At 42.3% G+C, this 110,520-nt stretch overlaps 1 protein-coding gene across 1 annotated transcript; it reads right to left on the bottom strand.

Annotated features, from left to right (window-relative positions):
* Positions 1–11,866: 11,866 nt before the first annotated feature.
* On the bottom strand, positions 11,867–105,529 carry NIN (ninein). Its single transcript, XM_021701536.1, has 30 exons — positions 105,487–105,529; positions 96,307–96,510; positions 85,950–86,031; positions 74,703–74,863; positions 62,131–62,170; positions 60,605–60,795; positions 56,419–56,565; positions 55,784–55,951; positions 55,169–55,305; positions 54,722–54,862; positions 54,298–54,472; positions 51,698–51,808; positions 51,218–51,307; positions 47,674–47,812; positions 45,772–45,893; positions 43,944–44,449; positions 40,973–43,108; positions 39,556–39,681; positions 39,378–39,447; positions 37,623–37,838; positions 33,910–34,023; positions 30,844–30,966; positions 29,445–29,558; positions 28,524–28,670; positions 26,661–26,840; positions 24,794–24,943; positions 22,766–22,867; positions 18,504–18,704; positions 14,683–14,796; positions 11,867–12,464 (listed from the first exon to the last, which is right to left on the bottom strand). Exons 2-30 carry the CDS (start codon positions 96,487–96,489, stop codon positions 12,255–12,257), a joined length of 6,396 nt encoding a protein of 2,131 aa, XP_021557211.1. The 5' UTR covers positions 96,490–96,510; positions 105,487–105,529; the 3' UTR covers positions 11,867–12,254.
* Between the last annotated feature and the right edge of the window lie 4,991 nt (positions 105,530–110,520).

Below are 110,520 nucleotides of genomic sequence, written 5' to 3'. Positions count from 1 at the left end.
CCATGCTGTAATGGCATTCCCGTGAGTTAAATATTTTATCACTGGAAGTTTGTACCTTTTGACCCCCTGTTTCCATTTTGTCCTCCTCCCCACCCCCTTTCTCTGGAAACCACTAATCTGTTCTTTGTATCTATGAGCTTGGTTTTTTTGGTTTTTAGATTCCACATATAAATGAAATCTTATGGCATTTGTCTTTCTCTGACTTATTTCATCTAGCATAGTGCCCTCAAGGTCAATCCATAGTGTCACAAATGGCAAGATTTCCTTCTTTTTTTGTGGCTGAATAATATTCCATTGCTGGAATGGAATGACAACTACACGAATTTGTTAGCAATATCAGCCCTTTCCAGCAATCTGCTGTTCAATCTGTAGGATGAGGCCCTCACTTTCGTGGTCCAAAATAGCTGCTAGATCTTTAGTCATCGTCTTTACTCCAGATAGTAGGAACAAAGAAGGCACAAAGAAAGGTATATCTCATCCCTTTCAGACATCTTCTCAGACTTCTTACATATCAGTGACCAAAACCTTGTCATATGGCCATACCCAGCTACAGAAGAGGCTAGGGAATGTAGTCTTAAATTTGGGTAATTCCATGCATGGTTTAATTTCAATATCCATGCTTTAAAGAAGAGGCAAGAACGGTTAATTAGAGGCAACTGTTTGTTCTGCCTTTCTCTCCCTACTCAATACACAGACACAGCACAGCAAGAGACAGCCTTGTCCTTTGGGAAGTTGGCCAAAGTTTAGTATGGCTGAATTGTGGGGCATGGGGGACAGTGAGCAAGGGTGGGAAGTTAGGTTCTGAGTGTGAAGGACATAAGCCATGTTAAAGAATGGGGACTTGAGCTTGAGGATATGGGGAGACACTGGAAGACTTTAAACAAGAGTGTGATGTTTAATTTTGTTTTAGTGTGGCCTACAGTTTTGTTTTAGAAGGACTACGTTTGGAGGTTATGTCAAGTACAGTGGGAATAGGGCAATTGAAGAGTTTCCTAGTGACCTTGGCAAGTGCAGTTTTCGTGAAATGATGGGAACAGACATCTGACCAGAAAGCAATCCCAAATCTTGGCCTTTCAGGTCCTTGATCTCTTCATTTCTCTTAATCTTTTCTTCTCCCCACTTTATGACCCTTATGTGTGCTACCTCAGAAATTCTTTTAACATCCCACTCCTTGACCATCATTTTGTCCCTTTCCACTCATCTATTTTAGCACCCTCCCTTCAAAAAAATCTTTACCCCCAAACACTGACTCTACTACTTTTCAACATATGTCAACTATTTACCCACATCCAACTCCTGTCCCCACTGCTCTCTTCACCTAGCTTACATTCTGTGCTTCTTCCCTAAACCTCTACCCTGGACATACCTTCAAACCCCTTTCCTTTTTGTGCTTTTATCATGACCAATTTAAGTTATTCCCTCCTTTTCTACTCTCACTTACTTGTCTGATTTCCATTAGACTCAAGTTTGATACTTAAGTATCACCTATCTTTTTATTTTATTTTATTTATTTGACAGAAAGAGAGACACACACACACACAAGTGAGAGAGAGAGCAGGGGGAGTGGGAGAGGGAGAAGCAGGCTTCCTGCCGAGCAGGGAGCCTGATGCAGGGCTCGATCCCAGGGCAGACACATAATGACAGACATCCAGGTGCCCCAAGTAGCTCCTATCTTAAAACAGGTCTTCTCTGTGGGCCATATCTACCTCCTACTCTCTCTCCTTCCTTTCACAGCCAACTTCTCAACGGAATTGCTGCCTAAACTCTTTACCTCCCTTAGACTCTTGTCCTTTGTATGGAAATTGAAGTCACCAAGAATAATGAAAGGAATAGTTATCAACAAGGTAATGATCCAGGTGTTAAATTCTGTAAAAAATGGGGGGTAATGGAGGGTAGTAGCCTAAAGGTTAGTAGATGGGATTCCTGTACAATCTTAAAAAGGAGGAGGACCATCCAATTAAGACCAGTCACTGACAGACTGAGGAGTTTGAAGTTAGACTTACACTAGTTAAGGAAAATAATGTGACATTTGTTACATAGGAGAATTATGGAGCACACCATATATATGTGTGTGTATATGTGTATACACATGTATGCATATGCTGTCCTCTACATAAAATTGTGTGTGCATGTGTGCATATGTGTACATATGTAAGCATAAAATTGTGGCTGGAAGAGATTTCACCAAAATATTAACAGTGGCGGGCGCCTGGGTGGCTCAGTTGGTTAAGCGACTGCCTTCGGCTCAGGTCATGATCCTGGAGTCCCGGGATCGAGTCCCGCGTCGGGCTCCCTGCTCGGCAGGGAGTCTGCTTCTCCCTCTGACCCTCCTCCCTCTCATGCTCTCTGTCTCTCATTCTCTCTGTCTCAGATAAATAATAAAAAAAAAAAAAAAATCTTTAAAAAAAAAATATTAACAGTGGCTCCTACTGGGTTTTAAGATTTAGGGTAATTTTTACTTTATAGTGCTTTAAAATGTTTTTTAAGATTTATTTATTTGAGAGAGAGAGAGAGAGAGATCACGCACACAGAAGGAGACGTAGGAGCAGACTCCTCCCTGAGCAGGGATCCCGATGCAGGGCTTGATCCCAGGACCCTGGGATCATGACCTGAGCCAAGGCAGATGCTTAACTGAGCTACCCAGGTGCCCCTAAAAAAAATTTTTTTTGGAATATTCTTTTTTTTAAGTACAAAAAAAATTTTTTTAATACATTTTTTAGAAGAAAGGAAATCACTAAATTATAGGAATTGAGCTAATTGACAAACTGCAGAAGAGTAAAATGGGAAGGAGACATTAATAGAAACCAAATCATACTAGAAGCACCAAAAGGAATTGTAAATATATAGAGAGAAGACATAGTAGAGATGGGATAGTTATCATTGGGAGAAGCTACTGCTGTGTAGGAGTATAATTAGATTGATTTTTGTTTATCTTCAAAATGTGGAATTAAGCCTGGTGAGTGGAGGGTATAGGGAAGCTAACTTTAAGAATGAATTCCATTAAAAAATAAAAATTCTATCTTGTGTTGGAATATTCTCTTAAAATATGTATCATCTTCGAATTTAAGAAGATGCAGTTATTTTTCATTTTGGGAGACAATTTTAATGAATTGTTCTGAAGTGGCCCTGGTCCTTGCCTACCTTCATTTTAAAGTACTAATGAGCAGAAGAATAGAAATAAAGAAGTGGGTGGGAAGACACTTATCTTCTTACATCATGGGATTGCTAGGTTCAATCAGGTGGGTGACAGTTTATTGCAGGAAGACATTTAAATCACATCCAGGCACAAACCTTGAGGCAAAGCCTGACCCCATTGCATGCAAACAGAACCAACTTTTCAGTTTTTGCTTTTACCAGAAAAATGAGAATGCTGCAATTTGTTGAATAGCAGAGATTAAACAATTGTAACATTATGTGAGATAATTTAAGCCCAGCATCTCTGTCAAAAAGAATTCACTAGAATTTTGCCTGTTTCTTTAGAAAAAGTGGTCTTTATCTTATTATACTGTCTTACAATCCATTAATCTAAGTAAATGTCATGAACTTTTACTACTTTTTGTCAGTTACTAGATTGTGATTTATGGGCCTGGAAAGGAAATGTATTCTTTCAACTGCTGGAATATAGCACTTGATTTTATCCTGCTAAAAGATTATTTTTCCTTAAATTATTTGGAAAATTTTCTGCAACTTCTTACTAATATATTCTTGAAATTTTGGCCCTTTAATAAACACTAAAGACTGAGAAGAGCACCATTAAATCATATACATAAGACAATTGGCATATATACTCTCCTGTGAGGTCAGTGCCTTTACAGGATGAAAAACTAAAAAACGTATACGCTTTTCCATCCATGTGATGAGTGTTAATTGGGCACCAATTTTTTTTCATTGGGTTGGGAACTGGGAATATCTTAAAAGTCTAATGGAGATGAGACAAGTCAGTAGGCAATTACACAGAGTGGTACCAGCTTCACCTGAAAATACACAGGGTGCTTATGCAAGCACATAGGAGGGGCTCCTACACCAGATTTTGAGAGTAAAGGATAATATCTTGACAAACTTCAATAGAATTTCTTTTATGCATGGTCTTAATGCAAAATTTAAATCTTCTGTAATTATATTTTTAAAAAGACCTTTAACTTTTGCCTTTCCCTGTCAATATTTTTAATACATTGCTACCGGATTGCACTGCTTACGTTGGTTATGGTAGGTGGTATTTATTATACCCACTGTGACTTGGATGGACACCCTGATGAAGCTCTGAATGTGGTATCTGGAGAAAATGTAGGAATCAGGACAAAGACCTGGGGGCAGGGAACAAGGACAGAAGATAGGAATAACATGAACAATAGTGAGCAACTACTTTTGTCACCAGGTGGCATTTTAAAATGGCACTTACCTTTGAATAGGTTTCCATAAAAGTGTGAGTAAACAGAAAAATCTCTTTGAAATCCTACCCTTGAAGTCATTTTTATCCACTGTCTACACATCTTAAGCCCAAATTTCCCTCACTATCCATCATAACCCCTTATCTATGAGAGTATTTTGTCTCATGTGGTAACCTCTGCAGCTTGTACCATACCCCAAGACCCTGACCCTTGCTGTCCATAGTTGATTGACCCGGCAAGGGTCTTTCCATAATCCAACCAGATTTTAGTAATTGTTGAACTCTATTTAGCATTTGAACAGGAGAGTGATAGGAAAACACTGCTGCTGCCCCCCACCCCCACCACCAACAGGTGCAGAGGGAGAAACAAAAAACAAGAGACCACGTGATGAGAGATAGCTAAGAATATAGAGAGGGGGGCAGGGGGGCAGGGGAGAGCACCAAAGGTCTTTGATTTGATACCTCATGAAGTCTGTCTGTATTTTCTGCCCTTTGGTTCCGTGAAACAAATATGATTTCTTATAGTAAATCCCCTTTTACTTTAACTTGCCACAAGTTTCTCTTTGAGTCACATTCTCCAGAGGGTAGAAGGAGAGTACAATCATTTGTAGGCATGGATAAAGTGTGTTTTCTACCTCAGGAAAAATAAATACTTGCATGCTAACAAATGAAGAGATAGAAGAGGGTGCACTGTTAATCCTGAGCTCCTACTGACCCTTATGTCTTGCTTTAAGGACTGTCGTTTTGTGTCTGGAGGGGGGATTATTTTCCTGAACAGCTTCTCTTGTACCCTGTGGACCCCCTTGTCGCTTCTTCTGGCTTTTACTTCTTCTGCCAAATGCCTCCATCTCTCCCATGTTTTCCCATTTTCTATATTTCCAGGGAAATAGGAAAAATATCTGATTCTACCAAAATTTACCATAATAGACCATAGGCATATGGATAGGCTGCCATACGTGGTTTCTAGTCAGTTTCCTCTTCTCTCCCATTGGAATACCATCTACACTTCAGAGTTGCCATGAGGGTAAGGAAAGTTGAAGTGCCTACTACCACATTTAGTAAATTTCTATCTATATGTTGTAGATAGAAATGTTTTATTTGGAAATAATTGCAAACTTAAAGAAGGTTAAAAGAACATTACAAATACTTGCATACCCTTCCCCTATTTAAAAAAAAAATTTATCCATTTATTTATGTGAGAGAGAGAGACAGCTTGAGGGAGTGGGGGAGGAGCAGAGGGAGAGGGACAAGCAGACTCTGCACTGAGTGCAGAGCCCAACATGGGGCTCAATCCCACAACCCTGAGGTCACAACCTGAGCCAAAATCAAAAGTTGGATGCTCAACTGACTGAGCCACCCAGGTGCCCCTCCCAAAATTTTAAACATTTCACACAATTACTTCATTACTCTGAGTCCTTGTGTGTATGTGTATAATTTTGTGTTTCTGAATCATTTGTAAGTTGCATACATTATGGTTCTTTATCCCTAAAAAGAACTTCAGTGTGTATGTCCTTAGAATATAGCCTTACATAAACATACTAATTATCAACTTCATTAAATTTAAAATTGATATAAGGCTATATTCTACTGTACCATCCATATCCAGTTGGCCTCTCCAATATAGAATTCCAACCTACGAGTAATTGCATTTAGTTGTCAAGTCTCTTTAGTCTCCTTTAATCTAGGACATTTCCACAGGCTTTTTTTTTTTTTTTTTGCTTTTTATAACATTGACAATTTTTATTGTCCATAGCATTGTAATACTGGATAACATCTTTAAAAAAATATATATATATATATTTTTTATGTTGATCACCATACGTTTTTGATGTAGTGTTCCATGATTCATTGTTTGCGTATAACACCCAGTGCTCCATTCAATACGTGCCCTCTTTAATACCCATCACCAGGCTAACCCGTCCTCCCACACCTCTCCCCTCTAAAACCCTGTTTATTTCTGAGAGTCCATAGTCTCTCATGGTTCGTCTCCCCCCCCCCCCGATTTCCCTCCCTTCATTTTTCCCTTCCTACAATCTTCTTTTTTTAACATATAATGTATTGTTTCAGAGGTACAGGTCTGTGATTCAACAGTCTTACACAATTCACAGCGCTCACCATAGCACATACCGTCGCCAGTGTCTATCCCCCAGCCACCCCATGCCTCCCACCGCCCACCACTCCAGTGGATAACATCTTAGTGCCTGGGACTGGGTTGGTGCTTATGTATTGCTTGAGATCTTGAAGACAGATAAAATTCCTAACAGGAAAGAAAAATAGTGAATGCTCATTTTGGCTCTAAGGACTGTTAGATTTTTACTTTGCTGTAACTAGTAAAGCATATCTCATGCAATTGTTTAAAATTAAATATATTTTTTAAAGATTTTATTTATTTATTTGACAGAGAGAGACAGAGTGAGAGAAGGAACACAAGCAGGGGGAGTGGGAGAGGGAGAAGCAGGCTTCCCGCTGAGCAGGGAGCCCGATGCGGGGCTCGATCCCAGGACCCTGGGATCATGATGTGAGCTGAAGGCAGACGCTTAATGACTGAGCCACCCAGGCGCCCCTAAAATTAAATATTTTAACATAAGGGTATCCAGCTTTATTTTACATGGTTGCCTTTTTTTTTTTTTTTCCTTAAGTAAGCTCTATACCCAGTGTGTGGCTTGAACTCATGACCCTGAGATGAAGAGTCAATGCTCTACTGACTGAGCCAGCTAGGCATCCTGGTTGCCTACTCTTTAGCTGACATTTTGCTGATTCAGTTTTACAGTTCGCCTTTGTGGAATTTTAATTTTTTTAAAAAGACGTTTAAATCAGTCATTTTTCCTGATCTGCAAATGAGGCAAAACCAAACAGTGAGTAACAACCACTTTTGTGACTTACAACATATTTTATCTAGATTAAATTAACATTTTAATCAATAGATTATAGATAATTTATATCCTTTAGGTCAAAATTCTGATCCTTTGGATAAAACCTAACCATTATTATGGGAAAATGGACATCAAATTAGTATCAGAGGGAAAATATGACTTTTTGAATGCCAGATGAATAAGAGACTACAAAACAGGTTACACTAATCTCAATGAAGTACATACACAATTATATTTAACACAGTAGGTGAAGAACTTTCCTCATTCTACATTAAAATACCTGAAGATGCTAATCTTCCTTATCCTAATGCCCATAGTACTGAATCCTTCAACAAAACTTAATCATCTTCTGTATGGATATTTTTTCTAGTTTTTTTGTGCATGAATCTTACCACTCTACCCCAACCCAATCATAAACAGAAAACCAGGAATGATTTACATTTTTCTTTATAGTATGCATGGTAGGTATTCAGTCAACACATATGTTGATGGAAGTAGAAACTGATAAAGTGCTGCAACATATTAATACAGACAAATCAGGGTCTTAAATCCTGAGAGCCCTTTTTAGCTGGCTGTGTGGACTTAAGTCACAATTTTGCTAAGTTTCAGTTTACTCACTTGTAAAATGGGGATAATTATAGCTCTTGCCTCCTAAAGGCAGTGTAAGGCTGATACAAAAGCTTTGAAAATAATTAAACAAGGCTTGTGAGATGGGTCTAGTTTGGCCACCATGTCCATTCTACATTTCAGTATTCAGCATAGTGACTTAATGTATTTTCAGGCTGACATTTATGTCTATACGTGTATATATCGCATCATTCACAAACAGCTCAACTAAGTCTGAGTCACCCATAAAGATGGGGAAGTGAAACAAAGTCACCTCCAAAGCACCCAAAATCCCAAGTAGGGCCTCACCTGAGGTTGAGTCAGGATTCTGGAGGTAAATTATGAACCACTACAGGGTACAGGGACCCCAAACTTGCTGGTGTAAAAGTCTTCAATTCTGTGACAGAAATGGAGTCCCAGTGCTCTAAATCACATACAAATCACTTGGGAATTTTCTTAAAATGCAGAATATGAAGAATATGATTTATTAGGTCTGGGGTGGATGCAGAGCATCTGCATTTGTAGAATGTGTTTAGTGCAGTATTTTGATGCTTTTACTCTAAAGACCAATGATGAACGTACTGACACTGTGTAAAAGTTCAGGATATATAGAAAACAAGAGCCATGTTTACAAAATTCTTTATTTACATTTTAAGCTCACATTAAAACCTTTAAGAGAGAATGGCTAAGATGAAATATACAAAGTTGATATCAACACATACACATTAATTTTTATCTCAAAAGAATCTTATAGATGGCTTTTGATGAACTCAGGGTTTTGGTTTTTTTCCCCACAAAACTAGTGTTCCCTTAAATCATGGTGTGAAAATGTCTTCCCATAAGAATAAAGTTAATTCAAATCATTCAAAAAAGCTGAGCAATAAAAGGTTAATTTTAATAAACAGCTATCCATATGCCATAATACAGTTTTCTTTTTTAGAGTGTTGAGATGTTCAAATAGGTCCAAATATGATATGATAAATAAGTTTTAAATATGGAATGCTTTGGTTATTAGGCTTTGACTTGGCTTTTGGCATTACTTGTATATCATTCCAATGAGCCATTACAGGTAATCCATTCAAAACAAGACTTGCTTAATACTATGACAAAGCACTTAGCCTTGCCTTGATAGGGAATACCTTTAAGATGCTGACAATAGCAACATATTTCTCTTTTCCTTCCCTCAGGAAAAAAAAGAAATGAAAAAAATAAATTCATTCCCACATGTTAAAGTCCACCATAAAGTGGACTTTTTATTCATTCTTAAAGAAAAATGTTCTTCATAATAATACCTGTCCTGGGTATTTGTACATTATTGAAACACTAGGCCTGTAAGAGCTCCTTCTATATTGTGAAAGCTTATGATTTTGTAATCTATTTATGTAAAATATGCTCAAGATTAAATATATAAGCAATGTATTTGAAGCTTCTGGGAAGGATTCACATTTAAAATAGTTTTAAAATCCAGGTTTTAGAAAAATAAATAAAATACTGTGATCGGTTCTACCCCACCCCCTCTACTTTTCTCCCTTCACAATTTGAGCTTAAGAGTTCAGGCTTCTAAAGAGCAGAAGAAAGCAAAATAGAACAACGCAGGTTTTGTGATCCACACTTTCTTTGTCTTAGTGTAACATTATCACAAAGGCAAACTTGACTCTTTCCTTGAAATGAATATCCCATCTTCTCAGACTAATTTAAATAACTCTTAAGAAAGCCAAAGAAAGTTTAACCAGTGCTTTTAACAAACAAGTAGCTAAATGCCTATAAAAGAATACATAACTAGTGATTTTAAAGAGTGCTATTATAAAGTCTGAAAGCAAAACCTAAACATTTAAGTTCAAATTTAATCTCTTTAAAAGATTTTTTAAAAGCTGTAAATGCTATTATAAATTGCCAGTTAAATTCCCACTCTAGGCTACAAAAATAAACTGCTGCACAAATGTATAAATTTAAGGTAACCTCATGTTGATCTTTTTCCCTTTTATAAGTGCAGTAAAACAAGAAATAAAGCACCTAGATGTTGATTCAATTAATCATTTGAGCAGCATTTTGATTTTGGATAAAGGGATTCTAAATGTAGTCTAAAACTTTCCAGAAAGTCATATTTACATTCATTATACAGCATTTTATATACACATAAATATAGATTTATGAGAAATTAACCTACACTTTTCGTAATGTAAAAAACAACAAAAATTACAACATATGTAATCACATGCTAAAGCCAGTTATTTGAGAAATCTGCTTGGTGTTCAATTTTGATAGTAATAACCTTGAGTAACTTGAAGCATATCACATAAATACACCACAGATGCATAGTTTATTTATGACCTTAGTCCCCTAGGTCTATCCACAGTTTTAAGTGAAAAACATTCTCTGTTAAAGCCAATGCCATACAAGTACGTGGGTTGACTAGTAATGTTTGCACTGGGATGAAAGATTAGGGAAGGCATGATAGCAGATGTGACATGTTTTGAAGGGTAATTACAGGGAAGGATTAAAATTAATTATTTTTCCAGGGAGAAATCAGGACTTTCTGATAGTAAGAGCTATCCAGACCTGAAAAGGTTTGTTTCTTGAGTTTGAATTCCAGTACCACAAACGGCCATACCTTGTCAGAGCTCTTGGAGTAAGGATTTCTGTGTTGGCCCTAGCTTGTCAGGTGGGACCAACAGATGGTTAGGCCACGAGGAACCTGAAAGTTGCTTGATGCAAATTATTTTGTTGAGATTTTTAAACATCATATGACTTCTTAGGCAGTTTTCATGAATCTTTTGTCCCTGCCCATAAAGCAGTGTGTGATTTTGCTGTTACCGGTCTTGTAAATCGATGGGTTTTGGCCTTCCAGGAATACATCAGAGTGAATTTTTCTTATCTAACTGCTGTTCCACAAAAACAAGTAGGTCACTAGAATGAGCTTTGTCAGTGTCCTAAACATAAGTCCTCCACCAATGGCTGGCTGGCTGAAGTAGGCTAAGAAGCAAAGCTTTGATTTGGGGGAAAATATTTACCCATTGTAAAAACGTTGACTGCTCTATAAAGTTCTGGTCTTGAGAACTGAATGGAAAATCCTACTTGGCACTTTTTTACCTCAGATGGCATGCCAGTCCTTATCCGAGTAAGAAATTAAAGATTTTATTTCAGAGAGAGAGAGCACGAGAGGGGGGAGGGTCGAAGGAAGAAGCAGACTCCCTGCTGAGCAGGGAGCCCGATGCGGGACTCGATCCCAGGACCCTGGGATCATGACCCAAGCAGAAGGCAGATGCCTAACCGGCTGAGCCACCCAGGTACCCTCAGAGTAAGAAATTCTTATGATCAGATTTGAAGTGTTAGAAGAATAGGAAGCATGGAAATTTTAACCTATGTTAAGCAAATAACTCTTCCATAAGTTTTTAGCTCTAAAATCAAGGCTTTTCAGAAGAGTAAATTCACCAAAAATATAGAAATAAAAATCAGAGAATAGCTCTAAATATAAGACAAATAAGGTCATGGTTTATGCATTTCAGATTCTTAAAGAGGCCCTACAGTGTTTCAGGAAGACCATTCAAAGTATTGTTCCCTGAGTTCTTGAAGCAACCCTAAATGTAAGTTCATGAACTCCAAGACTTGAGAGAGAAACCCCCATGGTTTGCTTATCTCTCTTCTAAGAGTAGCTGTTTACTCCAAAGTGATTTGTTCAATGCTTTCCCTATAGTTCAAATGCTTTTAAGAATGTGGCTTTATCCATTTTTTAGAAGATAAGCTCCCTGAATGAAACTTCTAAGGAGGAAAAAAAATGTTTAAAGTACAGTTTTAACATTAGTTAACAGTGCAGTTGAATAAATCAGTTTTACATCTAGAATACATCAAGGGTGGTAATACTGTCATAGCTGTTAAAAGGTAGAGTACTATGGACTCTGGCTTTTCTGATCTCTGTGGTTATTGAGCCCAGGGTCTGTTACCAAAGAACCAAAAGTATTAGAAACAGAATGACTTTTCCAAATTTGAAGGTGTAAGAAGACATACATTTGTTTTTTAAATAAAGATCAAAACAATAGGCTAATCAGATCTCAAACTTTAAATATCTGGCATTTACACATAGCTTTATATATAATATTTTTTAAAAACTCATTCAAAACTGGGGTTTTAAGACTCCTGCATCGTGTTCATATATCTACCTTTTTGGTGGCTATTAGGATATTTTTAAAAAATTCAAAGCTTGGGAATAATTTAGTCTCTTTGGAAGAACTAATTATAATGAATGGAGACCAGTTCTGTTGCTGGCAGTTTTAGGTTGAGCTTAACTTTAAACCATTAAAGGTTTAAACAACAAATGGTTGAGAGAACTTACTGAAATGTTCCATCCATTTCAGTAAAGTGCACAAATATGAGTGTATCCTTTGGCTTGGCTATGACCTCAAGGGAGGTGTAGAAGTCAGTGGTGCTGGTGCCAGATTCCTGACTATGTTACTGAGGCTGGCAATCTTCTCTTCTAGGAGGTAATTTTTCTTCTCCGCTGTTTTTTGGCGCTGTTCAGTCATTTCCAGAGCTTTCAACAACTGGGCATTTTCAACATACAAATCCTTCACCATTGCATCTGCTTTAGTATTCTTGTAGAGCTAGAAACAGAACCAGAAACATCTTGACTCCATTTCTGTAATTAAGTTTAAAGGTGTGACATTAGGACAGTTGTTCATAAAGGCAAATGACGTCTATCAATTATATTCTTCTATTTTACAACACAGGTTTAACATCAGACCTGGCATCAGGGATACAAGTAGAGCAAATCCACTTATTCCAAGCTGTTTCTTTGCATGCTGCTTGTAGAAGTCACTAACAAAAAGAACATATTAATATTTGAAGGCTCAAAAATCCAAGTCTTTTTCCACCTAAATAAATTAGGTATTACTTTTTCATTCTCTAAAAATATATCAAAATACTTTTATAGTTTCTGAGGTATAGAGTATGAACTTTAACTCTGGGAAGCTCAAGCACTTGTTAAGAACATTCATAGCTATAACCTACTGTTTATTTTAAAATTTGGTCCATGTATTGTATACAACAAAGGTAAGATCTGGGCAGTTACTTTTCCTTAACTCTTCCCCTTTTGCATAGTAGAGCTTGTCTAGAAGATATATTTTAATTTTTAGGATTAGAAGATATAGTCTAGGTTGGGCTGGGAAAATTGGTCAGCAGCCCTGGGATAATTTTATTATGGTTCCTATTAATGTATTCCAATCCCCCTTTTCTCGTTACACCTCATTTTACACCCAGTTTTAACCAGGGCATCTGAAAGTATAGAGTTTTTAGGGAATAATGAACCGAAGCTTAGCTAATTTATTAGCATTTCAAAAGGCAATGATAAAGATGGTGACACTGAAGCCCAGGACCTAGATGACTGGCTGGTGTAACATACTTGCCTACTCTATTAAACTGTCCTAAGACAACTTTTCATCTCTCTCTCTCTCCCCGTTCTTTCTTCACTTTTAAAAAACACTTTGATGGCTCTTCATCACCTACAGAATGAAATTCAAACTCCATAGCTCAGCACCTAGGGCTCTCTACTGCCCACTCCTCCTTATTGCTCTAGTTTCTTCTGCTTCTTTCAGGACCGTATGAACTGTTAATGCCAAAATGTTTGTAGATGTCCACACCCCATATGTTGTCATAACTACATGATGTTCCCATAGCCTACAATGTCCTTCTCACATTTCTTCATCTGTTCAAATCTTACTCAGCATCAGTACTTGGTTTAAGAGGCCTTCAGGAAACTTGCTTTAAACTCCTGAGTTGGATCAAGTATTTCTTCTCTACGTTCTCCTCTGCTGAAGTGGACTCCATTTTCTTTATTTTTGAAATTACTACCTTGCCAAATGATCGATATCTTGTAAGTGAATTACAGTCCACATGAGCAGGATTTTGTTTTGTTCGCTGCTGTATCTCTAGTGCTTAGAACAGGACTTGGCACACAGTAGCTATGTTTTGAATAAGTGAATGATTAAAGGATTGAATAAATGTGTATTGTGTAAGACTTTCTTTCCATTTTGCGATTAAGACATTGGGCAAAGGAAAGTTCCAGTCTACCTCTGCATTAAGACCTTCTTTTGGGATGATTCTTCTTTTTATATATCTAGAAAACCAGGTTGGACAGTTTCTGCCCCCGCCCCTCAGTTCTTCATCTCAGTTTCCAAAGCACTACAACACGTTCTATAAAGTAGTCCTTTTTTGCATGTCATCAGTGGTTACACAAATACTTTCTAAACACAGGCCACACCTGCCACCAGCAGGTGAAAAGGGTCAGTCTCCATAGTGGTCCTGGAATTCTGGGTCCCTATTCTAATTCAGAGCACAGCATTTTGGGGTCTGGTTATAGCCATAAGTACTTTTTGAGGTCATCAAAGCTGTTGCAAACAGGAAAGCTAAAGTTCCATTTATCTTCCAATTTTTTACCAACATAAATTTTCTGTTTATTTCCATAGAATGTTTCCTGTCTTGGGCAAATAAAAAAAATCTACAAACATTAAATTTGAGCTGCTGAACTTTGTTAGGAATTAATTCGTTAGGTCCGTGTCAGTCTCTGTTAGCAAACGTACATTTTTGAAATTGGGGACCAACCTGCCTTAAAAGAGCTTTGGGAAAATAATGTAGAGAATACAGAATTCATACTTCTGGAGTGGTATGGGGGAGAGTGAATCCTAAATTCTGCTGTACATCTGTAGTAGCATTTGCCTTTATTGGACAACAAAAGTGAACAAGTTAATGGCGATAAAGGAATGGAAAACTGGAGTTAAAAGTGGAATGTGAGGTGGGTGGGTAGAGGTGACCCGGGAGGCTCACTTGTTCTTTGAGCTGATTCACTTTATCCTGAAGAAGCCTTTTCACCAGTTTCAATTTCTGTTCAACTTCCATCATTCGTTCCTCCATGACGGTCACCAGTTGCTCCTGGTTTCCCTGAAAGGAGGAAAAAAAGGGTATTATCATTGGAAAATCATGCCATACTAAAAACACTAGTAATTTATTTTTCCCCACAAGATGCCTAGAGAAAGGACAGGAAATGTTTGCCTTTGTAACTGGAAGGGTGGATTTCTGGTGAAATGAGGGTTCTGAACATTGCATGGGTTGCACGTTAGAAAAGAAATCCTATCAGAGAAGGAATCAAAGATTAAAAAAAAAAAATCTTACCTGTGTTACCATTTTCCCCTGAGATAAAGCCATATTCTTTTTTTTTTTTTTAAGATTCTATTTATTTGACAGAGAGAGATACAGCGAGAGAGGGAACACAAGCAGAGGGAGTGGGAGAGGGAGAAGCAGGCTTCCCGCGGAGCAGGGAGCTAAAGCCATATTCTTAAAACCCATAATTTAGTACCTGTGTGCATCTCCTCTAGTAAGATGGGTATCCAAAGTAAATTAAACTATGGTTATCAACCTTCCATCTGTGACTGGGGCCTTTGCCATACTGTGGGTCTCTCAAGAATAAAACAAAACTGCGTTTATTCAGGATCACCTAACATTTCCAATCAGCTTGCAACGTGCAGGTCCATTTCTCCTGTGTGAAATGGCTGGTTACTGTGATGTGAGGGTGTCTGTTAGTGTTCCTTTCCTCATAACAATCAGCCTCTTCCTGCCAGTTACTGTAGTCATCTGTTTCCCATTTTGACTTGTCAGTGTGAAGCAAACATCTGCATTGAGGATGGGTTTATCGTAAAAGATTTAAAATTAAGAATCCTCTTCCCACACACGACTCTTAGATAAAATAATAGGGCAGAAGACGACCCCCGGCTGCCCCTCCTCTCCTCACACAACAGTGATGAATGAAGGAATTCCGTGGGGTCTGGAGAGCCCAAGGACACAGAGACTTAGAGTGCAACCGACGGCCTCTCCCGGCAGGCCACTAAAATGTTCACATACAGAATTTCAGATTTTAAAAGGTTCTTCAAAACTCAGGTGTTAATGGCTGATGATATAACTCCTCTTAAAAGCATGCAGAATGACCAAACATGGGTGGAAAGCCAACATTTGTTTGGATAAAATAACAGCATTTATTCAAATATAAGCAACTAAACCATGTGACCCAATTTGAAGTCAAAAATTGTAGTATGTATAAGTCTAATGCAGAAAGTAAACCTCAAGAAATCAGGCCTTGAGAACACCTAGCTTTAAAAAAAATACTGTATTTTAAAAGATATAATGGCTTTTTCAAAGTTCAAACGTAAATGGAAAATGCCTGATTTCTACTTGCCTGAAAAAAAAAAAGCAAAACAAAACAAAACAAAACCATAACAGATAAGTCGAAGAACATGGAACATGGCAAAAGAGGAAAAACAAAGGCAGTCATATATTTAAAATTTATTTTATTGTCAAAATTCTCCTTTTTCCTGTCAAAAAAGCATTATACATCTTATACAAAACAGTATAAATAACCCAAATTTTCTTCAAATTCCATATATAAAAGTAGTACCTCTTGTTAAAAATAGTTACAGCATATGGAATGAGAAAATATATAGAATACATCCTTTTAAGAATCTCAAGTCCACACTCTTTAAATGGTATAAATAAAACAATTCAAAACAAGCTGAAATTTGTGAATTGGATTCACAAAATCTGTCATTTCTACATTAATAAATAAGAGACATAATACTGCAAAGGCAATAATAATAATAATTTAAAAGAGCACTTGATTCCAAAACATTTTTCAGCTTATGTCTGTGTGTGTGTGTGTGCACGGGGTGTATGGGTGTGTGCATCTGAGTATCTGCCATGGTAAGAAATGCCATCAATAGCAGCCCAGTTTTCACAGGTGCCCAATCCTTCTGTAGGAGTCTGCATGCACTGCTCGCTGCTCCGGTAGCAAGGCCTAGAGAAAGAAGGCAAGTGGTACACTTCACCCTGATGTCAAGATTATGTTTTGGGAGGAGTCTAAATTCACACATTTATAATGCAAACAATTTTTAAAAGCACACGAACACTACATATGCAAGCAAAGCAACACACAGGCAGAAGACATCACATCACTCCACACACAGAGGCAACGTGCAGATTCTAACAATATTCTGTCGTTTTAAAATTAATGGCAGCTCAGTTACCAGAAATAGGAGAGTCTGCAGTGGCATTCTAGTGACAGCAATAAGCAGTCCACTCTGCCATCCAACTGGAGAAATTTTTTTTTTTTTTAGTACAAAATTCTTAACAGTTTTTGTCTATCTAATCCTGAAGTAATCGGAGTAAAAGGATATTGTTTTTAAACACTGGCAGGTAGGGTAGAAGAGCATGCTTTGAAAACTGTGTGTATGAGAAAGCAATAGATAAAAGCTTCGCCTAATCCTTTGGTTTAAAATGTCTGTTAAAAACTGAGGTCAAGGGCGGCTGAGTGGCTCAGTTGTTAAGCGTCTGCCTTCAGCTCAGGTCATGAGCCCCGCATCGGGCTCCCTGCTTGGCCGGGAGCCTGCTTCTCCCTCTCCCACTCCCCCTGCTTGTGTTCCCTCTTTCGCTGGCTCTCTCTGTTGAGAAATAAAATCTTAAAAAAACAAAAACTGAGGTCAAGGTTTTATAATTCAGTTCTGTAATGAATTGTTGGAGCATCTGTTCAACACCCCACCAGCACAATTTTACTATTTGGAAACTGAAGTGGAATAGCAGAAACTTCCAAAAACGTGAATTTTTAAAGCACAGAAGACAAAAATAATTTTAAGGTTTTGTTCAAAAGATTAGCTGACAGAAGCATATCATGACAAAGCACAGATATCTACTACTAGAAGAGGAAGACAGAACTGCTCCAGGGTATAATTATAGTGCTAATTTGAGACAATTACAGAAAAGGAGGTGGGGAAATTCCTTATGAAAAGTCAACTGAGAGACAACAGAAGAAAAGCATCCAAACCAGATTGAATTTAGAATTATACAAACTAAGGAATATTTTTTATTTTATTCCTAGTTCTGAATAAACAAATTGGGCAAGCAAAAAGCATGAAGTGCTTCATTCCTAGTCAAGCTTTTTCAGAAGTCTCAAGAGAACTATTTGGAAACCCAGCTTGTATCAGATTGTGTCTGTAGTGAGCTAGGATAAGGCTAATTCAAAGGAAAAGGGAAAAGATATTTATTTTCTTAAAAAGAGGTTTTCAAACTTGATCATTCTTAAAAATTAAGTTAAATGAAATACATCAACTCAAGTCACTGACTACACACTCTATTAGTTGTTTAAAGTCCCCACTTGTGAATTCTATGGAACTCAGCAGACTGTACCCCTCTAGTACAGGAAAACCCAGGTTGCTTTGTTAATAATGCATATCCTAGAGTTGTACTTGAATTCTGTAATATTTTTGGCATCAGACAAATGTTAAGTCAAAAAACGTTAGGTCAGTTGTACACTACGCTCAAGCGATCCTGAGACTTCATCAACTACGAATGTGCAAAGGAGACCCAGAACACTTCATTACCCAGCTTCAAAGCTGAGAGTGCAAGAGCATCACTGCAAAAAAAACAAAACAAAACCCCCAAGTAACACTGCAGTTCTGTGGATTTGTCATACAGGTAAGATGGTGCTCTCTGACAGAGATTTAGGTTCTTTATCCCCACCTTTGAACGGGTATAACTTTCCCATAAACAGGCCAAATGAGGTGAGGTGAGCTGAATTAACCAGCAGGGAAGAAAGAGCCTCATACCTGCGGTGTGTTGGTTTCGGAGGTCCTGTTTTCAAGTTCCTCCTGCAGGCACTGGTTTGTTCTCTCAGCCTGCAACAGCTGGTGTTGAAGCTGCAGAAACTGCTCCCTGGGCACCATCGGACAGGCTTGCTGCTGGCGCAGCTGGAGATCCCAAGCATGAGGGGATGGGCTAAGCATCACAGTGGACCTCAGGTGCTGCTTCTGGATGACAAAGGCAAAGCCCGGGTCAGCTGCAGTGCTTTGCAGCACAGAGCTACTCTTGAAAGTGTCAAGCAAAGTGAATGAAGCTGATGGATTCATTAGTGGCCTCTCAGACCCCCTGATAACTTGAAAACAGGACAGTACATGACTTGAGTAGAAGTAAGTAATTGGGAAGCGTCATTTTCCTTAGGAGATAATATAATTAGTTTTCGACTTAAAACACCGTACTTCCTCACTCTTGAGTGACTGTAAGGGCATGAGGTACACGCTATATATAATGTGTCTAAATTCTACTTCATTGTCTCCTTATACTAGAACATTTAATTACGCCTCGTTAAACAAACAAAATGCAGACAGGGCTGGAGTAAGCAAAGGGGAGAAAGTGGTTATGCTTTAGGGTTTTGCCACTTTACTTACCATTCATAAAGATTCTTAAAAGCAAATGTTCAAGGACTATATATTTTCCAGGATAGCCAAAGAATCTCATATCTAAAATTATTTTACCCTATTTCAGTTTACCAATGTTCAACTCTTAAATAGCACTATAAGATAAGCAATTCTGGGACAAAGGGTGATATCCTAGAATCCCCGGGAATTGAAGTATATGGAACAGAAATATTTGTTCAAGACAATGAGGAAATATGTGTATCACATGCCAAAGCTGGGGAGAGGAAAAAGGAGAAGGAGAACGCACTGCATTTGGCCAGTGAGGCATGCCACTCCACATCTGTCGACACATTCAGCAGACAGAGGACCCCGCAGAAGGCATGCAATGAACATGACCAGACTCAAGTACCAGACTCAAGAAGCAGCTCCTCCAGGCTTGTGAGAAGGGAAAAAGGCCCTCCACGACACAACTATAATTAAATGTCATGAAACTTCAGAGCCACTATCCATTTCCTTAAATCTAAATTTCTGAGGTGGGAGATTACCCATTTTGAAATTTTCTAGTTGTAGATTCAGAAACCCACCATTTTATTTTCAGGACTAAAAAATAGGGAGAATTATGATCCCATGATTTTATATCAGCAGGATGATTTTCTTCATCTAGGTCTTTAAATACTGAGGAAAATCCTGGTGTACATGGAAACAAAGACATATTCCATAGTTAAAGCAAAATGAATATTGGCTCTTACGTATTTACTAACTGTTAGAGTCAGTAAAAATGATTACGTGAACAAGGAGTCTAATGAGATATCTCCATGCTATGAAATGCATTGAAAGAGAATGTTCTACCTTCACACACTAGCTCAGGCAGAGAACTGCACCCTTCTCTGCTAGTTCCAACCACAGAGTTCTAGGTGCAGGTTAGCCACAGACAAAACAAAAACAAAAGAAAATTACAGGAGTCATAAAAAGAGGAAGAAAAGTATGAGTTATAAAAAGAGAACAGTTAAAACTGGGTATATTATATACCTGAACATGTGTGCTCTAGTCAGGAAGGACTTATAAAGGACAACATTTACATTTCTCTGTATACCAATTTTACAGACCTTAAAATGTCTCATAGCTCTCATCCTGCAACTGCTTCCTCACCTACTGTGATTTGGCTAGTTTGTGAACTTACCACCTGTACCTCCACCTGTCCCAATAGAATTATTTAGAACATTCCAGGTCTAGTCTGGATGGACCTGATACTAAATACTTTTATAGTTTATATTCTGCATCTCCAAATGGCAATTTTGTTGCTCAAGTGTTGGAACTGTTGGCTAGGCTGACTTGAGAACCGCTGATGCAGATTGTAACCCTTTTCTTGAACCTTCAAATTCAGTTATTTAGAGAACATTGCCTCATGTCGTTGAAAAAGCCCTGGAGTAGGAATTAAAGATCTCAAATCACTAGACTAGGAAAAGGAAGAATTTAATTGCCCTAGGCTATGGGTACATATTGTATTAGCTGTGACTTTTTTTTTTTTTTCTTTGAAGATTTTATTTTTAAGTAATCTCTACACTCAACACAGGGCTCAAACTCACAACACTAAGATCAAGAGTCACACGCTCCAACAACTGAGCCAGCCAGGGGCCCCTAGATCAGTGACTTTTAAACTGACATAGAAGGATGAGGAGAAATTCCTTCCCACAAGGGAGGACATACATCAGATTAGAATCGCCTAGAGAGCTTTTCTTAAAATCCTTGATCCCAAAGATTCTGATGTTGGAACATCTCCTCCCCCTGCCGCCTGCCCCTCACCCAAACCCAATGAGAATCCCTGCCAAGTCAGAGGAATGTACCTATCCCTCAGGTGAGGTGCGCACAAAAAATGGTGTGAAAACCACTGTACATGCCCCAAAGTGGCCTCATCTATAGATGTCAGAACATAAATAAGAACCCACTTTGTAGGGCTGGTGGGATAGGGAGAGTTATCGCTTAATGGTTAGAGTCTTTGGGGTGATGCAAATGTTTTGGAAGTAGCGGTGAGGGTTGTAGAACACTGTGAATGTAATTAATGCCACTGAATTTTAAAATGGCAAATTTTGTTCTGCATATATTTACCACCATTTAAAAAATTAATATAACAAAGTCATCGAAGTATATACTTTAAATAGGTGAGCTATATGGTATATGAATTACATTTTAATAAAGCTGCTGAAGAATCCAATTTATATCGGTCTGTACAGAGTTAATAGCTGTCTTATTGCCTAAAGAAAGTTTCATTAGAATAGTGTATGAGATGTTCTTTTCAGTGTTCCGATGGAAAATTCAAGTTTTTCCTTTAGTTATTCAGCTCTAGTACCATGAACATCCGTTTACTTCATCCATTAGCAAATATTTACTACTAGATCAAGGAGAAAAATAATGAAGGGAAATTGCTTATGATAGTTAAACATGTGAAGTGGGGTTAGGAAGAGAGAGAGGTTTCTGAGGCCGGCTAGAGCAGGTGGGAGATGGATGGGCCTGTTGGCAGAACATTTGGGGAAGATCTACCAGTGACTAAGTATACCCTGTTACTTTTCAATTTGGTATGAGACATGTGGAGCTTAGCTTCAGATATCTTATTCATCACAATATACAATTATTTCATCAGAAAGCATCTCTACATCTAAACACAGCCTGCAGCTCAAGCTTTGGAACACATTTATTATGTGCTGTCAGAGAAAGAAAAAAAGAGTTTGGAATTTCACTATTTATAGCTTAATCTCCCTATTAGTGGATAAATCAGAGAACATAAAATTGGCAGAAACCTCAGCGGTCATTTAAATGTCAGTGTGACATATCTGCCCATATTTCACATTTAAAAACCATCTATTTAATCTCTCTCATCCTATAATTCTGGCTCTAAAATATTTGTTTACACATGACTTTTTAAGAGCACAAAAAGTTGTTTTCTACCCATGCCTCTCTACCTTAAATAAATTTTACAGTTCACCATATGACATTTTCACCTACCCCAAGCAAAGTATCTCAGTGAAATTTGTATTGCTAAGGAGGATTTGTACGTAAGTTGTTTTATATCCTATCATTGTCTTTAGTATTCAGAAAGCAGTCTAGTAGACTGGAAACTCAGTGTCCAAGCTGACAAGTTTTACAACTCCATTTTTATATTTAACAGATGTACCTCTCACAAGGCAGTGCTGAGTTACAAATGTAGTAATGAACAGTGACAGCCCTGGAAGATTAAACTTCTAAATGCTAATGCTCCCAAATTCCCTGCACGGATTTCCTAACTAAAGAGGTTGTTAGCAACCCATCTGTAAAACACTACAATAGGGGAGGTGTCAGGAAACTGTTACAACCTCAGCAGTGGTGGGGGAGCTCTGGGCCTCTTGGCCAAGATCAGAGAGAGTCCCTGCCACCTGAATTTGTGGAGGTATGGGTCCTTGCATTTTAGAATAGTCAACATGATTCCTTCCTCTCTGCAGCAGTATGAATTTCTGTGACTATGTAATGAGCAACAACGTCTATCAAACTTGGTAAGACAGACCAAAGAATTCAGCTTGGCAGCATACTTTTTCACTTTTCTTCATAATAGGAATTCAATGCTATGCTAGTCTCTCCCAACAAATGGCACATTCATGGATTAAAATATTCTTCATAGCTAAGGCCACTGCTTAAAAACTTACCTCCATTAGCTGCTCATCCAGTTTTACTTGTTTCTTTTTCAGGCCTTCATTTTCCAAATGAATCGTTTCTAATTCTCTTTCAAGGGAATTCATCTGACTGACCTGCTAAAAAACAAAAAAATTCCCTTTAAAAAAACGAAACACACTTGAGTTGCTCTGCTTTATTTTGACAAATTTATGCTAGTCAGAAATCTTAACCCTTGGAAGAAAGCAGAGTTCACTCATTGAAGGAAAACAATATAATTCAGTGCACTGATTACATTTAAGTAGGATAGTTTTTAATCACCACTGCTTCCGTGGAACAGATTCCAGAAGGCACCTGGCTTTCAAACTTCAGTGCTGCTCACTTAAGAAATACACCCAGGACATAGCCCACACCCATAACCAATTATAAGTACATATCACTGAAAGAGAACTTTCATGAAATGAAATTTATCCTTACCATGAGCCATGGACTCTGATATTTTCTAGCATATCTTATTAATAAAAAAGGCTGATATTTCACTATATCAATTTCATGATCCTCTACTATGGATCTGCAGTGGGAAAAACACTGTCTTAAGGCAAAGTTTAAAGGCTTAAAACTGAGAGTACATAAAACCTGAGTTGGAGAACTCCTTTCTCAATTTTAAAGATGAAATTTGAAGATTTTGTGAGTATCCATTTTTAGAATTCTCTATTATAGGAGGAATGTAATGAGCTACATGACCCTGGAATTCAGAATATTGCTAAGTAGAAAATATATGACACTTGTAGAATCCTGATTTTGGTTTCTATCAAAAAGAGCTGAGGAGAGGAGCAAAAATTGTTAAAGAGAAGTGTAAGCTTTTCAGGTTAAAACTATCATTAGACTTTTCCCTTAGCAGCTGGATGAAACCCTTTATCTTTCTGAAAAGTTTATATACCTAAAACTGAATGGTATTTCCCCGTTAGAGCACAAACCAGTCTTCTTACTGCCTATGGTCATGATAACTTTCACAAACTTAACATTTTCATACAGTTTTTATAACAGAAGTAATTGATTGTTCATCATTCTTCCCAGATTTGTACACAATCCATAATTTTCAGAAGAGGAAGATAACAGTGAAAACTCTGAGTTTTAGTTTAGAAGAAAAAAGAAAGAAAACAAGTTAACAACCAGAACTCCCAGGGTAACACTGGTCTTAGAACTCTTACTTCATGGAACAAAGTACAGAAAGCAAACTGAGTGATGCTACGGAGGTTTAACCACGTGGTAGCCAGTCTCCAAGATGGTCCCTACTGATCTCCACCTCTTGGGGTTTACAGTGTTGTGGAGTTTTCCTGTACCAGGGTTAGTCTGTGTGACCAACAGAAGATAGCAGAAATGATGGTGTGTCACTTCCAGGACAGCTTATAAAAGGCACCACAGCTTTTGGGATCTCTCTCCTATCACTCACTGCCATGATCTGAGAAAAGGCCCAGGCAGTGAGGAGCTGAGGTCTCTGTAATCAGCCAGCAAGGAATAGAAGCCTCCTCCTAATAGTTACATTCCTGAACTTAGAAGTGGATCCTTCAGTAGCAGTGAAGCCTTCAGATAAATGCAGTCCCAGCTGATGTGTGGACTGCAACCTCATGAGCCCCTCAGCCAGAAGCACTCAGTAAGCTGCTTCTGAATGCCCCACCCACAGAAACTGTGAGACAACAAATGTTTGTTGTTTTGTTACACAGCAATAGGTAGCTAATACAGACCATATTAAGATGTTTCTAATATTCAGGATATATACATTTAAAAATAGATTTTACTAACTTAAAAGGGCTATAATACTACTGAAGATTAAGCATCTTCATTATGAATACTTAAAGTTAACTGCTCCTTTTCAACCATCCCTGAATCAAAAAGAACTATGATACTATTTGATAAGATTACGAAAGTATAGCTAGATGGAAGAACCAAAATATACCACTGTAATCAATCATTTTGTTGGAAGCATGCAGGGAAAAAAACATACACATAGGGACACATCATAGTAAAGAAATAGGCACATGGTATAAACTCTTAAAACTCACCTTCTTATTAGTAGGAGATCGTTCCTTTTGAAACTGTTCACACTCTCTCTTTAAGCTCATCTTCTCTTGCTCTGTGGGCTTCATAGTACCTGATGGGTTTAGATGTTTTTGGTGCTTGGGGGGAAGAAGGTTGGATTCCAGCTGACGGACCTTAACAAGAACATACGTGAGAGGAAGAAATGTTAATATAGTCATCTAGCAAGAAAGAAAAAAAATGAACATAAGGAAAGTTGTTTTTTTTTTCAGCACTTGGGTTTTGTTGTATTTTTTTTTTAATTCTTTTCTTTTTCTTTAAGATTTTATTTATTTTTTGACAGAGACAGCGAGAGAGGGAACACAAGCAGGGAGAATGGGAGAGGGAGAAGCAGGCTTCCTGCCGAGCAGGGAGCCCGATGCAGGGCTCGATCTGAGGACCCTGGGATCATGACCTGAGCCGAAGGTAGACGCTTAATGATTGAGCCACCCAGGCACCCCAGGTTTTGTTGTATTAAAAACACTTTTTTTTTTTCCAGTCAAGTCTGCCAATTCTTTTTTTTTAAGATTCTATTTATTTGAGAGAGCGAGCGAGAAGCAGACTCCTGGCTGAGCAGGGAGCCCCGATGTGGGCTCGATCCCAGGACCCTGAGATCATGACCCGAGCCGAAGGCAGCCGCTTAACCGACTGAGCCACCCAGGTGCCCCAAGCCTGCCAATTCTTGAACTCTACTTTTTTGGATTTCAAAAGATCCTTCGAGGTAAATCTATTTTTAGTCTGTATGGGTCTAAAAATCCAATGACTGTAAGGATCAGACTGAGAAGAGGGGACCTCTGGATCTACCAATCGGCTGGGAGTCAACAGTGTGGCGTGGCTGTCAAGAAAACAGATGTAGTCCTAGGCATTTTCTCTCTGATAGGAGCATAACTTTTAGGAGTCAATGAGGTGATGGTCCCATCCACTTTGTACTGGACTGTTCACACCTGAAACAATGCATTTATATCAACCAAGTTCCATGAGGACAGCTACCATGTCTGTCTTGGTCGAGTCTGCACCTTCAGTGAGAGCAGAGTTTCTGACATAGAGCAGCTGTTCTAAATGACTATCTGTGGCTCTTCAAAGAGTTCTTCCTTAAAAGAAGTGTTTAAGCATAGGTTCATCATAGTTGGTCAGTTACTTAGCAGAAGTAAAGAATATAAACATCCATTTAGTGGTTGGAAAAGATCCTCTTTAGAGACCATTCTCACCTCGAAATGCTGAGTCTTTAAAAAGGGGTACCTTTGGGCACCTGGGTGGCTCAGCTGGTTAAGCGACTGCCTTCGGCTCAGGTCATGATCCTGGAGTCCTGGGATCGAGTCCCACATCGGGCTCCCTGCTCAGCAGGGAGTCTGCTTCTCCCTCTGACCCACCCCCTTCTCATGCTCTCTCTCTCTCATTCTCTCTCTCAAATAAATAAACAAAATCTTTAAATAAATAAATAAATAAATAAATAAATAAATAAATAAATAAGGGGTACCTTTTCTCTTACAAGGAGTTAGCCCAACAAGATGTGAGTCTAATTTTGCCATTTTTGTACTACCAGTCTTGGCAGCTAGTCCATTTGAGTGGAGAATATATAGTTAACATAATTTCCATGAGGCTATTCTGGATAGGAGGATTAAAATCATTGATTTTAATATTGAACTGATTATACAGAATGAAAAATATTATATAAACATACCAGGGTAAAATTACTTGCTAGTAAATGATGAATTATACATTCTAAAGTAAGTCTGCCATAGCAGAATACTCAGATCCATACCCTAGAACAGTTTCAATCATGTCAAACTCTCATCTTCCTATCAAACTAAGTATTTTCAATCCTACACCACCATCTGCAGCTTTTCAGTTTACCTTCTCCTGGGAGTGCGTGAGTTCCGCTTTGGTGTTCCGCACCACGGTTTGGAGTCTCTCGTTCTCCTGCCGAAGTAGCTCTTGTTCCTCCTTTATCAGATGATCCATCTTGTCCCAAGTCAGCCAGTGCTGCTGCGTAGGGAATCCTGATGGATGGGTGGCTATTTCTGGGCCCCAGTTCTTAACAGCAAAGGACAGAGTTAAGCCTTAAAAACAAGCTGATTTGAGTGTATTTACTCAATGACAATAATTCTTAGTAAGCACCTCTTATTCTTCATGTCTTCTAATGGAGGTGTGAATGTCTGTTGTATACACAGATATAAAAACAATATTTTGGGAGTCTGATTTTAAAAAGGTTTGGAAATTCTGTTTAGAATGAAAATCTAAATCTATTTTGGCAAAATAGCCCCAGCAAGTCTAATAGCAAAGATGACTGTAGGGCAAGTCCAGATTCTATATAGAACCCAAGTGCATAGAGATTGGTGGCCTTAAAAATTGCTTAATCTTTGTGAAGTTAACCCTTTGGCCCCAGATAACTATTCTTTTGGTTAACAGAGGACACAAAGGGAACTTCAAAATACACTGCTAACTTGAAAGCTTTCACAAGCTAAACTCTTTTCACATTTGCAATCAGATCCTTTTTTAGAATCCAAAGCACATACTGTCCATATAATTGAGGCCTGAACTTTAGAATATGCTTTTAGCTACCAAAGTGATTTTTTGGACCCTGGAAAATGCTTTAAAAAAAGTAACAAGTAGGTAGGGCTTTTGCTTTTTAAGCCAAAACATGAAAAAGAAAAAAAAGTTACAGTCTCATTTTGAGGAAAATGTCAGCCCAGAAGTAATTTTAAAAAATGGAAACAACTGTTTTCCTTTAAAAAAATAAATAAAAAGGAGGCATCTGGATGGCTCAGTGGGGACGCATGAGACTCTTAGTCTCAGGGTCATGAGTTCGAGCCCCACACTGGGTGTGGAGCCTACTTAAAAAAAAAAAACATATATATATATATATATATATATAAATAAAAAGATATAAAATAACTGGATTAAAATAACTGTCCTACTTTTACTGTAGGACAAAATCTTAACATCTCCACAAGGCTGACATCTTTAATACCATTTTTCATTTCTATGCACACAGGTGAAGTAGTACTTTGATATATTAAAATGAGACACACTTTATACAATATCGAAATGTTTTAGTTTTGCTACTACAAAATAACTCAGCATGGTCCTCTGTCTTGCACAATACAAAAAATAACCTTGTCATTGTGGTTCCATTTATATGAAGTTCAGAAACAAGCATCCCTAACCTACGGTGGCAGACGGTAGAGAAGTGGTTCCCTTGTGGTTATCAACTGGAGGGGAGACCAGAGAGTCTGCTGGGTGCTGGAACTGGTCTATATTTTGAGCTAGGAGGTGTTTACACAAATATAAACATATGCACATACATACACAGGTATGTAAAATATACTGCTGACTTTTGAACAACACAGGTTTGAACTGCACAGGTCCACTCATATGCAAATTTTTTGATAAATACAGTACAGTATTGTAAATGTATTTTCTCTTATGATTTTTTCTCTAGCTTTATTGTAAGAATACAGTATACAATAAGAACACAATATACAAAATGTGTGTTAATTAACTGTTTATATTATTGGTAAGGCTTCCAGTCAACAGTAGTCTTAATGATTAATAGGTAAGTTTTGGGGGAGTCAGAAGTTATATGTGGATTTTTGACTGTGCAGGGGGTCGGAGCTCCTAACCCCTAGGTTGCTCATTTATGTAAACACACACATACATCTGTAAGTTATAGACTTAAAATCTGTGCATCTTATACCTCAATAAAAAAGAAATTACCTTGTCACCAGCATTCTGAAGTTGTTTATATAAAGACATCACTTCTTGTTTTAAAGCCTCCTTTTCCTGCTGAGTCACTTGTAGGTCAGATTTAATCAGCGACATTTGCAAGTTTACATTCTGCAGGGAGTCTTCTAAACTCTGAACCTGCATCATGAGAACAATCTTACACTTGACACAGATCCTCACAGTCTCACCAAAGCCTGTCCAGGAGTGAATGAGCTAAGATAAGAGAATTCCAAGGTCTCTTCTGTTTCTATTTAATTATATACAGCTCTTTTGAGTAGCTCAGTGGAAACCCCAGATATTACGTATATTTACAGGACATTGTATTTAGGTCAGTGACGTGGAACAGGGTCTTGCTGATACAGTCATCTGGTATAGTAGCAAGTGGTGTCTTACAGAACCAATGAGAACCAAATGGCATGACAGAAGATGGCTTTACTGAATTTTGTAGAAATTGTGTTTTAGCCAGTGGTGTTGGTTTGTAAAGGACTTCTTAAAAATGAAAATATATAGCTGTCAGAACTCTACTCCATGCTAACATCTAGTATATATTTTAATTAAAAATAATTTAAATGTATAAAAGTAAGGTTGATAGAGATCTTTAACAGGGCATGAATCTGCCTTAGGAACCCTTTTTCTAAATGAGAAACAAGCAGTCCTTTCTACACATTATTCTCCAGCTTTCATAAGTAATCTCATAATGATGAGATAATCTCATAATTCTAATAATGAGCTTTGAGGGAACTGTTCAAATTATTTCATCATACTATAAGCATGTGACAGGTATTAGTCAAGTTGAATCATTCTGAGCCCTCTTAGGCCAATTCCACCCGGAATATTCTTTCTACTGGGAGTTCTGTTGGAATATCCAGGAAAATATTAACTAGGCAGATGAAACAAGAATTGGCCACATACCTTGTCCTGTGAAGCCGCGAGTTGGGACTTTAAGGTTTCCCTCTGGTGTTCCCAAGACTTCTGTTCTTGCTTCATAGTGGCAATTCTGTGCTCTAAGAGACTTGATTTTGCCAACTGTTTCAGGAAAAGAAAAGAGGGAATGGGGCATTTTTGGACACATATCTAGCCTCAAAATTTCTATACCTCTATATATGCTGAAAAGACCAAGCACCAACTGTTTACATGGGGGAGCAGGGCAAGGTAAAAGAAAGGTGTTTTCCTGGGGCGCCTGGGTGGCTCAGTTGTTAAGCATCTGCCTTCGGCTCAGCTCATGATCCCGGGGTCCTGGGATCAAGCCCCTGCTCCACGGCAAGCCTGCTTCTCCCTCTCCCACTCCCCAGCTTGTGTTCCCTCTCTCATTGTGTCTCTGTCAAATAAATAAATAAAATCTTTAAAAGAAAAAAAAAAAAAAAAGGAAGATGTTTTCCGGACTCCCTTTCTACCTTTAATTTTGAGGAATCTCTTCTTTTTGGCAATTTCCATTTTTCTCTCTCATTGCCTCACTGTGGGAGAGAAATGGTAGGCTGGAAGGCAATTAGAAATCTCAAGGGGCCCCCTTGGTGCCTCAGCCGGTTGGGTGTCTGACTCTTGATTTCAGCTCAGGTCATGATCTCAGGGTTGTGAGGTTGAGCCCCGAGCTGGGCTCCGCGCTGGGCATGGAGCCTGCTTGGGATTCTCTCTCTGCCTCTCCCCTCCCCGTAACCTTCCTCCTTCCCCAATCTCAAGAGAGTACCATAATAGGAAAATACGGAATACCTATCAAGGCCGGTGGGACAAAAGCAGTGTTTGGGGATTTGCTAGGGAAAACAGAAAAAAAGTGCCTATGTAATAGGTCTCAGATTATTAAAAGCAACCATAGTTGTATTATATGTTAATAGTGATATATTTAATGATATACATTAAGGGGAGCCTGGGTGACTCAGTCAGTTAAGGGTCTGACTCTTGATTTTGGCTCAGGTCATGATCTCAGGGTTGTGAGATCGAGCCCCAGGTTGGGTGTGGAGCCTACTTAAGGTTCTCTCTCTCCCCCTCTTTCCCTCTGTCCCCTGCCTCTGCTCGTGCTCTCTCTCAATAATAAATAAATGTTTAAATAATATACATTAAGTAACATGGTTATATATTAAAATGAGATAAACTACATATTACTGTATATAATAATTATTAACCAATGTACACTCCTGTCAAAATCATGACCTCCGGAATGCTTAGATCACATAAGGCCAGCTGAAATGTTGTTCTACTAGAACAGTAGGCTTGGAACAATTAGGCTAAAATGGGAGGCCCAGATGCCACTGTACAGAGAAATGCTCATTATGGTATACACTATACAATAATGGTTAAAAAGTCTTATGTTTACTACCTTATCCACACAGCTATTTAATTCTTCACTCAGAGCTTCCTTTTCTTTGAGCAGTTTTTCATTGTAGCTTAGAACACTAGAAAGTTTTTGCTGGAAGTCGGAGAGATCAGGACATCTGTGCAGCTGTAAGAGATAAACAATCCCATCACATCTCATGGCTGTATTTATAAAGAGGTATTTATAAACAGGGCATTTGCATGGTTGCTGCTATCCTTATCTACATAGATATTTCAGGGGACATATAAACTCTAGGGGACTAAAATTAAATTTAACAAAATGTTCCCTGCTACATTCTCTCCATTCTCCAATTGACTGCCAAAATGTCTGCCCAGAGGGATTCACGTAGACAGACACGTTACATAATGGTCCTCGCTTTCTGCTTTACCTTCAGGGTAAAATAAGTAACGTACTGCCATTCTGTCATCAATTTAACTTGTGTACGATACAGCACAATACATTTTCCTCAGGCTTTTTTAACAAGACAAAAATCTTTTTCAGAAATCTCAGTCAAGACTATAGAATTGGCATGAACCAACAAGTACTGTGAATCAATACAAGGGCAAGTTTTCAAGCTAAAACAATCAGTGTTTTTCAATTTGTTCCATGTGCCCTTCCCTTTGGAAGAGGCCAAAACTGACTTGCTTAGGAAAATGTTAAATGTGGACACACAGGCTTCCTCCTCTCTACTGAAATCAAGACAAACCAAAGACAGTTTCTGTTTCGTTTCGGCATCTGCCTAACTAGGATTGACATTCTGGGCCAGATAATTCTTCGTTTTGGGGGGGCTGTCCTGCGCACTGGAGGATGGTTAGCAGCCTCTCTGCTTTACCTATTAGATGGCTGTTGCACTCCCCTCCCCACACACCACTTGTGAAAACCAAAAATGGCCCTAGACATTGCTAAATGTCCCAGGGTGGGGGAGTAATTCCCACTTCCCCCAACGACTGCTCTAAAGAGACTGATTGTTTCTTATACTTCTTTACCCTTCCCATAGTTCCTACATTTTTAATTTCCCTCTGTTTCACTTGGCTTTCACATATTCAATTATTATTCATTATGATTTTATGGCCATCTTTCTACTTCATACCTTACGTTCTTTCACATTTAGCTTTAGGGGTAATACGACAAAATAGACTCTAAGGGTTGAATCTTCAACTGACAACAAATCCAGCATACCTTACAAATCTAAAGTCAGAAGAACATAGGAAAACGTATTTTAAAGTAGCTGGGCTTTGGTTTACTAAAGGACCTGTCTCCTTTGCTCACTACCTTGCTTCCTCATCCCCAGACCCTCAGAGTCTGGTACCATTTTGGGTGTAGAGACTGGCATGAGACTTCTGCTGATGCTACTTGTGTTCCTTTTCTGTGCAACAGAGAATTTCTCATTCACAAAGTACTTTTTACTTGTATTGGGTCCTACAGCAGCACATACTTCCTAGGTCCAAGCTGTATGGCAGCAACAATGGGCTGATACTACCCCACTGTTGTAATCCCAAAGAGCCCAGGTGCCATGATACAACTTCTAGCAAAAGCAGACAGGGCTCTCCATTCTTCCACTTCACTATTTATAAACAACAGCTCTGTAAAAAATACACAATAAAAATGTACCAAATGATGTCCTCCTCATGCTATTTTACTCCCCAACGCACTCCTTTCCTTCTGAGCTCTAGCTTAGTGAAGTCACAAAACACGCACTTCTCATGCTGTGGATTTGGACTCCATCATTAAACATCTTAAAGACTGAACAATGGATTTTCAAAAGGTAAAGGAGAAAAGTATTCCCATGGTAATTAGGATGAACTTGGTAATAACAGCTTTGGAATACTTATGCACCAACAGAAAGGCCCTATGAGTTTTAACTTCTGGAATGTTGATAATGGCAGGCAGTTTCTGTTATGGCAGAAGAGATATACTTTGCAAAGCAGCATCTGACTTGAAAAGGTTCTTATAAAGCTCCTATCAGGTACCAATCACTAGGCATTACAAGGGACACAAATTCCCCGGAAGTCTTACAATCCTATTAGGAAATCAAGACTTATAGGAGTCAACTACAGACCAACACAAACATAAAACTCAGTGGTAGAGACTCAATATTTCAGCATTCAGAGGACACCTTTATGCTCATAGGCTGAACAGATACAAGCGAGACAATTTTATAATCTAAGGATGTCATAATATCAACGTAAACCTTTGGTGAAGCAAATTAAAAAAAAACAGAACTAAATTCTATTCATAAATCAGGATTGCTCAAATCCTGTACCCACTGAAAAGTTCAGAATAAAGAATAAAATAGGACAACGTTCAGGATATAACCTTAAGGTGAACCCTCTTTTATATTTAAAATTAAGTCTTTGTTTGAAACTTTGAAATAGGCTTCTTAAAGTCAAATTCATAAGTGAAACTGCATCCCTGATAATGTTCTAGAATTTACTCTCTAGCCCAGGGTAGAAGCCTCAAACTTGTTCTAAGAATTGTGTCTCACAAATCTAGATGAATAGTTATTAAAGTTACAAGCAAGAAAGTCACTTTCTTTTTAGACACATATTTATCACCTGGCCAGAAGAAAGCAGAACAACAAATTTCTTAAACTGAAATGGTTGTGACTGATTTATAGTAATAGAATTTCAGTCTACAGCATATGTAAGTTACACAACTAGAACAGCATTTAGAGAATTAGCAATAGGAGTCCTATAAGTGGGCCTGTCCTGCAAACCCTCAGTTTTAAGAGCAATAAGCTAGGGCGCCTGGGTGGCTCAGTTGGTTAAGCGACTGCCTTCGGCTCAGGTCATGATCCTGGAGTCCTGGGATCGAGTCCCACATCGGGCTCCCTGCTCAGCAGGGGGTCTGCTTCTCCCTCTGACCCTCCCCCCTCTCATGCTCTCTTTCTCTATCTCATTCTCTCTCAAATAAATAAATAAAATCTTAAAAAAAAAAAAAAAGAGCAATAAGCTAGTTGACAGGAGTCTGTATAAAGGACATTTGGTGGCTAGAAAAGCCAGACCATCAGGTACCATATTGTTCTATGAGCCTCCCCCCTGACGCCCACTCCAAGCAGCACAGTCTTACCTGTTTCATTTTCTCCAGTTCATCTTTGAGAAGGAGGTTTTCCTGTTCCACAATATGAGTCTGTATTTTAACTTCAGATAGTTCTGCCTCCAGAGAAGACACTAAAGTAGAGGACTAAGAAGAAAAATTAGAAAGTCAAGTCACAGACATCTTCACGTAGCCTGGGGAAACTTACTAGATGCACAAAAGGCAGCAGTAAGTCAGGAAACCCTAGCCCCAATTCAGTAACACGCTGTTTTATGACCACTGTCCTCGGTGAAACGAACCAAAGCTATCTTTTGAAAGACTGTGCACCCAAACGGTATGAACATGATTTCTCAGGTGGGTTTTGCAGGTTTCTCCATTGCAAAGTTACTTTCTCTTGGGGGAGATAGTTTGAGACCATGAAAATCGTGTTCCTCCTGAAACTTCTTTTTATTTTAGTTTCTATCAGTGGATTTTGTCTACGACAGTTATTACCCTCGTGTTTGCCTGATGATGACTTTCTATTTCCTTCTTTCTTTCTACATTCATTAATTGGAATTCTGTGAGGAAGAGCTGTTATTTCTCCCCCATTTATTTAATCAATTTTTAATATCAGGATGTGCCCATACATATTTATTTCATTTTATATTTATCTTATGCTATACTAGAATTATTTATTTTGTTGGTCAAACCATTCCAGCTTTGGCCATTAGGAGCTCCTTCAGGTGGGGCTCTGTGTCCTTTTCATGTGCCCATCTTTTTTTAACACTTTTTTTCTTTCTGGCACCATGAGGTGATCTGGGCTCATCCTGAATTTTTCCTGCTCCAGGCCTGGAATCAATAATTTTTCCAAGGAGCCCTGGTTTCTTCTATAGGAGAATGGTGTTTAGAAACCAAGATTTGGGCACTCCATCCATATACACACATCTCTACCTCTATCAATGTGTATATATATTAAGAAACATGAGTTTATACTAATGCCTCAAATTCCAGTCCAACACCAGAAGGTTCCTTTTAGTTTCCTCATTTTCCTACTTGAAGCTTCCTTCTCCAGCAGTGAGAAATTCAGTTCTGTTGCCTGTAATCTATTTACTTATTTATTCAATTCTAATATACAGAGTTTCAGAATTACTAACTTACCCCCATGAGAAACACATTTACGGACTAGATTATTATAGCATTTGTATATACTTCTTTCTATCTTTAGACCTACAGTATGGAGTCAGATAATAATTTCCAAATGACTTAATTCTTTTCTTCCCCACTGTAATTACGTTATCCATTTATAATAGTTAGTTTCAATTCTTAGTGTTTGCGTTCCATGTTGGTATACCCTGCCATCTTGATCGATTATAATTGTGTTTATTTTGGGGTATGTGAAGAGTATGGAAAACACTGCTATGATTCTACAAGTCAGAGCTATGTGAAAAGATATACTCCCTTCCTTCTTCCCTTTGACACCATTCCCATTCCTCTCTTCCATCCCTTTCCCACCTACCCACTGTAGGTAACCATATCTTTAGTTTCTGGTTCATCATTCTTGGGTTTCTTTCACACAAATGCGCAAGTATATGTGTATTTTTTTCACGTCCTTGTCTCTCTTACATGAACAGAGGCATCCTATACACTTTTGTGCTTTTCTTTTTCACTTAACAGTATGTCCTAGAAATAATTTCATATCGGTAGAGGTCTCTCTATCTTTCCTTCTCTCCCTTCCTTCCTTCCTTTTATAGCTGCATAATACTACTATACGGTGTGACTGTATCCACCACATTTATCCAACCATTCTCCTACATATGAACATTTAGGTTGTTTCTAAGCTCTGTGTGTTATGAATATTCACATTGTTGGAGGTGTACTTTTAGGGTAAATCCCTAGAAATGGTATTGCTGGGACAAATGGTAAGTCCATCCATAATTCTGTTGAAGAATTGGCAAATCTCCTCCAGAAGGATAACCTCAGTTTATACCCCCACCAGCAATGTATAAAAGTGCCTGCTTCCCCAAAGCCTTGCCAACAGAAAGTCCTATTTTTAAATTGTTTCCAATCTCATAGTTGAGAAAAGATGTATCAGTGTTGTTTTTATTTGCAGTTTTCTAATTATGAGTGATTTGGGGCATTTTTCTTAAAGATTTTATTTAGTTATTTGATTGAGAGAAAGAGCGCACATGCATGAGCAGGGGGTGGGCAGAGGGAGAAGCAGACTCCCCACTGAGCAGGGAGCCCGACATGGGGCTTGATCCCAGGACCCTGAGATCATGACCTGAGCTGAAGGCAGATGCTTTAACCAACTGAGCCACCGAGGTGCCCCAGTTTTGGGTATTTTTTCCCACAGGCTTGAGGGACATTTTTAGCTCTTTTTTTTTTTTTTTTTTGGTGAGTTATTTATTCATGTGTTTTTCCCAGTTTGCTATCAGATTTTGGTCCTAAGTCCAGGGATTTTTTTAAAACAAATAATTTTGCATCTTTTTTCTTTTTAAGATTTTATTTATTTATTTGACTGGGGGGAGAGAGAGAGAGAGCACAAGCAGAGGGAGCGGGAGGGAGAGGGAGAGGGAAAAGGAGGCAGAAGCAGAGGGAGAAGCAGACTCCCCGCTGATCAGGGAGCCTGATGCAGGGCTTGATCCCAGGACCCTGGGATCATACCCTGAGCTGAAGGCACTGAACTGACTGAGCCACCCAGGTGCCCCAAATCCATGGATTTTTTTTTTTTTTTAAAGATTTTATTTATTTATTTGAGAGACAGAGAATGAGAGAGAGAGAACACCTGAGAGGGGATAGGGTCAGAGGACGAAGCAGACTCCCTGCCGAGCAGGAAGCCCGATGTGGGACTCGATCCAGGGACTCCAGGATCATGACCTGAGCCGAAGGCAGTCGCTTAACCAATTGAGCCACCCAGGCGCCCAAATCCATGGATTTTTAAGAGCTCTTTACATAATAGGGATATTAGCCCTACTCTCTGTGGTATGTGATGTAAATATTTTTCTCCCAGTTTGTGAATTATCTTTTGGCTTTGTGGTATTTTTTTTGCCATGAAAAAAATTTATTTATTTTTTGCTTCTGGTTTATGAGTCACAGTTGGACAGCTTTTCTCTACACTAAGGTTAAAGACAAATTCATCCATGTTTTCTTCTAGTACTTATGTAGTTTTGTTTCTTATATTTAGACTCCTAATCCAATTAGAGTTTATCCTTATGTACAGTACAAGATATGCATCTCATTTTATCTGTTCCCAAATGTCTACTGAGTTGTCCAGGAACCATTTATTAAAAAAAAAAAAATCCATCTTTACCCCAGTGATTTGAGAAGGTACCTTTGTTATACACTAAGTTTCCATCTGTGCTGGAGTCTAATCCTAGACCTTTTTTTTTAAAATTTTTTTTTAAAGGTTTTTTTTAAGATTTTTTTATAATTTATTTATTGAGAGAGAGAATGATAGAGAGAGAGCATGAGAGGGTGGAGGGTCAGAGGGAGAAGCAGACTCCCCGCTGAGCAGGGAGCCCGATGCGGGACTCGATCCTGGGACTCCAGGATCATGACCTGAGCCGAAGGCAGTTGCTTAACCAACTGAGCCACCCAGGCGCCCTCTAATCCTAGACCTTCTATTTCATGTATCTATTTGCCTATTCATTTGCCGGTACCACACTGTTTTAATTATTAAAACTTTGTATGTAAGAAATTTAATACCAGCATTACTTTATTTCTTGGGATTTCCTCCCCTAAGGCTGTAGGGTGGCTCTCCTCCATACCTGCACTCTACATTGTTCCAGTTCTTCTTTCAGATGAGACGCTCCTTGTTTCCACTTCTCAAATGCACTGGGTCCCAGCTCTTCCTCCTTCTGGCCCAGCATTTCTGCTAGACGTTGATTAAGTTCTTGCAGTTCTTTCTCATTTTGAGAGTTCTTTTGGCTAAGTTCTGTATTTTCCAAATCCAACTCTTGGTTTTTGGTTTTTAATTCTGCAATCTAATTAAAATTGAAATAAGTTTTACAAACAAGTTACCCTACTTCTACTAAAAAACAGATAACAGAGACTAACTGGTTCTTTCCCCTCCGTAGATAAGGTTTTATACATAGATATGTACATGTACACACACACACACACACCCTTACTAATAGAACTAATACAGCACTCATTATTACAAACTCCATCAATTGGGAAATGTATGGAGAAGTGACAGACCCTTGGTTCAGTCTAACTCCACGGGGGTAGCCACTGTTCACAGCTGGGTCTGTATCCCTCCAGATTGGTTTCTACGTATATACAAAACTCATATGCACATAGAGGTTTTTCTCCTCTTTAAAACAAAAATTTGAATCATTTCAGATGTTTGGACAGCCTGCTTTTCCCACTTATAATTATATCTTACAGACTTTTATCATCTTTCTAAGTCAGTGCATTCGGAAACCACCACATGCTGTATTTTTTAGTGGTTATAGCATATTCTATGTGTTAAGACATTCCATAATGTATTTATCCATTCCCACACTGACAGACATATAAGTTTATCATTCTTTTCATTATGAAGAAACACAACAACCTTTTGAAAAATTCATTTATACATGGCAGCATTTTATATTTAGGATCATTTTCTTAGAAGTGGGGCTGCTGGGTTAGGAGGTCTGCATACACATCACTGTTTTGATAGATATCCCCAAAATATCTTCCTCACAGTGCTACCAACTTATACTCCTACCAAAAATGTATGAGTACATTCATTTCTTCACCCCTTTTTAAAGAAGAGATGGTATCTTTAATTTTTGCTAATCTGAAAGATGAAAAAAGGAAAATTAATTTGCACTTCCCTAATTAGGCTATCTTTTTATACGTTGTATTTGTTTTTTCCTTTCCTTGACTACTCAAACCAATTATCTTTTTTTCAACTGGTGTTGTGCCATTTATTTGTAACAGTACAGAATATATTTTGGATGTTAAGACCTTGTCTGTTTTAAGTCCTGAAAATGCTCTTTACCCAGGATGTCCTTGTCTTTCGGCTATTTCAGATAGACTCTTAAATGGACTTTCCCTGCACAATTGCATGTTGTGAGATTACACAACTTGGGTGCCAAACAGCACAAGCTACCTGAATACACTGCAATTCTATGCAAAGATATACTGATGAAACATTACTCTAGATCTGTGAAACTGCGTCCTTAACTTTCTGGTTTCAATCACGGTGATAAAAGAGGAAGGATTACTTGAAAGAATGTGAGGGATAGAGCTAGTATTTCACAGATAGTTTCAGAGGTATCATCTCCCCATTCCCACTGATTATAAAGCTTGTATTAAGCCCTCAAAATCTAGAAGTAGTATATATATTATAATATTCACCAAAAAACAGAAACCTAGTTTAGAGTCAGCATGGGGTGAGTTTCCATTCTGAAACTCCAGAGTTACAACTTTACCGTCATTAGCTACATGTTACTCTAGTAGCATATGCTATAAATTACAAACAAAAAACTTCAGAATCAAGAAACACTGGGAAATACTAAGTATCTCCTTACCTGTTTCTTTAAATTTTCAACCATCTTCTGAACTGCAGCTTTTTCCTGTTTTACAGTTTCTATTTTTTGCCTAAAGGGACAGTGAAAATATAACCTAAGAGTTAGGCTTTAAAAGTTGAAGAAAAACAGTTTTAGTCCTTGCAAAAATGCCTGAAGAAAATGTAAGTATATGTCTTACCACATTTCTTCCTGTGACCCATTTAATTTCCCTAATTTCAGGTTAGAAATGCTATCATCTTCATTTAAAGTAGTAATTTCATTTCTCAAAATAGAATTTTCTTCTTGAAGCTTCTCAGATTCATATCTGAATTACAGAGATTAAAAAAAATAGTTATAACAAGGCAGTCATCTGGCATCTTTGGAAAATGCTTTCTAGTAACTTCCAATAAAACAAGCAGTCCATGCCCATTAAAAAGAGAAGTCTAAATTAGTAGACTCTTAGTAATGGAAGTCAAGCTATGACATATTGACTCATTTCTTTTGGGAAGTTAAGAATTTCACAAAAAGACGTTAGGGAAGTGTGGCTAAAACACTTGAGCACAGAGACAGGAATTGAGACTCTGCCCACCATGGTTGCTAATTTTTTTCAGCGGCAAGCATACAGCTTTGAGCAAATAACTTCATTTATCTCAGTCTCAAGTCCTACTTGCTCTGGGCGCTGGATAGGCATAAGCCTAATACTAAGCTGTATTAGCTTTAGTTACAGGCCTCAGGGTTCCTAGAGAAAGAGAATTCAGTACATAAATCAAAGGACCACACTGAAATATGTACATTCATGTTTACTTTGTGATTTTTTTTCGGCTCATTACGTTCTGATTTTTAGAACTAAAAATGGTCTGAAGAGGAAAAACTACATCTAGAATTACTTTGTTTCCTATCAAGATATTTCAGAAACATGTAATATTTTACAAGTTTTTTTTTAAACCAAATTTGCTAGAAGACAATTGCACTCATATAAAGTCAAGTGAGCAATGTTCAAATTAGTTTCATTTTTTATCTTTATTTCGAGCACATTTATAAGACTCTGATAGCTCTTCAATAAAATTCTACGTTCTAAGATGAATTTCCATTGTTTACAGAGTATCAGCCATGTACTTCAAGTGCTATAAGGGAAAAACTGTAAGCCACAAAGCATGACATTTTTCCTACATTAGTACAGGATAAGGGTTCTCATCTACCAAGTGAGTTAATAATAAACAAACGGCATTCTCATAGAACACGTTCCATCACATGAAGAAAATAACTAACATTGAGCAAAAACCAAAACCAAAACCAAAACAACTATCGATCCAAATGAAACGCTAGAGAAAGAGTTAAAGACTTGACATACACTGATGATGCACATGGTTAAATGGCACACACTCTCCATTATGACACCCCCAACGAACGACATTTATCTCCCATAGAGGAAGGGAATGCCTCCTAGGCCAGGTTATTCTATTTGTTAATGCGACACAGAAGCAGAAAGAAGTCTACAGTAGCGCTCTCTTCTCGAAGGCTAACAGGTTAGTTTCTCCAGGCAGAGCAAGCAGTGGGAGTTAGATGTGGTGAGGTGCTCTTGGGAGTCCAGGGAGCTCAGAAGGCATATACGTTACCTCAGAAGTTCAACTTTCTGTTGCATCTCACTGCACGTGATCTGCAAGTCATGCATCATTGCCTTCAGCTCCTCCTCGTTTTCTCCTTGACAAGGTACACCTTTTTGCTTAACTAAAGCAGCGACTCTCTCCCTCAACTTCCTGGTCAGCTCTTGCAGCTTTTTTTTCTCCAGTTCTAACTCTGCTATCGTGGCCTGACGCGGAAGGTGTCTGTCTTGAAGGCCTAGGAGGGCAGTGTCTTCTTCCTCCGGTAAAACCTGTACTCGGGGCTGTTCTCCATGTGTCCGGACTCGTCTGTGTAGCCAGGCAATTTCACATGCTTGTACTCTTTCCAGAAGCTGTGTATTCTCCTGCTCGAGGTACTGGTGGTCTTGATAATGTTCTTCTATGATACGGTGTACGTCCCTCACCTCGGGCACACACTCTTCCAGCGTCTGGTGGGGTTCAGGCACCTTCCCATCGGGCAGGACTTCCAGCTTAGCCAAGCGGGCTTCCCATAAGCAGCAGTCACGCTGGAGCGCCGCTCTGGCCTGCAGCTTCTCCAGCGCACCCTCAAGTCTCAAAACCAGAACATGCAGCTCCTCGTTTTCTCTCTTGACTTCACCGTAACTCTTTTCCAGGCTGAAGAACGTTTCCGTCGCCTCTTCCGCTTTCTTTAGCTCGTGCTGCAGTTTGAAAACTTCCGAAGTGAGCTCTGTGTTACTTTCGAGGGCTTCGTCGTAGCGCGTCTCCATCACTCGCAGCTCCTCCTGGAGACAGTCATTTTCCCTGCTGGCGTCTTCATACAGCAGTTTATACTTGGGGGAAGCCTCGGGGATTCTCTCAAGCATCTTCAGTTTCTTTTTCAGCACGGCGACGTCAAAAAGGAGGTCCCGTTTCTTTTCAGAAGCTCGACTGCAGTCTGCACGCAGGATCGTTAGCTGTCCCTTAAGCTGACAAATCTGATTCTTCAGGTCCCAGGTCTCAGTCCTGGTCTCTTCGCTATTTTCGAGCTCGGAAAAACTCTCCATTGATGCTTCAGACTCCTCCATTTTGACCGCCCGTCTCTGAGCAGAGCCCGTCCCTGGACTGCCCAAATCCGGGGCCTCATCGTCCGGTAGGTCACTGAGGACGCAAGGTGGGCTTACACCTTCTACTTGTTTCATTTGATTTGGCAGCAAAAAGGGCTCTGTTTGTTCCACAGAATTTCCAAATAGCCCAGTAGCTGGCTCATCAAAACAAGAAGACATTACCGAGCCCGGCTCTAATTTTTGCAGCTTCTGTTGCAATCTTGAAATTTCCGTGGCCATTTTCACATTTTCCTTCACTGCTCGCTCATGAGCTCTCTGCAGACTTAAGAGGACATCTCCATTCTCTTCCAACAGCTGCTTTCCTTGCTGGAGCAGGGACATGGCTCCACTGCCTTCCGCCGCCTCCCCTCCTGCCGCCTGGCAGCCACTCTCTCTCCTGGATGGAGGAGATGCCTGCTGCATTTCCTTAATTTTGTTCTGAAGCCTGGAGATGTCTGTGCTCATCTCAGCCCTCTCTTGGTCTGCTTTCTCACAGGTCACTCTGTGGACACTCTCCATGGCCTGCAGCCCGGACACCATCTCCTGCTCCTCCCGGTCCCGTTCCATTGCTAGCTTCTCCAGCGGCTGGCCGGCCAGATGCCCCGAGGCACCTGCCCGGCCCAGGACCTGCTCGCCGTCCCTCAGCTCCCTTTCACGACTGCTCTTCAGCTCAAGGATCTGGTCGGACAGTAGGCTTTGCTGACTTTCTGACACGTTTCTTAGATCTTCCAGGTCTTTGAGTAGCTGCTCTCTTTCAACAACCATACTATTCAAATGTTCTTTGTAGGTTTTCTCCAGCATCTCTCTCTCCTGGGTCAGGACCAGAGAAGTGGCTTTCTCTCTTTGGAGAGTCTCTTTCAGCTGCTCCTGGGCTTCTGCACACTCCTGGGTGAGCTCGTCCTTCTCAAACTCCCACTGGGATCTCTCCTCAAGCTGCTGTTCCAGGAGCTCCTTCAGCTCTTGGTGGTAGTGCCCCTCCAGGCTTCGCAGGGCATTTTCACACCTCTCAGTGACTTTCTGACAATCAGCCTGACACTGGGCTTCTATCTGACAGGTTCTTCTAGTACACTCAGTTTCCATTTTTTCCCTAAATGTAGTCAACATACAGCATTACTGAAACTGCCACCAATTCGAGAAGCAAACAAAAAACAGTTCCCCATGCACAGAAGAAGTTGCCAGGCACACAATCTAAACGCTTTCTAAAAATGGCCCTCACTTATTCCTACGTAATTGATTTCTACAGACAGGATCTCATTTCTGAGAGCTAGGACTGGCAGCCATAATTAATTTATAAGACTTACCTCTCTCTGCACTTAGAGGGAAAATTTGGAAACCAACTTCTTTGGCATACTCCTGGGATGTGTTTGTTTATGGAAAATGTAAGCTGATTTTACATCAATGATCAAACGCATATTAACCTAATCCCTAACTTGGGAAATATATAAAATTCCTTCATTTTAATTAAGTATACATTGCAAGGACAGTAGTCCTATAAACCATATCTATTAACATAATCATTACATTTTTCCTTCTTATTTAATAAAGCAGCACCCAGTTAATCATAGAATGAAGCATCAAAGCCCTCAAATGTACCTGAGATTTCACGTGAGGAAGGTAAGCACAAAGCGGCATTTCACGCTTTGGGGAGGAATAGAACTTTACCCAGAATTTAGCTTACAAATAGCGTTTCTCGGACACAATAATTATTCTCATCTGGAACCTGAAAGGATACTTGTTGATACAAGAAATACGGTCTTTGAAAAAAACAAAACAGTTCCAATAACCCCAGGGTAGGCTTATGTCTGTGGGTAAACGGGCTGAGAAACTAAAGAGTCTAGTCAAAGTCTCCTTAACTGACTGGAACTTCTGGTGCCCCCAAGGTATAGTGCCCTGGGTTTCTCCATTTCCCCCTATTTTCTTACCTTCCCTCTTGAAGTTCCCTTTGGTGTTTTTCCAAGAGCTCTTTTCGCAACTCCTCTTTCTCAAGAGTGTGCTTCTCCATCAGGCTTTTAAGCTGCTCCTGGTGAAACTGCTCTAGTTCCTGAGTCAAGCCTCTCACTTTCTCTTCTGTCCAGGCGCCATTTTGAATGAGTCCTTCTCTCTCTCGGTTAAAGCTTTCCTCTGCCTGCTCTAGGCTAGCCTTGAGTTCCAACTCATGTTCCAACCTCAGCTTCTCCTGCAGGTGAGTCTTTTCCTCATCCCACTTCTTTTGCAGTTCTTTTTTCTCATCCTCGTGTCTGCAGATAGTTGTATGCTGTGCCTCCTTGAGCACCACTGTCTGGCCCTGAAGTTCTGTAATTTCATTTTTAAGGTCACTTATTTGTTTTTCTAAGACATGTACTTCATTCTCATACTTTTGCTTCATGTTCTCTTGCTCCTTTTCACAGGCAACCTTGGTTTCATCTAGCTGCTTTTCATAACGGTGCACCTAAGGTCAGAAAGCAAAACCACCATAATGTTATTCAACTCAAGGCCGTGGAAAGGTGATCGGGGCTGTAAGCTACTTTTTGCCTATGAGACATGAGACATTCTTTAGTTTTCCCATTTTAACAACTTTAAAACATGTTAAATAAGATATATTTGAGTCAAGCATAGTTTGCTTTCCTTTTTAACTCCGTTGAATTTTATTATTTTTTAAAGATGTTATTTATTTATTTATTTGAGAGCGAGAGTGCACACATGCACACGAGCAGGGTGAGGGGCAGGGAGCAGAAGGAGAGAATCTCAAGCAGACTCCGCACTGAGTGGGGAGTCTAATGCACGGCTCCATCCTATGACCCTGGGATCATGACCTGAGCCGAAATCAAGAGTCCAACGCTCAGCCAACTGAGCCACCCAGGTGCCCCAAATTTTATTAGTTTCTGAACAACTCCGGTAAAAATGACTAGATTTTCACATAGGTACCATTTGTCTTCCCAGGCATCCTGTCCAACTGTAGATGTAGGGTCTTAAACTAATTAAATTCAAATATTTCTTGAACACCTATCATACGCATTCTGTGGGCCTTGTGGGGACACGATATTGGGTAAGATACAGTCCTGCCATCCAGGAGAAACCACCCTAGACGTGGTTTTGACAAGACAAACAAGTATACCACAAGGCAGACTGAGAAATATAAAAGGTATAGAAAACAGAGAGCTATGATGTAACCTGGAGATCCAAAGAGGGAAAAATATCACATTTGGTCAAGGGTGTTCAGGAATGGGTTCATGCAAGAGGTAGCATTTGATATAAACTCTGAAAGGGAAGGAGACTTTCAAGAGATAGAAAGAAATCACATAGCATGTAATAGCACAAACAAAAGAGGACAGTTTGATGAAGAACAGCCAACTACTGGTTTGACAAGAGGAGAAGGTAAAAGAAAAGACTAAAAATATAAGTCGAAGCAACATCGTGGAGGGTTTTGGAGGCGAAGATTCAGAACTTGTACCTAATGTTAGCTATATCAAAGGGCTTTTTTGGTTTTATTAAGATGTTTTGGGACCAGTTGGAAATAATGTACTGGCCTTCAAGTTTCATGCTTGCTAGAGCTGAAGAGAATACATTCTGGAGAAATTCTCTCCTAGGAGGAAAAGGCCTCATGCTCAGCCTACGAAACCATCATGAGGAAGGGGGTTTTTGGTAGCCTCCAGACACAAGAGGAAATGCATAGAAGGTGATTATCTATGAGTAAAAAGAATTAAGAATGTCCTACATGCAAAAGCTTGTCAGAGCTCAAAGAAATGAGAGAACAGGATAAGAAGGACTTACTTTTTCTTCAAGCTCCAGTCTCAAGCGACATAAGTCCCTGTGATGTTGTTCTTTCATCTGTTCAATGACCAGCTCCGCCTCGATGCTCATATTCAATGGATTGCATTCTTCAGAACCAAGCCCTGAAAACACATGGGATCTGTTGACCCTGCAGCAGGTTCTTTCAATAACACAACTGGCATCTGAGGAGGGACATCCAGTTAAACTAAGGAAAAATTTTCAGCCTAAATTACCTCAAGAAGCCAAGAGGTTTCTTGTTTTCAAGTATTAAAAATGAAGATGAACAGGCAGTACGGTAAGATTCTTTCATGTGCAGACTCTGTGCCAAACCTTAATAGAATCCATCTTTTTGAAGAGTAGGTGGGTAGGGGGTAGGGGTGGAAACTGTTCAAAGGTGACCTTCTAAACGAAAATGCTGTGGAGTGAGGTAACTTGGTGAAACCAACCAGCCTTCTATCCATCAGACAAACTAGCAGAGGGCAGCGTGGCAGAAGATGCCTGGAGGCATTACCTTCATGGGTCAAGATTTTCAAACCCACCACTCAGTTACAGAAGATTGAGTATTATAATATTGATTTCCTATAGTGCAAGTGGAACCCCATTTTAAATTATCAGCTAAAATTTTAAAAAATAGGGCATTGGTTAGGAACCTAGATATGGGCAGTTTGGGAGAAAAATTCTCAACTCATACATATGGGTTCACTTCCACAACTGCCCATCATGGCGACTGAGAAGAACACTGAAATGTGAAGCATAAATTGGAGGCTGAGCCAGTACACAGACAAAGTGATGATGTCTAATACTGTGTGGAAATCTCCAAAGGCAGGGGATTCAAAAAGGTTTTTCCTGTGGGGGCCCATAGGCAGATGGGAGAAAGGGCCTGTCTGGCATCTGGGATTGACAGTCTTGCCTTGGGGTTTCTTTTCATCTATTCTTTCTTTTCAGTTGGCATATCCCCAACTGAGAAGAGATACTTGGGGTGTAAGCAAACCCAAGATGGCACAGCTTCACACACCTATGAGGAGGATGCCCAACACTAAAGTTCCAGAAAAGCTGCTGAGATGCATCATATGATCCGTTGGGCTCCATCCTCACACTACAGTAAGGCTACCGACCGCATACTTAGAACCACAGGAAAGGTCTTCACCCAGTCCCCTCCCCAATCCCTTATTTATTCTACAATGAATAGATACGAAGAGGAATAAACAAACCTTGTAAGGACCTGTACTTCTGTAGCAGTGGAGAAGACTATAACAGAAGTATTATGAGCCCCTTCTGAAATTCAAACTCAGGACAGGGAGGAAAGAGGCAGAATAGCAGGAGGGAGGAAAAGAACTAATAACGCATGGAGCAGGGCTGCCAGACAACTCTGCCTTTCCACCTCGCCACCCAAAATCCTCCTCAAAGGCGCAGTCAACCAACACTTATTTATTTGTTGTTTTACAGAGACAATGCTGATATTTAACAAAGCCGGCGTGAGAAAACTGAATCCTGGTTTCTGGTTGCCCTGGTCTCCCAAACCATCACCATCCCCGTGAGGCACTCCTTAAGAAAGGGAGGATTCAAGAGCTCAGTGCCTGAATTCTTACACTCCCAAGGCCTTAGATTCTCAGACTTGAGGACAGTTTTTTTGTTTTTTTTTTTAAACAAAGCAAATATCCTTGTGGTTTGATTTTTCCATTCCTTTGCTGGTACACATAAAAATCAGAAATATTTTCAGAAAGACTTTAAAGACAAATGAAAAAACAGACCACAAGTGAAATAGCTCAAGAAAATATTGCCAGGGTTTTTCTGTTTAGTTTTTGTTGGTTGCCAAAGTTGTGCAATTTTACATTCAAACATGGCCCTAACAGTAAAAACCAAAGGCACAGCCTCTGAAAAGATGATGTCGGAATGGCTTACTCTGGTCAGGCTCGATGCAACCCGTGTTAACATCAAGTTCTTCTGACAGTGAGTTCTTCAAGGGAAGTCTCAACACTTTGCCTTGTGTGCGAAATTCTTCCAGCTCAGACTGGAGTTCATCCACTTGGTCTTGTAATACCTCGAATTTAAAAACCAACACCAGTCTTATAGCACAAGCAGCAAAAGAAAAAGTAAACGACATCACCAAACTAAAAACTTTTGTTTCGAAGAATATCATGAAAGTAAGAAGACAGCCCACAGAGTGGCAGAATAGTTTTTACAAATTATGTGGTCTGATAAGGGACTTGTAACTAGAATCTATAAGGAACTATTACAACTCAATAATAAAAAGACAATCCATTTAAAAATAGGCAAAGGATTTCAAATAGACCTTTCTCCAAAAGAGATATGCTGAAAAGCACTTGAAGAGATACTCAAAATCTTTCGTCATCAGGGAAATGCAAATAAAACACCCACCACTTCATAACCCCTAGGGATGGCTCGACTCCAAAAGACATAGCAAGAACTGTTGGCAAGGATGTGCAGAAACCGGAACTCTCACATTGGCGGGAATGTAAAACAGTACAAACCCCTTGGGAAAAGTTTGGCGGTTCCTCCAAAGGTTAAACATGCAGTAATCTTATAACCCAGCAATTCCCCTCCTAGATATATACCCAAGAGAAATGAAAACCTATCCACACAAAAACCTGCACACAGATGTTCATAGCAGCATTATTCATAACAGACTAAGCCCAGTGTTCATCAACTAGTGAATGGATAAATGCGGTATAACCATACAAGAGAATATAACGCAGCAATTAAAAGAAGTGCTGATACATGCTACAACATGGATGAACAATGAAAACATTACAGTAAGTGAAGGAGGCCAGTGGCAAAGGACCACATATTGTATGATTCTGTTTACGTGAAATGTAAAGAATAGGCAAATCTACAGAGACAAAAAGTAGATTATTAGTTGCCTAGGGAGTGATTACAGCTAAGTGGAACGGGAGTTTCTTTTTGGGGTGATGAAAATGTTCTAACCTCGATTATGGTAATCATTGTACAATTCTGTGAATATACTAAAATATACTGAACTATACCCATTAAATGGGTGAATTGTATGGGTGAATGGTATATAAATCTATTTTAAAAAAGAACACTGAATGGATTTGGGGGATTTGGGGAATTTGGGGAGAGAGAGGACAGATTTTACTAAAGAAATCATAACTTTAAAGATCTATAAGGAAAACACCTCTACGTGATTAGAGCCAAGAGCCAAACCTTAATTGTAAAAGTGGCATTGTTTCATTTCTTTTCTCAAAATGTGCACGTGTATTTCCTGGGAAGGCAGGCTATAAGCAACCTCATAAGGAAGTGATTATTTTCCTCATTTCTGGACGAGTACAATTTTCATCTTAAGTAGTTAGAACTGTTATATTTTCCCTTGTTAAAATCAGTAAGTGTTTGTGATTTAAGGAAAAAAAATCCCAAATTCCTAAACTTAGGAGAGTTACTTAAAAAAAAAAAAATCAAAGATTGCTATTATTTATAAGGATGTTTTTGTCTTTTCTGGTAGGGATTTTTTTTTTTTTTAATGTTGTTAGTCACCATATAGTACATCATTAATTTTTGATGTAGTGTTCCATGATTCATTGTTCATGTATAACACCCAGTGCTCCGTGCACTACATGCCCTCCTTAATACCCAACACCGGGCTAACCCATCCCCACACCCCCCTCCCCGCGTTAAAACCCTCAGTTTGTTTCTCAGAGTCCATAGTCTCTCATGGTTTGTCTCCCCCTCCGATTTCCCCCCCCTTCATTTTTCCCTTCCTTCTCTGTGTTATTCCTTATGTTCCAAACATATGATAATTGACTTTCTCTGCTTGACTTATTTCACTTAGCATAATCTCCTCCAGTCCCATCCATGTTGATGCAAAAGTTGGGTATTCATCCTTTCTGATGACTGAGTGATATTCCATTGTATATATGGACCACATCTTCTTTATCCATTCGTCTTTTGAAGGGCATCTCGGCTCTTTCCACAGTTTGGCTATGTGGACGTTGCTGCTATGAACATTGGGGTGCAGGTGCCCCCTCTTTTCACTACATCTGTGTCTTTGGGGTAAATACCCAGTAGTGCAATTGCTGGGTCATAGGGTGGCTCTATTATTAATTTTTTGAGGAACCTCTACACTGTTTTCCAAAATGGCTGTACCAACTTGCATTCCCACCAACAGTGTAAGAGGGTTCCCCTTTCTCCACAACCTCTCCAACATTTGTTGTTTCTTGCCTTGTCAATTTTTGCCATTCTAACTGGTGTAAGGTGGTATCTCAATGCGGTTTTGATTTGAATTTCCCTGATGGCTAAGGATGATGAACATTTTTTTCATGTGTCTGTTAGCCATTTGTATGTCTTCTATGGAGAAGTGTCTGTTCACGTCTTCTGCCCATTTTTTGGACTTGATTATTTGTTTTTTTGGGTGTTGAGTTTCAGAAGTTCTTTATAGATCTTGGATACCAGCCCTTTGTAGTGTCATTTGCAAAGATCTTCTCCCATTCTGTGGGTTGCCTCTTTGTTTTGTTGACTGTTTCCTTTGCTGTGCAGAAGCTTTTTATCTTGATGAAGTTCCAAAAGTTCATTTTCGCTTTTGTTTCCCTTGCCTTTGGAGACGTGTCATGAAAGAAGTTGCTGTGGCCAATGTCGAAAGGTTATTCCCTATGTTCTCTAGGATTTTGATGGATTCCTGTCTCACATTGAGGTTTTTCATCCATTTTGAGTTTATCTTTGTGTATGGTGTAAGGAAATGGTCCGGTTTCATCCTTCTGCCTGAGGCTGTCCAATTTTCCCAGGACCATTTACTGAAGAGACTGTCCTTTTTTCCATTGCATATTTTTTCCTGCTTTGTCGAAGATTATTTTACCATAGAGTTGAGGGTCCATATCTGGGCTCTCTATTCTGTTCCCATTGGTCTATATGTCTGTTTTTGTGCCAGTTCTGGTAGGAATTTGTGATGATTTACTGGCTAAAGACTTGAGTGGTTTTGCTTTATTTGCATTTTGTGAATAAAATAAGGAATGTATTCAGAAAAAAACCCCAAAAACCACAGGACAAAAGCAAATTACATCAGATTAGGTCTGCAGTGTTTGATTAAGGCATCAACATGACCACATATTTCTCCACTTGGAATAAAACTATATTCTTCTCTAAGCACTAGCAATTTCTGACCTAGATAAGGCAGACTTAAATGCAGTTTGCCTGATTCCCTAATATTTTGGGGATACTAGATAATAACACCTAACATTTGGGTTAAGTGCTTACTAATGTTCCAGGCTCTGTTCTAAGCACTTTACAAATACTCACTCACTGACTCTTCTCAACAACCTACTGAGAGGGTACCCTTATGTTTACCAATCTTACAGATGAGGAACTGAGGCACCCACAGATTATTAAGTGACTTGCTTATGGTCACTAGTAAATGGTGAAGTGGGATTTGAACCCAGGCCCTCTTCCACGTATTAGGTTCTCTTTAGTCACTCACCCTGCACTGCTGCTCATATTCATTTCTCATCTGCGTCAGCCTCTCTTCTTGCAGAAAGAATTCAGCACTGCTGGGATCAAGGTCACCAAACTAGAAAAGGAAAAGGACATAGTTTTCATTTTCCCCAAGTGTCCCTCTTAGACCTTTAACCCACCAAAGGCCCCACTTTCTGGTGTTCACGCAGAGTATGGTCTCTTGAGTATGAAAGGAATGTGACATTTAAGCAGAACATTACCAACTGGATGATGGGAAGAACATACTAGAGTGATGTGTTCAACTAAGGCAGGGATCACTTCTCAGTGCTAGGCAATGTTTCCTTCGTATCCAAGCTCTGAAATTACATCCCTGCCAAACCGACGGCCTCCTTGAACCATCTAAATACTTCCCTCATAGACATTTCCTTGGTGGCATTGCTTCTGCTCTTTTGAGTAAACTACACTTTGGGCTGCGTGTCAGGAGATCAAATTTAAACAGATTTACCTTTTCTGCTAACATGTTTTCCAAATTTCGCTGGAGTTTGTTTGTCAGATTCTCATACTCTGCCAACTTCTCTGCATTTTCCAGAAGCTCATTTTCTAGACGACTGTTTTCCTGAAGAAATTTGGGGAAATTAAATGGACACTGAACTAAAAATAAGCAAACTGTTGTATCTTTTTATAGGATGCATAAATTCGTGCCCTAGATTGAGAGAATTTGTTCATCTTCAAAGTTTCAGTAGATTAGAGAGGACAAAAGTAAATATAAAAAAATTGATATTTATCTTATAACCCAAAAGTCTGCCTCCTCTTTCTTTGATCCTACAGAATGATGCTGTCTAATATGGCAGCAACTAGCAGTCACATGTGGGTAGTGAGCACTTGAAATATGTGTATAGCACAAACTGAGATGTACTCTAAGTATATAAAACACCAGATTTTGAGAAGTTAAGGCAAAAATGTAAAATGGCTCAATAATAATTTTTGTATATTGATTATGTGTCAAAACAATGTTTTAGAGATACTGGATTAAATAAAATTCAGAATTAAATTCACCTGTTTCACTTTATGCAGCCATTTGAAAATGTGAAGTTACATATATGGCTTGCACAGTATTTCTATTGGATAGCATCGCAATATAATATTTAATGACATGAAAAACATTCTCAATATATTGTCAAAATTGGTGGCAGGAAACCTTGTTCATCTGATAGCAAAAGAGAACTCAGAAAAGTATAAAAAGTAGAATAATGAAAATCAATTTTATTGATGCTATAAAAGCTGCACATAAAGGTTTTTCATAACTTGTATGTTTATATTATAATAAAATAACACATCAACTGAAGTCCACAAAAGATGTTTTTTTTCCTGTATATATAATACTTGTTAGATTTCTACCCACATTTGCTTAAAAAAATAAATTAAACCTCACAGACGTGCATTTAGATGTATGTTCTGTTCCAGTGTTAAAGGCTAATTGGAAGAACATTATTTTCAAAGTATATTTTGCCAAAAGACTATAAAGCCAGTATATTTTTAATACATTCTAGTTCACACCCTCACATAGCAATATGGAATAAAAAAAGAATGTGTTTGAAGAGTTTTTTTCTTTAAAAAAAAAACAAAAAAAACCCCACCTTCTCCCAAAATGCCAGTTCTAAAACTCTAATCTTTCAGAGTATGTCTAAATTTAGATGTCAAAACAGTTAGGAGCAATCTCTGCGTATCAGGCCTGTGCTGGTGCTGTGGAAACTAACCAATCAGATTCTGTTGCTGACCACAGGGAAAACACAATCTGGACTGTGGGGAGGGAGACAGATGTAGATACGGTCATCTGTGATGCCTTCTCTTCTGGCAAGAAAAAAGCAAGCATCATGGGAATGAAAGAGTCCTGTGGTCTGCCGTGTTGGAGAAAGCAGTGAAGGAGCCTAAAGACCCGCTGAGGAACCAAGAGAGCTGAGGGCAGTTGCGGTCGGGTCAGGGCCATGGCTGGGGGGCGGGAGGCTACTGGTGGGACCTGCAGTTGGAAAAGCAGGAGGCCAGGCTCCGTTCCGGAGGCCTTCGGTGCTACCATGCTGCACTTTAACGAAGCGTAATAGCGTGTTCTTCAGTCAGTTCTTCAGTAAGGTAACTCTGGGGGTCATAGGGATGGTGGGGAGATGGAAGAAAAGGTGTACACAGGTCAGCTGAGAAATTCTGATGAATTCCGAACCTCTGCAGAGGTTGCAGACGGAGATGAAGGGGATAAATCTGAGAGACCTTTCAGCTCATCGGCAGGTCTGAGAGACCGATGAGTGAGGACGACTGAGGATTTTAGCTTCTGTGACAGCACATGGTCATGATGTAGATTAAGGAGAAAATTCCGAAAAGGAAGCAATTTGATGGTGAGGGTGGGAGAATTCGCTGTTTTTCATGTGTGGAGTTTCAGGAACAACAGTTAATATTCTTTGTATATTTATTACCTTCCAAACACTGCATATGCAGCATCTCATTTAATCCACATATTTAAATACGCTCCTTTCTACACAAGGAAACAGGCTGGGATAACGTGATCAAGGTGTTCCAGTATGGAGTGGTATCCAGAATGGAACTAGGCAGACTGAGTCCACACGGACCCCCTTTATCTCTAGGCTACACTGCTACACTGTACCACAGTCCAATGAAGAGAAAGATCGCTTCCTCTCCTGAGACACAGGAAAGGAGAGGAGGATGTGTAAGGCAAAAGACATATTTGGAAGCAAAGAAACAAAGCTGCTGAGCTCTGTGTGGCAGGAGATAATGCCATCTGCTCTGACCTGGGGTGGGAGACAGGGAACGGAGAGGGCCTCGACCAGGTGTCCAACAGCCCTAAGGACTCAGTGCAACTTGGGGGGGGAAAGAAGAACAAGATCCACTAATCAGCACTGTCAGCAAACCAGAAACCTGGCTACTCCTGAAATCTGGATCCCAGCAGGGGCTCGGCCATGTCTGGGTCATGACTCAGCAAGGCAAACTTCCGGGAATCCTGGGACTGAGCCCTGTGCAGACCATCCTCTTATGGAGCCCTAGTTTTCCAGGCAGTATCCCCAGCAGGGACACAGGCCAGAGACCTAATAGGAGGAATACCTTTAAAGAGAGAGCAAGGCGGTCCCGGATGTAGTTCTCTTCTGTTTTTGCCTTTTCAATTTCCTGCTCAAGTTCCAAACGCTGCTTGCCCACCTGTTGCAGGATCTGTTCTCTCTCCTTCCGGAGTTCATTCTTTAAAGCCGCTATCCGTTCCTTGTACTCTTCATCCAGTTTCCTGTGAGAAAGGAAGGCCAATGAGCTGCCATCAAGTCCCTCAGAGGTCCAATGCAGATCCATCAAAAATGGAAACAGAAAGTCACAGAGATGGGAAGCTCCTTGAAGGACCTAATGTGTCCCGCTTTCCTTTAGGCTTGACCACACCTACGGCCCTCCAGCCGGGTGTGGCCAACCAGGCAGGCAGGCTGACCCCCACCGAGAGGGGCCAGGGTGGTGGGAGGGAGGGACGTGGCCCTACCAGTCACACCTGAGGTTGTACTCATTCCGCCGCTCTATGGCCGCATGGTGATCATCCACCTCTGAAGCCATGAGAGACTTGAGCTTCTCAGCCTTGTCCAGATCTGACCGTAGCTTCTCTTTTTCTCTGATCACTTGATCAACCCGCTCCCTAGAATGAAAAATAGAGTTCAAGAGAAACTGTCTCTAACCAACAAGGAGACCCAGAAAAGCTCTCATCTGGCTTGCTTCAGTACAAAACCAAAACCAAGACAACCAGAACCCCTCCAAAACAGAAAGACATTTCCATGGCTCCCTTCAAAAGCCTAATGCAAATCTAAGCGTTACCTCGTTTTCACAGTGGTGAGATGCTAGGAGACAAGCCACATCTGCCTACAGAATGCGTCACAGGCATCTAAAGGACTTGTTGCACAAGTGGGAAAGGGAACAGGGCAGGTGAGCCTTCTACCCAACTCACAGCAAATGTCGGATCTCAGCCTTAAAGCTGGCCAGAGCCGCCTGGTGAATGCCATTTTTGGTGACCAGAAGTTCATTTTCAAGAGCCAGTGTCAATTCTGTCAGGTTGACATTTCCATCAAGGCTGAAATCCAAGGCCTAGAAATCAGAACAAGTTAAAGACCATTGTAAGTTCTGTCCTCTAAAGTGGAAGCAGTGAAGGGTATACAAACTCAGAGAAGTGGATGTATAGTCAAGAAGCCGGATGATTACATTTCTTTAGTGACTGCTTAGGGACAATAGTCAATCTAAGATCTCTCTGAGGAAACAACGTACTTATTTGCATGTTTAAAAAAATACTATCTGCCACTGTAAATAAATACAATAGTGTGACTCTAATCTTTACCAACCAGAGATCAGTTAAGAGCACTGCATTTGTCAATAGTTTAGGAGTTAAAAACATGGAAAGTAGTTAGCAACAGACTCCTGGTCAAACGGGGTAAGAAAAGTTACCTCTTATCCCTGAGATCTTGTGAAAAGAAGAATCATTAAGGAGAAATCAAATCAGTTTCAAAAGCACTGGAATTTTTCAGCCCTTGCCCAATTTGTCCTTTTTCTCTCACGTTAGCTGCCATACCTTCAGGATCTCCTGGCTGTTCTCAATGCCCTCTTCCTGCCAAGAGTCAAGTATTTTCTCCACGGATGCGTAGCCCATCCCGTCATCCAGGCAGGAGAAGACCCGAAAGCCAATGGTACTTGTCATCACTGATGGGGTTGTGGTGCGTCGGCCACTCTCATCGAAGGACTGGAAGAAGAAAGAGACTTGAGCCAGGTCAGGCATTTCAACCAGACGTTGACCCGAACTGAACAGCCTTGACCACAATGAGCAGAAGAGATGGCTCTCTAACGCTACTAGAAAAACAAGTCATGCAGCCCCTTTGATCTTTCTTTCCCAAGTGAGTCAAGAATGTAAAACTTATCAAAAACAGTTAATCTGGTAGCAAGTCCCTTGACATAGATGTGTCTCTACTTAACACCAGGTTTCTCTGACCCACAGCTAACATTAAGGGGCATAATTAGTGGCTTCCCACTCTGTAATTTATGGTCATTTTTCAAACCCAACTTCTCCTTCCCAGTGGTTTAGTCTTTCTTCTTTTTTTGCTTCTCTCTTTCTCCTTCTTCTTCCTCAGACAACAGGTTAGTTCATTACAAACTATTCAAATGGGTTTTAACTTCTACTCACGGAGAAATCACTTCCGATTTATTTCTTACCTGCATGGAGAGGTGCCTTTTCAACTGTCTATAGGGAGTAGATGCTGATGGTGTGAGGGATTTTCCATTTTTGAACAAGCCATAGAAAAAATCTTCTACACTCATTGTACCGTCAGGATCAAGATTATGGAAGACTTCCTCAAGCATCTAGAAAATAGTAACCACTTACTTTCAGTATTTCCCTCAAAATAACACAAGGCCCAAAGTACATCTGTGGCCAGTAGAAATTGGCACCACTGTTGACCCTAAGGCTCCAGAAATAGAACATGTCCCTTTATTCTCATTTCACTGAATTTATTTTCCTTTTCAGTAATACGTCCTTCCTCCTCCACAAAGTAAACATCCATTTTCATAATCTTATGCAATTTAGCAATCAACTGTTTTTTCTCTTATTCATACTCCTAAAATGGGTCATCTTTAATGTTGCTATAGATTATTCTATGGACTAAAAATTTACTTTAAAAAGATAAAGGTATAGCTTCCCAGTGTTGTAATAATAGAAATAAGTTTGGACTGGGGACACCTGAGTGGCAGAGTCGGTTAAGTGTCCAACTCCTGATTTCAGCTCCGGTCATGATCTCACAGGGTCATGAGATGGAGGCCCGTGTCAGGCTCCACACTGGGCATGGAACCTGCTTAAGATTCTCTCTCTCCCTCTGCCCCTCCCCTACCTCTCTTAAAAAAAAAAAAAAAGTCTGGACAGACATTAAGCCATTATATTGTGGTGACTTTACACGATATTTTGCTTATGTTGAATTTTTGAAATTGGTATGTTAGAACAGCAGAATTTAGTCTGGGACAGATTGCAATTATCTAAGAGTTTGGGTCTGAAACCCAGGACTTGGGATTAAGAGCACTACTTGGAACAACATTGTATGTTTTGGGTTTTTATTTGTTTTAATGCTTCAGCACAGGAGAAATGAAGATCAGATAAGACAGATTTTGTGTGTGTCCAATGGAAGGATCCCAGAGATGTAAAGAGAAGGGAATTTTGCCTGGCTATTTTGTACCCTCTAACAATAAGTAGTCCTCATCACGTAACTGGGGAAGGAGAAACTGGATTATAGTCCCTTCCAGAGGCTTGCCTAGGAGGTGGTTTGTCCCCTAGCTCAACAGAGGAATATAAAGGGATGAATAAAGCAGCATATGAGTCACTGACACCACAAAACAGGGAGGAAAGGCAATGATCTCCTTTTTCCTGGCAGTTGGATTCCTCTTTACTCTGGGGTGGGGCTAAGGTTTTTCTATACAGAAACTCCTCCGTTGTACAAATCACCTGAGGATCTTGTTAAAATGCAGACTCTGATATAGGGGGTCTGATATTCTGCATCTCTGACAAGCTCTCAAGTGATGTGCATGTTGTTGAGGGGCAAGGAAACCGATTAAGCAGCAAAATTACTCATGAGGCATTAGAGTCTGCAACTGGGTCCATTCTAACAAAGGCCTCTTTGTGACACATCTTTAAATTTTGACGATTCATTTCATAAGTCTGGACTATTGCTAGGGTTTGTCGTCTCATAACTGTTTATTTTATTCTTCATGGAAGTGCCTGAGGCATTTATTTCAAATGCTTCTTTCCAATTCACATCCAATAGGAACATCTGTCTCTATCCTTTTTTTAAATACCACTTCCTCTGGAGAGGTCTCCGACACAAGAAACCATTCTTTTTTTTTTTTTTTTTTTTAAGAAATCATTCTAAAGAGTGGAAATCTTTGGAAGAAGAACAGTTCTTAATAGAGAATTAAATGGTAAAACCAATGGAAAGGTGTTTAGGGTGAGATTCTGGGGTTACTAAGATCCCTTAGCATTTCTGTCTCGCTCTTACCAACCAGAAGACCACTTTCTTGGAGGACTAGGCTTTCAGGACCACCAAGCCAGAAGTCACAGTAAATCCAGGTGCACTGACCGAAATTAACAAGCATTATTTCAGCCCTAACCTTACCTCCACACTGCTTGGGGACTTGTGACCTTGGCCAAGTCGACGCACAGCTTCCAGACTGCCTAAAAAAACCCATCACCTCATCTGTTCAAAGTAGCGGAGCAAGTGAGTCCTGCCAGTAATTGTACACAGGGGAGCGGGCAAGTGGTGAAGAGACGGCTGTGGATTCAGAAGGCAGGGTTGGGCTGAACAGAATGCAAGGCAAATGGGCAATGGGCCCTGTGCAGGAGCCAAATCTAGAACGCAGAGGACATTCTTACTCCTCATGACACACCAGCCGGGTCTCGGATGGTTGATCTCCCAGTGTGTCAGCTGGGAACTGACGCACCAGACTAGGGTTAACAGACCCAAATACCCAGAGAAGCCAGGAAGGCAATGTAGATTAATAAGGCCGGGTGGTCTTGAGACATCACAGAGTGGCGCCATTTAAAGCAGGGAACTGAGCACGTGAGTGCATGCCCTGTCCAAAGGAGCTCGCCGGCCACCTCTCACTGCTCGCACAATGGAGTCAAATATTCTGGTTCTTAGAAAAATCTCCTGATTAAAAAAAAAAAGTGTAGCAAAAGTTCAAGTTTTAAACATTGGGCAGGCCAAAGGAAAAAAACCAAAACCCCCAAAACTTTGGGCCATATTTGGCATCTAGGGCGATAGTTTGCCATCCCCGCCCTACAGTTGTCCTTGCTTCTGGAAAGCAGGGTACGTGAGACAGGGAATCTGGTTCCCCTTCATGGTAATGGCAACAAGCAGCAGGGACATCACTTTTTTATCTATAAAATGAGGGATCTAAAAATCTAAAATTGCTTTTGGCCATGAAATCCTATGATCCCAAGTTACAGGGTGATGAGATCATCTTGAACTTTCAGCTCCTCTGTGGTCTAGAGCCAGAAGTATGAAGTACTATAGTATTTCATGATTTTTTTTGGCAGGGGGAAACATTAAGTAAAAGCTATATTCAATGAGCAATCTTTTACTCATCCTTGGATCGGAGGAAAATAACTAAATGTGCTACTTTTTTTCCTGGGCTTTGGAAACTCCACCACAGAAGAAAATGCAACACTCCGCAAACGGCTACAGTTTATTCCAAGAATTGCTCTTAGATAAATAATCCAAGTGTGTGCAGTATTTCTCGGCAAAACCACCCAAGGTTCTGCATACTGCACTGGTTTATAATTTAGGATGAATTTAATTTCATGACTCAACAAGCAACACTGAAAAATAAATGACCACTGAGCCATTAAAAAGACAGTCAAAAGGTACAGAACAGTCACATATTCTAGGGAGAAGGAGGGGAAAAGCTTTTCTGCAAATTCGGCTACTTGGTAGCTTTTGATGATAAATATCTGGTTTAGGAAAATAATACCACATAGCCCCTGAGCAAGCAGACAATATGGTTTCAAATATCATTATAATCAAAGATTCCCCCAACTACAACTGCAGCCCTAACCTCTGAGTCCCTCCTTATTTTCAGCTCTTTGAAAGACAAATCTTAGAATTATTTATATTCTCATGTTTCATGGCTATTCATGCACCCAGTCCTGCCAGTTCCCCTCTTAATTCTTCAGAAAAGGCAAAGCTCAGAATCTTATCAAGCAGGAGTCTTTTGGGGGCTCCTTCAAGATTCTTCTGTATATCTTCAAAACCACCAACCTCCCCTTTTTCATTTCCTCATGCCCAGAATATTGTGATGGCTCCTGGCTGGGCCCCTAGCCACAGGCTGTCCCAACACCAATATACCCCACAAAAGCAGCTCAGACCATCCTCAGTATCGAAGTCTATCCTACATATTACTCATTCTGTGGTTGATAATGAGATCTTTGCTCCAAAAACCTAAACTCATCAGCCTGGCCTTTGAAATACTCGCCCAGTTCCAATCTTCTCAGCTGCCTGCGTAATCTGTCCTCCGGGTCTTTCCCACATTTGCTCTGTGGAAGCCACTTCTGCAAATGTATCTGCCATCGTGGATGCACTGAGGTCATGGCTGATAATGACGTGGGGTAACACGCTTAGCACAGCAAGGGGCTCAGTGGGTGTCAGCTATTGTCAGGGTTTTTTTGTTTTTTGTTTGTTTTCCATAACACAACATGAGCTTCTCCAGGAAGAATCTTCATGGCTTACTTCCTAGAGAAAAAAGAGACTGGAGTCTCTGTAACATGAGGCAGGAAGCCAAAATATGGCTCTTCCTAGCCTGTGGCCAGTCTAGACGTTATCATGATTATTTCTGAATAAAAATATGAGGCAAGACTTACCTCTCCATCAACATTCTGCAGACCATACTGCTCACAGATGGAGACCAGCTTCTTTCGGTTCAGGTGACCATCACGGGTGATCCCCAAGTCTTCACAAACCTCCTGCAGTTTCTCTTCTATCCAGTCTTGGGGAGCAGAAGACCCACTCTGTGAGGCATTCAAGTCGTCTGGGTTCCAAAATCTTAACTGACCTGAAATAAAAACATCTATTGTGCTATGCGCAAAGGAATTGCAAAGAGAGCGAGCCTATCCTCAAAGAAAATCTTGCTTTTTGAAAGTCAATATTATAGGAAAGAGACTATCAATGCAGATTCCATTTTGATTTGAGTCTGCAGTTCACATGAAATAGAACCACAGGTTCTTGGGCTGCAACTAGAGTGAAGAGGCACCTTTTTTTCTACACCATGCAAGAAACACCTCCTGCACAGGCATACCAAGGTTCTAGGTTTGTTTTATTCCAACTGAAAGCAAGCACAGGCTTAAGGCTTCGGTGTCACTGGGGGAGAAAGCTAGTTGAGAGCCAGTCCAGAGAGATTTCTATGCCCTGCCCCAACTATAGCTACCAGACGTCACTATTGCCGCTCTTTCTAGTCGAAGCACTAGAAGTGCTTTTACTGAGAAGGAAATGATTTCATGATAAGTATCATAACATAATCATAAAAGTCTCAGGATTATCCTGTTTCCAAATCTTTACACCTTCAAATATTCTGCCCTACAGACAAACCCACTTGAAAGAATAAATGGTTGTAAATTGCATGTTACTAATCATTTAACATTAAGGATAAGTTTTATTTGAACGCTTAAGGATCAGACTTATTTAAAAATCAAAATGTATTTAGCCCCTATTCAAAGTTCTCACTTCAAGGTAAATTTTTCACTTACATGTTAGACATTTCTAAAGTCATTACTCAATCATGAGATAATTACTGGCACAATTTTCTGTGCCTGGAAGAACCTTAGGAGGCTGAGAAGTACATTTATTGAAGTGCTACCCTTACTATTTATTGAAGAAATTAAGCTCATTACTGCTGTGTCTTTCCAGGTTAGAGACCTAGAGAACACACAGTAATTACTCTTAAGTGGAGTTTCGCCAGGGTAGCCTGAGAAGTGGGAGAAGGTTCTGGCAGCTGAACCACAGTGCCATCTGCTGGCCCCAGAAGTTCAACATGTTCTGCGGCTTCTTCAATCCATCTGAAACTTGTCAATGTGTGCGTTTTAATAGGTCTCTATTTAGTTTAGGACTGCTCATAGATTAATTTCAAAGTTTGTTTAAGAGTAATTGACCCATAAGTAAAATTCCACATCTTAGTTGCCATACCTTGCATGAGGTTAAATGCTAGGGTTTTAAAACTATGAACTTTCCCCTGGGAATGAGTATTTTTTATGGCTGTTGTTCTCAGGGTTACTTCTTAGCTGGTCTCCAGCAAGCGAGGCTGTTGGGAAGAAGGCTGAGAGCTGCAGGAAAAGGGGGTGTGGAGTCTGAGTGCCCTGCGACCGGCAGAGCCCGACACACACTCGGTTCCTACCTTCTGCTTCATACTCCTCACTGCGTTGTGTCTTCCAGTGCTAGAGAAGGCAAGAGAAGATTAGTGTGCGTTAGTACATATTCAGTCTTTCCAAGATCAGAACACTCCCTGGCTCTGAAATCATCACCTGGGTGAGTCACATGACTCAGAAACCCTCCAGGTGGGCTCTCCTGAGTCAACCAGCCAATCAAGAGACTCAAGAAACACCACAGAGCCGGCTGCACTATTTCACTAGGGATTTGCCTTTTGCATTTGCAAATTGACTCATTCAACAGCAAAGCCTATCACAGCCAATAAAACAAAGCCAAAGCAAATATTCAGAATCCATCAACCAACAAAAATTCATACCATGCATTTATGAATTTGTTCTTCAATGTGTACTGGGTCCGAGGTATTATGGTACATCTTCAGAATACGACTATGAACAGAACACATTTCTTGCCTTGAGAAGTTTATATGCTAATGAAGACATGCACACAAGAACACAGAAAGTACAATATTGTAGCGTATTAAGTGTTACGATGGGCAAGTTTTCAAAATGTTAATGAGGGTACCTAAATGGGATCCTCCAGACTCGGGAGATCAGGGTAGACTTCCTGAAAGAAGCAACATCTAAACTGAGGCCTGAAGGGTGAGCTGGAGAGAGCCATGTGAAAAGGAAGGAGAAGCCACCGTTTGCCGAAGCACAGAGGCAAGAATGAGCCTAGTGTGTCTGTGACACAGTGAGGAAGGAGACAGAGATACAACCCAAAACAGGTAGGCTAGAAAGCTCAAGTTAAACAAAATATATGTTACCAGTAAATTGCATCAGAAGCCGTGAAAATTACCTGAACTGGACCATCTTGCCCATTGTGCTGTGTTACTACTGGGTCTTTTTCAAGTCACAGCATACATTTGTAATCTGTGTATTGCACAAGAGCACCCAGCCAAGGGCACAAATCAGAACTCCAGCCCTTGCTCCAAGCACAGCCAAGCACAGCACAGGTCTACTTCCGGTCAGTGGCAACGAGTAGGTTCGCGGTGGCCTTTGGCTGGCCAGCGAGCCGCCTAATCACTCCTGTTGGGAGGGTCTACAACCATCGCAGGAAACCCTGTTGAGAAACGGGGTAGCCCCCCTTTTGAAAGCTGGCTGCTGTCTCAGCAGAGATCCAACCTGATGAATGAAGCTGCCTTTGATAACAAATACCCAGCCCCTTCTCTGTGATGGCTGAACTATACAAGACGATCTGATTTCTTGGGATCCTAAAGAAACGCAACAGGAAAATACACCTGATGAACTCGTCTCCAAGAGCTAGGATCTCTCATGGCAAACAGTGCGCCACCCAAAATCCTTAGCTTGAATGTTGACTTTCGGTATCTCATTCAAGCCGAGACGAGTTGAGGTCATCTACTTTCTTCCTCCCCATACTCACCTATGCTGGTCCTCTCCAATTAACTAAAGGACAGCGATCTCCCAGGGTTTCACAGTTCCATATTTTACTTAGAAAGAGACTGAAGCTGGCACCAGAGAGTTTCCCCGGTTCTGCCACACTATACTATATACTATATACTATATACTATATACTATATACTATATACTATATAGTGTATACACACTATACACATCGTCCAAACTGACGATGCTGAGATGGGTCATTCTTGCCGTGACTCGAAATGCAGAAGTTCACTACGACTCCTTCAGATTGCAACCGCAAGTCGCTAATACACATGGTAGTTATGGAAACAGAATTAGGGGACAGTGTGATTTCTGCTTGTCTGTGATTACAATTTTAGCAGTCCACATTTCCTCATAAAGACACAGTGCCAACCTGGTGGATGTATGAGGCACGGTGGGGGTACAGAAGGAGCAGTGGGGTAAGCAGCCCAACGTACAGTTTTTCTTACGCTATTGGTTCTGGGCAGAATTCAACCATTGTCATATGAAATGATTTAAATCAATAAAGCTCCACTAATAAAAGCAGCCTGCCTGTCTGTCCCAGCATATCTATTTCCTCACCCACAGAGCGAAGATTTAAATTCTTATACTTTGGCACCCCACGTTGTGAAAATTTATTATTCAGCATATAAGTTGGAAGCACCCTAAAATGGAATCCCTTAAATCCACCTAAAACAAATAAAATGGGTTTCTATGATCTAAGAACCACCGTTCAAAATAAAACCTACTAAAATCATGAGAAGGGGACAATTTTTTTAACAGCACAAATGGACAGGAAAAGTAACAGGAGAATATGCCTCATCACTGGACCCAAACAAGAAAGGGAGCCCCTACTAGGATAAACAGATGGAAAAATGCAAACAGACACCTTCAAAAAACCCTTGGTAACAACTCCTAACATAACGAGGTGCGTACAGTGACAGAAAGGTTTGTTTCTTACATTTGCTCACCTCTCAATTCACTTTAAAATAGTGAGCAATTAGTTCAGAGGTGCAAGAGGCTCCAATATACTGTTTCAAATATTTCATGAGTCTATGGGACTGGATGCTTGTATCTTATTCACTTCTCAGGACAGTATTCCCTGCTGCCCTCCTTCCCTGATTCTTCCTCCTAACTAATAAGAGTGTGGGGACATGGGAGCCAGACTGCCTTATCTACTGAATTTGGCCTGGACACATTTATGAATTGCTTTTGCCTCAGTTTCTCCATCTACAAAATGGGAATAGTACATATTTCAGAGAGTTGGGCAGAATGCTTAGAATTGTGCTTAGCACATAATAAGCACTATAAAACCTTATTTCATGTGTTTATGTAGTACCTATTAAATTTATTTTGCTAGATTTTATTTTTATTACCATGTTTAAACTTAAGGCGTTAAATTGGGTGGCCCTGGGAAAGTATCAGTTATTCATATAAATCTGTAAGGAAAATGCCAAGTCCAGCAGATATGCAAAGAATACAGACAGACAATTCACATAAAAGGCAACACAATTAAACAAATATGGGGAAAGACTCATTTCAACAGCAAAGAAGTATAAATTAAAACCAAGGAATCACTCTGTTCCCATTAAATTAGCAGTATTTAAGACAGGAGTCCCATTACCATCAAGGTTATGATTTAAAACAGGCCTGTTAAAATGTTACTGGTAGCAATGTGGATGGACATTACCCTTTTAGTAAAGAAAATTGCTTCATGTTTGAAAGCCATAAAAACGTTCATACTCTTCGACCCAGTAATTTCATATGATTTCTAATGATAGTAAAGTCAAAGGAAAAAGGCATATGCATAGATATGTACATTTAGCACTCTTTGTAAGAGTACAGAAAACAATTTAAAACCCTCAACAATGGGGCACAAACTACAATTATACATCATAATGTAGTCATTAGAACTATAATTATAAAACCATGTAGGAGACGGAAAAATATGAAATGTTAAATGAAAGACCGTAACAAAAATGCTCTCTATACTATGACTGCCGCTAGCAAAAATATTTATACAATAAGACAAAGACTGGAAGGAAACAGACATAATCAAAATTGGTGCATTTGGTTGAAGGAATGTGGCAAACGATTATATTTCCTTTGCTATTCTAGACGTTCATGCAATAGGAACAGGTCCGACCTTGCTATTTCTTTTACCCACCTGCCCTCAAATTCTCACCAAATGAATTTCCTATGTCTGTGATGTCTGCGGCCTCGTCCTGCCCTGTGACCTGGGACAGAGGAGGCCTCGCAGGAGGCCCAGGTGCGGTTCCTGCTGGTGCCTCCTGAGCTTAGCGGAGTGCGGAAAGATCAGGGACACTGGTCGGAGACCCGAATGGGGGCCTGAGACCGGGACACCCTGGAGGTAGCTTAACCAGGTGGCATCAGGTTCAGCCCCGCCTTCTGAAGCCCAGGCAGCCCAGGCAGCTTATACAGTCTCACACAAACTACCTTGGGCACGCGGTGGCGGGTAAGGGAGAACTTGTTAAAAAATCGCTAGGGTGACAGTCACGCACAATTTCTCCCGTGGCCCTGTGTAAGAAACCTAGATCCAGCTAGGACCAGCCTTCTAGAAGCAGCAAACTTAGGCTGAATGGCTGTAGTTTCATTCCAAGACAGCTTCAGTTGGAGATGGGGTTTGCTGCCCAGAAATGTGCTGCGCCCCTCCCCACTCTCCACCAAGGGTCCGTCCCTTTAATAAGGGGGAGGTAAGCACAGGGTGGCTGAATGTTTGTTATTAAGTTGCAATTTCGAGGGGTGAGTGGGTAGGGGAGAGATTCAGTTCATTCATAGCTCAGGGGCAGCAGGAGGGGGATGTCAGGTTGGAAGGCTGGGGGGATTAGATCATTGGCCTACTAGAATAGCACCAATAAAAGAAGGCATCATTCTGGAACAAGGTCTTTTCATTGCTGTTGGTTTACCCAGTGCAGTGAAAGCCTGGCACGGCAGGTGGCCTCTGAGCACAGATCAGCCATGAGCATCAGAAGGGAGGTAATCTCAAAAACCTTTGGAAAAGTCGGGGAAGAAAGGAGGGACAACTGCTGGCATGTGTTCTCGAGACTAATTCACGAAAAAGGGTTAAGTTTTACCCTGAAATCTTCCATCACCTCGCACTGGAGAAATGGTATTAATAAATGTTTTCAAATCATTCTGTGCGACTTCAATTACTCTGCCTCTGGAGGCAAAAGGGCAGAGGGCGTAAGCACAAGGGCTGAGCGGAGAGACGGGGTTAAGTCTGGCTCTGGCGCTCTGTGACCCCTGGGGTACCCGCCTTGGGCCACAGGCCCAAGAACGTGCAGGCATATGCCTGGCACTTAGAAGTGTTAGCTACTGTTATTAGTTCGGCCACAACAATCATGTGGTAAGGATCTGGGCTGCAGAGCTGGACCCCGCCCCCCGCAGTTCAGTTTCAGCTCCACCACTTCCTTGCTGTTCAACCTTGGACTCGTTACTTAACTCCCCGCCTGCCTCGATTATCTCAAAATGCCTGCCTACAAAGGTGTGCTATTATTTGGAACGCACTTAAAATGGTGCCTGCTACAAATTAAGAGCTAAGTGTCTGTTAAGTAAATCGGTATTACTATTACTGCTCCTATTATTTGGGTGTCCAAAACTAGGACAAGGGCAGAGAAAAGAAACAGCAGATAGACCGTCAGCTTTAGGAACAAACCCAAAAGAGACTCTGTAGAAGCTACGGCTTTGAACATGGTTGTCGTGATGAAGCAATCAATTTTTGATTCAACTTAGGAGCAGGGCCTCCCTGGGCACCCTCCCCATGGGCAGCAGTGCCCTGTGGGTGGCTGCAGCCGGCAGGGGCAGCCCGTGCTTCCATATTAGCATGACCAGCATGCTGGCCCACAGCCCCACTGAGAGCAGCCGGAGCGGAGAGGGTCAGAGGTTGCCTGGCCCCAAAATGGCTGCTACCAAAGGCAGCCCCCAGCCCCCCTCAGGCAGACAAAGGGAGCCCCGCACCCACTCCGTGGGCTGTGCCTCTCCACGTCACACTGGCCACTGTGGCTGGCGCTCTAGCTGTCCTATGGCTGGGCCAGGGTGCCCCGCACACGTGGGCCACACCAGCGAAACTGCTTTCAGGAACGCTTTCTTGGGAGGGCCACCTGCTTTGCTGGCCTGCAGAGCAGATGGCCTGAGCCTCTTGGAGCCCAGGCTTCCAGCCCCGAGGCTGGGCCCGGCGAGGCCCCCGCCCACAATAGCCCAGTCCCAGCCCCCACCAGTCATCTGCTCCAACGCAGACCTCGTGCCCTGCAGAATGTATGGCTAATTAAAACGATTATGGGGGCACACACGGGGTTATTCTTTCCCAGCAGAGGTGGCTGAACTGATCTCAGCAGCCTTAAGCACATGTTTTGTTTTGTTTTCTTCTTCTTCTTCTTTTGAAAGGGGAAAGCTTTGCAAGCCCAGAGGAGGAGGAAGGAAATCTACTGGGATAACAAAGCTCCCCAAACAGAGTTGTAGTGTCCATTTGATGAGAGCAGTGTACTTAGCTAAGCCCAGGAAGTCTCTGGAAAAACACACACAGAAATCAGTTTAGAAGAGTGCCTATAGCCAAAACTTGAGGACTTTTAAAAATACGGCATCTATGGCATATTTAACTAATAGTCCTAAATATCTATAAAGCCCTTGCTCTGAGCCAGGTACCGGGAGCCCAGTACGCCCAGCAGGGCCCCTGTTTCCGCAGGGACACACCTCCTAGGACTTCAGTTCGTTCCTGCCACCCTGCCTTTGAAGGCACGCCAGGCAGTGGAGGCCTGACTGCCCAGCTCCCGGTCTCTCCGCTCCGAACCCAGAGACAAGCTGCTCCGCTGCAGGTCTGTCATGACCAGAAAGCCCATCAGTTCCTTTAGCTTTAAAAGCAATTAAAAAATAAAAGCAATTAAAAGCTACAAGTAAGTCCTGGGGACAACAGGAGTTAATGTAGGATTTTTAGCGGCACACGCATTTAGATGAGTCCTGCTACATTGCCAAAACGCCTCTGGGACTGCCAGTGTGAAGAAATGCTGAATTTAAAAGCGTTTGAGCCTTAAAGTCTCCTCTCATACCAAGGCTGGGGAGTGCTCTCGGTTCACTGGATTCTAAAGTCCCTAAAGAAAGGGATTTTTTTAATATATCTGCTCACCAGATCTTACTCATCAGAGCTGCTCTTGGTGGATAGTGAACACCGCTTTTCCATTTGGAAAATATACCTAATGGTATAGTTGGAAAATGTTACTCTTATCATTAAAATTAACTAGTTAATGTTTTTATTTGCTGTCTCTTTTATTTTCTAGTTAGAGAATAATTACTGGAAATTGTTGACCTGGAAGGACGTGGGGGGGGGGGGGGGGGGGGGGGGGGACACCAAGGGCATTCCCTCCAGGATCAAGTCAGGAAGGCTTACCCAGGACAGCAAAGCCTCAAAGTTGGAAAGCTGCGGTCTGCGTTAGAATGAGAGATACTGTATTAGCTTTGAAGGGACTTTTTTACATCACTTTCAAGTGGTCTATAATCGTATCTTGAATGAGCGTTTCATCTCTGGGAATGGCCAAAGGGTCTAATAGATTTAAGAAAAAGAAAGGGAAATGCTGAAATTCCATTAATAAGAAAAGCTATCCTGATGATGTCACGTCGTTTGATGGAAGTAAATGGCATCAGGAATGAGACCACTTACTTTGCCAAAGACTAGAACAAGAAAATCTAATGGGAGGAATAGGTACATTTCAGCTACAAAAGTTCTTGGCAGAACTTCGCTCCATTATTAAGAAGTTTGCTCCAGCATCAAATATTTCCTCCATACGGTATAAACGAGGAATTCACGAAGGTTAACTGTGAAGTTAGGCCTATATGAAAATGAACGTTAAGGGGACCAGAAGTCAGTTTCCCAGTGCTTGGCAAAGTCTAATTTTCCATAGGGTAGTAAAGCCAGTTTGGGGGGTTGGTTTGTTCGTTTTTAGTTCTTAAACCCCACCCCCCCACACCCCTTCCTCCCCACACAGTCCCAACACAAAGCCGTGATTGCCCATCCATTGTTGAGCACATGAAGCAACTGGCTTCCACTTTTCTCTCAGGCCCTCACTTAAACTGCCTGGTTTTGGCTTACACGACGATTGTCTATAGTGGGAGAGATCATTGTTTAAAGCCTCCTGCTCTCGATACTAATCTTACTAGACCTGCTTTATTCCCTGTGGAGGAAAACAGTTAACAAGGTGTCCCCTGTTTTCAACGAGGGCAGAAAGCAAAGTGGCCCTGCTTTATAGTCACGGAACCACCTCGCCCACCAGGTCTGAGGAACAGACTGGAACTGGGCATTAGTTTTGTTTCTCCCTACTTCCACCTATCCTGAGAAGAAAGCACAAAATTAAAATTCAAGGTCAGTTCAGTAGCTGCTGCAGGTGTGCATATAAAAAGAAAAAAAAAGTACTCTTTGGAAAGTAAAATCTCACTTCTGTTTCTTAACCAAGTAAAGCAAAAACAGCCATGAAAACGGTCGCATTAATCACACCTTATGCTGCAATCAAGAATGTGCCCTTTGTTGGGTCTGGATTTTCAGAATCGAATGTCCAACCGAACTGCCTTGAGTGATAATGATCCCATAAAAAAAAGAAAAATCAACCACTTTCCTTTCAATGCCACCTGAGAGGTCAGACTCCCAAGAGAATCCATTTGCCAGATAAACACACTAAATTGGAAGGTGAACGCATATATCAGCCTGATGGTGGAAACTACTTGTCACTTGTGAATTAGCACATTCTGCTTCAGGGTTTCCAAATGAAATTCTGAAATACACATTTTAGTGCTGAAAATTTAGGATTATAGGTCTTTCCCCATGTGATGGCTTTTCAGGGCCCTGTGAACCAGACATGGTAGGGGAGGCATTCTTAATAGCTAGGTTGGAGATTTTCTGTTTCAGCAGGAAAGAATCAAATCACTGGCATAAAACAGGAAAGAATTAAATTGCTGGAATAAAGCTGAATTGAGAAGATTAAAATGTGTACAATTTTTATTAGTTCAACACATACGAACTGAAACATCAAAAGCCCCTCCTAACAAGGTTTACAGTCATATATTCCATTCAGAGGATGAGGCCAAGGTGGTAGAGCATTAGGTAGCACATAGCAACCACGTGCGTTCTTACCCAAGGCACCACATCCCGGTGGTGGACCAGGAGTGGTCACGAGACGGATTCCAGGTAACAAAGCAAGCCGGAAGCTTCCCATGGGACTTACATTAAAAATAAATTTAGTTGCTTGAAAGCAACCTTTATAATGGCATCACTCTCATCTGTCTGCATGTCTATGTCTTCTTGGATGGGAGGCAGGGCTGGAGTTACAAAGAAGTACATCTACAGAGTATTACCTATAATTCTGGTCGTACATATGGGAGAAGGCCTCCCAAATAAGGATGCAGAAAAAATGTTGTGAGCCACTAATCCAGGAGCCGAGGAATGAACTGTCAATCCATAGCAACTTCCCTATTATGGAAAACCCTAGAAGGAAGGGAGGTGGGGGGAGATCCTGTTCTATCCCTTCCGATGACTGTCTGCTCACTTATCCCTATAGGAGGAGTTCTTAGAAGGAAGCAAGCCACGCCGGGGACAGTTTTCAGGGGTGTTTGTGACACCATTCCATTCCGTTGCCCATCCCTCTCCACATGCTCAGATAAATAAAATAACAGATTCATCCTAGGGCAAAAATTGGTCTCCTGCTGGGTAGCCAACAGATGGGCTTCTACTCCATGTAACTTTCGACCACAAGTTCAGGTCCTTTCACCTTCATCAAAAAACCAGCAAGTCACTTGAGGGAAAATCGGGCGTGTCTGAGAGCAGCAGAGACTAGACTGCAGTCTAAAGGCGAGCTAGGATTCTCACCTTTCCCTGAGCCAGGACCCAGGAGTCGAAGGAAACCCACAGTCAAAACCAAGAAGGCCCATCCCCGGCTCCCCAGCTGACGACTCCTTGTGAATTATTCACGTCAGGAGACAGCCCTCCCCGCTCCCTCCTTCAATATTGCCCAGTGACACGGACATGAAGTATGAGCCACTGGTAACAAATACACCCAAGAAATAAATTTTTAACAGCCAAGGGCAGGAGACAAAAGCACCCCAGGCAATCTAAAGGGAAAAAAAGGGAGCCAATGGAAGAGTAAAGAACTCCTGACAGAGTCTCAAATGCTTATAAGTTAAGACTAAATAAACCCCACAGGTTATTAAGAACATTCTCCTCCCTTCAGTGCCCGAGTGGGGGCCACTCTAGAGTAAGGAAGATTAGCGGGCACTCCCAAGAGACAAGGGTACTTCTGGTGCAAGCTCGAGCTGCCCAGAGCATGAGTTCTGCTGGCCCAGGAGGCCCTAAATTGCTGAGGCTCCTGTGGAAGCGGCCAGGAAACAGGAATGCTATCCTGACACGACAGTGTGCCGTAAGAGCGACATCCCGGGGAAACGATGGCACTGGACTGCACGTATCCGTGAAGGCAGTGAGTGTGACGTACGGACGTGGCTGTGACACAAAGCCCGGACGGGCCGTTCGTTGACAAGAGGAACTTCAAACACGTCACACGTGCAGCTCTTGATGTTTTAAAGTGATGAATCGCTTTGAGTACTGACTGGCTCAATTCAGCTCACAAAACACTTCATTTTTAGGCAAGAAAGCATCTGGATGACCTTCGGCTTGAGTCCACCTTCAGCAATTTTAAAAAGGGTAAAAGGGGGTGATCCAGTGCCCCTGTAAGGCTTTTGGGGGCAGGATATACAGACTGACAAAGTCGGGTCAGTAGGGGTCCTCCTGGAGAACAGACATGGGGAGAAAGGGCCCTTCTGGGCCTCTATTTGCTGTTCTATTGAGAGGGGTCCTTGAGCACTAAAGCTTCTATATACAGTGTCAGAAGGTCTCACCTACGAGGTTCTGGAGGAGTAAGGGACGCGGTAGGACGAGGCGGGGTGAGCGCGTGTGAAATGGGTCTCCCAACGTACCCTTTTACTAAGACACAGCAGCAGGATTTTGCCCAAACTCAGGCCTCAACTCTTACCTTTACCTACACATGAGCCCAAAGTCTCACTTCTAAACAGTAAATCTCACTGGAAGTCGGTAGATAAAACAAGGATATAAGAAATAAGCTGCCAGCAACAAAATCAGCTCTGCCCAAGAACTTTCTGGGTACCCCCCAGGCAGTAACTAGAAACTATCTTATCAAAAAGTAAGTAATCACTTTATTTCTTAGCACCAAATAATAATGCCCTGGGTACTGAAAGTACTTGGAGAAAGAAAATACTAGACTTAAAAGTGTTTCCCACATAACAAAAGCTTACCCCCTGAGGTGTTGAGAAATATTTTAACCATTTTTTTCCCCCATAGAGAAGTGTCTCAGATACATTCCACACTACTCAGGGCTATAAAACAGACTTTATGTGATAAAATGAGACCCGTCCTGACAGCAAGGTAAATATGGACACAGCAATAACTAAAGTAGGAAAATTACTCGCATCTCTGAAATTGGATATGCAAAAATTTTGTGCACATAAGCACATGCGTTTTCCTGGGGAAAGGGCCCGATCTAAATCTTCACAGGGACCCGAGAAAGGGTCTGCAACTGACTGAACCCAAGAAGAGAAGTAGCCTCTGCTTCCAGACTGACCAGCCCCGTGCTGTGACGTCCCAGGCAGTAACTTCTCTTCTTTGCTTCTCATGGTCTTTTTGTCTTCAGCTGTCACCTCTCACCCATGACACTCTTACACCGTTTTGGGGGGGTTTCTATCTTTCTTCTCTGCCTGCTTTTCTTCCTCTCTTCTCGCTCACATGTCTGCCACTTTTCCTTCACTTCTGGTGTGAGGACAAGTAGTCCTTTTTTTTTCCTGTAAAGATTTTATTTATTTGAGAGAAAGAGAGTGAGCAAGAGAGAAAGCACTAGCAGGGGCAGAGGGAGAGGGAGAAGCAGACTCTCCTGCAGAGCAGGGAGCCCCATGTAGGGCTCGATCCCAGGACCTTGAGATCATGACCTGAGCTGAAGGCAGATGTTGAACCGACTGAGCCAGCCAGGTGCCCCCAGGGACTCCTTATCTTTAAAACAATGATGGGAACTTCTTGGGATCGGCAGACCAGTCCTATGTCTTCTAGATTGCAGTATTATGGCTGGTTTCATTTCTGCTTAGCACCTGCGCTCTTTTCAGTTACCTTTGGGTTTGTGGGCATTCTGCAAGGCTGAAGATGCTAGATGTCTGACTGCTGGGGACCTTATTGGAGCAAGCTTCCTGTGGGCTTTAAGGAGCTGAACACGGGTGTTAGCAATGAACACATGCGCGTGCACACACACCTCCATCAACCCCCAATCGACAGACCACTTTGAGAAAGCTGAGGCACTTTGTCTCTTTCCCAGCTGGTGTTAATATCTGAAATATGTGCACCCCCAGTCTGAGCTGGGATTTGCAAGAAATATTTAGAGCTTGCTCAGCACGGCATTCTCGACCATGTTCTATAAATGGCACGCTGGTAAATGAGCCGTGAGGGAAGAATAAAGAAAATGTTACTGCTTCTCCTTTGCTGGTAGATTACGGCAACGTGCACAAGGAAAAGCAGGGAGATGAGCGAAGCAGGCGAAGCGGGCTGCTGGAGGCCAGGCAGGCCCGGGTGCCACGCACCCACGAAGGAGAGCCGTGGCGACTGCTGAGGCCACAAGAACCAAGTCTGAAAGCTGCTTTATGCTGCCACGAAAGACAAGGCACGGCTCTCAAGATGCCTACGCGCGCCATCTTCCTCTCGCACCTGCCACGGACGCTGGTTTATGGATTTTGGGGCGCCGGGGGCGGGGGGGGCAGGGGGCAGCTTTTTACACAACTAAAAATGGCGGTGCCATGAGGAGAGACATATTCCCAGGAAGTGCCGGAAGTGGCAGACCCCAGATGACGTGAAAGTAACTGAACTGTAAAATATATAAACACTAGGCTGGCACAGAAATGTCAGCTCTCCAGAAGCGGAAACAGAGATGAAAACATTCAAACCATAGACAAACTGGCCATATCTATACACCCGAAGGGCAAGTACTAAGATTAGCAAGAGAGAGAAGCCATGACCCCCCCCAGTTCTCCTGTCCCCACGCCACCACCGTGGGGGCATGTGGGGGTCTCCACACCTCTGGCCTGGGAGGGCGACGCCTGTCCCATTCCTTACCTCGTGGCGGTCACCGGCTGGGCTGTGTGAGGGCCGAGCTTCTTCCTCTAGGGGCTCAATCTCGGCAAACTCTTCCACGGATTCTTGAAACTCAGGCAAGGACCTTCGTCCATAACGCTTGCCACCTTTAACATATTTGGGCTGAGCTTCTAGTGAGCAGTCTAGGCAAGGAGACAAGAGTTGAGGCCACATTACATGACAGACTCAGCCCTTTAGCTGACACTCACAGCTGTCAGACGCAGCCTCTTATACCAGCCCCAGAATAAACCACCACTGTTGGCCAGTTGTGCTGGACGTGGGTGGATCTGAGCCGCCAGGTCAGGCGCAGAGCACAGCTCCTCATTCGGAATGACTGACAGCACCCCGAGCACATCCCTGCATCCCACGCGAGAGATGCGATGGCGGCCAGACGAGGACAGAACTAAGATCAGGCTAAAGCCAGCTGTCCTATTTGGTCTTCTGTTTATGAAGCTGGTGTCTTGCAGAGAAGGGGGAAGGGAGAGGGGGAGATCGTCCTGACAGGGAGACATGTTGGAGGAAGTCTTGGAGAATAATGCTAAACCGAACACCACACCCGCACCGCTAGCATTCACACAGCCCTCCTGTACCTCAGTGACTCCTTTGTGAACCATCCCACCTTCTGCTCCGTCAGACAAGCAGGGTGACAGAACAAAGAAACTGACACAGTGGATCCTAATAAATGAAGGACAGCTCATCGCTTACATGAAACCTGGCATCAAGATCTCATTATAAAATTAAAAGCTGGGGAATAAAACAGTAAATGCAAAACTGCACAAAGGAAAACGGTACGTTATGTGTTTTTTTTCCCTCTTCATGAGCTTCGGTGTTGCACAAAGTAAAAAGGAACGTGCGTAAGGCGAGAGTCGTTTCTTGACCTTAAAGAAGGACCTCAGCATTCTGGTGTAACACGTCTCAGGTACAAGGGCCACCGCCTCCACCACCGCACACTAACCTTTCTCTACAATGGGTAGCTTGAAAGCAATAGAATAAATACTTCACTCCATACCAACGTCATCTTAGACACAGATAGGTTTTTTAGCACCTTGCACAGAATTAGGAGAGTAAGATATTCTATTAAAATACAAAAGATTGGCAATGCTTTGATTTCGGTTCTTATCATCCACAAAAGCACAGCATCCCTAGAGAACATAATGCTTGTTCTGTTTGAACGTGACAGTCTTCACAAGATGTGTCTGAACTCAGACATGGAGATTTTCAGATGAGGTGTGGACACCCATCATCAAAACGAGGGTGGCTGATTAGAGAAGAACTGGCAGAGTGAAACCCTTCCTCCACCACCACGGAAACCACGTTCGGGGTTAGCCATCATGCTGTCGGTTCCCTGGGAGGACGGGGGATGCCGTCTGACTAACGTCGCCCTTCCCTGCGCCCCCCCGCCCTTCCTCCCGTATAAGCTCAGATTTCACAGATGTGGTCAGAAGCATCCTGAAAATGCTCAGCAAAGCTCGGAGTGAAGTATTTATGCCTGCTCTATAATTTCTAGCGATATTTATATCCAGCTTCTTAAAAGTCCCAGCCAAGTCATCTTATTCGGTTGAGCGATTCTCTTACAGGGAGGCTTTAAGCATTCACAATTTATATTGAAAATCACATGCATGTTTGAAGGTACCTTTCATCAGGAGAGAGTGGGTCAGCCTGTGAGTATTCAGGAGCGGCCCAGACACTCGAGCTATGTTTGGCAGCTGAGACCCCCAGATGCTAGTCAGGTAAGAGGCAATGCAGAACCACCCTTAATTTATTACACATTCTTATATCTTACTGGCAGACAACAAGATATAACATTCATGACAATGGGGGCGGGGTCGGAAAAGATGAAAAGAAAAACTTAGGATGTCAGAAAAGGAACATGACATTTCCCCGGTGTGAGATCGGTCGTGGTCTGGGGATGGGAGTGACAAAGTTGCTCTCACCGCGTCCTGCGCTTTTACAGAGGAAAAGACTGGTGGGACAGAGCGACCCGCTTAAAACGACTCCTGGGAGTTACTCCAGAACCCACCTGTGGGGAAAATGACTCCTCAGTTATTTACCACTAAATGCCTCATGCCAAGCAGGGAGCAGTGCTGGATTTGGATAATGGACGGAAGGTAATAGATTGTGAGCCATTAGGGACCTTGCGAGGTTTGGGTTTATTTTACTTATTTTTGCATTGCCAACAATTGTTTTAAATATTTATTTCATATTTTATTATTATAAGTAATTTTGAGCAAACTTTAAGTTAGCATCTTTAATAGAATGTAACTACATCACAAAGTCAATTTCTAGAGAAATCTGTTATACTGTGTACTCTTTTGGGGGGATAAGATATTAGCACACACAAAGGAAGAATGGGGTATTAAGGTGACCTCATAAATGAATTTCCCAAAGCGTCTCTATGACCAATATAGAATTAGACTAATCGAACCAATTATCAACAGTCACTTCTTTGACTACATACTCACATCTCTATTTAGAGCATGAGCATCACTGTGCTTACATGATAAGAAGTGAAGGACGTCCAGAGAGAACATTCGTGGTCAACAGTCATCAATGTGTTAAACATTTGAGAACTATGATTTTCTTTACCAATCGCAACCAGGCCTTTAAAAGGCCACAGCAGCAGCCCACCAAATAAATTTTAAGACACTCTTATACCCCTAAATTAAAGAATGCTCTACCCCATCCTTACCACGTCCAACAGAGACTCACAAAACTGCAGCCCAGGGGCAAAGTTTATGTCCTTTATGAGTGTATCCAGATGTAACTTACACATTTCAGGGTTTCATCATGGAATGGTTTTACCTATGCCAGATAATATGGTGTTGCCTGATTCAGAAATGAAATTGTTTATGTCCTATAGCCTAAGCCTAAGCGACTGCTCCAATCAAGTGCTCCAAGAAGGGATATGACATGCCAGTGACACAAACGATATATAAGGGACTTCCAAACTTTCAGTGTTTTATTTCCTTGAAAATTTATTTATGACTCTACTTGGATTGCCAAGCTTCGGAGTCATTTTCGCTTCTTTCAATTTTTTATTTCTCCTATTTGACAAAAATAAAAATGGGCTTTGAAGGAAAGAAGACAAGCCCAGACTGCCTAGAGGAGTCTTGAACCCCATCCTTGGAGAATTTATCGTGAAATGCACCAATCCTAATAAAGTGGCGCTGAAGCAGTCCTATGTGACTTAGTCTAGATGATCTGGGTGTTATTCCATACACCAAACACTTGGTTATGAGTAGGGGACAACAGAAATATCTTGATTCACTCCCCTAAAGAATGCTAGAGAAATACAGAAGCAACTAATAGTCTCTACAGAGCAGCTGCGGAGGTGGGGGGAATCTAAACGGGGAGTTCAAAAGACAAAAGAAATACTATTTCTCCCAGTCTTAGAAATGAAACAAAATCTGGATGCTCAGACACCACATTCTTTACTCCATATCCCATCTGTCCCAAGGAGAGAAACTCCAGACCTGTAATAATGTCCACCTTCCAGAATCAGGATGAACCACCATGCATATGCATGTCTTGTGACCAGAGTCTTGCACTTATAATAAAAGTAAAACTGAAATGCAGAGTCAGTGAGAATGACCACTCAGGGGATAAGCCAGCTGCAGGCAGGCAAAACCACAGACACTCACCCACCCATCCCACTCTCGACTCGCTCCCTGCCTCAACTCTCGCTGAACAGTACAGAGCACATAGTCCGTGGATATTTTATCACTTTTTGATTTAAACCTCCCTATGCCCAAAACTGACCTGAGGCTATTTCCAGGATGAAGAACAAAGCTCTGTCTTTTTGGTGCTGATATTCTTATTCTGAAACTGCTTGTATGGACCCTTGCTTTCTCCTTCTCTTCCTGACCCATTCAGTTAGCCCGGACAATCGTTCCCAGGGACACCAGCCCCTTCCAAAGCCAAAGGCCCTCAGCACAGGGTAACTCCGGTCTGAGGCCCTCCATATTACATTTCTGCTGAGCACATGGGATTCCTGAAACTCATTTAAAAATAAGGAGTCAAAAACGAAGCACATTGCAAACCTCGGGACGAGCAGCCGCAAGAAGCTTCCCTGGGAAAGGGCAGTCAGGCAGCAAATGAACACCCTCCAGCCCCGTGGGGCATCCCCACCTCCCCACCTCCTATAATACCATTACACGGGCATGACACAGAGTGCAACCCCATACCTGATACTAAGTAAGAGAAAAGGGAAGAGAAAGAATTAAAGGAAGACCGAGAGAGAGAGAGAGAGAGAGAGAGAGAGAGAGAGAGAGAGAGAGGTGGGGGAGGGGGGAGAAAGAGGGAGACAGACATGGACAGACACAGGTGGGGAGAGAGGGGGTGGGAAGGAGAAGATGGGCAGGGACCTAGAGGCTTATGGAGGGTGGGGAGCAAGAGGAACAGATGGGGGAGGGGACCAGAAGTGGGGGCAAAGTGTAGTGGGGGGTCCAAGGAAGAGGGCAGAGGTGAGCTGGAGCAGTAGAAAGAAGAAAGGGGTGAGGAGGGGGATGTCCCAAGGAGGGCAGGGGAGAAGAGGGTCCAAGAGAGAATGAACAACATGAAGAAATCAGGGAAGCCTTCGGACGTTCCTTCCGCCTCCCCGTGTGCCCTGTGCCTCCGTGGGAGGTCATCAGCCAGCAGGGTCCTCACCCCACACCTCTGTGCACACACGGCCCTTGCTGGGGCAGCTGCGCCCTGGCCACTAGCACCCCGCTCCGCAGCCACCCCTCTGTCCTGGAATCCACACACAAGACACGGGGGCTCATCCGGGGCTTTCAGTGAATGCGGTGGCAGAATTTCAGGAGTGGTCGCCACAGCCAGTTCTCACCAATCTGAGCTGATGGTTCTTGCTGGAGCACACAGGTGCTTCGGGGCACAAAGCTAATGGGGTGGCTCTGACTAACCTTGCCTGGGAGGAAAGTTCGGAGGGGAAGGTTTGCCCCCCACCAGGGTGCCTGGGATGGTGGATGGGTGTGGCCAGCCCAGGACCTAGTGGTCTGACTAGCTGGTCTGTGGAGCCCTAAAGCCGTTGAAGATCCACAGAAAAACGCTTTGAGTTGTTAACGATGATAGGACTGTTTCCCCAGCCTCCTCCTAGGGGTGTCAGCCTGCTGATCCCTGTTGGAAGGCCATGCATCCTGAGCCATTTTGGGGGAAGAAGGCAGAGAATTCACATTTCACTTAAGTGAATCCTCCCCGTAGTTCCAGGTTCAACTCAAAACGTATTTCTCTCAAGTAACTGGCTTGGTACAACTTTCATGGAACCTTTTCTTCTATGAATTCAGTGCCCCCCATACTGTTGATAGCTCCTGATTTCATAATGATCATGGTCCTATTTTTCTAAAAGCATTTTACATGTACAATTACCAACCCAGCTGGGCTGTAATGCTTTCTAGGGCAGCAGAGCTTCATGGAAAGAGCCTGCCTGGGCTTTGATTCAAACAGACCTGGACTGGAACCCTCAGTCCTCATCAAGATCAGGAGTACTTAATGTCATGAAAGCTTAGCCTACTTTTCTGGAAGGGAAAACGACAGGAGCTCAGTGGGACAAGGATGCTGTTCTGTCTGGTAGCTCCTGGCCTAGAAGCTTGAGACACACCCCATGGGGCTCCCCCCCCTGCCGCCCCAGACTTCTGTGGGGCCAACAGTGGCCTGGAGCCAGTGGGCTGGGCCAGGGGAGCAAAGTCAGAGACTCCACGGCTCCCAAACCTGCAGCAAACTTCCTTGACCTCATTTTTTTGTAATGGGTAAGATCAGCGGCAAACGCATAATGTTGTGATCCAGTCTGTCATCTCAGGAACTGGAGCCACCTCTGTGTCATTCTTACCCAAATTTTCTCTTCCTTGTCACCTCCTTCCCCTTTACCTGATATGGGAGGGACGCTAAGACTCCCTAACTCTCCTTTTCACGTCCCTGCTTTGGAAAGCTTCTCAGACTCTGAAGTTGACATAAACTTACAACACTGGCACAACTCCTGGGCCAACGGTTTTGTTCACAGGAGTATTTTGGTCTTTTGCACAAGTATTTTGGTTTTTTGCACAGCACATGTAGTTTTTAGAAGAATGCCTTCTGCCCTTTAGTAAAAATGAAGCACATGCAAAATCATCATTAAGTATTCTTAGTAAAATCATCATTAGCATTCTTCTACAGCACACTTGAACTGCTATTTATTCTTTGATTACAGATACATCACAATTTGCCTAATTATACATTATCCAATATTTATGCTTGATATATATTTTTCCACTATTTCAAATTTCTACTATCCTTATACACACATCTTTGTGCACATCCATAAATATTTCCATAGCATAAAATCTGAGAGCTGCATTGATTAGCCAAAGGAATTTTTATAGTTTCTGGTGCTTGTTCATTGTTCCATATAATCCCAGGACGGTCCTATCATTTTATGTGACCCGCAGTGGGTGTGAGTGTTTCCAATTCCCCCTGACCTCAGGAAGTGACTCTTCACTCCTTTTTTGATGGTGGTGGTGGTGGTTTTATTTTGCTTTTAACTTTTGGAAAGATGTTCTGGTCCTCATAGACAACAAGGGAACAGGGAACCAAGTTCTTACTTACTTGACTCAACCAGAGAGAGCACAACAGAACACAATTCTTGGGCCATTTGTGTGTAGATCTCCTAAAAACAGGGCCTTCAGCCAGATCTCGGTGCCTGGCCCAAGGCCTCCGAATCTAGTGGCAAACACCCATCTTTAGCCCGATACCTGCTCATAAGACCTGCTTCCCTGCAAACCTGGTGAGTGAATGAAAAGATATCTGTTTATTATATTTATAGCTTCTTCAAAATATAAGAAAAATAATTAAATTAGGGTAGCTCTTGGAATTAGGAATATTATCTAAAAAAAAAAAAAAAAAAAAAACCCCAAAAAACAGTCATCTGTACCAAAACCACCCATAGTCTTATTTTCCTAATGATTTGGCTTTTGCAGATCTCAGTTTTCCCTCACCGGGTAAACAAAGGGAAGATTTTTACACTAACCATATCAGGGAAAGAAAGGGCTTCCAGTATTATGCTAACACCTACTACTGAACAGAAATCGAATGCAAAATACATCAAACAAGGACAAAATCTCTGGAGAACAGATCCAGACAGTATGTTGATACCATATAGCTCAGGCCCATGGTGGCATTTCCATTACAAAAATCCTATAATCTAAAGCAGAGCAAATTGAATAAATAAGCAATAATTAACTTTTTGTCCCTCTCTTATTCTAGGAAAATAATTTAAAAATTAAATTGTGCATGTAGATATGAAGGAATTACATCACTGATGTCAATCAGTTAGGAATTTAAAACAATTCCCTACATCCCCAATCCATTTTCCTGTCCCTATCTCAATACCAGCATTTTTCATTTTGTTGTTGTTGCTGTTTTTAGGGGAGAAACTCTTCCCTAAGAGTCTTAGAATCATAAATTATCAGAGTAGAATGGATGTTGAAAATCATCTAGTATGAAAATCACACTAATTTTAAAAATAAAGAAATTACCTCAGAGAAATTATAAACGGCAGAACCCAAGTCTATGGAAATAATGATTTAATTCCATCTCCTCTCAAATTCTTTTTTTTTTTTCTTTCTTTTTTTTTTAGAGGGAGAGAAAGAGAGAGGAGGCGGGGAGAGGGAGAGAAAAAAATCTTAAGCAGGCTCCACGCCCAGCCCAGAGCCTGATGTGGGGCTCGATCTCACCACCCTGAGATCATGACCTGAGCCGAAACCAAGACTGGGACACTTAACCGACTGAGCCACCGGGCACCCCTCGTCCCAAATTCTAATACAGCTTTGTTTTTGTTTATTTACATATAACTGTCTTTTATTAGAGGAATATGAAAGCATGAAGTCCACTAGGCATTTGTCCTTAGCAAGCAGAACTTCCCAGTGTCAATTTAGGTTAGGGAGAGTCTGACAGAAACACAAAGCTAGTCTTTTTCATGAATTTAGAGGTCATTTAGATATTCAGAGATGACATGACTGACTCTTGGAGCTGAACAGATTTTAAGTATTTTCCAGTACAACCTCTTTCACATATGAGGTGACCGAAGACCACAGAGGAGGTGACGTAGGAGGCCACCCAATTAGAGAGGCAGAGCCAGTATTTTATCCCTCCTGGCTTGAGGGCCTTTCCCACCAGATCAAGCTGGGCTTTCTCTATTATACTCTGGTACAGCGTCAGGTATTTTTAACCGATAAAAATCTTAGGTATTATAAAATATCCATTCGTGACCCATTCTGTTTCAAAGACTGTGCACTGCGGCCCTGTTCTTTCCATCACCTTCCATTGCTTAAGGGCAATCTTCCCTCTCAAAGTCTAGTTGGTCCATTGATTTCAAAAGACAAGACAAAAATACCACAGGTCTGGCCCTTATGGTACAGGATGAACTAAGTACTGAAAAGCCAAAGAAAGCTGCAGACACAGGCATTCCTGTCACTAATGATCAGGTGAAACTTGCTCTTTTCACTCCTTCCTGCTGACTCTGGCCAACTGTCAGAATCCCTGTGGCCAGGCCGCACTGACTGAGGACTGGGTGTGCCCCCAGCTCATACATCTGGGGGTTGACATTCTTAAGCCAGAGCTTCCTCTAGAGGAGGAGCCCCCCAGTGACACAGCGGCAGCATCCTCCTCTGCCACCACGTGTGAGACTTCAATTAAGCCATGTGTCTCTTCGGGCCTCGGTGTGCTCATGGGGAAAACGCCAGCATTCTCTCCAGCCCTCCGAAGGTATGGTCTAGGATTTAGGGGACAGTCATCTTCATAAAGGGGAAGAAGGGAGTGACCTCAGGCGGACTCTGGATACTGCGTTTGAGTCCTGAACCTTCTTTCTCTGTTGCTTGCTTACCAGGCCAAGCCAGTCAGCCCGTGGGGGTTGAATCGCATTTTCGAGTGGGTGAGAGAATGTTGCCGTGGAAAGAACTGCATGATCCCCAGGAACAACTGGAGGGGCCAGAGCGAGTTGGGCCAGAGACAGAAAAAGCAGAGATGCTCAGGAACAAAGCGGGGACTGTGGGAGGCAGGGCTGACTCACTGGCTCCTAAGAGATAGAACACTCTTTAAGGTGCTGGCTCAATCCTAGCTTTTACCCTGCAGGCCAAACATTAGGGAGGGCCCACAAGTGCTGTGTAAAATGCTGTCAATAGGTACTCTGCTGCTTCATTCCCCTGATCTGGGGCAGCTCTCTCACGAAGGTCTGCAGCAGCCTACCCAAAGGACGGAGCACACAGCGCCATGATAAAATCCCTTCTGTGTGTTGTCCTGGAAGACTTGTCCAAATTATGGTCTCAACCTGCACTGCAGTGAGGCACACAGAGAACTCTGAACCCACCATCCGGAGCTAGATCTGTAAATCATAAATTCATAAATCGGCTATGACCAAGCTCAGCCAGCCTTTGTCTACCTCCTCACCCTATTATTTAGATCCCAACACTGAGCAACTCTAGGAGGTACCCATCACATCTGTGGTCACCCTAAATCGGTGCATTTAGCATGACCCTTTTCTGGCAAGTGATCATACAGGTTTTGAAGAAAGGGCAGCAAAGAGATCACGTGGACTGGTGGCAGGACTGCCCATTCCAAACCCACATAAAAGCACATGATCAACACATAGAAGAGCAACAAACTGAATTCTTAGGTTACGGAGGCTCTTATTAACTAAAATGTGGAGATGGCACCATAGCTCTACTCAGGGTCCCTAGATCTCGGGCTAATGTTATCAAGATGAAAGACAACCTTAAATAAATAAAAATACCAACAAAATGTGAGACCTCGTAAGAACAGAAGCCCATGTTCCAGCAGTGGTCATCTGTAGTAATTCTATTAGTAGTCTGGAAAGTCTCCAGAAGGCAATAACCTCCCCCACAGGCTCACTGTGGGCTTCTAGAGAGCGCTGACAAGCCTCAGAGTTGAAGATAACCTTCTTAGGGGTGGTGACAACAGGCAGAAAGGGGCGACTCCGTCTGGAATCCAAAATACTGCTAGACGCAATGTTCATACACATGACACAAATCTTAAGCATTCCAGAAGGTACAATGAAGAACTAGATCACCAGTGAAGAAATGAGTTCCCATCTGTGCTTTATCTAAATAGGTCACATTGAATGAGTCTTTGTAGTGACAAAATGTTAATGATTTCTCCTCAATCTCAAAAACTGGACTATATTTTTGTTACCTTCTTAAAAAATCAGGTTTATTGAGGTGTAATTCACACAGAATTTCTCTTTTAGTGCACAATTCTATGGGTTGGAAAAACTCTTAATATTTGTAACTACCACCACAATCAAGATATGAAACAGTTTCATCACCCCAAAAATCCCCTCATGCTCCTTTATAGGAGCAAATCTGAGAACCAATGATTTGATAAAACGGGACTGTATTATAATACAAATTTCAGCCCTGTTTAGACTCTCCTTTAAGTATTTATCGTATTTCATTGATCCGATGACAGACACACACACAAACATATAAACACACACGCAGAACCCCCCCCAACCAAGATTTGAACACCCTGACATTAGGGTAAGTCTTACGGTCAATGGCATTTTACTATTATAACTGGCAAAAAAATTTTTCTTTTCAGAGATACATAAACAATGATGTCTTATAATCTACAGTGCTTTTAAAAAAAAAATCAGTGAAGTGTAATATTCTTTGTTTTTTAACATTCGTTGAATATTTACGATGTGTGAAGCATTCCCCTCGACACTGAAAATACAAAAATGAACAACATGGTCCTCAAGAACTATCCCTTGAGATATATATTATCAATTATAATAAAATGCGATAATGTCTTATCCACCTACCAGGACTAAGTAAGATTATCTCTAGATCGACCACTCTTCTTTCAGGCAAAATACCCACCCTCCACCCCCGACTCAGATCCTTCCCCATACACAGGAAGTAGGACGAAGGAAGTACCATCCACTTTCACTCTGCTCATTCCAGGAATGAGTTACTGGTGCATGATCTGACATATTGCCTAGGAACAATCCAATTATTTCTTCCATAATACACTGTTGTGGCAGGGAAGACTCATTTTAGTGCTCAACAGCTGCAAGGCTTTTAGGATAATATCAAAAGACAAGTCACTGAAAATAACTGTTCAATCTGTAAAAGGCAGACAGACACCCAAAGCTTTCACAGACATGCTTCAAGGTCCCCGAATTCTTCCCTGGACAATTTTTAAAGAGGAATGTAGAGAAGAAAAGTTAGTGAGTGCCCTTACCTGGTTCTTGAAAGTGCTCTTCATTTGACAGAGTTCTAGACAAGATAAGTATTAATGCTTCTTTAAATTGGTCAAAATGCACCTAAAAATAAACCACGAAAAATAAATTCAAAATAGTTTCCACAGCCGTAATGAAGTAAATCCATTTTCAAGGTGCCACAACCACTTGGTAGCATCCTGACAGCCTTGAGTCATAACCTGCTTTTGTTCCCTTTTCTTCATTTCTCTAAAGCACTGAAGGGAAAGTGCACTGATCATTTTTGACACCCCAGTGTCATAGACACTAACATTAATATCAATATTTATTCAACCCTGAGGGGGAAAGCTATAGAGCAAAACACTCTTTATAAACTCAGAAAAAAAGAGATGTTTTGAACTCAACTCCTTTTATTCTTCTGAACAAGACCACAAGAGAAAGAGGTTAGGTGAGATATTAGGAAAAACTTCCCAAGTAAATGATCCATTGTAACAATGTCCCAAAGATGCTTTCGTCTCTTAAGACATTCTAGAAGAGAATGTGCGACCATTTGAGGATGACTTGAATATAGTCTTGCCTGAGGCAGGTACCTAATATTTATATCCCAAGGCCCCTGTGATTCTATAAACAAGAAGAAATCAATCATAAACACAAAGAATAAAAGAACCTTGGGAAGCATTCTCTTGAATTCTTAAACACACAATTACCTTGATAGAAGGATGAAAGAACATGAGTTTTATTCAAGTAACAACTCAGAATGGGGATATTGCTTTGGTTGAAGGGGTAAAATGGTTTTCTTTATGGCCAAGTTTATTCTAACTTAAATTTGTGTGACTTCACCATGGGGCAGAAGGGAAAGATGGTATTCTCGCCATAACTCTAGTTTGATAACAGGGCACCTGTTTATACAGAAGCCCATACGTAAATACAATGTCAGTCAATTTGGTATTTGCACCACTACAGGTCTCGTTGGGCATCATTACGAAACACTGCCTAGCAGTTTGAATATAGGTGACACATAAAAACCACTGCCAAATTATATTAGGAAAAGCAGCAAACCTCATTCGTTATCTAAGCAATGGAGAAAAGAAAGCATTTGTCTTATCCATGCAAATTGATGCAAAGGAGAGGAGTACACTGAGGTTCCTATGACATAAAATTGTATATGCTTGCAATTTACCATAGTCTCCCAAAGTATATGTGCTTTTTCTACCACATCCATTTTGATCACTTAAAATTACTTTCTAAAAGCATGTTCCTTTAGATAGTTTAGACAAAAAAAGCAGTATACTCTATGGATCCAGAGCAGAAACCTGTCAAGGCAGGGGCGCCTGGGTGTGGCTCAGTGGGTTGGGCATCTGACTCTTGGTTTCAGCTCAGGTCATGATCTCAGGGTCCTGAGATTGAGCCCCATGTCGGGCTCTGCGCTCAGCAGGTAGTCTGCTTGGGATTCTCTTTCTCCTCCCTCTGTCCCTCCCCTCCTCCTCGCCCACTTAAAAAAAAAATCAGTCTGTCAAGGGAGGCAGGGCATCTGCTAGAGAGCCAGGGCCCGACAATCAATGAAAGGTTGAGAGACTGCAAGGGACAAATGACCGAGGAGCCTGCAGGAGGGAAGAGGGCCAGGCCCTGCTGCCGGCCCAAAGTCTGAGTGTGGGCTTCAGGCACTGTGGCATCCTGGCTCCTGATTCCAGGAGCAAGGCCGTCTTCCCAAGCAGCCAGTCCACAAACAGCACATATCCAAGGGCTCTCCCATCCCGGGACACTTGCCAGGCATTTACCACTGCCTACTAGACTCATTCCTTCCCCTGAGGGCGAGCAGTAGGAGGGTGAGGAGCACAGACTCTGCGCTGGAGCCAGCCGGGTCCAGGTTCCGGCCCTGCCTCAGCCACTGACTTCCTGCTGTAGCTCAACTACTAAACTTCTCCTCTCTGAGCTTCAGTTTGCTCGTGTGTAAAAATGGGGACCTCTAACAATTCTTATGATCCGTTCAACAAATATTTATCGGACAGCTGCCACGGGCCAGGCACTATCCTAGTGAACAAGAGTGATGGAGATCGTGCTGCCACGGAGTGCATATTCCAGAAACAGCATGGGGAGCCCAGGCACCTACTGTGTGAACGCACGCATGTATTTCATGTTATTTATAACAACACCTCCCACACAGCGGCAGCAGGAAATCACAACGAGAGTTACATAAGGTGTCTAGAACTTCCAGGGACTTATCAGGTACTCAGCAAGTGGAAGTTAATACCACTTGGTATACTTAATTACCGATAGGTAGAGGCTAGTGACTACCAATAGGTATATGGCATGACTGTTTCCTCAACTTTTACAGAGAAATGGACACATTTTCAAGCAAAGCAAGAGTAACCAGGACAGCCAGGTGGTGGGGGTGACAGCCAGGATCTTGCCTCCCCACCGGGATCTGGACAGTTGCCCAACATCAGAGAAACGGGTCCAGCATGCTGTGTTTAGGGAGCTCGGCTCGGGGGGGTTCTCCTCCCGTAGGATATTGATGGAGTGACCTGAATGAAACCTTTGTCTCTCCTTGCCAGTTGTGAGTTGAACAGAAGGAGGCTCCCATTTCAAAAGGGAGGTACTCGCCTTGAGAACTTCAAATTCTCTACACTTCACTCGTGGGTCTCTGTTGGGTCTTCTAAAGGCCTAAGCTTTGACAGAGGTTATCAGAAAGAGCCCTTCTGAATCCAGTCCTGACATAGTTCAATTCAGGAAGTATTAGCCATGAAGGTAGCCCAGGAGTCTATGTACCTCAATCTCACTCACCCTGAAAAATGACCAAGGTACCTATACTCTGGATGTTAATCCCATTCAATTTCCAAGATGAGGAAGAGAATCTTGACTGTGGGAGGGCAGAAGGGGAAGAAGAGAGGAAAGCTGCTTAGCACCTGTAAGGTAGAATCTGGTGAGTGCTCTGAGACACACAAAAACAAGGGGGTGGGACAGTTTCGGGACATATGGCTTCGCTAAGATATTCACAGGCAGGGCTGCACCATTTCCAAAATGGACCTATTAAATCAGCTGCATTTTTTTTTTAAAAGAAAAAGGGTCTATAAAAGACTAGACATGATTAACTTCTTCATAATCCAACAACGTCTATCTGATGGACCTCTTTTACACTCACACACACCTAAAAATCCAAAAAATGAAAACATGGCAAGCTGATCAAAACAACTGGAGCAGTCCTAAGTCTTAAACTGATCTTTGTTTTTCCTCCTGCAAGGGCATATAGACACTGGACCCTCCACTTTAAATAACAGTAAATTCCGCATCTTCCAAGAAGATGGTTCTCTAATAGAGGCAGGTAACTGCTATTTTCTGACAATGCTCATGAATACTGATGTGGTGGAAAAGCCCCTTAGGGCACATCCCAGAACCAAAACGTTAATAAATGCCCTCTATTGTGAAGAAATGTGCATCAGTGGGCTCACTAAGTTCAGTAACTGGAATTTCGAAGTACCATTTTTCTCCTCCAAGGGAGCTTTACTATTGCATTATGTTAAAATTTAGAAATCTTCACAAATATACAATGCAATTAAATCTCACGCGGTAACAAGCCTCCAAGCTGTGCTTCTCCCGGTTGGTACCCCCTCATTTGAATAATAATTGCTGCCATTCATTTACAAGCATTCCTCTATCTTGTATGCCGCAAAGGGCAGTTTGCAGCAACAGGAAAATTACCTGACGGACTAAAAACACACATGGCATTTGAGCTAAATTAACGGGAAGACCAGTCAAGTCTGATTTTTTTGTCATGTGTCACCCCCACCTAATAGAAATTTACCTCATCATTTTTCCTCTCCAAATTTCATTCGGATGCTTTTTTAGAAACACAATTTGCCTTTCCGAAAAAAAGTAAGCACCGCATAAGAAACAAACGTTACTTCAAACCACACACAAAACCCCCCCCCGTAACAGGAAGTAGAACAAGGAACTTAACGTTGCATAAAATTGTCTCGTGCAATCATGGAGATCAAATACATACAGTTTCCACATGTGTGCAGGCAGCACTTCAAACAGCCCCAGGATGAGAGGCTCAAGCCAAGTGTTCAGCTAAGTGATCTTATTAAACGAGACAAAGGCCCATGTAACTATCATCACACCAAGGAGGTTCGTATCTCCTAATACAAAGGGAAATCGATGAAAGAACACTCCAAACATGAAGTGCTAGCTGCAATGGGGAGAGAAAATCGAGACTCTTCAGAAGGTCACTGTGCAGGAAAATGATGTGTACAGCATTATGCAAAAGAGAAAGAATACAGATAAAGAGACACAGTTTTATAATGAAAGACACCGTTGTGAAATGTCTGATTCTAAGTAACACATTCCCGTTACCGCAGTCATCTACTGCAGACAACGTGAAGACTGGCAAAGCTCATTTGAAAAGGGGAGTCCAAGCCTAGAGCAAGTGTATGAAGTCGTACTCCAAGAGGATCCAAGGGGCCCTGCCTACAGATGGAAACAGATGCAAACCACGGCCACACAAGAGAATTTCTAGCAAATCCATTCTCCACGCCTAGGAGCTTTCTCAGGAAATCATTACTGGGAAGGCACTATTTATCAAAGACCCATTCTGGGTATGTAAGGGACGGAGGGAGGAGAGAAGCATACAGGCAGACCTAGAACATGGTAGTTAACTGCGTGCCTGGCTCTACGATAAGTCTTTGACACACACAATCTAATTCAACCCTCATCACAATCTTGTAAGGAGGGTATTATTTTTCCCATTATACAGATGAGGAACTTGAGGCTCAGACTATTACAAGGTAACATGCCCATAGGGCTAAAAATCGCAAGAACCAGTACTCGAATCCGGGGCTGACTTCAAAGACTCTGCTCTAATCCTATACTATCTTGAAGTGGTGGTAGTGGTGATGGGGGTGGGGGTGGAGAATGAGATTCTTTCTTGCCTACATCTGGAGTCTGAGGAGGCTGTGAAGACATGCATTCAAATTCAGGGATAGAGAATCTGGGTTCCTATCCTGCTGCTGCTTGAAATGAGTTGCCTGACCTTGGACAGACCAATGTGCTTTCCCAAGTTCTGGGTTCCAAGGTTTCTTTGTCATACAGATGAACACTGAAGTCTAAAATCTGTGATGGACACTAAAGAACTTTAAGTCCCCTCTGTCCCAAGAAGCTACTCTTAAGAGTATCAGCAGAATACTGCAGAAATCAAATCGGCATTCTGGACCATACTTTCTCCGGAGAAAGAGGCAGTCATTACTGAAATAAAGCAGGTAGGAGAGAACAGCCTTTCTGCACCTGTTCCCACCTCTCATTGAGAGCTGCCTGATCTTCCCAACAGCCCTCCCCTTGCCCTGGCTTCCCATTAGACTCAATAGCTCCGAGAGGCTCGAGGTCGCAGCATGCAAAACCGAAGTTAATTTTGCAATGAGTTTGACAACGAAGCATTAATACAGAGTAGAAGCAAGTCTTGCAGACTCTTAATCAGAATGTCTTCTTGTCTATAATTGGGAACCAAAGACCCTTAGGAGTTCAAGTTACCCCAATGGAGACTATTGTAATGGAAGGGCGTGATGGTTTACAGAGTCACAGGACCAAATGGGAATCAGACAATACACCTCACCACATCAGGTTAAACTATGGTGGTTAAACAGTGAGATACAGCAGCTTCCAGACATTTAATAAGAGATGCAATGAGAAATGTTGCCACCATTTCCTCCAATGCATTTAAAAAGCCTCAGATCAATAATACGAAACAGGAGCATGAACACGGGGTAGTTATAAATAGACACTACTTGATGATCATGCATAATTTTGCACACGGAGAACAAGTCCAGATAATCATGACCAGAAGGTACTTCTGTATTTCTGATTTACCTTTCAAATGGTTAAAATATATATAAGAGAAAGAAATCCTAAAAGCTTTTAATGAACTGGAAACAAATAAGCAAATCCATCATATGAAATTAATCATGATATTTATAAAAGAACCCCCAAGCACTTTGAAATGAAAGGTGGAAAAAGTGAGCTAAATTATATTTGTAAAGCTATCAGATTTTAACACTAAAAATTTCAAAGTGCCTTTGATGACCAAAGTCCACACACCTATGGGATTCTTCGGAAGCCAACTGTGGGTTCTGCTACCAGGGGGCTTGTTCTGATTCTGAAGAGTACCAAGGACATGGAGTACCTCAGCATCCAGATTCCTACCAGAGAGTACAGCAAGGAAACTCCTTAGAATCTCAGGGGGCTGTTAGGTCTCAAAGTTGCTATATTCCTTAAGTAAAGAAAAACGCATTTTAAAAACTGATATGACAGCTTCAATAAAGCCAAGGTAGACTATCATATTCATGTTCTGATTTCTAATAAAAGAGAGAAGCATATGACAACATATAATTTAAAAGGCACATTTAAGGGGCACTTGGGTGGCTCAGATGGTTAAGCGTCTGACTTCAGCTCAGGTGGTGATCCCAGGGTCCTGGGATTGAGCCCCACGTCAGGCACCCAGCTCAGCAGGGAGTCTGCTTCTCCCTCTGCCCCTGCCTCTCTCCCCTGCTCATGCTCTGTCTCTCTCAAATGAGTAAATAAATTCTTTAAAAAATAAAAAATAGAAAAATAAAAGACACATTTAAGAAACAAAGCAGATGTGGGCGCCTGGGTGGCTCAGTTGGTTAAGCGACTGCCTTCGGCTCAGGTCCTGATCCTGAAGTCCCTGGATCGAGTCCCGCATCGGGCTCCCTGCTCAGCAGGGAGTCTGCTTCTCCCTCTGACCCTCCCCCCTCTCATGTGCTCTCTCTCATTCTCTCTCTCTCAAATAAATAAATAAAATATTTTTTAAAAAAAAGAAACAAAGCAGATGAACATAGGAGAAGGGAAGGAAAAATAAAATAATAACAGAGAGGCAAACCATAAGAGACTCTTAACTATAGGGAACAAACTGAGGGTTGCAGGAGGGGAAGTGGGTGGGGGGATGGGGTAACTGGGTGATGGGCATTAAGGAGGGCACTTGATGTAATGAGCACTGGGTGTTATATGCAACTGACGAATCCTAAACTCTACCCTGAAGCTAATAATACATTATATGTTAACTAACTTGAATTTAAAAAAATAATAATAAAGATGAAAAATAAACAAAAAACAGGAAGCACCTATGACCAATATCAATTGTTTGGATGAAAACTTGGTTCAAAAAAAGAGCTAATGCTGTTCTACTTTCTTATATGTTTGTAGTATTTGCTCTCAGGACTGTGGGGGCACCTGGGTGCCTCAGTCGGTTGTGTGCCTTCAGCTGGGGTCGTGATCTTGGGGTCCTGGGATTGAGCCCCGCGTCGGGCTCCATGCTCAGCAGGGAATCTGCTTCTCCCTCTCCCTCTGCTACCCCCCCCCAGCTCATGCTCTCCACTTGTGCTCTCTCTCTCAAATAAATAAGTAAAATCTTAAAAAAAGGCTGTTCAGCTGCTAGGCACATTACCTGACCAGAATAAAAGTACTTCTGTGTCTTCAGGAGTCCCTGGCCCTAGCCTTGGGCTCCCACCCACCTGACAGGTGCTTAACTGATACATGGATACATGGATACATGCTTAACTGATACATGGAGCTCTTTTGATAATGTAGCAAGAAACACCCACCAGCAATGTCTTGCTTCTTTCAAATCAGTGATCCACAATCCTCAGGCATTTCAAATACTTAAATAGCACCACGCTCAGGGGAATACAACTTCAAGTTATAAAGCAAGATCAGATAGATGAATTGAAACATAATTTGGGGGTAAATGGCCTAGGAGTAAAATGCATGAAAATGGCAAGTCAATTTCAGTTACTTTCTTTAACAACTGTCAAAAGAAATATTAGGCTTAAAAAAAAAACAAAAACCCAGGAAGTTATTACACATGGATTTGAAATAAAAAATAAACAGAAAATATTCATATTCTTATTGAGGAGGGCAATGCTTTTTTATCTTATTTCTTTTTCAAGAAAAAATGATTAATTCAGCCCAATTCCAATAAGGGTAAACTTGGAAGTTTTGTTTCATTTAGAAACTATACTCATTAAAATTTAAAGATAAATTTAAACCTAAATATCCAGGAAGCTGTTGGATACTACCGTACCCAAAAGCCAATTTAATGGAAAACCTTAGTCTATGATAAACATATGTAAGTGGCACCCATACCACAGACTAGCAGAAAGTCTGACATGCAGGATCCCTACAATACGTATTTATTGAATTACTGAAGAGTTGAATATATTGAGATCTGTCATGCTACTATTCTTTCTCCTTGTTTATGAAAACAAACTGCCAACCCTTACAAGTTTTTCTATAAATACCCTCTAAAGAGAAGAAAGATGACTGGCATTAAAAACAACGTATAATTTTACAACTCACGATCAAGAAGGTGTTAGCACTTAGAATTCTTCAGTGAATTCTAAGGAATTTTTTTCCTTATAATTTAAAATTATAGACCATGTAGAGTATCTTAACAACATATGGCCAAGTTTATGTGATCATCTGAGGAGAATAACTCAGTTTCATAAAAAATGCAAATCGAACAGTAGTGCATTAATTCATGCCAACCCTGCTCTCAAGACAGTCACCAGGGACGTCCCACACGAAATCAATATGCATACATCTATTTAACTTTTATCACTGGCTCACTAAGTAAATATCAGGCTATAGACCACTTAGGTATTCATTATTCATAGGCAAATAGCAAACGTAAAAAGCAGGCTGATGGTGTCAAGTCGTTAACAAATCAATCGATAACTGTTCCCCTGCTTTAGTTTGCCGAACGGGGGGCAAAGATGGGCAACATCTGGAGAGCGAACGGTGAATGCGCTGCCAAGGCGCAATCTGTCAGCAGCAGAGGGTTGTGTATTTACGCTGACTCGGAGACGTCTCACGGGAAGCCTTAGTTTGTGTCAGGTCTTCTCAGGCTTTCATCAGCACTGAAACAGATCCACTCTTCGTACTACCCTTATACCCCAAAAGGCTGAGATCCCCCAGGACCACAGTGGGAAACTCAAGACTCCCTTGACTGCCCAAGGTGTCCGAGACCGAGACAGAACGAAAACACATTTGAGTGCATTACATGATGAGCAAATGATTTCATTCTCAAACCTCCCATCTCTATGGCTTCCGAAGAAAGATTTTCAGCATTTTTTAGAGACCACATGTCCTCACAAGCAGCTAATCCCCCCTTCTCAGAGTGACCAAGAATGGTTCCAGTTTTGTAAAACACCTCACATTTGTTTTTTTAAGTGTGAGCCCTGTTAGACATGACATTCATAGCGCCAAGCCCCTGAGAATAGCATCCTTTGTACATTAATTTCAGAATGATCGCTGCTCCCGTCTGTCTTGTGTCACAGCCAGCCAATCCATCGTACTGTCTCTGAGGTCACTTACCCAACTTGTCAACTAAGAGACAGTGAAAATGAAATGAAGAAAAGGAAATTCAGTCACTGGAATAAAGTTGGATTTCACAACTCCTTCCTCAGTTTGCGCTACATGATAAAAACAAATGTCTACAAAGTGTCATCAGTGACAACAGAGCCCATAAAGCACTGCCCATTTTTTCCTCTCATCCATTCTAACAATCAACAGTAAGACTCAACTCAAAGCCATACAAATTATGCTCTTAATTAGAATTATGAGGACTGAAGGCAATAGGAGGTCGAGACAGATCGAACATCCTTCCCACTAATAGCAGGAGTTAAAAAGGCCCTTTCTCACCCTGTACTCATTTCTGTGACTTGATTTGTGGGGACAACATGACTATTTGTTGTCAAATGCAGAAGTTACCATCAGCACACATGCATATCGCTGCTGGAAGGAAGTCGTGCTGGGTTTTAAATGAACCTGCAGTGTATTTACTTACCCTCCTGTCTTATTTCCTAGGTGAAAGGTTTAATTAAAACTTCACCCGAGAAGCAATCTGCACAAGAAATAGCTTTATTGGAAGTAAAAGTCATAACAGCAATCTGTTCGTCCTGTGAGTGGCAATTTTCTTACTGTGTTTTCCTTCTCTTCCAGGGAAATCTCAGTCCCCTCCCTCTGCCCCAATGATGAATGCAGAGTCCATAAAATGATCCACCATGAACAAGAGCTGGAAAACATGCTCTTATTGCCTCTTTTTCTCCCTTCATCTAAGATGCTCCGGGTACATCTATATTCCAGAGCACAAATCCAAGCAGGTCCTCTACAACCCAAGCAAACCACACTGTTGGGTCCCGCCCATTACATTTTCTCTTTCTGTTCATCAGGTTAACAGCTAGGGGCACACACAGCCAGGATGTGAGAAGCAAGTTGCAACACGCATGCTCTGCCCCTACCCGCCGCCCCCCCCCAGCCTCTGACCAAAGCCGCACCCACTTCCCGCCACCCTGCTTCTTCCCCAGACCTTACCCTGCCCAAGAGGTTATCCTGAAGCAGCGTCTCCTGGAGCACCGGGGCCACCTCCTCCAAGCTCAGCATGTGGCAAAGGTCGGTGAGTTCCTCCTGTCCCAGGGACCCAGTGCCCGTGGTGTCAAAACTGTCAAACAGCTCCTTGAGTCGGGCCTCATGCTGGTCCTGCTCCACCTCATCCATCCCATAGCCCACGGCGCTCACCTGGGTGGGACAGAGACAAGGGGGGGTTGTGGCAGCCCCAGGAGTCCTACCCCTGCCCTCGCCCACCCCTCAGGAATGCTCTGTGTGCCCTGGCCCCTGGTGCTGGCCCATTGGGACCTCGGTGGAGGCTGGCAGGAGAGGCGATGCTGCACCCCGCTCCCTCCTATCCCTCCCCCCCAGAAAGATTGCGGGATTCGCAGGAGAGATGCTGCACCCCGCCCCCCCTTCCCCTCCCCCAGCAAGACTGTGGGGTTCTCCAGGAGCCAGCCCGGGCCAGCCAGCTCCCATGGCCACTCCCACCAGGGCCACAGCCACAGGTCGGGTCACGCGGGGGTACTGTTACCAGAATGAGGGAGTCTCCTCTCCTGCCTGGTCCTCGGGCGGGCGGCCAGTCTCAAACTCAAGACTGAAAGCAATTCTCTATCAGCTCATCCGGCCCTGGACTTACAGAAGGTGAAAGGCCACTTCGGACACAGTCCTTTCAAACTAACTGGTAGCACCTGCAGCCTGCGGGGCCTGAGCTTCCACACAAGTCGGCGGGCTCGGGACCACCTGCCCAGATGTTGCACTCCACCCCTGGGCTATTTAGATGCCTAGATGCCCCCCATCGCAGTCAGCCCGGGGCTTGCAGCAAGAGGCACTGGATGAATGGGTCTGATACAAAACCACCTCCCTGTTTACAGGAGACACAACGCCTTTTGCACAAGTTCCTCAAAAAGCAGTGCAATTAACTTCATTGGTGCAATTACATGAGGTGTGGCGGAAAGAGTATTCCCTGAAGCGCCGCTATAGCCCCCGGGAGTTCTAGGTAACGCCTCGTTACCCAGAGAAAGGGGAAAGGGGAAAACACTACTCCAAGCTTTCAGACCGTGAGGTTCAGAGGAGCCGCAGACCACATGAATCGTAGAGTCTCAGGGAGCCTCCCTCATCCAGACCACCTCACGTCTGTACACCTGCTTAATCTGTCTTCCACCCTTCCAACCCCAGGCCTTCCGTTTCTTCACCTTCCATGGGATCAGTAAAAACGTGGGCTCCCGATTAACTCAGAATCACTTCTGCTAAAAATATACATCATGAAATTCTAGGTACCTCATATATTATGAGTGAAATCGGAGGGGGGTTGCTTGCACAATAATTCATCTTTAATGTGGTGGGGCTTCCAATGAAAGCCTGAAACGTGCCCGTCGAAAGCTACCTTCACCATGATGCAATGGAAGCCAAACACAACATACACCCTCGAGACGGTGACCTCAGCCCATGTGAATCAAGGCTCTCAGAACCAGCCCCTTGACTATAAAAAGCAGCACTTTCAAAAATATATTTATCTTGCCGATACGTTTTTTACTACGATAAAAAAGACACAACATGAAATCTAACAAAAATTTATTAAAATTTTAAGTGTGCAGGACAGTCGTCTTCACTGTATGTGGATTGTCGTACAGCAGATCTCTGGAATTTGTTCATCTTGTGTGACTGAAACTACACCCACCATGGAGCCATTTCCCACTGCCCCCTCCCCCAGCCTCTGGCAATCACCGGTCTAGTTTTAAAAGCAGCACCTTTAACTAACAAAAGTCTTGAGTAAGAGAACTCTCTTAGAGGTGATGTTCATAGAGCAGATGGGAAACACGGGCAACATCCAAGTTCAGGTGTTGAACGTGGCCAGAACTGAAAATGAGAGAGGTTCCCGTGACCCATCAGTGCTGCTCTAGGCGGTGCTTTCTTCCTACAGACAACTGTCCAAACACCACAAGCTCAAACAGAGCCATGACCATCCCAAGAGTTTCAGCAGAACTAGGTGGACTCAAGGTGGATTCAAACAGCTCGACCACTGATCAGTTTTTACTGGGGTCACTCATTAAAGCAAAGTGGCACCATTTAGGTCCAGGCTCCTGGTCTGGGTGTGTGGGGGGCAGGGGGGCCTTCTCCTAATTATCAGCTTTTCTATTACTAAGGTGTTGCCCGCTCTGGCTGCCTTCCCAGGGTTGGTCTGTTGGGTTAACTAATCACCATGCAAATGTTTTCAAAATAAGTTGAGAGTGCTATATAAACACCAGAGCATCAGAAAAGAAACACCAAGGTGTTAAGTAAAGCCACAAAAGTTAGGGATTTTGACAAGGCCAATGGCTGGCTCATGAGATTCACTTAGAGCCGGCCAGTTTGCTGTCGGCTAAGAGCTGAGAATGCCCAGGGGCTCTGGGATTTTCTGGGGCCACCATAGCTCTGCAGTACCCGGGGCTATAATCTGACCAACTTCATAAAAGGCAGGCTATTCTGCTTTCACTTGATTTTGCATATTTAAAAAAAAAAAACTCAACAGTGAAAGAATTCTAACATTTCCTCTTTTTTAAATTATTTTTAAGGCATGGGGATTGGTGCATTTAGACCAATGAAAGAGGGGCATAAAACTCATAATGTACTGCGAAGTCCTGATCTCATCCACAGCTGTGAATTTGATAAGCTATCATGCCCTGCTCTTTGGGAGGTCATTGGATTTTTGCTAAATCAAATCTCTTTCATTTCACAGCGGCTGTTCCTTTTTTAAATCTCTTTATTTCATCTCCCTCTTTCCCAAGACGCTGTGCTTCGGGAAACATTCTTTTGACTGAAGGGGAAAAACAGCCCCAACTCTGAGGAACAAATGAGCATACAGAAACATCCAAATGATGTTGCATATGGTGACAAGTTGTCAGTCCTCGTTTGGCACAGAATGCATTTTTACTGGTTGATATTATCCCCCAAATGTTCATGAGTAATTTCATGTGCAAGAATTTTCCCCCCCACTTGGCAGAAATTTCCTTAAGGACAAGGTCCACAACTCATTTCTTTTCTATCCTCCCCCAAATGCATAGTACATACAGTCTGTTCCTCACACCAGAGACTCAGTAAACACCGTGGACTGACTTAGTGTAGGGAGATCCCTTGAGTGGAAACTTCCCCTGGATGAGAGTGATATAATGAGCACATGAAGTCTTTGAAATGCCTATTTCTTCCACAAGCACACCTCTCCTTCCCCCATCCAACCCTTTTTTCAAAGGCATTTTCAGTCTTAGCTGTAACTAAGAGAATTAAAAGCCAGAACCCACTCCCAAACTGTAGCATCCAGAACTGTCTGGAGTTTGATTAAGGAGTTAGTAACTAAGCCAATGGATTCATAAACTTCAGCTGCATTTGGGTTTTTGTTTTTGTTTTGTTTTGTTTTGTTTGGGGGGGTGGTTATAGGATGTGACTTAGGAGGGGATTCTGTACTAAAACACTTTCCCAAGTCCCTTTGTTTATAAAATGGGGATAATAATACCCATCTGGAAGGGCTGTCCTAGGGATTAAAGATGGCAAGCAAGTGACAGGAGAATCCCAGAGAAAGTTGATACAAGAGGGGTACTGAAAAAACAACCAGGAAAATAGGAGTGACTGACCAAGGAGGGGTAAACTGAAGAAAGGTAACTCACAAGTCAACCAGCCAGAAATCTGCCTTCAAAGAAGCAGAGCGGGAGCTGTGGAATGCCTTAGAGACAGCAAGAATGCACAGGGCAGGGCGCCTGGGTGGCTCAGTTGGTTAAGTGACTGCCTTCGGCTCAGGTCATGATCCTGGAGTCCCGGGATCGAGTCCCGCATCGGGCTCCCTGCTCGGCAGGGAGTCTGCTTCTCCCTCTGACCCTCACCCCTCTCATGCTCTCTCTCTCAAATAAATAAATAAAATTAAAAAAAAAAAAAAGAAGAATGCACAGGGCAGGGGTTATGTATATAAACAATATTATATTACTAAATGGTTAACAGCAGCGGGTAAGGTTCAGTGCTACCTCCATCTTTAAAGGCAGATTACTGGGTGCCTGGGTGGCTCAGTCGGTTAAGCGACTGCCTTCGGCTCAGGTCATGATCCCAGGGTCCTGGGATCAAGTCCCACATCGGGCTCCCTGCTCTGCGGGGAGCCTGCTTCTCCTTCTCCCCCTCCCCCTGCTGGTGTTCCCTCTCTCGCTGTGTCTCTGTCAAATAAATAAATAAAATCTTTAAAAAAATAAAAATAAAAATAAAGGCAGATTACTGATAAATTTAACATCAAACAAAAGCAGAAAGGCTGAAATATAATTGGGAGTTAAGAAGAATTTTTTTTTTTTTTTAAACTTCTGAGCATCTACTAGAAGTCTGGCCTATGCTGAGTACTTTACATAAATGAGCTCATTTAATCCCTCTAATTCTTTAAAGTAGACCATCATATTCCCATTTAAGATGAAGAAATTGGGGCTTGGTAAAACTAAGCAACTTGTCCAAGGATACAGTGCTAAGATGGGGGTGGAGCTGAGATCTGAACTCTGGTCTGACTCTGAATGATACTATCTCTCAGTCCTATGCATGCACACAGAACGCATGAATGGGACCACTGAAACAACATCAAGACAAATCCCTTATCTCCACCTTCATGTGTTAATCAGCTAAACAGTACCAGAAACCACCACGAAAACCTGATGGCCACAAACTCCTCCCAATTGGATGGGGGGGGGTGGGTAAGGGTGGGGTTTCTTCCTCCCTACCTCTCTAATCCATTTACTGACTAATTAGAGCCTATAAGGCACTAGAGATACATAGAATAAGCATTCTCTTTTTTCCAAAGCAGCGTTGGGATTTAGGGCAAGGAAGAAATAATTTTTTTTAAATAAAAATGATCGGGAAGAGTCCCGTATCTTCAACAGTGGGCATAGCCCAGAAATTGATCATTGTTAAATTACTCCCTCAAAATATTTAAGTATGTCTAATCTGTGCCATCAATGCTTCCCAGAGTTAAAGCCTAACGGACACCTACCAGTGACAGAAATCTTCCTCAGAGATGAAGAAAAGTTGGGTTTTGAGTGACAAACCCTCCTTCAAATCACAAAGCACAATTCCAGCTTTATGAAGTCTACCACAAGCCGGGGCCTCTCTTCGCCATCTACCTTCCCAATCACATGGACAGAAGCCTTCCCAATTCCTTTGGAATAGAAGGGTCAGGGTGGGCAATATTTTGGAGTTCTAACTAGGGATGGCTAAATAAGAGGCAAATGCACACAGCCATTTATCAAAACATTTACCACCCAATAAGTGCCCATAATGAGAACTATTTGGAGCGTTTTCCTTCCAAATAACTCAAAACAAGGCTGCCAACATGCACAGACCCCGACGGGGATGTCCATTACAGATCTGTGCTACTGCGTGCCGCTCGGCAACCCCGGCTGATGAAATCAGTGCCCACTGGGACTGGAAAAGACGTAACTGGAGGTACAGCTGGAATAATGAAGTCCCCAACATCAGGCCACCATGAAGCGGATGCGTGAACTTCTGAACTTTCCGGCAGCCAAGGTACAGAAAGGAGCTTGTAAGAATGGCACCCCAGCCAAAGGGGACGTCTGTTCTGGGCCAGAGGGAGTGAAAAAGAGACAAAGTCTGGCAAGGGAAAAACCAAATAATAAATGAGCACAATGCCTGGAGCCCCTAGCCCAGGCCTTTTATTTCCCTCCAGATGGTCCAGCAGCTGAACAGCTATGTGGAATGTCTGGATGCCCCTCTCGGCTCAGCCGCTTTCCCTGGGTATCATAATAGATACTTTTAGGTTTGTGCTCAGACATAGCTGTTGGGGGTCCACAGACCAGGCAGTGACCACCAAGTGACTAATTTAGTTACTTTATAACTAAAGCGGTGAACATGGAGAAACCCTGCTCTGGGAACGCTTTTCATTCACGCCTTTAGCTCTCACCGTTTGGCAAGTCAGAGCCTCATAATGCCAATGATCAAATTAAAATGTTTCCTCTTCTTCTCTTTTCTTTTTGCAGACACTCTAATTGCAAAGATTTCGCATCTTAACATTTTGGAACCATTTCCAGATAAAACGAAATAGTGACAAGAATAAATTCAAGTTCAGCAAAAGCTTAACAAAAAAAGCAACTGTCTCTATTTACATATCTATATAGGATATTTCTGCCAGAAACCATTGCTGGTCATCAAAATGACTCCTATCAGGTAGCCTCCTCTCGGTTCTAGCTGGATACCATAAGCACCAGGGTATCACCAAGAATAAAACCATGGCATAAAGATATAACACAAAAGTTAAATGCCACTGCACAGAAACAAGTCACATTACATAAATTTGAAAGAAAATAACAACCTTTGTTAACTACATTATTAAACTGAATTTAAGGGGCACCTGGGTGGCTCAGTCGTTAAGCGTCTGCCTTCAGCTCAGGTCATGATCCCAGGGTCCTGGGATCGAGCCCCACATCGAGCCCCACATCGGGCTCCCTGCTCTGCAGGAAGCCTGCTTCTCCCTCTCCCAATCCCCCTGCTTGTGTTCTCTCTCTTGCTGTGTCTCTCTGTCAAATAAACAAAATCTTAAAAAAAAAAAAAAACATAAAATAAACTGAATTTAACTAAGGACATCCTACTAGCATTTATTCTAAAACATTAAAAACAGTTTTAGTATTTTTCTATCCTGAATGATGTGCCAAACCCAAGCTTTTGTTAAACCTAACAGTGAGGGGGATTACCAATCAAGTAGTTAACTCAAGGTAGCTGGAGGAACAAAATCATTAGCCTAGCACATTGTAGATTCAATAACCTGTAATCAGCTACTAAGTAAAATGATAGAAGCAGAAAACAGAGCTACATGTTCGTTACTCTCTTAAAAGAGACTGCTTATAACAACTTTCACTTCTTGAGCCATATTTACTGGAATTAATTCAGAATGCCTGCATCTATGAGCACAGTCCCCTGGGGGAAGAACTTCTCTTCTCACATCTATAAACGATATTTTCCCAACTTTGTTTTTTATGTGAACGTTAGAACATAAATACTTTGTAACTGTTCCATCCAAAACTTGAATAAATGATTAACTGCTGATATAAACTGCAACAAATATTAACTGCTGATATAAATTTCAAAAAAGTTGCTCACTTGCATATTCCCCATAATCTTGATAAAATTCCATTCCATTTGTAAATAAGATAAAAACATCTTTTTGCAAGCCTCAGTCTCTCCACAAGCTCCTGCCCAACAGATGTAAGCTCAATAGCCAGAATTCAAACCACTTAATTTATTGGCTTACAGATGAATTGGCATCTATAAAAATAAACCTCCTGAAAAGGCTTTAGGCTGCTTGAATCCGGCTAACTTGTCAACCCTTTATCAATATAAGACTAATAAAATGTATTTTCATTATCAACATAAAATGGAAGCATCAAGATTGGTGTAATGTTAGTTTAGAAAGTCATTTGCAGTGACATTTAAAACAATTTATTTTAACATCTGACTTATGATAAGAATATTGCCTATTAAATTAAGGTTGGCTGTTCAGAATTCACTGGGGCCCTATTCTCCCCCTCTGTGACAGTTAACATTTTTTGATATCAAGGGTCATCACATACCGAAAATGAAAAAAGACGAAGACAGACACCAGGCCATTCTGAGCAAATGCCTATTAAAATGACTGATCCCTGACATTTTAATGCGAAGTCTGTGCTTCTGATAGCTTCCTTTCCTTTGCCCCTGTAAAGCCTTCTGCCCTGGCAATATCTTTATTGACGCCCAACCCATTTGGAACATCTGTAAGTCCTTCCCTTTATCTCTACTGCAGTTCAGAATGCTTTCCCCTGTGGAATCGCCAGAGAACAGGTGAAAATAAACCTGCAAATGAACTCCCCAGGAGTTCACTTCACCTCCCTAAGAACACTGACAACAGCTGAAGAGACAACAAACTGGTCGTTCAGCCAGCCTGTGATGTTACTTTTACACACAGTCTGGAAATCTTCACAACCCGCCCCTCAACTCCAGAGCAAGATCTGCCAATATTTCAGGTCATCCACCAGAAGATTCAAGATAAAATTAAGCTGACACAGGAAAAATACATTTCCTTGTAGAATGTCAAGCCTCTGGAAACAAGCAGGCATAAATTTTTGTCAATGTATTTAAGGGAGCCCCACTGAGAAATCTTCCATGGTCTCAGGAGCTCAGCCCATATGCTGGGATAGACTTTATCGGGATTCTAGCTACCATGTCAGTCACAAAAGACAACTAGGCAATCTGTTTTGATTTCATAAATTCAGAGTTAAGTTGTACGGCAAGTCCATCTCAGGAATTCCTCTGTCCCTGTTAGGAAGGCACAGGATCTCATAATAGCTAAGTTGTCGAAGCAAGGTACATGGTAGGGCAATCTTTCCACCCCCACCCCCCCCCCCCCATTGTACGTGCACCTCGACCCGGGTTTGTCGGGGCTGGGGTTAGGAAAACGCCTCTTTCTTTCCCTCTCTCTCAACTTCACAGACAGAGCTTTCCGCAGTAAAGTGTTTCCATCAGCTTTGTCCTTTTGTCAGGGACCGGTTTGGTAGTCGCAGAAGCCCAGCCCTGGGAACCCTGGAAGCTTCTCCCGCAGCACTCCACACTTCCATTCCGCTGGTCTGGCGATCAAGGTTTTCAGGCAATAACCGCATGCCATTTGGTCCTTTTCCCCTTAGTTCTTAGTCATTGCACTGGCAAAGTCTTTCTATATGCGTTTCTCCCACACGCCTTCTAAGATGCCGCCCCCCGCCCCCCTTCAGGGCCCCAAACAGCTCTCCGCTGCTCAGAGTCCAGGCTTATCACCTCGGGTTTCCCCAGACAGGTTTCTCTTCAGCTGCTCAATCACAAGGCTGCCTGGGTGGCACAAGGCAACAGAACAACCACCCTTTCTGCTCCCTCCGGGACTCAAGTCCGCTCCTGGGTCTACACCCAGTAGCGGCTTTGAGCCGGCGGCCGCGGGCTGGGACCGCACGGGCGGCCGAGGCGCCCAGACCCCGCTGTGCGGCCGCGCGGGGAGGCGGAGGCGCGGCGGGAGGGCGGGCGCGCCGCCCCGGTCCCCGGCAACCTGTGATGCAGGTGCGTCTCCGACCCGCCTGCCCATCGCACCGCCAGAAACCTCAGACACCCCATTGTGTCACCAGGCGGCACGCCATCTCGGCCCCCGCCGTCCTCGCCTACCTTCTGGCGGCCTCTCCGTTGCGCCCGCACCGCCGGCCGCCTGCCTCCAGGGCCCTGCAAAGCGAAGGAGGACGCTTTGTTAGGGCTCACGAAGCGGGACAATACTTCGCAGCCGGCGCCGTGGTTCCGGGCGGGCGTCCTTCAGAAGGACGCGACTGGGGACCCGCGCGAGCGTCATTTCCATATGTAAGGAGCCAGCTTGTACAAAAGCGCGGCTCTCCGGGGCTGCGGCGCGCATCCTCCCCGCCCGCCGGCCCGCCCCCCCCCCCCCCCCCCCCCCGGCAGCGCAGCTCGCGCCGCCACGACCGGCCCCTCCTCCCGCCTGCGAAGCCGCCCCCTCCCCGCCTCGTCCCCCGGGAGCGCCCCGCGCGCGGGGACAGCTCCTGCCCTGGCCCCGGGCCCCGAAGGGGAAGCCCCAGCCGGTCCCGGTGCGGGGTCCGCCCTGGGCGCGCAGGGCCCTGCCGACGGCGCGGGGGCGGCGCGAGGCCTCCGCGCACCCCCAGGCCGCGGGGCGGGGGTCCCCGGGAGCGGGCTCCTCGCTTACCGCGTTCCGGGGCTCAAGCGCCCGGCGCCGCCGCGGGGACCATGGCCGCGGGCGCACTCAGGGCTCGGAGGCGGCGGCAGCGGGACGGCCGCGCCCAGCGCGCTCAGCTCCCGGCTCGGCCGCGGCCACCCGGAGCTTTGGACGCCGGGGAGGAAGAGCCTGCCCGCGCGGGAGGAGGAGCCAGGGCGACGCCGGCCCCGGCGCGGCTCCTCCTCCGCGGCCCGCGGCGCTGGGGGCGGCCGAGGGAGGAGCGCCGAGCGGTGTCCCGGCCCTCGCGGGGTCCGCTCCCCGACCACCACCGAGACGCCGACTGCGCCCCGGCTCCCGGGGACTGCTCGGGTCGCGGGAACACGGAGCCGGGTCCCGGCTTGGCTGCTGCATGACGCTGGGGCGGTCGCTTCGGAGATTTGAACTTGGAAACGCCAGGGTTGGCGGGGCGCAGGTAGAGGAGGTCGGCGCCTCGAGGTCGCCACCAAGCAGGGGCTAGTGCGTTCACCCCTCGACCCCCCGTCCTCTAGCCTCTCCTTCCAAACCCGCCCGCTCACCCTCGGCTTCGTCTAGGACACCCGGGAGGAAAGGCCTCTGCCTCCAGCCAGCGGACCTTAAGGTGGGGATTCAGGTGCCTCCCAGGCGATCCTGGATTTCTTCCCCCTTGAGCGCTCCTTGGCTGTCATTGGAAGGGGACTGCAGTAGACAAAAGAGCTCTAGACTTGACTGAACTCTGGAAGGAGTGTGATCCTCCTACCAGGTCTAGACTGGCCTCCGCACCTGCCCACCATGTCCTCAAAGGCTCCCACCCGCTATCTAGCTTTCCGCGGGTACATCCAACCCGCGGTCTCTAGGCACACCGGATGGAAAATCCTTGGAATTGGTAGCTCTCCAGCCAACGATTGTTCAGTATTTACCACCTTCTACCACCTCCTACCCCTACTCCACAGCTTCCCCTGAGTCTCTCCTTTTTCACTCCCCGCCCCCCCCCCCCATCTCTACACTTCCGATCTGGATACAAACAGGATCCCAAGTCCAGGCCTACAGGCAGCAGCTGTGGGCAGGTGACATCCACTGTGTTTTCTTTGAACTGCAGGGTTAAATGTGTTGGCCTTGAAGAAGGAGCTGCCTGATTTATTGTAACTCACAAGTCTGGTTATTGCAGCAAGAAACTGGAGAATATTCCCTCGCTACTGAAAGAACAAGTGATAGGAAGGAAACTAGCATTTATTGATAATCCAGTGTGCTGCAAAATTAGCAGAAATGATTTTACCTAATCCTCGCACCACCTTTAGGAGACAGACATTATACCCATTTTGCAGATGAGGAAACTGGGCCTCAGAGAAGCTAGGGAGTTTGTTCAGGGTCACACAGCTAGTACTTAGCACAGCTGAGATTCAAAAGCAGATTACATATGTGACAAAATTGCACCAAACTAAGTACACAAATGAGTACACACAAAAGTGGTGACATTTGAATAAGGCCCTAGGACTGTATTAATGTCTGTTTCCTGGTTGTGATATTACACTACAGTTATTCAAAATATTACCATTGGGTAAAAGGTCTATAAGGGATCTCTCTATACTATTTCTTAAAACTTAATGTGCATCTACAGTTGTCCCCAAATTAAAAGTTTGTTTTTAAAGCATATCAGTCTTATTTTAGAACCGAGTTCTCTTCTTTCAACACATGCTCCCCCTCCCCCCCCTTTTAATACCCTTGTGCACACACACACATTCATATACTTTATGCACGGTTCCGTCCAGTAGTAATTACACCACACACAGACAAACTGTTAAGTGAATAGCTAACTTGTGACCAGAATACTTACATAGGTGTCATCTTATAGAGAAGAATGTTCACTGGGGAGGAAAACAGCCAACGGTCTTAGAAGGTAAGAACGAAGGGATGTTTCCTTGTTTCACTTAATCTCTGCCATGGGAGCCTCATCCTACTGGTTCTCTCTCCAAGCATCCCTTTTACCTGCAAGAATCCTTAAGGTTGGGATTGCTCATTAATTCAAAATGGTGATTCTTGGGAGTCAGGGGATGCTGGAGGTGGCATTCACTCCCTGTGGAGAAAGGTCAGAATTGGTGGGGGTTGTTTGGTTTGAGAAACACAAGATACTCTTTCTTGAGAGGGGTGAGTGGGGTGGAGTTAATGCTGGGACTAGAAACCTGCAATGACATCCAACCCCCAGCCTTGCTACAAAGGAGGGGTGAGTGTGGAGCATGGCTACTTTGTGGTGTAGCTTTGCAAGGACAGTCTTACCAAGGCAGGTAATTTAATACCATGTGCCTGCAGTTTAGGTTGCCCGGGGTGAAAGGTTAATCTTAGTCCAGTCTAGAGTCACTGGAAAAAAGCAGGGACTTACCTTAGAACCTAACACTTGAGCTTTTCTCTGTTAAACAAAAATGAAGATAGCAAAAAAAAAGTAGCCAGGCTCCTATGCAATAGAAGGAAAAAAATGAAAAGAGACGTAAACATTTACCCAGCCTTTACAAACCACATTTCCCTTTTATCTGTTGCAGTTTGTCTGCCTCTGATATTAACTCTCAATTTATAAAGAGCCTTGTTCGGGGACTCAGGATCCTTAAAGCATTAGGGTAGGTGAGGTCTTTGAGTGGCTTTTGGCAACATTTTTCAGTATTGGATTGGTTTTCTCAGGTGGCTAAAAGCTCTAAAAAGTTAACCAAAGAATAATCCAGGGAAGAGAAAGTTATTTTTTGTTTCTTCTTGAAGTAACTTTGTAATGATTAGTTTAAAGTCAGGACACCAAAAGTGATTTTTAAAAAAAAAAAAAAAAGGAGAGAGAGAAAATTCAGGCTTTGTTAATTTCCTTGGGGTCTACAGAGTTATATTTCTTTTCTGGACAAGGAAAGCCCATAGTTCTAACCAAACTCAGTCTACCCTCTCCTAAAGTCACAGTCGGGTATAAATTATTTCTTGGTCACCGTACAGTTAAAAACAAAGCAAAACAGTGGCACCTGGGTGGCTCAGTCAGTTACGCGCCTGCCTTTGGCTCAGGTCATGGTCCCAGGGTCCTGGGATAGAGTTCCGCGTCAGGCTCCCTGCTCTGCAAGGAGCCTGCTTCTCCCTCTCCCTCTGCTGCTCCCCCGTTTGTGCTCTCTCTCACTGTCAAATAAATTAATAAAATCTTTAAAAAACAAAAACAAAACAAAAATGTTTTTGTCACTCTATAGTAACTCACAGCTCCTTCTACACTTCAATAAATGACTTTCTTATTTCTCTGACCATGTGAACTGATCAGAACAATCTTCAGGTAAGTTACAGAGCTGCATCAGGGAGGGCTAAATGGTTAAAGCAGATCATCATTTCTAGTCCAAGCCAGGGACTGTCTGGGTAGAAGGGACATCATACTCTCCCCAAGAACCTAAGGTAATGGGTGATGAAAGGAGGAAGGGGGAAATTTGGGTTCCGTCCAGATGCGTAAGTCAAAGGCTAGGAGAAAGTTTCAGTGACAAAATGATGGTGGTAAGAACCCAGGAAGATGCTGGGAAGAAAGGAGATAAACACAGAAAGGGGACAGGAAATAGAAGGCAAACTGATCTATACTTTTGCCCCTGAAGAACCCTAATTAGGAATTAGGATTCTCCATTTTCCCTCATGAAATATATGAAAGAAGAGGACACAGGGATTTAGCACAATTTAATTCATCATTATTATTATTTTTAAAGTAAGCATTGAGTTACCTACTCTGTGCCTACAACTGTCCTGGAAATCATGAGATATTCAAAAGAAACATCAACCTTGGCTCTTGCCTTTGACTGTATCATTCTCCCTGGGGGAAGCAAAAAACATGCACCGGAGACAGTAAGGAAATGATGGGAGGTAGCACTGGATTCTTTTTGTTTGTTTGTTTGTTTAAGATTTTATTTATTTATCTGAGAGAGAGATAAAGCACAAGCAGGGGGAAGGGCAGAGGGAGAGGCAGACTCCCTGCTGAGCTCGATCCCAGGCGCCCCTGGGTAGCACTGGATTCTAATCAGGTCCTCCAGTTGCGGGACACATATAGCATGACAGGGAAGAGAGGATGAGTCCCCTAAAACATGGCTTCCGTTAGATCACTCAGCCCATCTTCTTTCATGTCAGGTCCTAGATCTCCTTCCTGATAGGCAAGGCCTTACTTGATCCCTGCAGACAGATGTTGGCTCAGTGTCCCCAAACAACATACCCTCCTTCCACTCTGCTCTCATGTGGCTCTGAATCTTCCCTGTGCTGCCCTTTCTGCCCAGATCATCAGTCCTGGGGCATATTTTGATACCCTGTCTCTGTCTACTGTTCTTTATTTGACCCAGCAGTTAATGCACAGCAGGAAGTGGTTATTGAACATGTGCCTCCTGGAGCTCATGAACTGAGCATTTAGGTGCTTTCCAAATACTTGGCATTCACATGGAGAAGAAATGTTGCATGTGTGTGCGTGGCAGGGGAGGAGGGCTGCTCTTCACTTTGGGAAGCATCTATTTTCATGTGTCTGCAAT

The sequence above is a fragment of the Neomonachus schauinslandi genome, chromosome 9, assembly GCF_002201575.2.
Source record: "Neomonachus schauinslandi chromosome 9, ASM220157v2, whole genome shotgun sequence".
NCBI lineage: Eukaryota > Metazoa > Chordata > Mammalia > Carnivora > Phocidae > Neomonachus > Neomonachus schauinslandi.
The sequence above is the reverse complement of the archived record's forward strand: the minus strand, read 5'-3'. Positions and strand labels throughout refer to the sequence as shown.

Coding starts and splice junctions, on each gene's coding strand:
- NIN (XM_021701536.1), bottom strand. CDS start 96,489: ATGGATGAGGTGGAGCAGGACCAGCATGAGGCCCGACTCAAGGAGCTG. Junction 51,308..51,697: donor AAAACATGTTAGCAGAAAAG/GTAAATCTGTTT, acceptor TTCCTTTTCTAG/TTTGGTGACCTTGATCCCAG. Junction 12,465..14,682: donor TGAATCAGCTCAAAGAACAA/GTGAGCCTCCCG, acceptor TTCTGTTTCTAG/CTCTACAAGAATACTAAAGC.